Here is a 132136-nt window from a genome sequence, read left to right on the forward strand (position 1 = left end):
GATTGTATGATACCAACATCAGCTCATATAATCTGTTTTCATCCACTCCATTCTACAGCTGATGCTTGGAGGCTCAGAGAAATTAAATGATTGGGATTACACCAGGTTGGGTTTGAACCCAGGTCTGGACAGCCTCAGGATGCCGTAGTAGATCCTGATCTAATGTTGCTTCTCAGATAATAGTTAACTCCGGTGATGACTCACTGAATGACAGGCATCATACTAAACTCCCTTCAGTTTATTTGATTTTCATAAAATGCTTAAGGTGAGAAGGCCAATTGAAATACTACCTTTAGGGATTGAAACAAGAGCAAAGAGAGCATGGAATTTCTTCAAATGCAACCTCACCCACAAAACTCCTTCCTCTTAAAGGGCACTGCAAGCCACATCACTGCCCGCTGCTTCGCATCAGTGCTGGGTACCCTGTACCAGCATTTTATAACAGACAAGGAGGCCAATCTGTGGTAATTTACCATCCATTCAACCAAATCACCTGCCTGAACCTCTCCCAGCCAATTCCCTTACAGTTATTTGCTGCAAGCAATCACTTGCAATGGCTTAGTGAGCGTCGAGAGCCTACCACATGCCATCAGGGAAGTCACTTAGCAATGAGGAGTGACAGAGTGTCACTTGGCATTTGTTCAGACTACACTGCTGGGCCCTCCAGCCAGGGCAGAGCGATCTCTCAGCCACTGGACCTTCTGAATCATGTTCAATTCAAGCCTAAGGACTGCGTTTAAAGGATTAGATTTCTTACAATTAAGTCGCTAAACAGTAAGTGCATCCATGAGGTGGAGAGTTGTCAGTTTTAGAAAAATCACCACGCACACTTTATTCTTTCCTGCTATGCAACCTTGAGCCCATGAATGTCTTAAATAAGCTTTGAGTTTCTCATCTATAAAATGAAAGTGGTAAGAACTTCCTGCATTTGGGCTGTTTAGAACATTAAGTGAGATGATATTTGAAAAGCATCAGTAGAAAGGTGCCTGGGAGTAAACACAGTCGTAACTAGAGGCAAGCGTGGTGCATTCTGCCTCTACAGTTTAGAAAGATTGCTAATGGACAGGGGGTTCAAAAAGAGGTCAAATGGATTGTTACACACACACTGTCAATGTTGCTGGAGGAGCTTGACCTATGAAGCCTCAATGTATATGTCAGGTATGGAAGAGAAAGCAAGCTTCTTCTTGGTTCCAATGCTGAAATAGGACCGATGAGAAGAAAAGTGATAAAAATAATAATAATAACTTTTTTGCATGTATTTATGAATTTGTGTGTGTGAGTGTGTGTGTGTGTGTACACATGCCATATCATATATGCAGAGATCAGAGGTGAAGGAATCATTTCTCTCCTTCCACCATGTGGGTTCCAGGTGTCAAACTCAGGCTGTGCAGCTTGATGGCAAGAGCCTCTCCTAGCCAACCCAAGAAACAAAGTCTGATTCAATAGAAGAGAAACCTTTCCAACAACTGGGCTCTCCAACAGTAAACTAGAAGCCGGGAGTGTTTGCTCATTAGACTCAGTTACAGTCTGAATCACTTCAATGCTTGTTTCCCAGCTGGTGCCATTGTCTCTGGAGGCCAGAGATGTGGCCTATCTGGAAGGAGTGGGTCACTAAGGGTGAGCCTCTAGGACCAAACCTGCTCTGTTTTCTGGACTGTCACACTGTGGACAGCCTTCACCCTCACACTCCGCTGGGGGAGATATCCCTTGAGCCATCCCCATTTTAATGAACGGAAACTCTCTGAAATGGTGAATCAAAAAAAAAGCTTTCCTCTTATCTGAGTCAGATAATTTAATCAGAGTAAGGCAGACGTGATTAACAAGGGCTTGCTCAGGCAAAGCCTGTGAGCTGTGGCAGTGATAAAAGGGCTTTGTGAGGAACCATCCTCGAAGACAGGAAAGTCTCATTCAAGGCAACCCTGACTCTACACTCAAACACACATTGGGAAGTTGGATAGCAAAGGATTCAAGGATTCTTAACACCAGGTCATTGATTCTGGAGTCCAAACTAATCCATCAGCAGCAGTGACTCAGTCCTGCGCACATCCAGGTAGACACCACCCCTGGAACTCTACTTGGAGGATTCAGGGCTGTCATCTTGGCCTCTCTCCAGATAATGAGCTCACCATTTTCTAAAACTGAGTGAGTCTCAATTCCCATGGAATTGTCTTTAATTAGAGAGCAATTTCACACTCCTTAGTCAGTCCACAAAGGAAGATAATTCTGTAAGTGTAGTGTAGATAAGTATAGGACAGTGGCTCCCACAAGACCTTAAACTCAGTTTTAATCTGTTCATTCACAAAATATGCTAGGTAAGACAAAATGCCAGGTGACTAAATATGTAAGGTGAAATAGCTTCACGCCTGTCTTTTAGAACTTACAGAGATGATATGTAAATTAGTAAGACAAAAGTAAAAAGTGGGATTTCTATAAGGTCCAGATAGAGTGATCCAAATATGCAAATAGAAACTGTTTTCCTTCCTTGCACCAAGGGAGGGGTAGGACACCATGCAGGGGTAGGACACCATGCAGGGGGGTAGGACACCATGTAGAGGGGTAGGACACCATGCAGGGGGGTAGGACACCATGCAGCGGGGTAGGACACCATGCAGGGGGTAGGACACCATGTAGAGGGGTAGGACACCATGCAGGGGGTAGGACACCATGCAGGGGGTAGGACACCATGGAGAGGGGTAGGATAGCATGCAGGGGGGTAGGAAACCATGCAGGGGGGTAGGACACCATGCAGAGTAGGTAGGACATCATGCAAGAGGGGTAGGACACTATGCAGGGGGGTAGGACACCATGCAGGGGCATAGGACACCATGCAGGAGGGGTAGGACATCATGCAGGAGGGGTAGGGCACCATGCAGGGGGGTAGGACACCATGTAGAGGAGTAGGACATCATGCAGGAAGGGTAGGACACCATGCAGGGGCATAGGACATCACGCAGGTGGGTAGGACTGGACAGATGGAAAACTATGATCTTTAGTTAAGGGTCAGAATGAGTCAAAGCACAAAAGTGGAGCAATGCAGGGCACTCAAATTAAATCACTTAATTAAGATGAGGAGTGAGGAGTGGGGTGAAGCCAGATCACCAAGAATCTTTAAAATTCATATTGTGAGGGGCTGGAAAGATGGCTCGGTGGGTAAGAGCACTGGCTGCTCCTCCAGAGGACCTGAGTTCAATTTCCAGCACCCACATGGCATCTCACAACTGTTTGTGACTTCTGTTCCAGGGGATCTGACACCCTCATATGGATATATGCAGTCAAAACACCAATGTACATAAAATTAAAAAAACAAATTCTGAAAAAAAAAAAAAGAAACTCATATGAAGTTTGAGGTTTCTGCTTTGGGCAGTAGGAGCCGTTGAAGGCCACGAGCAGGGAGCTAAGCATGTGTACATTAGCTCCCGTTGTCCTCCCCTTAGCCTTGTGGGTACACAGCATTATAGCCCTGTTCTACAGAGCGTACTCCTAATCTCCATGCCAAGAAAACCATGTGAAGATGTGGTGACCCCCGTGACAAGATACAGCTAATTCAATAAGCCAAATCCCAAATTAAACATTAGAACTATTTTACAGAGAAGAATTCCTTGGCTGTCTCTTTGAGATCTAAGAAGGTGAAAAACACACAGTTGCACTCAGTAAGCAGTAAGGTTGGCGTTTGTGAGAAGGAGGGCATGGTCCCTGACATCTTTGGGATGTCATTTCACTTCAACCCTAAGCAGTGTCTCTAGTTCCTCATTCAAGGCTGGCCAGGCCCGAGCATCAGGGGCTCAGCATTACCCTCAAATGACCTCTGTCCTTTAACCCAAGGGAGTATGTGGGTCAAAAGGCAGTTTGGAATCAGAACTAGTTTTCATGACCACACTCCTTAAAGAAACTCAAGCTAGCGGATGGCATTTCACACTCTGATTTCCCATTTTGAGGGTTTCTCACTTCACATGAGCAATAAGAAACATGCTGGTTAATCTTTCACATTTCTTGTTTTGTGATTTATCTCCATAAATCCTAAACAGGGTCCGCTCTCCTGAGTTCCTAAAAACGTTATGTACAGACTATACCACGCCACAGCCCACGGTGTATGTTAAATCAGAAGGTTCTATAAAGCCAAGTGTAAACCGCGTGTGTGGGATGCTTCCTCGCCATCTCTTCTTCAATGGAAGTCAGTAGGGCAAACAGAAAAATGACATCCAAGAGTGGGAACAAGAAAAATGCCAGTAAACACCGCTGTAGACAGTGGGTATGCTGGTGAACATGATGAGGGTGAGAGGGCCACAATAACCAGTCACAGGTGAGTGAGGAATTATGGGTAAAACCCACCATAAGAAAAGAAGTCTAACTTTATAAGGTCTATTTGCAACAGGGAAGAAGGGGAGATGCCATTTCAATGGCAGCATGGAAATTGTTATTTGAAAGCTCCCCTATTCACCATTGTACCTTAGATGAAGTGTTTAACAATGAAAGAGCTGTGGCACCAAGCTGCCTTCCCAAGAGATCCTCCAAAAGAGCCTAAGTCCAGAGAACTTCTCTTCCAGTCCTGTGAGTGACACGGCAAGGAGTTGCTCTGAGCCAGATGGTAGGAGAGGTTAAGAGTGAGCAAGGTACCGAGAGACTGCCCACTAAAGCTTCCAGAACAGCGTAGCAAGAAACAGACAAGACAGAGCAGCCCCTAGGAGAGCATGGATCAGGCCGGGGGCAGGTAAAATCACAGACAAGCCACAGTTGAAGGTAAGGGTTTATGAACCTCATCATCCTGTGAGCCAACCAGATGGCCCTGTAGATATCATAATACCTGGGACTCCCGGCCTTCATTTTCTATGTTTCTACAACACAACACCTAACACTGGGTGGAAGTTTCCTTCTCCACAGTTCTAGAAGCAGAAAAGACCAAGACCAATGCTCCAGTAAGAGTATCTGCCTCCACAGTAGCACCTCTCTGTTGAGTCTTCCTGAAGGGAGGAGCAGTGTGTCTCTACATGACAGAAAAAGCCAACAAAATGTTGGGTGAAGCCTCTTTTTACCAAAGGCCTAGTCCCATCGGTGAACTTCCTTCATAGGCCTTTAAAGGTCTCCCAGCTCATCCACCATGTTGACTACTACCTGTGAGCTCATGGAAGCCAGAGCATCCTCCAAGCTTCTAGAAAGAGAGGGAAAGACAAAAGCAGTAGAAAGCCAAATGCAGGGGTCCCTGTTTGTGTGCATAAAAACAAACACTGGCAGGAAAAGTCACCCCGTGCACTACAGGGGACAGCATTTGCGGTGTTTTGTAAGGACCATGTCCTTATCAGAAGTCTGCTTTGTCTGACACTAATGTAACCACTGGGGAATTCTTTGTCTTATCTTACTTTATTTTTGCCTATTGTTTTGGGGTGCTGGAAATCGAAGCTGGGCCCCCATGAGAACAAAGCACACATTCCACTACTGAGCCACCTCCAGTCCACTCAAGCTCTTTTGAGCTCAGTTTTCCATAATATATTTTCCCTGCCTTTTTGTATGTAGAGAGCATGCACTTGGGGTAGTTTGTTCTTAGCTTTGTTTTGTTTTGTTTATCACATCTGACAGGCTCTTCCTCTAATTAGAGTGCCTAGATCATTTTCAGTGATGCAATTACTTGATTGGATTTAAGACTTGTTGTTTGGGGGCTGGAGAGATGGCTCAGTGGTTAAGAGTACCGGCTGCTCTCTCGAAGGTCCTGAGTTCAATTCCTAACAACCACATGGGGGCTCACAACCATCTATAATGTGATCTGATGCCCTCTCCTGGCCTGCAAGTATACATGCACATTCATACATTAAATAAATCTTTTTAAAAAAAAAAGACTTATTTGTTTTCTATTTGTCAGTTGTTTTTGTTGATGCTGTTTGGTTTTTGTTGTTGTTTGCCTTTCTTTTGATTAACTGAATTTGGTGCTGGACCAAGGACTTATTTTCCACATTTTAGAAGTTGCTCTAGAGTGTTTAGTGTGCATATTTCCCTGATTATAATACTTTTAAGTAACATTAGCCACCTCACACATAAGAGCGCTTCAGCAAAGGCATTTCTGCTTCTCTCTCCCATCCTTTATACTATGGTTGTCTGCTACATATATTATTTCTTCTCTTCTGCCTGAATTATAAAGTCCACAAAGCATTTCCATTTCTCCTTCTTCTGTGTTTAACCAGTAAACTTCATTTAATGACTTTTTTCATTTCAGTTATCAGTTTTTCATATCTAGAAGTGTCATTTAGTTTGAGGGTTGTTGAGTAATCTTTTCCTCTCCTACCATTTTATGTTTTTCTTGAAATACTCAGAAAAGGAGCAATAATAGAAGTTCTGCTTTGCTTGATGGGTGCTTCCCAAGTAGAAAATTGCCATTGACTTAAGCTTGTTGGTAACAAAGAACTTGTGAATGCTTTTCCTGATAGCAAAAGGATATTAGCTGAACCTCTCTTTCTTGCCTCAGATCTATTGGCCAAGAAGCATTAAACATCTGGCCGAGTTTGGAAAGCCTGTCCTGTCTCTTGTTTATGAAGTATGCTTTCATACCTTTTGGTTGCAAGCTAGCCATGGTTGCCTGGCAGCTAATAGTTGAAAGTGTCTCTCAGGTCGAGGAGTGTTGTCTGAACCATGCACTCCACCATCTTCAATGGTGGTGTCTAAAGCCACCCCACACACTCAGAGTCATGGAATTCTTGGCTTGCATGATATGAAGCTGTGGTCTCTCCTGATTCGTTTATTCAGCAAATATTTGAACACTATCTGTTATGTGTCGGCTACCTTCCTAGGTACTGGAGGTGGAATGGAGACTCAAGGAGGCCAGTGAGACAGAGGAAGAAAAGTGTGACCGCTCTGTTATAACCTTGTGGGAAGTGAAGGCTGCCCAAACACAAAGGAGGCTAAGGAGCTGGAAGGACTTTGGAAGGAAGCTTCTCTTTGCCAGTTTTATGAGGAGCTAGTGAAGATCTCTCTAAGGACATGATGTTTAGAAAGCACTGAAATAAGTCAAGAGTAAGCCATGGAGGTATGTGGGCTTACATAATCTAAATGCTATGGAGGTGGTTGTTTTATTGCCTTCTTTAGGGAGCAGTAACAAAGGGGAAGGTTTGGACACAGTTGGTATAGAAAAAAATTAAGTATTTTCGTGAGGTTGGTTGCATCTGTACACAACAGGCTATTGGTGTTAGTAAAACACACTGTGTCCTAATTAGTGCTTCCAAAAGTTAAAATTTTTAATGCACATGTTAATGTATAGGCATTTGTGTATGCATTGCCTGAGAATTTTATCAAATGCAGAATCTGCTCCAGGCTTCCTTGGGTCTGTTTTTCAACTGACTCCTTGATGGAAGTACCATTTAGGCTGTAAAACTCAGCACCACCTGCCAAAACTAAAACAAAGGTTTAACCCATTAAAGTCCATAGTTGTGCGAAAGTCTCCTATGTGCTAACCTTGCTTTTTGGCTTCTGTAGTTGTACTTCTAGCTAACTGTTCTTGTTAAATAAAGTATGTCAACCCATAACATGGTTTTGGGGCTAAAACTTGGAGCTACACTGGGATCCCAAACACCCAGTGTAGTTGTGGGTCAGCTTAGGCCTGTGTTTGAGGAGTCCTCCTGGGTGGACACCCCACAGCACTGAGAGGCTCCCGGTGATGCTGACACTGAAAGTCCTCAGTCTTCTGGCAGCCCCAGTTCTTGGCAGAGACTATCTGAGAAAGCCATTTGATAACTGATAGCTATTTTCAGAAGAGTTGTGACATGAAAATGTGGTATTTGCAGGAGGGAAGAAATGGCTAGCCCTGAGAGTATGAAATTTAAATCTAAGCTCTCCCTATCCAGAATTTTATTCTGTGAAATTTAATCAGTGTTGTCATACAGAAAGCCAAAACTCCCACAGAAAATTGTGTATAAAGAATAAAGGGCCAGAACCATAGCTGCATGGTAAAGTTATTGCCTAGAGAACTCAAGGACCTGGGCTCAAACCCTAGCAAAACACACACACACACACACACACACACACACACACACACACACACCATAAATAAATTAGCACTTTGAATAAAAATCCCAGTGGCCATGGCTCTTGCACTGACCGGCCTCCTTGCACTGTCTTTTTTTAAGCCTAAAAGAAAGGATTTTGAACCCCTTCACTCATCTTCCCCCTGGTGCAGTAGTTCCCAGCATCAGCCACTTGAAAGACTCTCCAGAATCCTTGCTCCCATCCCTAGAGCATGAGAGAGACCCAGGTGTCTTTGGTTCTCAGTAGAAATAGCTTGGAGAACCCACCCAACTTGATCCATTTTCTTACCGTGGAGAGGAACTATGCATAGGAAACAGGGGTTCCATTAAGGAATCCAGTAGCAATCAGCTATGATGCCTGTGTAGCCTTGATCAAGCTACTCACTTATCCAAACTGTGTTTTCTCATTTATAAAACAAGAATAAGAGTACCTGAAAAAGTAATGAATTGCAGTACTACTTGTAAAGGCAATACAAATGTGATTTCTATAAATGCATTAAGTCAAACCTTCCCTGAACAATACCACTGAGTTGTCCTCAGGGCTGTATTGGTAGGAGATTACATCCGCTTAGCAAAGGGGACTTGGTAAAGTAAAGGTGAAGTTAACATAAACCCAGATAAGCCCCACTTTGCCTTTCATTATTTCAGCAGCCTATGGGAAGATGGCCATCTTCCATATGTGTCATCAGTAAAATAGTAGTAATGAGAACTCCCTTCTCCCCTCTCAGACTGGCTGAGGTGCTTTGTAATGGTGACATCCAAAGTTGTTTTATAAACTATAAATAATGCTGTACACATCGATGCCAGCCCGTACAAATCGATGCCAGATCATGCAAGAGCTGCATGGGGCAGGTATCAGTTTTCGGATCCACTAACATATCAACCCAACCCCACCCATGGTACCTAATCCCTGCCCCAAAGATAAAAAGGCCTGGTGACAGGAAAGGAGGGTGGGAGCCATGGCTTCCCATCAGTGTGTAAGAAACTTGAGGGGAATAGTGCAACACTGGCTCATGGGATACAACAAATTCAGGAAGGGGCACTCTCGGCAAACTTAAGTAGGTGAGGTAACACATACTTGAACTATGTCAATTTCAAAGCATCGTGTTGGACAGCTGAATATAAAGCTATGCAATTTTATCTCTCAATGGAAAGCAAATAGTTAAAAGAAGTAATAATGAGGAAAAGATGCCTGGAATGACAGTTTTCCCCCACAAGTGTGCACAGAGAAAAGGCTGTGTGGGACTTGGCGGGAAGACAGCAATGTTATCTGGAAGACTGGAAGAAGGGCCTCTCCAGAAACCAACACCCAGTGGCAAGTGAACCTCTCAGACCCCAGAACTGCAAGAAAATATATTTCTACTGTTTAGTCAAGAAAATAAAAAGAACTTCAAAGATGTTCAAGGTTCTGCAGTCACGAACATGGAGTTGAGGAAGCTGGCCGCCTGTTGGCTGGTTCTGTGAAATCAAACATTTCTCCACTGCTGCTGATTGACCGTGTTGCCACTCATGAATTTCAGGAGTGGGATTGTGGAGTCTGTGGCCAGGGGGGAAAAATAATGGGTTGGATTTTTTGTACTGTGGAATGCACGTTTAAAGGATTAGGGGTGTGGAGAAGTCCTACAGCGTGAAAGTGCTCACACAGACTCAAACAGGGAAGTAAGAACAGCTGTGTGTGTCAGTGAAGCATGGCCCTCAGATGTAAGGGTGGAGGCTAGGGACGGAAGCTGCCTCTGGCCAGCAGGAAGGCCAGGCAGTGGCCAGAGTCAGCAAGTGCTGTGTGGGTAGATTGGCTCATCCCAGGAAAGTTGCTTCTGAGAAGATTGCAGGAAACAAACCAAAGGAGCTCAGCAGCCAGTGAGCCACAAAAACTGGGTCAGGTGGTGGAGTGCTCATGGAAGCATGCACGAAGCCCTGGGTTTGATCCCCAGAACTGATAAGCCAGACACATGGCTGTAATCCTGTCATTATGGAGATAGAAGCAGGAGGACCCAAAATTCAAGGTCATCCTTTACTCCAGGCCAGTCTCAGATATGTGAGATCCTGTCAGTGATCATTATCGTCATCATCGTCATCGTTGTCCCCCAATGAACATACTCCAACCCCTTACATTTTAATATTGTTTCAAAATTCTCCTTTTCTTACTGTTGCTCACTTAAAAGCTAGAAAGAGAATGAGGCGACCTCACAGATGCTAAGGATGCTTGCTGCTCTTGCAGAGGTCCTCAGATCACCACCACACTTGGTGACTCACAGCCTCCTTTAACTCCAGTTCAAGGGGATCTGATCCCTTCTTCTGACCTCCATGGGCACCTGCACTCACATGGTACACTTACACACACTCAGGTGCACACACATACACATAATTTTTTTAACTTGTAAGTAATGTGGCATCACACTCAGTCACAACCTAGAGGCACAACTTAGAGGTAACCGTTTCTGTATAGTTTCCCTTTCACGGTACACAGCATTAAACAGGATGATCCTTTTTTTATTAAAAAGAAAGAAAACTACCAAAAGCACCTCTTCGGAGTGAAGATCTATTAGGCAGGAAAATTATAGTTTAAACTTACAATTCTCAAACTTTTGCTTACAGCAAAGTGATCTAGAAGGCATCAGAATGCCCAGTGCACTCCTAAGTGCCTACATCTGAAGAGTCTGTACTTGAGCAAGCTCCAACTGATGCTGAGTCCACCGGCCAGCCTCTGGGGACCATTGCTCAGATGGGGATCCAGGACAGGATAAGAGACAAAAATGCACAGACTCCTAGGAACAAAGGAATTTCCCTCTTATGAACGTTGCAGTGTTTTGTTGTTATTTCTTTCTTTCTTTGTTTGTTTGTTTTGGTTTTTCGAGACAGGGTCTCTCTGTGTAGCCTTGGCTGTCCTGGGCTTACTTTGTAGACCAGGCTGGCCTCGAACTCACAGCGATCCGCCTGCCTCTGCCTCCCAAGTGCTGGGATTAAAGGCCTGCGCCACCACGCCCGGCAACATTGCAGTGTTTTAAGTGGATATTCAAGCATGCCGCACCTCTGAGGCAGATTGCTTGGCTTCCTAGTCTATTTCTCACTGTTTGGAAATACTCAGAGAAACACTTAGGGCCATCTTCAAATGGAATCATAGACTAGGTGGCTCACTGAACAAAAGCCATGGCAGGAAGTGTGGTTCACATGGATGCTCTTGGGAGGTGTTGTCATTACTTACAGATGTCTAGCATAAGATTTCCTATGGGGTAAAAAAGTTTCTTTGTTTAAAACTGTTATTTGGAAATCATATTTTCAGATTGTTTTGTTTTGTTTTACAGTTGTGTATGGAGTGGAAGTACTAGATAATTTAGGTAATTTAGGGGCTGAAGAGATGGCTCAGAGGTTAAAAGCACTGGCTGCTCTTTCAGAGGACTTAGGTTCGAGTCCCAGCACCCACATGGCAGCTCATAGCTGTCTATAACCCCTGTTCCAGAGGATCTGACACCCTGTCACAGACATGCACCTAGGCAAAACACCAATGTATATAAAATGCAAATAATTTTTTTAAATATAAGTTTTTTTAAAGATAGTTCAGGGGACTGGAGCTCAATGATTGTAAGCACAGATGCTCTTCTAGGGTTCGATTCACTGCACCCACATGGCAGCTCACAACCCCATAGAATTCCATGTCCAGGAGATCGATACCCTCTTCTGACCTCCATTGGCATACAAGCACACAGGTAGGACACAGATACACAGGCTGACAAAACACATACACACAAAAAAAATTTAAAAATTTAAAGATAGCAAAGGCTCATCTGGCAAAGGCACCTGCCATCAACCTAGGTAGCTCCTCAGGACCCACAAGGTAGAAGGAAGGAACCGACTCCTATAAGGTTGTCCTCTGGCCTCCAATAGTTCCATGGCATGTGTGCTCACTCATGCATGCAAACACAAACACACACACACACACTAGTGAGAGAGAGAGAGAGAGAGAGAGAGAGAGAGAGAGAGATGATAAATAGATAAATGTGATAGTTAACTCTCTCCCAAAATTCATAATAAAAATGTTAAAAAGTGAGAGCTTCAGAGCCAGTGGCCCGTGTTCACCAGACTGGAGGCCCAGAGGCCAATATATTCATCCCTCTGTGCATCTTTTCTTGTTCATCCAGCAGAAGGTTGCATTCATTGTCTGGTCCAGCTAAAACACAAGAAACCCAGGCATGATGAGACACCAGCAAGCCTAGCATCCTGAAGTCACCACAAGTTTGAGGCTAACCTGGTCTACATGGGAGTTCCAGGCCAGACAGGGCCCGTTGTGAAACCTTGCCTTAGCAAATCAAAACCTAAAACAAAACACTGATTCAAGAGGTAATTCATTCAGTAAAGTGCTTCCCTTCAGGCCGGGGAGCTTATTTTTAATCCCCAGAAACCAGGTGAGAACTTGGGCATGGTGGCATACCCTGGTGATCCCAGCAGTTGGGAGGCTTGAGACAGCTGAATGCCCAGGGTTCACTGCTGTTTCAAAAACAATAAATAAATAGTGAAACAAACAAACTAAACAACAAGGTGAATGGCTCCTGAGGGACAGCATCCCAAGTTGTCCTTTGGCTTTCACAAGAACACATATGTATGTGTGCAATCCCCATCTACACACATACACACACACATGAAAAATTAGATACATAGAGTGCTCAAACTAGCCACTGGCATGGGTAATCTCCTCCAGTAGGAAGAGAAACTAGGAAAACACTTGCCCTGAAAATAACTCAACCAATAGACACCCCCTGAGCAACCTCACTGGGGGTAAATGGTGTGTCTCTTAGCACTTAGGGGTGCACACTGGTGGCCCCAGAAGGCCTTGGTTAAGGGTTAGCCATAGTCATCGTAATGATTTGAAATGTTTTGGTGAAAGCAAACCTCTCCCTCCCTCTCGTTTTCACATCAGGCCCCTAAACCACACAAAGTGCTGCTTCCTCTACTTGCTAGGTGAAGAGGGGACAGAGACTGTGCAGTCGTGCTACAGGGTAGCGCAAGCTCAGAAGCACAGAGTGACGGCCCCCACACCTGTACGTGAGTCCCCGCCTCACTACTGCTATGCAGGAGACAACCGGTGGTCCTAGAATAAGACCAAGATTGGGCAGGACACAAAACGGCTCTCTACTACGGCATTGGTGCCATTCTCTGAATTTTGACCAAGGGTCACAGCCAAGGTCACCACAAAGCTCACTGTGACCTCAGAGTGGAACACCCTGCCTGCCTGCACCCTGGCTCCCATCTGCCAAGCTTCTATGGCACTTTTATGCCCCTGTCCCTAAATGCCAAGCTCTTACTAGGACAACAGCAGGAAGGTATTAGAACACGTGAAGCCGGTAAGGTATGCAGGTGGCAAGTGCACACACCACATTGGTCACAGTCGCGACTATATTTAGGGAGTGAGATTAGCACGATCGTCTGTGGGAACGGCAAGTACTGGCACACAGGCTCATTGCATCGTGCCAGGGAGAGGGAGACTATTGGCGATGTGGAACATGTGCCATGCCAACTGCAGAGGCAATCACACCAGGAACCACAATCTGAGATTTAAAGGGGAAGGAAGAGTTAACCCTTGCAGTCAGCCAAATGGCTCATGGGTTATAGCATCCTGTGTGCCTGAAGCTCCTGCACGCAGTCACTTAGTCAGCATGGAAGCTCAGGGACAGACCTGGTCCTGAAGCTGAGTGTGGGGCACTGGGTGCTAGGAAGGGCCTCTGGTGTGGACAGAAGGTTTCCAGTGGAGACACACTATCTCACAAAAACTGTCAAGGCACCGTCTGGCCTGGGTGTGAGTTGCCAAGTGTGTTCATTTAGAATCTTTTTAGTTATCTTCATAAGAAGCCTTGTATATAGCTAGCAAGATACCCTGCCGTGAGTAAGACAAACGGCATTCAGGATAAAAACATAAAGAACCTCCCTACGATTAGCAGAGGGCAGCACCTGGAGCCCATTAAAACGAGCAATGGGAGTGAGAGTGTTAGGACTCTTCCATACACACTGCACGATGCTCTAAGCATCAAAATGCTTTTATTTGATCCTCCCCTTCCATACACACTGCACGATGCTTTTATTTGATCCTCCCCAAAACCATATAAGGAATTGCGACACTGCCCATCTTATTGATTAGAAACGGAGGTACAGAACATGTAGCCCATCCAATATCACACAGCTGACTAAGCCTGGACCAGGGTTTGAACCCGAGTGTCTGGGCCTAGACTTAGCTACATGTTATGCAGTAATTCGTTTGTAAAATAAATTAATAATAACCCAATAACCTTGCAATTTTACAAGCTAAAGCCAGAACAAAACCTTTCTTTTTTTATTTTATTTTTTAGTGACTTGTTTATTTTTATTTTACGTGCACTGGTGTTTTGCCTGATTATATGTCTTTGAAAAAGTGTCAAATTTCCTGGAACTGGAGTTACAGACAGTTGTGAGCTGCCACGTGGGTGCTGGGAATTGAACCTGGGGCCTCTGGAAGAGCAGTTAGCGCTCTTAATGACTGAGCCATCTCTCCAGTCCAAAACCTTTAATATTCTCAGAGTCTCTAAAGGGCCTTGGGAAAAACCAGCAACTGCCTTTCTTTCTTACAAAAACTGCTCTCCTGTGGAAGAATGACACTGTGGGTGAGGCCTGTAGAACACTGTGGGTGACTCCACTCTGCACTGTGGAGACGCTCCTCACTGACCATGTCTGGCCTTCAGCTCAGGTCTCTCAAGTTAAGGAGCAAGTAAGCCTCCCAGCAACTGAGGATGCCCAGGCTTGCCAATGGAGAGGTGGCACAAGGCAGCGTTGGGCCGCTGCCAATGGAGATTGTTGCCCAATGTTGGCACTAAGTGACCTATAAAATGAGAAGGTGGCTCTTAAGAGCTGGAGATCGAATTGGAAAATCTATTAGAAATAAGATCCCAAGTATTCCAAAGGAGAACGTTGTGTACAACTGGTGTTAGATATATGCACAGAATTTTTACTCAAAGCATACCCACTATGAGAATATAAATTGGTCTAGCCACTACAGAAATCAGTGTGGAGGTTCCTCAAAAAACTAAAAATGTAATTACTATATTATCCAGCTATATATTGTATATAATATATGTTATATATTAAAGGCAGCATACCACATATACTGTAGCTATCTTCTCATTAGTCAGCCATGGAATCAGCTCAGACAAACAGATAAAGAACACATAGTAAATACACACTGTAGAGTATTATTTAGCTATAAAGAGAAATGACATTGTGTGATTTGCAGGAAAATGGATGGAACTGCTGGAAAATTCCATGGAACACGGAACACCATGTTAAGCAAAAAAAGCAGACTCAGACAGAATTGCACGTCTTCTTCCACATGCAGAATCTAGTTGGTTTGGTTTGTTTGTTTGTTTGTTTTAAATCATGAAAGTAAACCATCTGAAGGAGAGGAAGACACCAAAAGGAAAAGGTGGGAGGGGAGAGAATAGAAGGTTATGGAAAGGTAGACATGATCAAAGTAGATCATTCACATGCGTGCAAACGTCAAAGAGAGCAATCAATACTAGTAAAAAGAAACCATACTTTCTACCCTTCCTGGGGAAGGCATCGTGGTAGGAACTGTGGAAATAGTGAAGTACATCAGATTCCAGAATGAGAACAACCGACACCCACAAACTGCTGCAGCACAGTATGGTGGGTAAAGTAGACCGCACCATGGACGGGTGCTGGGGGAGCCTTAGCAGGAGCTGCCATGTGCAGTCAGCCAACAAGGACAAAGCTGTGTTGACGTAGTGAAGCCAAGAGAGCTGGACAAAGGACAAACAGGCTGCAGGAACACAGGAGTAAAGGTAGACCCCAGATGTCACCCAACCAATCACCTTTCCCCTTTTCAACAAATGTGCCTGTTAATTACTTCAACTCTTAAGCATTTTTCTCTGTGAATCCTATTGCTTACAGTTTCAGGGGAGAGTACTTGGAATTTTTTAACTCGTTTATTTACTTATTTTCTATTTGTGTGTGTGTGCCTTCGTGAGTTAATGTAAACTACATGTATGCACTAGCCTTGGGGGACCAGAGGAAGGTGTTGGGTCCCCCGAAACTAGAGTTACAGGCTGTTGAAAGCCACCATGTGGGGCATGGGAATAAAACCTGAGTCCTCTGCGAGAGCAATAACCACTCTTCTGTTTTATTTTGTCTTGTTTTATTTTTCTTTAAGACAGGGTTTCTCTGTGTAGCCTTGTCTACAGGAATGTTAATTCATAACATGGCTGCTCTGGCAAGTGATCACATCCAAAGATCTTCTAGGTCTGTGTGATCCAGCTGGAATACAAACATGCCTTTGATCCAGGAGACAGAGGCAAACAGATCTGAGTTCAAGGCCAGCCAGATATAGAGCAAGTATCCGGTAAAGAAAAGCTTAGGTCCAGGCGTGGTGGTACATGTCTTTATTCCCAAACAAAGGTAAAGTTAGTTTATAGAAGGAAGCACCCATGTTTGAAAGTGATGTTGAGTGGCAGAAAAGGTGATGAATCAGAGATTTAACAGACTAGGATATGCCCAATTCTCACAAGAAGAGAGAGGAAAAGGGAAGCTACTTAAGAAGCAGTTTTACAGAGAGAGGAGGTAGTTTTTACCAGGACAGTAATAGGTTGCACAGAGAGAGAACTCAGATGAAGACAGAATGAACCAGATAATGAGAAGAAACCAGAAGATTAGAGAAGATTGCTGGGTTAATTTGAGGCCAAGCAGAGCAATTCCAGGATGAGAGAGAAGCCAGGATGAATAAGTCAACTGGGAGCAACATTTGATCCAGAACAGCTGAGTTGAACCAGCCAGCCCAGAGCTCAGAAAGAACAAGTAAGGGTGAGCTTATTAAGCAGTAAGTCTCAGAGATTGAAAACACTCTAGGCCTATGTTAGATGGTACAGAGGCTAGAAGCTTCCAGGACTAGGACTAGGCTAGCAGAAGGAAACAGTAAGCTTCCCAGACAACAATTGAGCCAGGAGAATAAAAGTTACTTTTACAGCCTTGACTATCCTGGGCCTCAGATTCATAGATATATGCCTTCTGCCTCTAGAGTGCTGGGATTAAAGGCGTGTCACCAGGCATTCACCCTTTAAGCCACCCCACACCTTGAATTCGTAATCTTCTGTAATGACAAAGCGCTAGGTATTTCTCAACTGACTTTACTAATTCATGTTTATCTTCATAAACTAGCATCCAAAGCAGCCACGGGACAGATAGACAGACAGACAGAAAGACACACACACACACACACACACACACACACACACACACACACACACACTCCTTGAGGATGAAGACCATGTGGGACTTTTCAGAATATTTTGTTCTTGACTTTGACTCCCTCCCTGCCTCCCTGATATGACTCCTTGAATTACATCTGTTGAGGTGGCATCCTTTTATGGACTGTAGAAAAGAAAAAAGAAAAAAGATTCCACTTCCTTGAGGGGCTAGTGATCACACCCATTCCCATTAATGTGGCTATGCCCTGTTATCATGAATCCCTCCTCCTTCTATGACAGGGTGTTGAGTTGACAGGCTCACTCAACAGTGAATATCTTAAAACTGCTCAAATATTTGATTATTCATTTTTAAGGGGATAAGGACAGGGCTAGAGTGATGGCTCAACAGTTATGGACACTTGTTGCTCCTTCAGGAGACTTAGGTTCAATTCCCAGCACCCACATGGTAGCTCACAGCCATCTGTAGCTCCACTTTTTTTTTTTTTTTTTTTTTTTTTTTTTTGGTTTTTTGAGACAGGGTTTCTCTATGTAGCCTTGGCTGACCTGGACTCACTTTGTAGACCAGGCTGGCCTCAAACTCACAGTGATCCGCCTGCCTCTGCCTCCCGAGTGCTGGGATTAAAGGCGTGCACCACCACGCCCGGCTTGTAGCTCCACCTTTAAGAGATCCAATTCCTCCTTCTGGCCTCTGCAAACACTACACACACATGGTATTCAGACATACACATTGGCAAAACACTCATAAAATAAAATAAAATAAAATATATATACTTTTAAATCTAAGGAGAAGGAGTCTAGGAAAATTATGGAATCTTATTCTGATGAGAATAGGTTAGATGTTGAAGTTTCTCTCAACAAAACATCATTGTATTAATCAGTGTTCTCTATAGTTACAGAGCTTATGGAATGAATGTGTGTGTGTGTGTGTGTGTGTGTGTGTGTGTGTGTGTGTGTGTGTTTGGAATTACAGGCTTCAGTCTAGCTAACCCAACAATGGGCATCTGTGAATGAGAAGTCCAAGAATCTAGTGGTTGCTTAGTTACATGAGGCTGGGTATCTCAGCTGGTCTCCTGTATAAGCTGGAATCCCGAAGAAGTAGGCTCCGATGGATGCGCTGACAATGTGAGGGTAAACAGACAAAGAATGAGTGAACCCTTGCTTCTTCCATTGTCCTTCTATAGGCTTCCAGAAGAAGGTATGGCCCAGATTAATGGTGGGCTTCAAGATCTGGATTAAAGGTATGTGTCATCCGGTCTCGAGATCCAGATCGAAGGCAAGAGTCTTCCATGCTCAAGATCTGCATCACAGGCATGCCATCCATTTCTGGGTTGCAGTTCATTCCAGATACAGTCAAGTTGACAAAGGACAGCCACCACAATCACCTTTTCCATAGTCCTGTCTCTGAGACCCAGCTCAATGTCTGTCCATATCATTGCCAGTGAAAGATGGAACAAAGGAGTGAAAGAACAAATGAGTAAATATCTACTCTACCTACACTTGGGTCGCCATTGTGTGCTTGTTCTATAGACAGTAAACAATAAAAGTCCTCTTCTTTGATTGTCACCAAGGGAAAACCCATTTCTTTAGAAACTTTTCCCACTTTGAGTTCCCTCTGTTCACACTCTGACAGCCTAGAGGAACTGCCCTGAATCTTGACTCTCGGCGGGGGGTGGGGGGGGCGAGTGCAGGCAGCAGCATCGCCCGGAGGGCCTCTTAAAGTATAGGCCACTGGGCCCACCCGAGAGTTGCAGACTTAGTGGGCCAAGAATTTGCATTTCTAACCATTTCCAAATCCTGGAAGCACACTTAATAAACATTCCTTCCTTCCTTCCTTCCTTCTTTTTTTTCCCCCCAGACAGGGTAGCTCTGGCTGTCCTGGAACTCTCTCAATAGAGCAGGCTCATACTCACAGAGCTCAGCCTGTCTCCGCCTCCCAAGTGTTGGGATTAAAGGTGTGCCCCACCACCTCCTGGTTAAAACATTTCTAAAGCTCGGCTTTTAATGTATCACTCACTGCTTTGAAATCTGAGTTCCACTTAGAAAGTTCACAAACTCACGTTACATATGAAGTCCACGCTCCTTAGGCATAGCCCCTCCGAAGAAGCTGCAGCCAAACTTTCTGGTCTTGTTTCCTGATACTCCTGTAGGACCCCAATGGCCCAGGATTATGGAGAAAGGGTGGAGGCCTCAGATGAGAATAGCAGGGCTTGGCTCCTCCCCGTCCCAACCTGGCTCCATGAAGCCGGCTGCCCCACCATCAACTCTAGTAAACATTTATTACCTTGACAGTTATCAGGCTTCACTGCTTGTTTGATAAGGTACACACACACACACACACACACACACACACACACACACACACACACACACACACACACACACCACCACCACCACCACACCGCACCACACCACACACCCAACCTGAGTATGCAGATGAAGCATCTTCCAACACCCCTGCCCTGGCCAGTGGTACTTGGCCACACAAACCTTGCCCCAGAGACCCTGGCCACCTCCCCAGGGGCATAAATATCCCCCACCCCACCAATAAATGACCCGGTTCTCTGAAGCTGTTCCAAGGAGTTTGTTCTTGGTGGTCTTTGCCGCCCACTCTCCACACTGACCAAATCCTGCCTGCACCCACCTGCCCCAGCCAAGATTCCCTCCCTCGGTCCAGCTCGGTGGACTCCCTCCACTCTCTAGTCCCACTGATGAGCTGCTCTCATCAGTCATTAACTCTCCATAGCCTTGACTGAAACTGTTCCTTTGCCCAACGATGCCCTTCTCTCCTTTGCTGATGAAATCCTGTGCATCCTTGAAGGCTTGATGCAAATGCGTCCACCTGTATGACTTTCTATGAGTCCCTCGGTGCATGTTGTAAGACCTTTGTGCATTCTCCTTAGATCTGTTATGTTAGTAGAGGTCTTTGACCCTCCGGCTATGATGCTGGAGTCTTCCTATTTGATGCTCAAAGGTACATACGTATGGTGAGTACATGAATTCAACTGTTGTTCCCGGAATCTAGCTCTGGCCACCACTCTGTTCCTGCTACTGGTCATCTCCATCAGATGGATTCAGACTAGACACACAGTGTACCAGATAGGTAAGTTTCATTTCAGAGAAATATAAAATACTCTCAGGGAGTGAGGATGGACAACAGCCAGAAAGACTATTGTGCTGACCTCCACGTTTATGTAGGCTTTAAACTATTTTCTACTGTCTCCAGGAAAGCCCCAAGGGTCCCTTTCCCCTCCACATGATCCACAGGCCCACTTGTGAATAGACATGGGACATGATATGTCTTTTTTACTTACCAGAAATACTCAGAACATGTAACTTTCTCACAGTTCAAAACAGTCATGTCTCATCCAGGGCCGGAGATATAACCCAGGCACTTTTGACTAAAAGCCTTGAAACTGCACATTAAGAAGAATAAGAGTTAGGCATAGTAGTGCATGACTTCAATCCCAGTACACAGAGTCATGTAGATCTCTGTGAGTTCAGTGTAAGCCTGGTCTACATAGTGATTTCCGGGCCAGCTGGGGTTAAAAGAGGAAAACAATGAGAAGAAAATAATCTTTAAAACAGCCATGTTTACTTATCAGGAGGAAATGGCTATCTCTTAATAGGCTTCAACAAAGCCCTGCTCTCCCAGCTTCCTCCATGTCAAAAAGTATTTGAACCTTAAGGTGGTTCGATTGTGGTACTTTTTATTCCTTTCACATGGTATATCTAATCTATGAGGGGTAAGGGCGACATTGCCCGCCCCACCTTAAAGTAACGTGTTAGCAGGACCACAAGAGGTGGGGGCTGAAGCTGATTATGAGGGAGAGGTCCATCCTCAATGCTCTTCAAGTATGTTAACTTCTAATTAGCTGCCTAACCCTGTGACCTGAGGCCCTATTTTGTCTCACCTCTTGCTCAGAAGCAGAATGTCTTTATTCCACTGATTCCTGTTGCCTTCCTTAGAAAAACAGTTGCTACTGGTTATCATGAAAAATGCTTTAAAATTCGATTTACGTTCATCTGTATTATGTTTAAGATGCAACTAATGACTTTGGAATCTACTCGAATGTCAGCCATGCCTACAGTTGTTCAAACACTTTAAAAGGCACCTAGATAATAGACTGCCTAACATGAGCTATGTTTAGTTTAAAGCACAGACTTATGAACTTTGAACTTCCATCATTTGAGAGCTAGATTCAGCCACTGTGCTTTTAAAACTGTCTTTTGCAAAGTCACTGTGTGTGTTGGGTGATGCTCCAATTGTTAGAGAACACAATTTCATTCTTTGCAAAACTATACAGAGCTGAGAAATTTCTTGACAGTCTAATCCTTTCCATTCATAATACTTTTCTTGAATTTTGATTACCTTTACCTAATCCAAAGGCTGATAAGAAGCCCTGTCTAAACCAAAATGTCAGAGGGGCTCTCACGGGGTTTCCATGGCGGAAGCAGAAAAAAAATCACCAGCCTCATCTCACCCCCTCTTTACACTCACGCACATATTCTGTTGCTAAGGATTGCATCACACTATAGACCTTCTCCAGGATGGGACAATGACCTCTAAAAGGTTATTGTGTCTCTTTTCTGGTTTTCTGAGACCCTAGCACATAACACATTTCTAGCCAGTAATCTTCTCCTCCCACCTGCTCTTGGAAATCAACCAAGAAACCCCCCTATATCCTCACAGACTGCCAAAGAACAGAAGGCAGAGTCTGTGGAGCTCCCAGTCCACCTCCAAAGGCCTTCCTGGACCTCCACTCTGATCTCTCCTGCCCATGCTTCAGATGGAGCAATGAGTTCTTCACGGCATAGCACGCTTTGTGGTTTATATATTGATTTATCTTCTCACTTACCTTTCCGGAGGATCTGCGCTCTCCCACTCTTCTCAGCCACATGAACCTGTATTTCATACCTAGCACCTGGATTAATGTCAGTGCGCAGTAATCAAACATGGAATGAATAAATGAATATATGTATCAATAATCTACTGTTATATTCTGTGATTTTTCCCCTACTCACTGCAAAAAAAAAAAAGGCAAGTGACAAGAATATGAAAGATTAACTCCCTTTTATAGTTCCCAAGAAGAAATGGGACAATAAATGATAAAATGTAAATGCTCGATTCATCAGCCACACCTTGGAGCATTTTGTTTAACAATATAAGAATGATCATCTCACATTTCAGTGTTTTAACATGACCTGAGTAATTACAATAATCATAGAAACTCCAAAGTCTTTCATATCTTCTTGGCATTTTTTTTTCTTTTTTTGTCTTTCTAGACCGTCTCACCTGATGTGATCAATCACCTGACTCAACAGACACATGAGCAACCTAATCTACTAGCCAACTCTGGCTTAAATTCTCCACTTCCAGTATGTCCTTACTCCTTAGAATTATTTCATTATTTTTGCTCAGCCTTACTATCAGTTCCAGAGAGTTTAAGATTAAATTGAAAACAGAAAGCTTAAAAAAAAATATGTCACATAACTCTCCAGAGTGGAGTGACTACATAAACTGTGTGCACAAAGCCACCAGAGTGAGCTGCCATTAACCACTGCTTTCAATATAATATTTACATAAGAAGAGGGTAGTTTATGAATGGCTCTGGTCTCCATCCCCATGCCATTCAAGTTCACGCAATTGGGCTATTCCAATCTAAAGGACAAATCACAAATCACTACAGCCTGCCATCTTTCCCTTGGCAATTTTCTGGGTTTGGACAAAGATTTAAACTGCTCTTTGCTTTTTGTTTGCAAGAGACTAAGATGACATGTCTGGTATTTGCCTTTCATGATGGTTCCTAGACACAGAAGTGGAAAGCCGGTTCTCCCTGGCACAGCTCAAGAACAACACAGACATGGACCCTTGATCTGACCTTCTAAGGACTTTCAGACAAAGCAAATACACCTGCGCAAAGTCAAATGTTTAAGGCAAAAGCTAAAACAGAGTCTGAGTTTTTAATAGGCTTACATAGCTTCTATGAGCTCATCAACTTGTCATCTTCCCCGCCTTGTTTCTGACCCTCGCTCACTCTAGTCAGAGCACACCATGCAGCTTTCCTTAGTTTTCACCTTTCAAGTCTCAAGGCATCTGATGCCTCTTCCATGAGACTGCTTCATCATCTGTTTGTATGTAATCGGAACTCACTGGGTGCTCTCACTGCCTTACTGGGCTTTTCTTCTGCTGCTATGATGGTTCAGGTACGAGACATGATCCCCACACCACACACACACACAAAAAAAGTCTCCTGTTGAAGGCTTGGCCCACAGTTGCGGGTACTATTGAATCATGGGTGTGTTGGCTTCATCTGGCTTTTAAATGAGGTCTGTTTGGAGAAAGTAGGTCAGTGGGTGCATCACTTGGGAAGGTATCTTGTTTCAACACTTTTCCTTTTTCTCTGCTTCCTGGATGCCAGGAGATAAGCAACTTTGCTGTACTGGGCCCTTCCATCACCATGTTGCTCTGCCTCACTACAGCCCCACTACAATGGAGCAAGCCTTCAATAAACAAAAGTCTTCAACATCTGGAGCCCAAGTAAACCTCTTCTCCCTTAAGGCATCTATTTCAGATGCGTTGTTAGAGTGATGCAAAGTGACCAACATTGCTTTATCTTACAGGTACGTACAAAACTTCCTGTCTCCTGTATCAACAGTCAGTTACCTCCCTGCATCTTGAGTTCTCATAATCATTGTTTGATTAGTTAAATGAATACATTTTCGCACTTGTGACCACCTCTTAAGCATTTAGATTCCAGCACAAGCTGTGAGCAGCAGATAACTATTATATCTTTTGGATGTCGAGGGTTATCAGGGTAGATTAAAAAAAAAATAGTAAACTGAATCAGGACTCAAGTTTGGGTCTTGTTGTTGTTTGGTTTGGTTTTATATACATTAGAGGCCTAACGTGTATCTCAGGTTTATGGCAGGAATATTAATTCAACCCTGAGCCAAGTGATGAACTAGGGCCACAATAGAATGCATCAGCACCTCCTACTGGGAGAAACTAGAAATGCAGGCACTCATTGAGACATCTACTCCAAAAGGTTAAAGCCACAACTTCCATTTTGTATTTGTTTGGGTGACTCTGTTCATGTACTCTCGTGAGTTCAAAGCACAGTGACTGAGTGTCCACATAACAAAATGCACGTGGATGGCTTCACTGCCTGGTTAAGCCTGAAAAAACATTACCCAAGATAGTTCATGAATGTATAACCAAACTTGAGAGCTACAAACATAATCAGGAGAGTATTCTGCACTGGGATTGGGAGAGCCAGGGACATTCAGGGAACTGGGGTCTGAGACAAATATAAAATGATGAAATTAGTGGCAGAATGGTGATCTTGGAAGTCATAAGCAAATAGAGTAAGGTACAGGTCAGTCAGGGAATTCTGGAAAAATAAATGCTTAAAGTAGAAAGTGAGGTGCCGCACAGGACCTCATTCTTCACTCAGTTTACTATAATCAATAAAAAAAATTTTTTCAACTCCAGTTAGAAACTTAGGAAGCCAAGTCACTGCTTCATTAACTCATGCACAAATTTTGTAAATAAAAAACATTAATTGACATGTAAAACAGCTGGTTTTTTAAATGTACACTATTCCTATTTACTATAAAGATGCCAGTTCCTTTCCTATTTGCAGTCAAAACTTATTTTATTCTGAACAAATGTGTTTAAGGCAGACATAGAAGAATACCCAGGCAAGATGAGCTTCAAAACTTTTAAGGTGGGCTCCAGAGATGACTCAGCAGTTAAGAGTACTGGCTGCTCATCTAAAGGACCTGTGTTTTGTTTGCAGATCCCACAAGGTGGCTCCCAACTGTCTGTTAACTCCAGTCTCAGGGGGAGCCGATGTCCTTTCCTCAACTCTGTGGGCACCAGGCATGCACATAGTACATAGACATACAAATATCTACGTACATAAAAATAAATACATTGTTTTAATTCTTTTAATTTTAAGATAGAAGTATCTAAAGAAGGCCTTACTAGCCATGCAAACATATTATGAAGCTAAGATGATCATGTTAACATGGCCCATTTACAAGAATTATCACAGCTCAATTAAACAGACAAAATATGTCATTATATATGTTATATACACCAATATTTAATTTAACATATAAAAAAGAAATTATCACAAACAAGTAGGAAGAAAATTTTATTTAAATACATGACAGGGGTTGGAAAGATAGATCAGCAGTTAAAAACATTTGCTGCTTGTAGAGAAAAAAATTTTAATTATAATTTGTACAGAAATTGTATTTCAGCAACATGACTACTCTGGCAACAGATCATATCCAAAGACTTAGATCTGTGCGATCCAGCTGGAATACAGACATGCCTTTAGTACACACCTTTAATCTCAAACACTGGCATCTAGTTGAGGGCCAGACAAAGTGAGAAATCAGAGAAAGATTTGACAGGATGAGTCAGGATAGGATAGGACATGCCCAACTCTCTTGAGAACAAACAGAAAAGAGGCTACTTAAGAGCAGTGCAGGGAAAGAGAGTCATTTCAGTTTGGTGCAATTAAGCTGAATGCAGCTGAGTTCAGTTGAGTTCATGCAGTTCCATTCATTTTATGCAGTCAGTGATGTTCAGTTCTCAGAATTCAGAGGCGGTTTTTCCCAAGCAGAGCAATTCAGTGAGAAGGTGAGAGAAGCCGGTTTAAATCAGTAAGCTTGAAAGGAGTTTTGAGCCAGAATGGCTGAGTTGAACCAGCCAGGCAGAGCTCAGAAAGAACTGGAAAGGGTGAGTTTATTCTGCAGTAAGTCTCAGAAGCTGAAACATTCTAGGCCTAGGTTAGCAGAAAGAGACTGGAAGCTGAAGCCTTCTAATTAAAAAGAATGTCCAGAGATAAACAGAATTCTCAACAGAGGGATCTGTAATGGCCCAATAAACCATTAAATGCTCGATGTCCTTAGTAATCAGGGAAATACAAATCAAAACAACCTAGATGTCCCTCAACTGAAGACTGGATAAAGAAAATGTAGTACATTTACACAATGGAATACTACTCAGTTATTAAAAACAAGGACATCATGAAAATTGCAGGCAGATGGATGGAACTAGATAAGATCATCCTGAGTGAGGTAACCCAGACCCAGAAAGACACACATGGTATGCACTCACTTGTAAGTGGACATTAGCCATAAAGTATAGGACAACCACACTACGATCCACAGACCCAAGGAAGCTAAGTAACACGAAGGTCCCAAGAGAGGATGCTTGAATCTCAGAAGGGGAAATAAAACAGATGGGGAAAGTGAATGGAGGGAGGGAACTGGGTAGGAGAAGGAGTGGGGAGGGGGGGATGTGACTGAGGATCAGATGTGAGGACAGCAGGGAGCAGAGAGAGGACTAAGAGAAAGAATGGAAATGAATGTGCAGGGCATCTCAGGGATCGAGCTGAAGTCTATGGGGTGACCCTAGCTGAGACTCCTAGCAGACGGAGATATGGAGCCTGAAGTTTCTACCTCCTGTAGCCAGACAGGACTTCCAGTGGAGAGAGGGGGAGACCAACTCACCAATATAACCTTCAACCTAAAATTTGTCTTACCCACAATATGTGTAGGGATAAAGATGGAACAGAGACTGAGGGAATGGTCAACCAACGACTGGCCCAATTTGAGACTCACCCCATGGGAGAGAGCCAACACTGGACACTATTAATGATACTCGGCTGTGCTTGTAGACAGGATCCTAACATAACCGTCTCCTGAGAGGCTTCATTCAGCAATGGATGGAAACAGATACAGAGACCCACAGCCAAACAATAGGTGGAGTTCAGAGAGTCTTGTGGAAGAGTTGGAGGAAGGATTAAAGGATCCAGAGGAGTCAAGAATACCACAAGAAGACCTACAGTGTTTACCTGGGCCCATGGGGGCTCACAGAGACTAAACCATCAACCAAAGAGCACATGGACTGGACCTAAATCCCCTACACATATGTAGCAGATGTGAAGTTTGGTCATCATGTGGGTCCCTAACAATTGGAATAGAGGTTGTCTCTGACTCTGTTGCCTGCCTTTGGATCCCTTTCCCCTAACTGAGATGTCTTGTCTGGCCTCAGTAGGAGAGGATGTGCTTAGTCCTGATGTGACTTGATGTCAAGGTGAGTTGGTACTCATAGGAGGCCTCTCCTTCTCTCAGGAGAAGGGGATGAGTCAGGGGGGGAGATCCTCACACTTGAATCCATATGAGCAACCTGGCACCCAAACCATGTCTGCCAGCTGCCTAGGTCCAGAAAGGTCAGCATCTGTGCCAGTAAGAAAATGCACAGCTGCCAGCCTTGCTTCCCACCAGAAACTACAGGATCCATGCCAGCACATCTCAGAAGGGTCTGTCAAATGCTCCCAGAACTAAAAAGGGGGATGACTTTTCTCAAACCAAGTCATAAGCCATGAGCTAGACTCAACTACCTGCAACTTAGTTGGGCTGAGACCAACCCCAGCTGCATTCAATGTAAGACACATTAGCTGGGTGTCCATCATAGCTTTCACCTGGGTGGGGATCCCTGCAGGCAAGGAACAGTGTCCCACATCCTGGCCCTATAGATGAGGGTGTTAAAAAATCCTACCTGCAGGCCAATGGTGGCCTGAAGCCCACAGTGATTCCTAGGTCTCACGGGGACTCTTGTCCTTGCTGGGCTGGAAGAAGAGCTTGACCCAAGGAAAATGTCAGCTCTAGAAACCTCCACTGCCTCTGAGTAGACTGTCCACAAGGCAGCTCTTTCCCTCAGCCAAAGGAATCAGGCTTGTTTGGGTTCTGTTCAATCTCCCCTCCTTGCTACTTAGATATCCCTGGGGTCATGAACACTAAATGGCCCCATTTGCTCCCCAAGAAGACAAGACCCCCAAACCTGGGCCTGATGCTTGGTTCATAGCTTATGATATTTAACTCGGCATGAGATATATTGATGACTAAAAAAGAATTGCAAGGAAGCAGGCCACCAGCTTTATGGACTGTGTTGTTATGGCTTGAACTGCGAATTTATGGTGAAGCTTTAATCCCAATGTACTATTTGGAAATGCAGCCTTTTGAGAAGTCATTAGGGTTAGAGCAGTGGTTCTCGGCCTTCCACACAACGCTGTGACCCTTTAATACAGCTCCTCGTCTTGTGGAGATGCCCAAGCATACAGTCGTTTTTGTTGCTACTTCATAACTGTAATGTGCTGCTGTTATGAGTGTCAACGTAAATAGCTGGTGTGCAGGATGTCTGATATGTGACCCTTGTGAAAGGGTCATTCGACAGTGCCTGCCCAAAGAGCCATGCATGACCCACAGGTTAAGAACCACTAGATTAGATAGAGGGTTTCATGAAGATGAGTACCCCGTGATGAAATTAGTGCTCTCACAGGAAAGAACACCTCAGGACTCTTTTTTTTTTTCCTCCCTCTATGTGAGGACTACTGGTCAAGAAGACCGCAGCGCCCCACCCCCCACCCCCCATTAGCTACTCTTAGGCAAACAGGATTCAACTTTCAATTAACATAGTCCCAGGATCTCCCTGAAACTACGCCAGATGCTAGGGTCCAGCTCTAGCATCTAATAAAACCACAGCTTCCCACCCAGCAAAGATTGGAGACAGCTCAGTAAGGACTGCAGATATGCTGAGCGAACATTACAGAGGAGCCCTATCCATAAAGAAAGAGGGGTTCTCCTGCTCCCCCACTTACTTCTCCTAGGGAGAGAATCAGAACACGGTCCAGCCTTAGGCATCCTCCAGCCCTGTCCTCCTCAACAGCATCATGGCCTGATTTTGGAACAACTCAGGAACTCTTTGTGATGGTTACTCCAAATGTCCTCCAAGCTGCTCAGGAATTCACTCAGGGCCAGAGAGATGGCTAAGTTGGTAAATCACTTGTTTTGGAAGTAGAAGGGCCTAACTCAAATCCAGAACCCATTTAAGAAAGCTAGGTATGGATGCGTTCTGTGACCCTCATACCAGGGAGGTAAAGACAGGATCCCTCGGACCCTCTGGCCAGCTAGCCTACACTACATGGTGTGCCTTAAGACAGTAAGAAACACTGTCTCAAAAACAACAACCACCTAGTATCATCCTCTGGCCTCTACACACACACACACACACACATACATACACACACACACATACACACACACACACACACACACACACACACACACACACACACGGGCACAAGGACCTGCTCACACAAATATGTTCATAAAAATAAACAATCTTTCTGTTTTACAGCCTATGAGTATCTATATCCTTGAAGTCATTGTTTCATTCTGCTTTGCCACTGTTGGGTTAAGTAACGTCTTCTGAACTCACCCCTATGCCTCCATTGCGTGGGAGCATCCCTCTTCGGTTTCCTCTCCCAGAATCTGCTCGTTGCCCTCCACCACGTAGTTCCTCTGGACTGCTTCCAGCCTCATTAGATCATTTTTAGGGTTATCTTTGTCTGAATCTTCCCACTTCCTCCCTCTGACCGAGAGCAACCCTCCCCCTGCCTGCCGCTACAAGCCCCAGAAGACTATATTCACAGTGCTTACCCTTGTAGGGTGGGCCCTCCTCATCAGCAGCTGTCTTGTGCTCAGACTTGGTGGTTTTCAAAGCTCTTTCCACAGATGTTTTCCTTGTTTGATGGACACTTGAGAGGGAAGCAAGGCAGATTCTAGCATCCCTGTGATACAGGAAACATAGACCGAGACTTAACCAGTGCAGGAAATCCATTGCACTGTGTCATAAGCTGTTCACAAGTGAGGGAATTGAACTGTGGTTCCTGAATTGTATTAGTCTCTTGGACCACGACATCCATCCAAAGCTACACACCCCATCTCCTATTAGCTGCCTCAGAGCAAAAGCCACCTTCTCCTCTTGGATTCAGAGTTAAAAACTACATCCTCCACAGTCTACGTGACACGCCTGCACTGTGGACCTTCTTCTTCCCCACGTTCCTTGGTTCCCAATGGTGAGTCAATTCTGCCCTGATGCCATTGCTCAAACTAGTAGCATCTCAGCCTCGGTCCACGTTTCCGCCAAGCACTAAGCCATGCCCGTGATAGGTGATGACCGTGCACTTTGACAAACTGTTAAAGAGAAAAAAACAACTTGTTTTCAGTCTGGCCGTTTTCTGACTCACCGTCTTATACCGCCCTGTGATTCACCCACCCTGTTCTCTTTATTACTGCTCCTGCTGCTCCTGCTAATACACTACAGCCCCCAGGCTGGCTTCAAACTCCCAGGATCAGTTAATCCCCCACTTATGCTTCCTTGAGGAGCTGGGACTACATCTGTTCGCCACTAACCCACACTAAGACACCCTTTAAGACCCGATGGTAGAGCCAATGAGATGGGGCAGCATATGAAGCTGCCTGCCATCAAACCTGACAACATGATGTCAGAGGTCAGTCCTATGGACCAACTCTCTAAAGTTGTCCTCTGATCTACACAAACATAGCGTGACACGCGTACACCCACCCATACACACTAAATGTATTAATGTAATTTTAAGCATTTAAACCAACTAAACAGGGTGGGCACACCTTTAATCAGAGTACCCTGTGAGTTTGAGGACAGCATGGTCTACGTAGCAACTCCTAAACCAGCCAGGGCAACATAGTGAGAACTTGTCTCAAAAGGAAAAATTTTTATTAAAAAAAAAATTTTAAAAAATAAAGCTTAAGGCCTGATTTTTAGGTCAAATTTCTTATAAACCCAGCCAATTTCAGTGCCTGCTTCTTACTGTTGTTTTCAAAGGCTGCTTTGTGTATACACAAACTACAGAGTTTCCCATTGTCCGAGAGTGTGATCTCATCTGTTATGACATAGCTAGATGAATCCAGAAGTACTTAGCCCAAAAGAGACCGAGTCTGTGAGAGGGATGGGGTAGGTACACCTCTCGGGGAGGAAAGTGGCTGGGTCAGTCTTTAAAGCTGAGTGGGAGGGCTGGAGAAGATGGCTCCACAGAAAAGAGCCCTGGCTCGGAGGACCTCCATTCAATTTTCAGAACCCTCATGGTAGTTCACAACTGTCTATAATTCCAGTTATGGGGCTTCCCATGGCCTCTCAGCCTCCAAGGATGTCAGGCATATACATGGTGCAAAGATATACATGCAGCCAGAACACCCAAATACAGCAAATAAAATAAGCTGAGTAGGATCAACCTACCCCAGAGGGGGAGGAGGGGAAGACACATTATGCACAAGATGAGGTACATGTGTGCTTACACGTAGTGTGAGAAATTGAGGGACTGTGAGAAGTTCAGAGTGGCGAGAGGGCAGGTTGGATGGGGCAGCACTAGGAGATAAGCTTGCGAAAGAGCCTGTATCAAACAGGGAAAGACCTGAGTGGCATGCAGAGGTGATGACCGTGTGCTCAAGGAGACGGCCATCTTTAAAGAATTCTCATATGATATGATCAGATTTGTGGGAACATTCTAGATGCATAAAGAGACCTTATGGCACTGGAAGGAAGCTAAACCAAGTTTTAGAATTTAAAAATACATACAATAGCATGGAATGTCTGGAGTCCACTACTATTTTCACTCGCTAGTTAGGAACCAATTGGTTTATTTCCTCAATAGGAAAATGTCTTCAGTATCAAGACAAGCATCAGTCAGGATCCGTTAGAAGAAATTGTAGCCTCAGTCCAGTGGTCAAATGCATCTGAGTTCGTTCGTGTAGGGAGCCAGTCTTAAAGAGTGTTGCAAAAGTTGGGAGACCAAACACTAGATACTGACATCATCTGGAGAGTGAACACAGTGACAGACTGCTAGCTACAACCAGCTTAACAAAAGCCAGAAAGAAACCAGGACATCAGAGTGGGGCTGGAAACTCAAGACTCACCTATAGCAGAGAAACGAGAGACAAAACATCGACCTTCCCCCCACCCGACCCCCGGACACCCCAGGGGTGAAGTGTGACTGGAAGAGGAGTGATGCCAAAGAAGATTGGGAAACCTGTCTGAGGCAGTCCCCCTGATATCTGAGGAGGAAAAAAATAGGTATGGGGTCTCACAGCACACAGGAAAATGTATATACACAGCATCTCATCAACGAGCCGGCATTGTGCCTGAGAAAGCGAAGTCATTCTCTCTCTCTCTGACCTGGTACCTCGGTCCCTCTAAACTGTCCAAATTTATTGTCCTTAAACTCTAGTCTTCCCAAGAGCAGGCTGGACCCACATGCGCTGGCATCTTAACTTCTGTTTACACTTCGGGCACTGGAACAGGCATTTCATCATCTCTGCCCACAAGGGCTGAGCTAGACAAATCAGCTTTAAACTCTGTGCACCTTTCACAGCCTCTGGACTTCGGACTACATCCAGACTTCTAACCTTTGCCCAGCCCCCGCAATTTGCCTGCACTTCCTCATTTCAGAAACTCTCCACAAAACCAGCAATAAAAGTCTCACCACGGTAAATACACACTGCTAGCTGGGGCTGTGACTAAAACCCGTGTGTAACGAACACTGGGAGGAATAAGGCGAGGAGGCACAATGGTGTGAGCCAAATCCTCACCTGACGCAGGAGATTGACAGGTCCCATGTAAAGTAGACCGTCAAGATGGAGGTGCATGAACCTGTTAATTAGAGACCTGAAGGAACCGCTAGAACTAAAGACAAGGATGACCGAGAGGAGATGGGACGGTCACCTTGGGCAGTGGGCTGCAGGAGCGGAGGGTAGAATTCGCCTGCCTTCTCTGGCGTAGTTTCAGTCACCAGAGATACTGTATTGCGATCCTGTCCTTGGCGGTGCCCTGCCTGGAACAGGCTTTGCTCAGACACTCACTAACTCACTCCTTCCCTTTCCTTCAGATCTCTCCCAAATGTCACCTCGATGGGGCCTTCCCTGAGCATCCACCCTGCTGAAAACAGCAACCCCCTCACCTTTTTTTTTCTTCTCCTCCGCCCTTACTGCTTCACACTGTTAATCCTTGGATGCTTTCCTTAAATCCACATGTCTTCCCTTCTGGCTTGCCCACTTACAGTGTAGCTGCCATGAAAGCTGGAGCCCCGTTGTGTTCCCCAGTCTGCTTATCAAATCTGGACCTCGATGGACACACTTGATGGACTCCATGAACAAAACACATGTGTTGTCCAGGGGGGAACTTTTTAATGACTGACAAATGTTTTTGAAAGACTCCCTTGTTTCCTAGTTTGCTATTTTGTTATGTTTCGTACCGAGATAGTTCTCATAGTGTCAACTGTGCTTGGAGTTTTCCAAGTGGATTATTTTGCGAACCCCTTGAGTTCCCCCTGGAAAAGTATGAGGCTCACCAAGTGCAAGAAACTGGTACTGGTGGACAAAAGAAATAGTCTCCCCAGGAGGGTACTCCCAACCCCTGAAGATAAGGGTAAAAAAAAAAAAAAAAAAAAAACTTCTGAAGCCCAGCTCCCTTAGGGACCTGACATGCCTGGCGTTGGGATTTGCCTAAACATTTCAAGTGTTCGAGTCTAAAACACTGAAGAATTGTAAGTTAGACAGTATTGCTAATTGCTAATTATCTGTTAGATAAAGACGGCCTTTTCTGAGAGCTTAGGTTGCAGTCATGTGCCCTCCTTCAATCTCTTTTGAAAAGACTCCTTGTGATGGAGTCCGTCAGTACTAACAAGGGCTGCGCCTTCCACTCTGCTTCAGTGAATCGGCATTGAATAAGTGACTCAAGTCAAGTGGATAAGGCAGAGGAAGAGGAAGGCGCCCCACCTGGCACAAGGCTGCAGTGGTTGCTTTGATGTTGTGCTTGAGTGGCCAACGGCTCCCCTTTTATCTACTTCATCATGGTCAACATACTTTAGAATCTTTCAGCTTGCTGGTCTCGAGTTTGTGGATTAATGATTCCTCATCTTGTCTGCTCGCTCTCCCCTCAAGAAGTACTGCCATCCCCTCCCCTGCTGATTTGTCCTTTTTACTGAGAGGATGGATGCCAGGGTAACTATGGAAACGGCACCTGCATGGAAGAGCCAGTGCAGAGTTTGATATTAGCTGAATGGTTACTTGTTTCAATGTAATCTCTTGGTATGCCCTTGGGGAGATTTGCGGGTAAAACTGAACCTGAAGGGCCACTCACAAGCGTATAACGGATTGATGGTTGGATGTGTAATGAAGATTTACATAGTGTGACCATTAGGCTTTCCATTTTTCTGTTTAAGCTACTCAGATTTGCTATTGTATCACAAAGATAGCTAGACAGATGAACTTATTGGGGGGCGGGGAATTACTTAGAGGAGCACTAAACAGACAGCTGTACCGCTGGGAAGTCCTTTGGACAACTACAGGTTCAAATTCCAGCTAGCTTTCTTCCTCCCCCGCCCCCACGTTCTAGCACCCTACAAACTATGCAAACAGCCTTGCTGCTCGTATCACCACAGTCCTACCAATCATTCTGCTGCTTATTTCATGCACATGACTGTGGCTGAGGGTCTTCTGCAGGTCAGCACAGCTTCTCTGCCACACCCAAAGCAACAGAAACGCTATGACATGGATGTGCTCCCATAAAGCACTATCTACAGAAGAGACCCAGCAGTGAGCTCTGGCCCCTGTACTGTGGTTTAACAACATCTGATAAAAATGGTCAGTATATAAATGCTCATAATCTACTTCTTTGGGCACTTTTGAAGCAGAGTTGAAATTTATTAAGAGACTTTAAAGCAGTCCTTTTATCTCTTGTGTACACTTTTTTAAAGCCATCCTAATAAAATATAAGAATGTTTATCATATAGATGTTTAAATGTTAAACATTTATTAAAAAAAAAAAAATGTCTCGCTGCCTCCATTTCCTGACAGGAGAGCTGGCTTGCGAATGTCGACTCTGAGGACAAACTTTGGGTCAAGTCATCAGTCACTGGCTCTTACAAGTGACACAGCTGCACATTTTGATCAAGCTGTTTAATATTGCTGAGGTTCGCTACCAATGGTTCCACAGATATGTCCGAGTCTGAGGCCAAGTGCTGGGGCACATGCCTGTAATCCCAGCACTCAGGAGGATGGAGAATCTGAGGCCAACCTGAGCCACATAAAGAGTTCAAGGCCCATCTGGGTCAGATTGTGAGACCACATCTTTCTTTTTTTTTTTTTTTAAGATTTATTTCTTTATTGAATATGAGTGCTTTATCTGCAGAACAGGGCATCAGATCACATCATAGGTGGTTGTGAGCCACCATGTGGTTGTTGGGAATTGAACTCAGGACCTCTGGAAGAGCAGGCAGAGCTCTTAACCACTGAGCCATCTCTCCAGCCCCCGAGACCACGTCTTAAAAAGAAAAACAGGTTACATTATCCAAGTTCATTTTTTGCTTTGTGTGTGCTCTTTGACATCAGCTTCCAGAGGAAGAAAAAGTTAATACCAAATTTTCTAATGAGCTCTTCAGATTGGGCAAATTATCCAGAAGACAGATGGTTAATCCAAATGCAGCTAGTCCTAAGTAATGGGAGGGTGAGATCTTTGCTTCCTGCTCTTCCCAGCCAAAAATAATCAGTGACTTTCCACTTGATTGTGACATTTCTATTCCTGTCAAGAAAGAGGATGTAGATACTAAGTACTGAGATTTTATATATATATATATACCCCTTTTTCAGGATTTTTTAATGTGCCATTATTTAAGTTAACATTATTTAAAGCTGACAGATGTGACTTTTCCAATTATTTTTCTTTGAATAATTCTATCACCTGAAGCGTATTATAATTTGACATATTTTTACTTCCTTCACAGTGTGGATTTTTAAATTACATCTTACGGAAGTTGTGACAACGTGAAATGTTAAAAAGGGTTCTAAATCTGTTTGATCTTAGACTGCCACTGCCGATGAACAAACCAAGACTATAACCAGACCACAAGACACCCTTGACCTTCTTGAAAGCAGAGGTGTGGGAGGGGGTCGTTCAAATCATAATCTAAGGTAGTGTGAGGAACAGCTAGTCGTGTCTTTGTCCCTTGCAGAACGTTTCTTCAGTCCTGTTAGGCCAGACTGTTTCTTCAGTTCTAGTAAGCCTTCTAGCCTTGGGGCCAACTGTTCTCTATAGAAAACAAAATGTGAGGGGGCTGGGTAGGTTTTAGGTTGCTCTCTTGGGCTATAGAGGGTTATTTTCAATGGGAGTTGGTTATAAATTATTATTGGTCTTATTTAGAGAGAAAACAAGGTTGAACTCAGGGATGTCTCTCTTTTCCTTTATCTTCTATTCTTAGGTTTGGAGATAGGTGCTGAAAAGAAAGAAGGAGGAATATAGAAATATATAGGGAAGATAGAACAAAAAGTAGATTAGTGAATCTACTCCTCAACTTAATGCCGTAATTGTCACTCACAAGGTTATTTTTAATTCACTGGTATAGAATTTTTATATAGATGCAAAATAAGTTTAATTTTGGATACAGTGGTATAGAATTCAAATTTAAGATTATTCTTCACACACACATTATATGTATTTCTACTCTAATATGAGGTATTGTATCCATATAACTCAATTATAATACAAGGTTTACTTCCAGTACTTTGAAAGTGCTATTGCAGGCTGTTTAGGATAAATAAGTTATACAAGTTAATTGTTAGCTGATCAAATCAGGGTCGTATCAATTACTAGTCTGTTTTTGCCACAATAATATACATCTTAGGTGCAACAGATAGATATGATTCTATAGAAAGATAAGGTAAACTAGATAAGGACTTCAAAAACCTCAGAGACATACAGAATATGGCATTTTAAAATGTTTTTATTATTTCAAAGATTCATTGACAGAGACAGGTTAACTCCTGGCAACACCCAACCTACCTCAAAGAGGAAGATTAGCGTAAAAGAACCTCCTCGTGGAGATTGCTTCAAGTGGGGCAAACAAGCCACTGGGCAAAATGTCCTCATTTCTACCACAGACAGAATTCTGCCTTAAAAAGGGCAAGCTTGGATGCAGGCAGAGTAGATGGGCAAACTCTGCCAAGACAGGGTAAGCAAGTCCTCAATAGTTCCTGCCTCACAAATATGTCTGTCAGATATTTTGGGCCAGAAGGCTGAAGATGATGCTCCGACATTATAGAGAGTTTTGGGTGACTGTTCAGGTAGCAAACTGTCTCTGTTATCTTCTCATTTGGGAAGCTGCTAACCTGCACCCCCTGTGTACTCAGGTAATTAATTTTATTCCTTCTCAAGTCTCTGATGAGGCTGAGGACCAAATAGTTTAGTTTTACAATTAAGCTTAGTTGTTTAGGGGTTAGGATGTTTTTAGGTCTAGACAGATGTTGTCAGTCAATAATGATAAGATATGATAGGATAGAGATTGATTTACACTCAGAATTTTACATGCACCAAGAGAGGAAAGATGTTTTCTGTAAGGCTGCCAAACACAAACAGCCAAAACACTAAGAATGTAACATTTATGTAATTCCTGATTGTTTCATGGTTCTTCTTGCTGTAGGTAGTTTATTGTGTATATGCATAATAATATAAATGTATATATAAAAATAAAAATATTTAATAAATAAAATGATAAAAGAAAACAAAATATGAGAATAGAAAGAAAAACCATTTAGGCTATGAGACCATTTTAGCCACCACGGTGACAAAGTGCTTTGGTGGTGACACTCAACGCCCCTCACTGCTAAATGCTGCCCACATAAAGTATCCCCACCTAGTTACTGTCACTTGGCTCTTTAAAAACTCCTCTTAGTGACAGGCAGATCTGGATCCTGGGGTCCTCCTCAAACTAAGGCACCAGCCAAAGAGAATATAGGCAGTAAGCTTCGAACCCCTACCAAGACCTAGCCGACGAACAGGATATTCTTCACCGTTGAGTGGAGAGTGAGATCTGACTCTCACACGAACTCTGGTGCCCCTTTTCTGACCATGTCCCCCAGATGGGGAGACCTGGTGGCACTCAGAGGAAGGATAGCTAGTTACCAAGAAGAGACTTGATATTCTAAGAGCATATATAGGGGAAGGAGGTCTCCCTCAGTCACAGACATAGGGGAGGGGAGAAGGAGAGAAATGGGAGGGAGGGAAGAATGGGAGGAAACAGGGGAAGGGCTAACAATCAAGATGTAATATGAATAAATTAATAAAATTAAAGAATGGGAAAAAAAAACCGCCTCTTAGTGTTAGAGCTGGGAAACGTCCCAAGAGGGCTTTGTCCTTTCCTTAGACTATAGTCACCTGTACTCCACAGCCAAGTCTTCGTGCTGGAGTTTGGTTTAAGTCTGTAGTCCTCCCTCCTGGACTGTCCCATTGCCACCACCTCCTGACAGGACAGCTAGCTCACAACTGTTGACTTCGAGGATGAACAGTGAGTCAAGCAATTGCAGATTGGCTCTTACAAGCCAATTACAGCTCTTTTTTTTTTGCACATACAGCTGTAATAAGTATAGACTTACAGCTACATATTTTGGTCCAGTTGCATAATATTGCTGAGGTACGCTAGCAATGGTTCCACAAGTGTGACCGAGCCTGAGGCGATAGAGCCTGGGATGCCCCCCCTCCATGCCCCCGAGTACAGTACTTTTTTGAAAGGGATTAAGGAAGGATCTTGAAGTGAGAGAGGGGGAAATGATCCTTATTTTCCAGGTAGGGTCTAAATGCCGCCACCAATGTCCTTAAAACAGGGTGAGTCGACTCCGCGAACATCGGGGAGAAATGAGGGTAAGTATAGTAGACACCTAGAAGCTGCTTTGTCAAGGAGCAATGACCCTCACAAGGGAACTGAAAGCCTGGCATCTGCCTTCATTCCCTGGCTTTTCTCCTGGACTTTGGGTAACACCTCTGCAGTCATGGCAAGAGTGTCTGCCCAACTTGTCTCATCTTCCTGAGGTACAGAGAGAGGCAAGTCACCAACAGCTAAGCTTCACAGGCCAGACCACACTCCATCCTCCGACGAGGGTCATTCTCCATGTCATCAAGGCTGTACCCGGCACAGAAGTGACGATCTTATAAGAAGCAGACTGGCCCCTCCAAACTACGGCAGCAGCCAGGACCCCTGACCGCTTTGCAGGACCTGAGCTGACCAAACAAGCTACACATTGACCAGGACTGCTTAACTATGCATGCCTCTAGCCTTGGGTCTCAATTCTTTCTCTGATTAAACCTAAAGCTAATGCCAGTAACCCCAAACAGACTTGGGGTCACTGGACTCCCTTATCTGTTCTTCCTTTCATAACACCTCCGCCCCTGTAATGAAGACTGAACTTATGACCTCACTCATGCTAGGTGAGGCCTCATCGGTCCTCTCTTTAATTGACATGTTGGGATGGTTAGCCAAGCCTAGCCTGTGGGCACTGCTGCACTGTATCTACTTTCTAGATACAGATGAAGATAGAGATCTGGGTGACTGAGCCCTAAGCTGAAGAATGCAGTAGCCCCCACGCTGGAAGCGGTGCCTCCAAAAAGATCAGCACTCCTGGCACTCTGATTTTGGACTTCTGGTCTCTATAACTGTGGGGAAATACATTTTTGTCATTGTAAGCCACCAAGTCTGTAGTGGCTTGTTAGCAGCAGCCAAAGTGATGCAGACATGTCTTCAGAGCTTGGTTTCTCCATCTGTTAAGAAGATGATCTATGCTTTGCTGGGTTATTAGGATAACAAATCCACAAACACAAAATAGAAGCTCAGTGTCCAGCATGGTAGACACACAGTACACACCAACAGCTATCCTGTTGCTATTGCCTTCCCCACGTTTGAAAATAGAAAGTACAGGCAGCTTGTCCCACACTCTATTTTAAGTGTTGAACTAATACTCAATGGCATCATCTTCATCTGGGGGAGGAAATGCAATGCATAATTTACTCCAAAATGATGCCTTTCATAAAGAAGCCATCTTTGTGGACACAAAGAGGCCTACTGTGTCAGTGTCCACCTCCATCCCTGCGATAATTAAATAAGCCACGCTATGGCTTTTCACAAATTTAATTATACATTGACTATAAATTATATGTTCAAACTGGAAAATAAGCATCTCCAGCTGTGTTGAAGGCCCCAAATCTAATTGTGAACTGCTGAATTCTAGGAAAACTACACAGCTTTTAAGCATTCTGCAAAGTGGTTTGAGGCAGTACCACCTCTTGCTTACTCAGAAGCTAACTATTCACCAGGGCAGCTAGAGAAGCAGGGGTTTCGCGTGGTAAGATTGCCTCCTCAGATCCAGAAGTGTAGTGGATTTGAGAAAAAATCAATTATGCCTGGTTTTGGAAAATACAAAAATGGAGAAGACAGCCGGGCATGGTGGTGCATGCCTTTCATCCCAGCACTTGTGAGAGAGAGGCTAGTGGATCTCTGTGAGTTCGAGGCCAGCCTGGTATACAAAGTGAGTCCAGGACAGCCAAGGCTACACAGAGAAACCCTGTCTCAAAAAAAAAAAACAAAAAATGGAGAAGACAGAGTCCCTAAGTTGGAGGGACACACAGGGCTGTGAAGGAGATCTCAGTTCAGATAATAATGGTGAGTCTGAAACTTAGTAAAGATCTATATTATGTTCCAGAAACTGCATGACACTCTCTGTGTGTTATCTTGTTTAATCTTCACAGTGGGATTGTAGCAAAGTTAGCTTGGCCAAGATAAAACAGTATAAGAACAAGAGCAGAAAAGTCAAAAAGCACCCGGGGGTTGGTGGGGCACGTCTTTAATCCCAGTACTCGGGAGGCAGAGGCAGTGTGAGTTCAAGGCCAGTCTGGTCTACTGATTAAGTTCCGGGACAGGCAAGGCTACACAGAGCCTTGTTGGGAATAAAAATAAAAATTTTTTAAAAATGAAAAGCCTTATGTGCAACCCTGGCACTATGAGTAGCTCAGGTAGACAGATCACTAAATTTGAAGGCAACGTAGTTACATGGTGACTTCAAGGCCAGGGCAATACCGTATAGAACTTCAATAACTTTTTTAATTAATTTATTCATATTACATCTCAATTGTTAGCCCATCCCTTGTATCCTCCTATTCCTCCCTCCCTCCTGCTTCCCCCCTATTCCCCTCCCCTATGTCTGTGACTGAGGGGGAACTCCTCCCCCTATATATGCTCTTACGGTATGGAGTCTCTTCTTGGTAACTTGCTATTCTTCCTCTGAGTGCCACCAGGCCTCCCCATCCAGGGGACGTGGTCAGAAACGGGGCACCAGAGTTCCTGTGAAAGTCAGATCTCATTCTCCACTCAACAGTGGAGAATGTCCTGTCCATCAACTAGTCTGGGTAGGGGTTTGAAGTTTACTGCCTATATTTTCCTTGGCTGGTGCCATAGTTTGAGGAGGACCCCAGGACCCAGATCCGCCTGTCATAAAGTTCTTCTTGTAGGTTTCCAGGACCCTCTGGATCCTTCTATTTCTCCATTCTCTTGCCTAAAGTCTCAATAGGATGTCCTCCCCTCTGATCCACTTTCCTGGTAAGTAAAGTTTTTCATGGGACATAGCCCTTGGACTAGTGTCTCGATATAAGTGAGTATATACCATTTGTCTCTTTTTGCTTCTGGGTGAACTCACTGATTATGATAATTTCCAGTTCAATCCATTTGTCCACAAATTCCTGGAGTTCCTTGTTTTTAATAGCTGAGTAGTATTCCATAGTGTAAATGTACCACAGTTTCTTAGTCCACTCTTCTACTGAGGGACACTTAGGCTGTTTCCATGTTCTGGCTATTATGAATAAGGCTGCTATGAACATGGTTGAGCATATGTCCCTGTTGTGTGGTAGGGCATTTTCTGGGTATATTCCAAGGAGTGGGATAGCTGGGTCTTGAGGAAGCCCCATTCTCATTTTTCTGAGAAAGCGCCAGATAGATTTCCAAAGTGGCTGTACTAGTTTGCACTCCCACCAGCAATGAAGGAGTAGAACTTCAATAACTTTTAAGATCGACTTAATATATAAGTATGGGCATTTTGCCTAGATATATGTCTGTCTGAGCACCGTATGTGCATGCAGTACCCATAGGCGCCAGAAGAGGGCATCAGATCCCATGGATCTGTAGTTACAGAGGCTAGAGAGAGACAGGTGGGTGCTGAGAATTGAAGCCAGGTTCTCTGAGAGAGCAGCCAGTATTCTTAACTGCAGAGCTATCTCTCCAGTCCTTTATACGTTTTTTAAAATATTCTTTAAGTATATTAACAAAAGACAAAAGCACAACCCATAAAACTCTTTTTTTAATATACTCCCATCCAAGCCTGTTGCCATCTTCTAAAGCTCAGTAATGGGCTCCTCCTCCATAAGACAAGTTACTCCAACTAGAAACTTGGAAGCAAACACACTTCCTGCCTCCCAGACCTAACTCAGTACCAGTGCTTGTCAGTTCTGCCTCCGAAATACCTCAGACCAATAATATTCTTTCCTCTGGTGTTTTGGTCCCATCCAAATCAGCTTTTATTTCTCCTTCTCAACAACTGGTAACAGCCCTTTCACTGATCTCACTTCGACCCTTCCCAATCTACAGTTGCCAGGGAAACATATTCCTGATAAACACTGTTCGGTGATATCATGTTGAAATTAAGATAGAGCCAGGCTTGGAGGGACAGGGCTGTAATCCCAGAGCTCAGAAAGCTAGAAGATAGATGCAAACTTAAGACCAGCCTGGGCTGTACAACCAAAAAATAAAGCAAGAGTAAAGTTAGAATAAAAATCCAGGCTCTTTACCAGTATTGGACGGGATCTAGCTCTTCATCGCCACTCAACCTCGCTCTCTTTCGTTGAGATCCTATTTGCCCCCAGCAACTAGCTAGTCTTTGAAATCTTCAAAAACACCAAATTCCTCCCACTTCAAGGAATCCATATATGTTTGTCTCTCCAGCAAACCACTGTAGTCTACGAGTCTACACTTTTCCCTGTGGCAAACACAGTTGAAAATTCTTTTTTTTTTTTTTTTTCTTCACAGCTGGAAATTCTAAAATGACCGTCTACTGGTTTTATGACCATACTTGGCATCTGAAGACATTGATAATTTAATTCCTTCTCCCACCAAGGAAGAGAGAAGTTTCATGTCTTCCCACACAGCCGACCGGCTTTCTCGGAAGGGCAGCGTCAAGAGCGTCCAGAAGGCAATCGATTAGGCCACTGCAAAGCTGGCGATGGGTTTAAATCACCACGGGGAAGAAACCCAGGGAGGTTTTCATGGGCCCTGTTCAAACAAACATCAGAGTCCATCTGGCGGGAAAGATGGAGAAAACTCGGAAAGTGTTTCCTGACAAAGCAAGTGATTTACCTAGCAGCACCCTGCTGTCTTTCAGTCTACGCTGTGGGTATAATGTCTGGATCAGCAGCAGCCACCTTGCAGCTATGAGCCAAAGAGCTAATGAGGAGGAGGAAGGGATATAAGGTGTCCCAGAAACCCGATGGGTAACATCCTAACCTGTGCTGCTTACTCCCTGATCTTTCTGTTTCATAAGTACAGCAAGCCACTATCGTTACATAAGCATAAGCCAGTATTACAGCAGAAATACATCTTCGTTGACACCGTATCTGCAGCAGGGCTACTAAAATCCTATTCAAAGCCAGAAGCAGCTTCCTGGCATCGCTGGGAGCTGCTGGAGATGAGATATGGGAATTCTTTTCATTCCCCCACCTGCAGCCCACTACTGCCCAGGATCTAGTCCCGACTTCCTGTTTCTTCCAGGTTTTTTGTTTTTTGTTGTTTTGTGATTTTTGTTGTTGTTGTTGTTTTTGGTTTTGGTTTTAAGAGACAGGGTTTCTCTGTTTAGCCTTGGCTGTCCTAGACTCACTGTGTAGACCAGGCTGGCCTTGAACTCACAGTGATCTGCCTGCCTCTGCCTCCCAAGTGCTGGGATTAAAGGCCTGTGCCACACCACAACTGGCTATTGGACACTTCTTGAACATTCTTGCTTCCCCATATTTCGCTTGTTCAAACTATAAGTATTTCACTGGTGGTGAAACAGGGAAATAGAAAGAAAACTGTGGGGCTAGAGACATGTCTCAGCCTGGGAAGGCACCTGCCACCAAGCCTGATGACTTGCTATGGATCCCTGAAGCCCCCATAGTGGGAGAGACAGGTTACCCTCTGACCCCGGCAGGCGTACCCTGGAACATTGTCTTATATCTAGAGTGCATTTCAACACTTTAAAATACAAAATCAAGCGCTTGATTTTTCTCCCCCCAACTGTTCCTAATGTTAGCTTTAATTAATGAAATTTCCATTCTCCTAATTAGTTATGACTTTCAAACACTTGAAGTTATTCTTGACTCCTTTTTTTTCTCCCACGTGCTGCATTTAATCCATTAGCAAATGCTGCTGGCTCCAACCTCCTACTATATTCCAAACCCAATTATTTCTCACCTCTTCTAGCTTGATCTCAGCCATTATTATGTATGCCTGAGGCACTGCAACAGTTTCCTGTTTGCTTTTTACCTTTGCCTCCCTATAGTCTAGTTTTCAAAGAACAGCTAAAATAATCTTTTTTATTTTTAATGGTAAACTGTCACATCACTCTGTTCCTCAAATATTTTAATATTGTTTGGTTTGGTTTGGTTTTGAGACTGAGTCTTGCTATAAAACCCAAGTTGGCCTGGAGCTCTCTAGATAGCCCAGGCTAGCTTCAAACCCACAATCCTGCTGACTCGGTGTTCTGGGTGCTGGATTTGCAGGTTTAAGTCACCACATCTGGCTCCCAATGTCTTGAGGGGGGTAGCTTTTTAAGATTTTATTTATTTTTGTGTAGGAGTGTTTTGCCTGTGTGTATGTATGTATGTACATTGCATGCATGGCTAGTGCCCAAGGAGGTCCAAAGAGGGCACTGGATCCCTGGAATTGGAGTTACAGGCAACGGTGAGCTGTTGTGGGTGCTGGGAACATAACCCTGGTCCTCTGTAAAAGCACAGAGTGTTCTTAACCACGGGGCCCTCTCCCTGACCCCAGCCATGTAATCAAATGCAAACTTTTAAACCACTCACAGAGCTGTGTGCGTTCTGGCCTCATCCACGTTGGTGCTCACCTCTTGTCTTTCCTCCACCCTCCTCCATTGCTGGCCTCTTTGCTGCCACTCAAGCAGATCAAACACACTTACACCAGGGCCTGTGCTCTGTGTTGCCCACTTTTCCTGGATCACTCACTCTTCTCCAGACACATTTCCCTTACCTCGTTGGATCACTATGCGGTTATCGCCCGGCTGGAGATTACTGCTCCAAATATGTTCTATAAAACAGACTACTGCTATCACGTCTGCTTCTTACCATTTCTCTACTGCACACTTTATAATTAGGCTTTACATTTTCTAGGCACTTGCTAAGTTATTTATCGTCCCCCACTAATGCGGACACCAAAAACACACATAATGTTATTTATCTCTAGCACGTCTTTTTAAAAATGTGGGCTTAATAATTGTATTTATTGAATTAATAAGCTTCCTGTAGATCTATCCTAAACTGAAGCTATACTGTCTTACCATGCTTCACCACTTCCTCGTCCTTTTCTAAGTTAATAGCTGAGGTAAACGTCATGCCCTACGCACACCTGAGTCTCTTATCTTATTTTTATAATAATAAAATCTATTCACTCATGTGGGAGTAGAACCATTGATCTACTCAGTCCTGGGGATGAGTCTAAACCAGCCATGAGAATACTGTTCTGTTTTTACCATGCTCATGCGTTTCATTCAGATGAGAAACAGGGAGAAGCCTAACAAAAATGGTCCATCCTCAAATAAAAAGACAAAGCCCTAGAAATAACATGAGCTTTGCAGTTATCTTGTCCTTCCTTTTGGACTACAGATGTAAAAAACTGGATACCCTTTTCTCTCTCTGCAGCTCCTAACAGTTGGCTCCTTGTCTCAGTGACAAAACCTGGGAGCGGGAAAAAAAATAAAATAAAATAAAAAACCCTAGGAGCCAGGGTAGGCCACCTCCTTTCAGTGTTGGTGACTATATACACTGTTCCTCCTACCAAGGAGTCAGGCCAGAGTCTCCAAGTCTGCAGCATGCCTAAGGAAAATGCTAGGGACTCTGCCCCCTAGTTCGTGGCATAAAGAAGACATGGTTTTCTTCTAACATGGACAGTGGCTGTTTCCTTTTTATGCAACCATTACCTGGCTTTCTTGGCAGAGAATATAACCTTTCTCAAGATGGATTTGCAGCCTTGGAGAAGCATTAACCAAAACAAACAGCCAATTCTCTCAGTCTTTCTCAGTTTACACCCATACACACACACAAGACACCTCAGTGAAACAAATCAAAGGGCCAACTTCATGCTCCCTTCTGTCCTTGCTCAATAGCAAGTCATCCTGTTTTTACTTTTCTCTCTTGTCTATTTTCTTTCCCTTCTACATAATTAAAAGAATTTGAGGGTTAGAGCTGGAAAAATAGCTCAGCAGTTAGGAGCACTGCATGTTCCTCTGGAGGAAGAACTTGGGTTCGATTCCCACCACCCACATGGCAGCTTACAACTGTAACTCCAGTTCCAGGGAACCAAAGGCACCAGACATGCGTGTGGTGCACATGTACATACGTGCAGGCACATGTACATACATGCAGGCAAAATACCCATACAAATATAAATTATTTTGTTTGGTTCTTTTTTTTCCAAGACAGAGTTTCTCTGTGTAGATCTGGACTCACTTTGTAGACCAGGCTGGCCTTGAGCTCACAGAGATCTGCCTGCCTCTGCCTCCCAGAGTGTTCAGATTACAGGCGTGGACCACAGCACCCCACAATGAATTAATTTTTAAAAGAATTTTTTGTCACCCACAACCACTGTTTTTCTTATTTTCATTTCCTGCCCTCCGTCTAAATAAGAAAAAAATTTTAAATGAATCTAAATTGTGAGTAACCTAAAATTGAATCTTAAGTTAAATATATAAAAATAACATAAATAAAATGTGATTCATTCGATAATTTAGCTCTTACAAATCTGAATACAGATGTGTTTCATGTCCATTGTAAAGTGATTTTTAAGGATAAATTTAATTTCTTCCTTGGGAAACCTACTTTAGAAGTTATTGTATTCTGTCAAAATCACACTTTAATAAGATGATTAAAATGAACTAAAGTAAACTCTTCTACCAGAATCAATGGCAAGAGTTTACTAGGCAATCCGGGATTCCAGCTTCCTTTTCAATCAATCCCAGTGTCAACTATCACTGTCTGTTCCACTTAATGAGTAACTAGCTGAAGAGAAAGGTCTGAGTTTGATTGCAGTATTATATGTGCTGACTAGACCACTAGTTTTTCTACTTTTAACATAGTTAAAGAGTAACAGATATGATTTTTTTTTCAAGGCCATGGAAAAGTACCACTAGAAGAATTATTAAAAAGAAATGTTTTAGCTACAGGTTACCTTACTTTCGTGTTCTGGGTTTGATTTTATTTTTTTTTCCTTAAGATCTGCAGAGGACCCAGTGAAATGGAGAGTTACTAACACTTACACGAAGATTGGAGTATTTAATGCTTGGCTATCTAATGTGACAACTGGGTCAAACAGAGTCAAACACACGCAAAACTTCTTCTTTTTTTTTTTTTTTTTTTTTTTTTTAGCCTTTCCCTAATATGCATGAAATATTTCATGCATTGCCTAACACCTACCGTATTTCTTTCACATTCCATTATGACATGTTGGATCTATGCTTGTGTCCTTGCTGTTATACACAGCAGCAGGAATGTGTGTGAATGTCCCTCCCATACCTCAACTGCATTGAGTTGAATAGTTTTTTCTGGTTCATGGTCTTATGAAATATATTGTCTCATGGACTGTGTAAGTATCCCATCGAACGTCTTACTCTGCCGTGTGCTGTTCTTAGAGGCAGGATATCACGTGGCCTCAGCTAGCTTCAAACTCAGTTTATAATGAAGACAATCTTGAGTTCCTCATCTTCCTGCCTTCATCTCCCAAGTGCTATTTTTTTGTTGTTGTTGCAGTTGTTTGTTTGCTTGATTGTTTGTTTTTTAATCTGGGGCTTGGAGGGTTTTGTTTTGTTTTTTTTTGTTTTTTTTTTTTTCCTTTTTTGTGCCTTGGAAGGACTATAAAATCAGCTACAAATTACTTCTTAACAAGGTAAAATCAAATGTGAGATTTGGTAAGTCAGATATTCCCAAACCTTATCTCAAGAGATAGATGCCAAGCAAATAATGATGAAAGAGGGCAGAAACACGCTTCTGTGAGAGCTTCAGGGGCGGAGGAGTGCTCCAGGTCCACAGGGCTGGGTTAATCATCATTGCAAGTCCCATCATCATCAGTTGTCTGTGCAAGGCCTCACCCACATTTTATTTGTTAACCTTTTAATTCCTATTCCCTACTTCCTCCTCCTTCCTCCCCCTTTCACCCTCCCACCGGCAACCGTGCCAATGAGTAACAGGAGTACTTGCTTGTGTGTGATCTTGTAAAACATATTATATCTGCATAAAGATAACTCATCCCACACTGTGCTCGTACACTCATTTATAGCCCAAGCTTAAATCTACTTAGCTGCTTCCAATTCTTGTCTTGTTCCCATGGTAACCAGCATCCACATTTTACCTAGCCATTTTCCAAGAGGACACTGGAGACACCACCCAAACACCGACCACCATAAATAATGCTAAAACCAGTGCTACTTGTGTGAATCTCCACATGAACAACCAACTTTAAGGTGAAAGGTGTCAGCACACAGCCCCTTGCTCTGGGACTGCTGATTCTGCACGCTGTGAGCAGACCCAGAGGTTCTCGATATGGAAGCAGACAGTTAGAGAAACGGGGCTGGAGAGCACAATCTGTACGTTTTGTTTTGTCTTCAGAACCTAAGGTAATGCAACAAGAATTAGATATAACTAGACAACAGGAGCATGTGCTTTTTTGGTCCACTAACAAAAAGTAATTGCTTTGTTTTGTTTTTCGAAGCAAGGTTTCCTGATGTGGTCCTCTACTGTCCCGATATTTACTACGTAGACCAGGCTGGCCTTAATCCCACAGAGACCACCTGTCTACGCCTCCCATAAGAAGAAAAAAAGAATAATTATGAAAATTATTCAAGAGACAAGTGCTTCATTCTGTTAAGAAAGAAAAACATCCACCGTACGTGCGGCATATTTTCAAATGCCAGGGCCAGTGAGACGGCTCAGAAGGTGACGCGTTTGTCTCGTCATGGCCTCTGTCCTGAGCACCATCTCTGGAACCTGTGCAAAGGTGGAAGGTCTCTACAGAGTTATCCTCAGACTCCACACTAGGGCTGAGCCATACACGTCAAAATGAAGACATTAATAACAATACTCATAAATGAAAACCGCAATCAAACTCTGCCATGTAACAGCACAACTCTTAGAGCTACACATGGCCAGATGTTTGAAGTATCAGCAACTGACCTGACAGAGCCAGATGTGCTGCAAAAATCCAAAGTTATCAAAGTTTGCCAAAATGTGTGCTCCTTTCTTTTCAATGTCAGGAATGAATCCCAGGATTTTTTGCATCCTTAACCTGAGTGTTCTACCAGAGAGAGCCACAGCCTCCCTCCATTATTGGTGACTCATAATTGTAAGTTAGATCTAATTTAGAAGAAAACAAAACCCTGCATACAAAATCTGACCTAGGCTCACACACTCATCACCAAACCTATCACGTTATTAATAATTTTAATAATAGCCCTTGTTATGAAAATGTTAATAAGGTTTTAAGCCTAAAGTTGAAGAATTGCATACATTCTAGAAACTCAGTGAGTGAATAACGGACTGTAACAGTTAAACATTCATTGTGGCTGGGAATGTACCTCGCTGGCAGAGCATCTGCCTAGAACAGTGGTTCTCAACCTGTGGGTCATAGCCCCTTTTTTGGGGGGGGGATCACCTAAGACCATCAGAAAACAGACATTTACATTACAATTCATAACAGTAGCAAAATTACAGTTATGGAGTAGCAACAAAAATAATTTTATGGTGGTGTTGGGGTGGGGTCACCAACATGAGTAACTGTATTAAAGGCTCACCGCAGGAAGGTTGAGGACCACTGGCCTCGAATGGGCAACATCCTGGGTTCAGCCTCTAACCACCATAAATGATGCGAGCAGGTCACTCATAAAGACACACTACCACAGACTCCACCGTCTCAAGGCCACCCCTTTCCCTCTTCCTTCCTCCAAACAGCCTCTGTCAAATATTCTGCCACAGAATCCTACAAAGTCAGCCTCTTCCTGACGCTGTAGAGAACAGTCAGTGCAGACCCAAAGCAACGCATGTGAGTTTGCTGTCCGCTAATCTAATGGCGCCTGAACCAGGGAGCAAAGAGCAGTATTCGCCTACCCCACGCCCAGCCTGCCCTCTGCTCTCTCCGCTTTCAGATCCAGGCATAAGATAAGCAGTATCTGAGTATGGCTTTTGTTTTGTTGCTTTGGTTGGGGGGGGGGGTTGTTTATTTAATGCTCTGGGGGCTTTGGGGTCATTATTTAGTACTAGAGCCTTACACATGCTAGGCAACCACCTTTCTACTAAGCCACACCCCCAAGCCCTTCTTTTCTTTTCTTTTTTTTTTTTTCCCCTTTCTTTTTTTTTTTTAATATTTATTTATTTATTTATTATGTATACAATGATCTGCCTGCATGTGACACCTGCACGCCAGGAGAGGGCACCAGATCATGTTATAGACGGTTGTGAGCCACCATGTGGTTGCTGGGAATTGAACTCAGGACCTTTGGAAGAGCAGCCAGTGCTCTTAACCCTCTGAGCGATCTCTCCACCCCCTCCAAGCCCTTCTTTTCATTCCTTTGTTTTGTTGAGACAATGTACATAGCCCTGTCTGGTCTAGCACTCACTATACAGGCCAGGCTGGCCCTCCCTCGGTTCACAGAGACCCTCTTTCCTCTGCCTCCTGAGTGCTAGGCAAAGCTTTGTACATGCCCCCATACCCAGCCCAGCCTTTCTCTTTCACAGCCTCAAATCAAGGGCTGCAGTTTGCCTTTAGGCTGAGCGCTCACCTTCATCTCATTTGCTGATCCGTGTGTAGAACTATTTCCACTAGGTGGCTGTCTTCACCAAGAAGTGTCAGAGGCGTGCTGGCTTCTGGCAGTTTGAAAACTTCAACCTTACATTTTACAGAGGCAGGCAAATACATGCTGTCATGTAATAGACATTCTCGTACAAGTATCAGCCTGTGTTTCTCTTTTTATGCCTTCACGCTGGGGAAAAGGGCAACATGTGCTCTCAAAACAGGGAGGAGAACTTTTGTTTCAGAATGATATATATGCCTGCATGAATTTACATGCTCCATGTACATTCAGGTGTCCTTGGAGGCCATTAGAGGGTGTCTGACCCCTGGAGCTGGTGTTACAGGTAGTTAGTTATAAGCTGCCTGGCATGGATGTTGACAACTAAATCTGGGTCCTCAGCAAGAACATTAAGTGCTTTTAACTGTTGGGCCCTCTCTCCAGGCCATGAAATCAATCTATCTCTCCCTTTCTCTCTTTCTCTTTTGGCTTAATTTATTTTCTGTGTATGAGCATCTTTCACACATGTATGTATATGCCCATGTACATGTCTGGTGCTCATGGAGGTCAGGAGAAGATCTTTATCACCTTGCAAACCACTGTGGATGCTGGGTCAACAAGTGCTCTTCACTACCAAACCATCTCTCCAGTGCCCTGAAAATGTTCTTACAGAAATGTAAAGTAGGGGGCTGTTAAAGACTGCTTGCTCAACGTTCACCCAGGTCAGGGGCCTCCCCCACAATCCATAACTCCATCTCCAGGGGATCTGACACCCTCTTCCAGCCTCTGCAGGTACCTGCATGCTCATGTTGTACACACGCCAAATTGATTGATTGATTGATTGATTAAAGTAAATCTTAAAAGAAATGTGAGGTATCTGGCTATCCCTCTCTTGGCTAGATTCCCCAAGGACTCTATGCCACGAGATACTTGCTCATCCATGTTTATAGTTGCACTGTTCACAACATCCAGAAAGCAGGCAAGGCAATGTGGCAACACACATGCAATAGAGTCTTAAGCAGCTGAGAGAAAATTGAAATTATGTCATTCGCAAAAACAAACAAAAAAGATGCAACTGAGAATCACTGTGTTAAGTGAAATGAGACAGACTCAGAAAAATTATCATATGTTTTGTCATATATGGAACCTAAATTTATGTGTGTTTGTATATATGGTATGTATATGCCTTTGTCATAAAACTAGGCAGGGGATGAGAAGAAGAGAAGAAATCTTTTTTTAAGATTTATTGATTGATTGATTGATTGGTTGATTATGTATACAGTGCTCTAGCTTGCATGTACACCTGCAAGCCAGAAGAGGGCATCAGATCCCATTATAGATGGTTGTGAGCCACCATGTGATTACTGGGAATTGAACTCAGGACCTCTGGAAGAGCAGACAGTGCTCTTAACCTCTGAGCCATCTCTCCAGCCCGAGAAGAAATCTTAAAGGAGATGAGAAATAGTGAAGGTACTGGAATACATGTGATAGGAAAGCCAGCAGGGTGCCTGACTGGTAGGAGGCAGGCAGTCAGCTACACAGGGAGAGAGAGCACCAGGGAAGGCAGTGGAGGAGAACATGTATAATGACACATGTGTGTGAAGATGCCACTACCTTGTGTTCTTTGTATGTACTCTATGAGGCTAGTGTCAATTTAACAAAATCTCTGACCACCTTGGAAGGTGGGCTATTGAGGACGCCTGTGGGGCTGTATCCTGATTACTGTTAGTTGATGTGCAGAGACCCATCTTAATTGTGGGAAGGACTTCCAGGTTATACAAAGGAAGAACAGAAACTGAGCACCAGCGAGCATTCCTGACGCCCCGCCTGCTGACTGTGGGCGGGATATGACGGCTGCTTCAAGCTCCTGCTACCTTGACTCCCTGCCGTGATGAAGAGACAGATGGCACCTTGAACTGTGAACTAAAATAAACGCCCCATCCCTTACATTGTTTTTGTAAGGATATTTTATCATAGCTAAGACCCTAACTTAAAAAAAAAAAATTAAATATAGAAACGAAAGTATGAAGTTGTACCCAGAAGACCAATGAAAGGCAGATAAAAAACTCTAAAATTATCTTTGAGTAACTGTTGGTTATGTTGTCAAATCAAACAGCACTATTCTTGAGGCTTGAAGAGATGGCCCAGAAGTTAGGAAGGCTTACTGATCTTGCAGAGGATCAGGGCTCAGTTTCCAGCAGCTGCATGGCGCACAGACCATCTGCACTTCCAATTCCAGGTCCCAATACCCTCTTCTGACCTCTGCTAGCACCTGTACATACATGGTGCACACGCATACCCTCAGGTACACTACATCCCCATAAAATAAAAAAATAAATATATATATATACATATCTTTTCTACACATATGTATTTGTTGTAATTTTTGAAGGATGTATATCACACATATGTATTAAGGTAGCCACTCAAACAAGCACTTCTGTACAGTTAGAATGAAACCATGGAGCTTCACTTATAATTTCACTATGAATTATATTTTTATACACTTATCTACCCTGAAAGAAAAAGAAAGAAAGAAAGAAAGAAAGAAAGAAAGAAAAACATATAGGAGCCATGGCAGTGGCTCAGCAGTCAAAAGCATTAGCTGCTCTTCCAGAGGACATGGGTTGGATTCCTAGCACCCAGATGGTGGCTCACAGTGATCTGTAACTCTAGCTCCTGGGGATCCAACACCCTCTTCTAGCATCCATGGGCACTGTACACATATGATGCACAAACATACATGCAAGCAAAACAACTACACACATAAGATGAAAATAAATAACTTTAAAATTAAAAAATTGCTGGGCGTGGTGGCGCACGCCTTTAATCCCAGCACTCGGGAGGCAGAGGCAGGCGGATCGCTGTGAGTTCGAGGCCGGCCTGGTCTACAAAGTGAGTCCAGGACGGCCAAGGCTACACAGAGAAACCCTGTCCCGAAAAACAAAACAAAACAACAAAAAAAAATGTTTAGTAAAATTTTAAAATGACAATTGATTTGCTTCATATCCTCTTCCATTACTACTTTTGTCTGCATTCCATCCTTCCTCATCACCCAACATTATCCTTTCTTGGTCTCCTTTCTAAACGTTTTACCCACATTTACAGCTACTCGTCTATGTGTGTATTATAAGCTAGGGTCTGCATAGCAGAAATAACATGCTGTTGAGTTTTTTCTTTTCTAAGTTTGGGTGACCTCATTTAATATACTTTCTAAGACCATCCATCTTCCTGCAAGCTTGGGGACTTAATTTCTCTTTAGAGCTCAATACTTTATATAATGTATCAGATTTTCATTATCCATTTATCTGCTGATGAACATATATGTCCCATTTCCTCACTGTAGCAAATCGAACAGCAAAAAAAACCAAGGCTGTTGGGGGAGGGGAGCACTTACCATGTTTTCCAAAACATAAGACGCACTTTTTTCTCCCCACTTTTGGGGTAATTCACCTCTTTGTTGACAGTGATTGAACCATAAGGTGCACCCTAAGTTCTCCCCCCACTTTTGCTGTCCATCCATCGGACATCAACAAAGAGGTCACTTACCCTAAAAGTGTGGGGGGGGCCATATTATGGTCTGAAAAATACAGTACTCATTAATAAAAATTGAATGTTTTAATACTTAGAAGAGATTGGCTACTGCCTCTCATAGTTGATGTACTGGTTATATCTTAGCTCCATCAACAAAGGTATGTACAGATAAAATCTATTAAATGGAATTAACTAGACTTGCTTCTTCCAAGTGATAAATTTTGTTATTTAGTACCTAATGCCTTAAGCATCTTTTTAAAAAAGAATTGAATGACTGCTTATTTTTTAGTAAACTTTTAACGTTTTAAAATTTTAACATTGTTACATATGTTACTAAGAATTAGTGATCAGTGACAGCTATTAAATATTAAGTTGATATGGTATTGGAAGAAGATGTACAGATCAATTATTGCTGCTATCTGGAATAGAGTTCTGCATTTATGGAAACCTTACCATATCTTTTGGACCATAAGACGCACTTTTTTACCCACAAAAGGGGGGATTAGGGTATACCTTATGGTCCAATTGCTGTTTTTACTGTTTTTCTTGATTTACTGTTCTAAAAACTGGGTGTGTCTTATGGTCAGGTGTGTCTTTTAGTCTGAAAAATACAGTATGCGGTACTGTAGCACTCTTCTTAAGATGAGAGTACTTAGTAAATTGTGCTAGAAGATTTCCTTATTGTGGAAAAAAAGATAAAGAAAACGAATACTTATTTCATATTATACTCCAAAATCAAGTTCATAAGGATAATAATTTAAGTATAAAGGGGAAGTTTTTTAACTTATAGGAAAAATGAGAGCTTGGGACAATATTTGTAAATCTTTTAGAAAGCATTTATTTACTTACTCGTGAGGCAAGGGCATATACATGTGCCACAGTGTAGGTATAGAGGTCAGAGGATAACTTGTTGGGAGTTGGATCTCTCCTTCCACTTGGGGACTAAACTCAAGTTCTCAGGCTTGGCTGCAAGAACCTTTACCACTGAGCCATTTTGTCAGTCCAGAAGGAAATGATATCTTCATGACCCTGAAGTACCAGTCCAGAAAAAAAAAATATCTTTATGACCTTGGAGTGATGGAGAATCCTTAACAGAGGTACAAATCCTACAAGAAAATAATATAAATTCAACATTAAAACTGAGACATCTTATTGAGAAAGTGAAAAAATAATTAATTACAATTAGGGAAAATACATTTTTCCACAAATATAATTAATCGATGAAGGATTTAGTATCCAAAATATATGAATAATTTCTACAGACAACAAATGGCAAACACAATAAAAATGAACTGGAGACAAATAGGCATTTTACTAAAGAATAACTATAAAGAAATTGTGAATATATGAAGAGATACTGCTGCAATCTGAATGAAAGCATCACCTTCAAAATTCATGTTGAAACTTAATCTTCAATGCAACAGTAATAAAATGAGTGGTTTGGGGGGGAGGTAATTAAGACCTGAAGGTTCTTTAGTTACTTTTCCCATTGCTGTGACAAAATATTTGACAAGAAGCAATTTAAGGGGATGCCCCCAGAAATACCCCCTCAAATAACAGAACTAAGCCATTGCTCTTGGTTGCCCACCAGAGCTTGATTGTAGACCTTATATAAAGACACTGAAGACACTACACACAATTTGGTCACAGGACATGAAGAAATCAAGTTGGTACTGACCAAGAAGCTTCCTCCTTGCTTTCATAATGCTAGATGGTGTTATGCTAGATATTAGGGAAAAAATTAATAGTCTTAGCCAACTATGAACCCTGTGAGCTACAATCATGAGAAACATGGCAAGATATGCCCATGGGTACAACAGTGGCATAGATGTTACAGGAGAAATCCAACTACTTTCTGTTTAGATTTAAGGCCTTCTTTAAAGGAGGAAACACATTCTTGGACCTGTAAATCTAGCCAAGAACCAATAGTTGGGGAGCTCATGGGCCCCAGGGGTGAACTTTCTATTACTTTGCTAAGTGGACACAGTATCACACTGCCGTCTAAATTTGTATCTCTCTCACCATAGTTTAATACAACTATCAGACCTCATCAGAGAAAGTTCTTTTTGTGGTGGATAGTAGTTAACTTAAAGACTTACAATTGGTCAAAGAGCAGAGAATAAGAGTCTGTGGCATGCTTAGCCACAAATGAGACATCTACATCACTCTCCCTTCCCCCCAGGCTCAGAAGGCATCAATGAAGAAGGGAGCAGAAAGATGTTAAGAGTGTGAGGTCAGGCAGGACTGCAGCCAGTGCCTTCTATATACGGCAGGACTTCTCTATCCTTGGTAAACCCCGGGGTGTGCATGTAGAGGAAAGATCATGTTAGGAGGTAGCCATCTATCAGCCAAAAGTCAAAGCAAACCAACATCTTCAACAACAACAACAACAACAAAATATTTCAACCATCTTTTTAGTGGTATTTTGCTAAGGCAGCTCTCTGAACGTATACAAGTAAATCTATTTTTTTTTTTTTGTCTTGTCTTTATTAACTGATTTATCTTACTTAACATTATATCCTCTGTAATCACCTATGTTGGGGTACATAATAAGATTCCCACTTTTCTGAAGGCGGAGCGTTATTCCATGATATACATTTATCACACTTCACAGTCACCCATCCGTGGGACATTTGGATTGTTTGTATCTCTTTGCTTTTGTGAGCAATCATGTTATGAGCAAGATGGTGGAAATATTTGAGATCCTGCTTTCAGACTGTTTGTATGCTCAGAATTAGCTAAGATGGTAGCTTCATGCTTAATTTTTTTTTTTTTTTTAACCAATTAATGAATTTTGTGTTTTGGTGTTTTGTCTGCACACCATGTTGCCTGCTGCCTGGGGAGGCCAGATGAGGGTGACAGACACCAAGACTGAAGCTATGATTGTGCTCCACTATGTGGGTGCTGGGAATTGAACCCAGGTTCTAGGAAGAGCAGGTGGTGCTCTTAACCACTGAGCCATCTCTCCAGTCCCAATGTTTGGTTTTGTGACCAAATTGTTTTCTATAACAAATACACAATTTATGATCAAGAGTGCCAAATGATTTTAATTTGTCCTAGCTCATCAACATTTATTATGTTGTTTGTTTATTTTTAGAATAGTCATCCTCGTGTGGTTTTTAACTGCCTTCCTCTAGCAATCATGTGATGTTTAAAAAAAAAAAAAGTTAAGTTAGGGTTGGGAGATGGATCAGTTGGCAAAGTGCTGTACCAGGATGATGCTGTTTAAGCTACGTATTGGAAGGAAATACATAAGCAGAAATTAATAAGTAAAAAATTGGGAATATATTTGGCAAGTAGATGAAACGAAGAAAAATGAGACACAATCATTTAAGTAGTGTTCCAATTATTAGGTATGTTCATGAATGTTCATTTTATTAATATGCATCAGTTTAAATTTACGCTAAATAGCTTAAGAACATGATTAGAAAATAAATATATAACAATGTTCACATTTGCTAAAACGCCCAAAAAAAGTGTGCCTGCTTTTCTCCCACAGCAATGAGTCAACGCTCCCAAACAAAAACTGGATTTCCTGAAAAACAGGTTAAGTCAATTCACAGGGGGAAATGCTTGTCAACATGCCAAAGGCCAGCGTTTTCATGAAAGCAAAATCTCTATGTACCTTTCTTTCAGGCTCTTGAAACAAGCTTATACAAAAAGATGTCACTACTACCTTAAATATGAAAATGAATTGTGCGCTTGTATTCTTTGATCACAAGGAGAAAAAAAAAAAAAAAACTTCAGAAAACTTGTCTTGATGTGCATGCTCAGTGTGGCGGCACATTGGCCACATCCGGTACAATACTGATTTATATATAGATCCTGTAGTCAGCACTGAGCTAATAATTTACTATGGGAAATGCAGCTAATCAGAGTCACCCCCATGCCCCAATTGTTGCTTTAGAATTAAAATTAACTTCCATCGCTTTCTTGATTTATCTTGGGGATGTTCTTTTAAATTTCTCAGGAATAGCAACGGATCCATCCTTAAGAAGAGGCTAATAAGAAAACCAAAAGCAGATGCGGAGGGTTAAGTGAAGAGACAGTGTATAGAAAACGGGCGGGGGACGGGGAGCAGGACTCTCCCGGGGGAAGGTATGGAAGCAAATATATAGAAGATTTCCACACAAAACCTTGCAAAACAAAATGCATCACCAGAACAAAACTTGCAAAGATTCGTTTGCGGTGATGAGACTCATCTTGGGAAGTCTATGCTTTACGGGGAAAAAAAAAAAAAAAGGACAGCAAGCCCTCTCGTTTTCGGCCGAGACTCCGTAAAGATGGCGGTGGGCCGAAGCCCCTTCTCTTCCCGCAACCAAAGGCTCTCCGCAGCACATTTCCCACAAACCCCTCCGCGCGGCCCCGCTTGCCCAGACCGGCCCGGCCGGAGCGCAGCCACTGCGCACGCGCGCGAGCCGACGTCACGCGCGCTCCCAGGACCCGAGCGAGCTGGCAGGAGTGGTCTCGGCAGCTTCCGCCGCCGCCGCCGCCGCCGCCGCATCGCTTCGGGGCTCGGCGGGCGGGTTCGCGCTGCCTCCGCCGCGGTGGGGCAGCCGGGGGTCACGGAGCCGAGCAGGGGGCGCGCGGCGGCGCGGCCATGGGACTGCGCCGGCTCTGGTGACAGCGGGGAGCCGAGCGGCCCGGGCCCTGAGCGCGTCTCCTGCGGGGGGCCTCGCCCTCCTGCTCGCGGGGCCGGGGCTCCTGCTGCCTTTGCTGGCGCTGCTGCTGGCGGCGGCGGCCAGGATCATGTCTGGTCGCCGCTGCGCCGGCGGGGGCGCGGCCAGCGCGAGCGCGGTGGCCGAGGCCGTCGAGCCGTGCGCCCGCGAGCTGTTCGAGGCTTGCCGCAACGGGGACGTGGAGCGAGTGAAGAGGCTGGTGACGCCCGAGAAGGTGAACAGCCGCGACACGGCGGGCAGGAAGTCCACCCCGCTGCACTTCGCCGCAGGTATAAACGCCGGCGCCCCCCGCGCACCCCACTTGCAGGCTCGGACTTGCAGGCCGCGAGCCACGCAGCGCTGCCCTGTCTCCGACCTTTCCCTGGGACTCTCACCCTGGCCACCTCTCCCTCTTCTCTCGAGGCTCGTAATCAGGGTGGGGTGAGCGTGCTCTGGGGAAGTTTTTTTTTTTCCCCTTTTGTAATCGTGGGGTTTTTTGTTTGTGTGGCTGAGTGGGGAGGGGGCTTTGTTTTGTTTTACTGTATCGACAATACCTGCACCGACTTCCGGTCTTGCTACCCTGAACGGCCTCTGCACACAAGAAAGGCTTAGTAGACCTTGTGGATTTGAAAGATTGATTATCTCAAAAATTGCCCCCCTTCTTTGCAAGTTCCGTTGTAACTCTTACCGATCCCTTAAATTCTAGCGGCCGCCGTAAACTGTGAAAATGTAATTTAGGAGTTGTTTTATTGGCTATTGGCTCGTTAGAGTTAATTGGCTTACGTTTCTGGCGAGACTAAAACCGGAAATAGGCAAGTTTGGGAGACCTGAGATCTACTTAGGCTGAGTGTGGGTGGCCTCTGCCACACACATGCACAAGTTGGGGTGGAAAGTTAACAAGAGAGACAAGACAGGACAAGCACTTGAGCTTGGATCTGGGATTTTGAGTCATCTTGAGATTTATTTAGATAGTCTGAAATTAGTTTTAACTACTAGGTTCTCTTGATGATACCAGAGTGCTAAAGTTTGTTTGTTGAGGTATTCAAAGTAGCCAGGGGCGAGAACCAGCCCACTGACATAAGCCTTTTGTGCTTCTCCTGTTAGGGATAGTTTGTAACTTTTTAACCTCACCAGCCACAGGTTATCAAAAAAGGTCCTTGTAGCTTGGTAGCATTTGATAAAGCACGCATTAGGATTGTTTAGCAGTTCTTTATAAAAAGATACATTTTATCTTTTTCCTCTGGGACAGGAATGGTGGACAGATGAGCGTGAAAAAGATTTTCTTGTTCACAGACGTTGCTTTTACAGTTATACCAGTTGTAGGTCTGTGTGCTTTGACTGTCTGTATTTTAAAATGTACAGGCGGTCACAAATCGTGCATCCTTAATTGATTGCCCCCTTTGGGAGCCTTTTTAAGAGGAAAAAGTTTGGGGAAACCACAGTTGGGCCAACTAGAAATGGCCTGTGGGCACTGGGAAGAAAAGTGAGAGCCGGAAGCCAAATCTCCGTTAGTAGTATTGCCTTTCTTCGGCTAATTTGAATTGTCCTGCTTGACCATTTAGCCAACCTATTTGGCAAACGGTCACAACCAACTGCTGCATAATCCAAAGGGGTAATGTTACTTAGATTATGTTCACTTGATAAAAATAGCCAAGGACGATCTTAGTTGCCACCTTTCAAGAATTTGATGTATTAATGAGTTCATGTCTGAAAATAGTAGTATTTAGAGGTGTGGGTTTGTGGTGTGGCCTTGGTGCTCCTACACCATCCCACCCTCAACTCTTCCCCAGCATGCCCCTCCCGCTCCCCCCAGGGATGGAATCTAAGACCTTGCACATGCTAGACAGGTGTTCTACCACTGAATGGGGTAGATTATACCCTGCGCTGTCCCAAAATATCAAAGCATATTCTACATGTATTTTATATTGTTTGTCGAGATTGAAATGGAAATTTAAATGTCATAGGGACCAACTCACCACACATAGTTGATTTGTATGGCCAGTTACAGGTTGTAAAATTAAGATATGGACAGGTAGTGGCGGCCTTTAATCCCAGCACTTGGGAGGCAGAGGCAGACAGATCTCTGTGAGTTCAGGCCAGCCTGGTCTACAAAGAGAGTCATGGACGGTCAGATCTCAGTTACACAGAGAAACCCTGTGTTGAAAAACAAACAAAATGGAGAGCCATAGATGAAGATGCCTGGTGTGGCACCTGCACACACACATGTATTCCTTACCACACAGAATATGGAAATAATCACTAAAGAATTGGTGTTCAATCACAGTTTTAAAGGTCCTACATTTAAACCCTGTGTAAAAAAAAAATAAGGAGCTTCTTCGGTAATGGCTTTGCAATTTTTTAAATCCAAATTATTAGCTTAATGAGGCTCTGATTGTTTCCCTGCCTGGGTATGGAACCCAAAACCTTGGCTCTACTAGACACATGCGCTACTGCTGAGCGACATTCTCAGCCCTATTTATCTTTAATTACGTATACCAACTAGCATTTTCTTTGTGGGTAGTACATTACCATTTGTGACTATATAAGCATGTTGTTGGATGCTCAGTTTGTAGGTGGTGGTACTTGGTAATTGCCTGGCCAAGCAGTTACTTGTGTTTGTATTTTATAGGGTTAGAGAAGCCTCCTCATTCTTTTAGGGGAAAAAAAATTAAAATAGCCAATTAAAGTTTGGAGGTTTAATTGAGGAGGGCAGGCATGCTTTGTCAGTAGGAATAAGATGTGTTCATGCTACAGAAAATAAAAAAGGTTGTTGCCTTTCTGCCCCTGCTGAAAAAGAAAAGAAAAAACACAAACAAACTCCTTAATTCAGTTAATCAGTTGTCAGACCTTATGAGAATTAATTCATTAGTGATTAAGATAATTACCTAAACAGGTACTTTTCTTCTGTTAGCTACTTTTTATTAGTGAACTAGATTATACACTTCTAGATAAATATGATTTTTAGGAAGTCATTTCTGAGGAAACGATTACACAGAACTGGTCTCCTTATTCTTTCCCTGACCCCAACTACACAGATACAGGATATGAACTGATTGTTTCCTTTTTCACCAAGCTCTTCTTTTGTGAGAATTGGCTTTCGTGTCACCATTTCTTAATGCTTGTTACCAGAGAAGAAATTGGAATCCTTCTTCTAAAAGTAGATGTATTAAATGTCTTTACAACGAAGAGGGATATACTTAACTAATTTTTCCTTGTTCTGATTCTTTTTCTTTTGCTCTCCAATTTAGGAAGCCTTTTCTTTTTGTTTTTTTGAGACAGGGCTTCCCTGTGTAGCCTTGGCTGTGCTGGACTACAGGCTGATGTTGAGTACAGAGTGATCTGCCTGCTTCTGCCTCCCTGAGTGCTGGGGTCAAAGGCACGCACCACGACCCAGTCTTAGGAAACAGGAAATGGAGAGGGGAAATAGTAGAAGACTGTATCCATAATGCCGAGAGGTAGTGGTAAGAGGGGTCAGACCTGAAAGCAGTAAATTTATTGTCTCCTTCAGATTTTCCTTCTTGGCTCTCAGTACCATTCCTAGTTTTCATTCTTAGCTTTCTTTCTCATGTCATGGTATATTAGTTAAGCAAACATCAACAAACTATTAAGCACCTTATCCTCTGAAGGACTCCAGGGAAAAAAATGATGAAGTTAGACGTTCAGAGCTCTCGCCCTATGTGGAATTCAAATCCGGGATCTGGGTTTGGTAGTACATGTTAGTAATTTCAGCCCTTGGAGGCTGAGGAGAGTTTGAAGCTACCCAGAACTGGGACACTGCAGAGAGGACGATGACTGACACGGGACTAGGAGGTTAGTAAACCATACGTTAGTTTACAGATTTTAGTAAGTGCCAGAACACTGCTGTGTACAGCAAAGACACAATCCCTGCTCTCACAGAGCCTTTTCATCTTAGCAAAGGAAAGGAGACAACCACCTAGTGTTAGTGATAGCATGTGGGCGGGCGGAATAGAGGCTGGTTAGAGGTGGCCTTGTTTAAATAGACAACAATAAATGAGGGATGTACATTCCAAAACAAGGGCATTATCAGTGGAAAGGCAGCACTTAGCAAATCCCTGACATATTTGACAAACTCAAGGGAGCTGCACCATAATGAGGAGAGGGAAGAGGGTGTGAAACCGCACCAACCGTCCAGGGCTCTTTGTAAGTCACTGGGAATATTTGAGTTTTAGTTGGTGAATTGTTGTAAGTGGTAAGGTAATGTGACGGTGTTAACTTTTGTTTTTTGTGGGTGGTGGTGTTTGTAGTGTGAGGTTTTAGTTTGCAGAGTCTCACTAAGCGCAGGCTACCGTTATATTTGTCATCCTTCTGCCTTGGCCTCTGAAGAACAGACTGCTGACGTGTGACGCAGCACTGAGATCCTGGACTCGGAATTCTATTAAGTGTTCATCATTATTTTTCCAGTATTCTAGTTTGCTTCCCATTGTTGTGCTAAACACCATGACAGAAAGCAGCTGGGTAAGCAGCTGGCTAACACGTCTACATCAGTCACTCGAGAAGGAAGTGAGGGTGGGAACTAAAGCAGAAGCTGTGGGGCAGTGCTGCATACTAGCACACCCTACACAGCTCCTTCAGCTGCTTCCTTACACAACCCAGAACCACCTACCCAAAAGGGCTGGGCCCTCTCACATCAATCCATCAATCAAGAAAATGCCCTACAGCTCCCGGGAGGCAGAGGCAGGTGGATCTCTGAGTTGGAGGCCAGCCTGGTCTAGAGTTTATTCCAGGGCTGCCAGAGTTACACAGAGAAGCCCTGTCTCTGGGAAAAGAGAAAAAGAAGAAGCAAGGAGGGAGGAGATCATGATGATCTGCGCACTCTCCGGGCCAGTCTGCGCAGGCTGTTTCTCAGTTGATTCCTGAATGACTCTATCTTATGTCGAGTGGACAAAAACAAAACAAACAAAAACCAACTATCCAGCAGACTAAGTGTCCCTCACACTATGTAGTGTCTAACAGTTTGTTGATATTTGCTGAATTACTATAGTATTAGAAAAGAGACAAAGAAGAAAAATTACAAAAGAATAGCTGTTCGGGTATCTGCTGCCACATGTGGCCTATGATGTTTGTTTTTAAAGGCTGTTGGAAGTAGAAATGAGAGAGTAGTTTCTGAGAAAGAAACTATTGAAGAGTGAAGTGGGGGAGATTGGAATAGGAGGAGGCAGTGGAAGTGTAGAAGAGCTGAGAACATGGATAGATGCATTTGAAGGATCAAGTTGAAACGTTTTAGAATGTAGGTGACAAGTCTGGACAGGAGGTTGTTATCTAGATGACGCTTGTGGCCATAGGATGGACAGAATCATCTAAAAAGGGGACAGAAACGTGGGTCTTACAGAATCTCAACATTTAGATATTGGAGAGAGAAAAGCCCTTGGGAGATACAGATGTGTCCAAAAGGACAACTCTTTATTACCATTATTATTTTGTCTTTATTTGTATGGGCATTTTGCGTGCGCGCGTGGGTGTGTGTGTATGTGCACGTGCGTGCACAGGTATATTGCAGAGGGTATCCATTTCCTTGGAACTGGAGTTACATGTGGTTGTGAGCATCTATGTGGGTGCTAAGATTGAGCCTGTTCTCTGGAAGAGCAGCCAGGACTCTTAACTGCTGAGCCATCTCTCTAATCCTGCAGAACTACTTCAGCTCTTTTTTGTTGTTGTTTTGATTTTGGGGTTTTTGCTTTGTTTGTTTGTTTTCGAGACAATGTATCTCTGTAAGGCTCAGGCTGTCCTGGAACCAGCTCTGAAGACCAGGCTGGCCTAAAACTCAGAAATCTGAGTTGAACTTTATCAGTGTCATACCTCTAGCTCTCCCACATTTCCATTGATGATCCCCTATTATTCAGGCCAAACCTCAAGGTTATCTATGACTCCTCATTCAGTCCTCATCACTTTTGCTCTTTCTCACCACTTTGCCCTATTCTCACCCCACATCTAACCCATTAGGAAACTATGCTGGCTCTCTACCTTGGGGTATCCAGAATGTTCCACACATTGATGTGAGCAGTCCTCTCAGGGCATATGGTTTGAACCCACATAATCTCTCATCTAGTTTACTCACACAGCTCCCAACACAGCAGCCATGGTAGTATGTCTCAATCCTGTAGTGACTCCTATTTTCCACATTATTAAAAAGCCAAGTTTGTGTGGTCTTCAGTTCAGCTCTCTCTGTAGACCAGGCTGGCCTCAAACTCAAAGAGATCTGCCTGCCTCTGTCTCCTGAGGGCTTGGCTGTGCCACCACTATCCCTCTGTCCTTCTTGTTGCCTTACCTCCTATTAAATTACTCCTTTCTCACTGCTGTACCCACTGTTAACTAGTGAGTCTGAGTGTTTGTCAGCATCTTAGTGATAGCTACAGAGACCACCATGCTTAACTTTGTAGTCTTCCACACGCATATTTTAAGCACTATCATCCTGTTCTTTTTCATTACCTCATAACATACTTATTTTATATATTTATTGTGAGAGGTGATTTTGCAGCTAAGAGATGGTCTTGCGCCAGTTGTGGTGGCACACACCTTTTAATCCCATCACTTGAGAGGCAGAGGCAGGCAGATAGATGTGAGTTCAAAAGCAACCTGGTCTACAAAGTGAGTCCAGGACAGCCAAGGCTATACAGAGACCTATCTCGGGGAAAAAACAGACAGACAGACAGACAGACAGACAGAGGCTGGAGAGATGCCTCAGAGGTTAAGGGCACTGACTACTCTTCCAGAGGTCCTGAGTTCAATTCCCAGCAACCACATTGTAACCCACAACCATCTATAATGTGATCTGATACCTCTTCTGCAGGTGTACATGCAGGCAGAGCACTGTGAACATAATAAAAAAAGAAGTTTAGAAAGAAGAGAGAGAGAGAGAGCGCACGCGCAGAGGACCCATGAGGTAGCTCACAACCATCTATAACTCCAGTCTTAAGACATCCAATACCCTCTTTCCATTTCTAAGGGCTCCTGTGTGTACCTGGTACACATTCATACATGCTCAGGCACACAGCACACATGCACTTAAAATGTTTTTTAAGCAGAGATTTAGTTTATTTATTGGTTTATCATATACACCAGAGAAGTGTCACATAGTTGATATTTTCTTATAATTTGTTAAATGAATAAATGGGACTGGAAGACCAGGATTATGACTGCATGTGCTCTTTGGAGACAGTATCTCAAGCAAGAAGGCATGTTTAGTCACATACAGCTGAATATGGCCATTGTAAGTGGTCTTGTCCAAAACAGCTATTAAAAAGAAGCAGATTCTGGCTGAATTTGAGAGAAGAAAGGGAAATAACCCTTACATAGAGGTTAGTGTAGGAGCAGAGCTGGGAATGTGAGTGAAGAACTGTGCTGGTGGGCTCTAGGGAATGACCCAGAGCAGACGGTAGAGATTGGTGGAGAACGTGAGGAAGGACGTAGGTACACTTCCCACATATAACAAAATATCAGTTAGCCTGCATGCCTGCCTTTATAGCCAGTACTCCAAAATTAACTGTCTCCAGCTTGGACCAGTTTTGTGAGTTTAGGATCCACAAAACCTACTACTTAGTGGGCATTTGTCCCTTGAGCATTTCTAATTAAGTATTTCCTGAACCAAATCTTACTTACTGTTTCAATAGGGCTTTTATTGTTGTGATAAAACACCATGACCAAAAGAGCTTGGGAAGGAAAGGGTTTGTTTTGTTTATACTTCCATGTTACAGTTCATTACTGAAGGAAGTCAGGGCAGAAGTCCAAACAGGGCAGGAACTTGGAGGCAGGAACTGAGGATACATGCGCCATGGAGGGGTGTGCTTACTGGCTTGCTCAGCTTGCTTTGTTATAGCACTCAGGACCATAGAGCTCATGGATTTGGCACTACCTACAATTGGGCTGGACCCTCCACATCAATCACTAAGAAAATGCCCTACAGCTGCCTACAGCCAGGTCCTACAGGGGCAGTTTCTCAGTTGAAATTCCATCCTTTCAGATGAGCTTGTGTCAAGTTGACAAATAGGTAAACCAATAAAGCCTAGTTAGCACACCCACAAACCTTGTTTATTCTGTATCTCAAGATGTACCATAATAGCCACTGGATTCTATTGATTTTTTTTTTTTTTTCTCTTCTTTCTTCCTTTAGTTATTTATAGTTTCGTGTGCAGTAGTAAAAAGATTGAGATGTCACCCAACTGTCCAGATCAGGATGGAACTAGTTAAACTTTGATATTCCAATAAAGAAAGTGTTTACTAGCAGGAGGTAATTTCTAAGGTATTAATAGATTTTAAATAATAGAAAAAAGAAGAATATGCAACTAGTACCTTTTAAAACTATTGGCTGGGGGCATAAGTGGAAATATGTGGGAAAAGGCATCTGTGGGAGGCTGGGAATAGGAATGGAAGGAAGGCCTCACAAAATGTGAATGCACCCCAGAGAGAGTATTTCACTCGCACTAAATCTGTAAACCAGTATAATTGTTACCACCAGACTTTTTTGCTTCATTTGATTTGGAGGTGCTTGAGCAGACTGGTATCTATCTAAAGAAGGGCCCACTATCTAGAAAGAAGGTGTTTGTGTTGTGCAGATACCAAAATAAAGCCGTGCCTTTCACTTCTCACCATGTAGACAAGTACAAGCTGTAAGCTGGTCTTGCTTTGTTGTTGCCTCATAATCCCTTGCTGGAGCAGAGATTCTACAAGACTTAAGTTTGTCACTACTTTATTAGGTGTTCACTTGCATGCTTCATTACATACGTGAAGTGTCTGAAAATGTGTGCACATCAAGTATGCAGAACTTGGTATTTACAATTAGAAATGTCATTATATGGTTGGAATTATTTAGGGTTTGAGCCTTTGCCTTCCCTTTGGAATCAGCAACAGCTAAGGCCCCTGCCAGTAAGGTGCTGTGGGCTACTTAGCAGAGGGAGAGACTTTTAGCTTAGAGTTAGTTGTGTATGTATTTCAGGTCACTTTTTCAACAGTTCTTGAATTGTTAAACTTGTTACTTCCCATCCTGAAACATTTTAGCATGGTTTGCCATTTTCCTTGGTAAACTTAAATGTGGGCAATTTGTTTTGTTTTCTTCTAGGCTTTGGACGGAAGGATGTAGTTGAGTATCTGCTTCAGAATGGTGCAAATGTGCAAGCACGTGATGATGGAGGGCTTATTCCTCTTCATAACGCATGCTCTTTTGGTCATGCTGAAGTAGTCAATCTTCTGTTGCAACATGGTGCAGACCCAAATGCTCGAGATAATTGGAATTATACTCCTCTCCATGAAGCTGCAATTAAAGGAAAAATTGATGTTTGCATTGGTAAGCCTGTGTTTCTTTTTCAGAATTTTCTAGAAACGCTAACTATTCTGAATCGAGACCTAAGTTGTTAGAGTCATCTCATGATTTAGCCTAACCTTTTTTTCCCCCTCTAGCCCTCACTCTAACTACTCTTTATTGAAATGTGTTCCTAAAATCTTAAAGTTCTTTGTTCTGAGGTGCATAGAGAATAAAATAAGGCAGTTTAGCATGGGGCACACACCTTTAGTCCTAGCACTCTGGGAAGTAGAGGCAGGTGGATCTCTGAGTTCGGAGTCAGCCAGAGCTATACAGAGAAACCCTGTCTCAAAATCACATCAAATCACAACAAAACAAAAGAACCAAATAAAGACATTGCGGAAATGAACATTTAGTATTGGAGGTTAATGGTTAATGCATTAGTTGGTGTGTTAAGGTTAATATTCTTTTCACCTTGACACCAAGTAAAATCATGTGGCAAGACTGAACTCCAGTTGAGGATTGCCTCCATGAGGTTGGCCTGTGGACATTTTCTTAATTGTTGGTTGATGTAGACAGGTGAGCCTGGGCTTTGTAAGAAAAAGTAGCTAAGCAAGACAGGAAGCAAGAGTTCCTCCATTGTCTCTGCCTCGGTTCCTGCCCCCAGGTTCTGCCTCAGCTTCTCTTAATGATAGAGTGTGACCTGTAAGCCACATAAACCCTTTCTCCCAGTAACACAAACCTGACTAGAACAGTTAGCCAGATTCAGGTTTCAAGGCTCAACTTCTGGCAGAAAAGTTAGGAAAACAGAAAGGGACTTTATAAAGAACTCCAGTTGTGGTTTGAAAGCCTCGTTATCTAGGCACTGTACAGTAGGTTGCCCAGGCCAACCTTGACTTTGCCATTCTTCTGCCTCCACCTCCCAACGAGCTGAAGTTAGAGGCCTGAATCACCAAGTCCAGCTGAGAGTAATACTAATATCGATTAGGTAGGTCAGGAAGACCAGTAAGAAGATAGAAAATAACCTGGGTATGACAATCCAGTAAAGAAACATTTAGTGGAAAACTTACCAGTCACTTAGAAAACTTGGACCTAACAAGTGAGATGGAATTTGCTCAACAGGTTGGTCACCAGCTTAGAATTATGTCATAATGTGATTGGAGAGTTTTTACTTACTTGGTGGTTACTTTTCCTGAACCCAACAGAATTGGGTTTTGAGGTCATAACTTAGCATCATTTTATTTTCATGATGCAGAACAGGAGCACTTAAAAGTCCTTAATAGCTAGAGAGCCATATTTGAGCACTCTGAACCTGGTATCTCTGTGTAGAACTCCTATACCCCAAGTCCCCATTCACTGTAATATCAGAGCCACTAGCTTTGGTCTTAACTAGGTAATTTACAAAGATAGCAAACTGGATTACTTCATTACCTCTCTGCCAGCTCAGCTTTGTTTGGTGTTGGTCAGGCTGTTACTGCCTGTGCTCAGTCTGTTCTTTGAGCCCCATCCCTCATACCTCAGTCTCAGACAGATTTACTTTTATTTTTGTAATACATAGTTTCCAAATACAATTTATAGAGTCAGTCCAGTAGCTGAGAGCTTCCAGTGTAGCTAGTTCAAATTGAGGCATGCTATAAGAAGAAAATACATGTCTTTTTCAAAGTCTTAATACAAAAAGATGTCAAATGTTTACATTTTATACTGATTATAATGAAGATTTTGGCTATACTGAGTTAAATATGTTAAAGCTAAAATTTTCAGTATAGCTGCTAGAAAATTTAAAGTTATGTGTTCACATTTCTGTTGAACAGCAGAGTTACAGAGTACCATGAAGTAGAAATTAACTTTATCACTAGGCGCAGTGGTGCACAGTCCTCTTGAGTTCGAGGCCAGCCTGGTCTACAAAGTGAGTTCAGGACAGCCAGGGCTACACAGAGAAACCCTGTCTCAAAAAACCAAAAAAGGGGGGCGGGGAAGCAGGGAGGTGGGGGGGATTAACCTTAACAAAGGGCCGGGGTGAAGATGAGAGGGTGGGGTGGATAACAGCTCAGTGGTAGAGTGTTTGCCAAGCACTTGGGACCCAGGATTCAGTTAGCACTGCACACAATAAGTACATACTCCTATGTACAAACAGAATTGGAGGATTCCTTATAGATTTGCCTGTTTTCCACCGGTTCCTTATTCATAGATGGAAGTCCTGGCATATCTTTATATACAGGTAAGAGTGCAGTGTACTAACATGAGGCTCTTTTATGTGTCTTCATTGTACTGAAACAATTTAGCTTAAGATTTGTTAACCTTAGAGTGTTTGTAGCCAGCTCTCAGGAGGCAAAGGCAGGCAGATCTCTAAGATTGAGGCCAGCCTGGTCTATACAGTGAGTTCTAGGTCAGCCAACGTTATACAGTAAGACTGTGCCCTTTAAAAAAGAAAAAAAAAGAACTAGTATTCGCACTAAAAATTCAATGTAACCTAAAAAACAAAAAAACCTCAGCTGACGTGTGTGTTTGAGTCCCTCCCTCTGCTCACATATTTTTGAGTAAAAATTGTGCTGGTAAATAATATTTTATGGGGTTAGGGATTTAGCTCAGTGATAGAGCACTTGAGGCCCTGGGTTCAGTCCTCAGCTCTGAAAATAATAATAATTATTTATACTAAATTTGGTTTTGATGTATACTTAGCTACTCCATGTCTCTGGCTAGCTAGTATACCTTGAAGTGTGTGGTACCTGCTTCTGTTAGTTAACTAACTAATTTAATTAATTTATTCAGTTTTTCTTAACAAATAGGAAGATGATAACTAATGGTCTTGAGGAATCAAATGGAAGAATAACATTTTCTTTCTTTAAAAACAAAAAGCTTAGATTTCTCTATGTAGCCTGGGCTGTCCTGGCACTCATTATATAGACCAGGCTGGCTTAGAACTCAGAGATCTACCTGCTCCCCCTCCTGGGAGTGCTGGGATTAAAGATGTGAACCACCACACCCAGCAAGCTTTCTTCTTCTGCGTGTACATGTAACGCATGCTTATATTCACATAACTTTAAATCCTGCAGCACTCTGCCTGGACTATCAGTGTTAGACATTTCTAGCATAGACAGGCCTCCTTTGCGACTAGGAAAGCTCCCGAATCAGTACTCCCTGTCCCCTGCATCACCTGTCACCAGCAATATAAATAATCAAGAGAAGCCTTACATTGAATTGAGGAAATTTACCATGCTTTTAATGCATTAAATAATTTAAATGCATTGAATATTTTACATTTTCTTAAATTTAAACATCATATTAAGATACAAAAAGTCTTTAAATAATTTTGAGAATTATGTACTGGGACTATTATTATATTATGTTAAGGACATGTATGCTGGGACACATGTATGGAGATAAAAGTGCAACCCTGTGAGCTTGGTTCTTTTCTTTCACCTTTAGATGGATTCTAGGGGTTGAACTTGGATTGTGAGATTTGCACAGCAAATGTCTTTACCCACTGAAGCATCTTACTGTTTTCTGTACTAGAACTATTAAAAACTGATTTATAGCCAGGCTTGGTGACACACAGCTTTAATCCCAGCACTCAGGCAGCAGAGGCAAGTAGATCTCTGAATTTGAGGCTAACCTGGTCTACAAAGTGTGAGTCCAGGACAGCCAGGGCTACACAGAGAAACCCTGTCTCAAAAGAAAAAAAAAAGAAAGAAAGAAAAGAAACCACTTTATTAACTCAGATTGCCATGACTGCCATTTTGAAAGGTAGTACCGCTGTTTTTTGCAGTGCTTTTACAGCATGGAGCTGAGGCAACCATCCGAAATACAGACGGAAGGACAGCGTTGGATTTAGCAGACCCATCCGCCAAAGCTGTTCTGACTGGTGAGTCTGTGTGCTCCTAGTTATTCCAGGAAGAATGAGGATACCTAGACGGGCTAGGTAGGAGACTGCCCTTTGCAATTAATGACCTCAAGTAGAATTTGTAAACAGTATCAGTTAGTTCACTTACTGTTTTGCTGCCTCTCGACAGTTGAATTTGATTCTTGTCTAAAAAAGATAAAACTTTTTCCTTTCTTTTTTTTTTTTTTTTTTTTTTTGGTTTTTCGAGACAGAGTTTCTCTGTGTAGCCTTGGCCATCCTGGACTCACTTTGTAGACCAGGCTGGCCTCGAACTCACAGCGATACGCCTGCCTCTGCCTCCCGAGTGCTGGGCTTACAGGCGTGCGCTACCACGCCCGGCAAAGATTTATTTGTTTTATTTATTATATGTAAGAACTTTATCTGCAGAAGAGGGCATCAGATAACATCTTAGATGATTGCGAGCCACCATGTGGTTGCTGAGAATTGAACTCAGGACCTCTGGAAAATCAAGCGGCACCCTTAGCCTCTGAGCCATCTCTCCAGCCCCTTCAAATTTTTGTTTAAATTTATCATTGGCTGCAGGGTGTGATGATGTGTATTCAGGATATTTTAAAACTATCTCCAGGTTTTCAAACAATTAATATATATCTGTATCCCTTTATATACTGTTATATTTTTAGTATAATGGTTTTTTTATTGGAATACTTTCAAAAAGCACTAATTTTCTTCTAGTCATTTCAAATTGAGATTTGGGATATATTTTAGTGCCGTGAGTATGACTATTGTAGCTATAGAATTCATTTCCTTGGAATCCGTTGACATGGGGACAGCTCTAGTTTAAGCTAGCAGGCTTAGTTTGAACTGTATCTACTTCATGTGGTTTGCCTTTACTCAGTATGCTGTCCATTAAAGCAACTGCCACATTATTTGTTGGATTCTTTTTATAAACATTTATTTAGCTGGGCATGGTGACACACGCTTTTAATCCCAGCACTTGGGAGGCAGAGGCAAGTGGATCACTGAGTTTGAGGCCAGCCTGGTCTACAAAGTGAGTCCAGGACAGTCAAGGCTACACAGAGAAACCCTATCTCAAAAAAGAAAAGAAAAGAAAAACACATTTATTTATTGTGTTTGTATGTGCGTGAGAAAGAGAAGGAAGAAACCTATATGTGCACATGTGAGTGCAGTGCCTAAGATCAGAATGGTATCAGAGCCCCTGCGACTCAGTTGTAGACAGTTGTGAGCTGTGTATACCAGGTGCTCGAAACCAACCTGAGTCCTCTACTTGAGCATTCTTAACCCCTGAGCCATCCTTCCAGCCATATTTATTGGATTCTTATCTGGTGTGCAACTGCTAGAGATTATGTTTGATCTAAAAGGAAAAAGCCTGAGGGGTTCTGCTGTAAGCCTTTCCGTTCAGACTTCGTGATACTTCTTCTGGCATTACTAAGAAAATTTAGACTAGTCCCTGAAGACTTCTGGAGATGTGAATTGTCATTGTAACTATCAATTCTGTGTTTGTTTCCTCCTTTACTGTTCTGTTATTCTGTGCCTTGAGCAATCAATCTAATTCAGTATGGTCTTCAGTTTGGATAGTCTTTCAGCAAACCTTTCTACACCTAGATTTGTAAAGATGTTAGTCGTTATGTTTAATTAGTGGTACTGTAGATGCTTTCATCAATTTTATAATGTTGCTATGTGAGGTTTTTGGTGCGTGTGTTTGGTTGGTTTGGTTTGAAGTGGGTTTTTCATTGGTGCTGGGAATTGAACCCAGAGCTTTATGTGTAAGTTCTCTACTGTTCCACTGCTGAGTCGCATTCCCCCATTTGGGTTTTGAATGAAGTGGTGGACCACCACCCACCCTCACCCCTACCCCCCTTACAAGTGTAATGTACAAGCCTAACTCAGTGTCAGCTTTGTCAAAACTTTCTTTTGGACCTTTATCTGTACATACTGTTTTTATAGTTGTGGTCATAAAACTTCACTGAATTTTTTTTTTTTTTTTTTTTTGATTGTCCTCTCCTCTCCCAATTCACAGGTGACTATAAGAAAGATGAACTCTTGGAAAGTGCCAGGTATGTGCTGCTTTTACATGTATGTGCCATGAAAACTTCACAGTGAGGGAATGGAGAGATGGCTCAGTGATTAGGAACATTTGATGCTCTTGCGGAGGACCCAGGTTGTGTTCCCAGTACCCACGTGGCAGCTTACAACCATCTGTAACTCTAGTTCCAGAGGTTCCTAACCCCACTTCTGACCTCCTGGAGCCATTGTACATGGTGTACATGTGTGCACATAGACAGAACACTCATACACATAAGATAAAAAATAAATCTCTAGAAAGCAAATTCCAGGCCGGGCAGTGGTGGCGCATGCCTTTAATCCCAGCACTCGGGAGGCAGAGGCAGGCGGATTGCTGTGAGTTCGGGGCCAGCCAAGGCTACCGAGAGAAACCCTGTCTTGAAAAACGAAAGAAAGAAAGACAGAAAGAGAGCAAATTCCTTAGAAAGCTAGATGTGGTAATGTACACCTTAATCCCAACATTCTGGAGACAGGAGCAGGTAGATCTCTGTGAGGGGATGGAGATGGCTCAGTGGTTAGAAGTGCTTTCTCTTGCAAAGGACCCAAGTTCAGTTCCTAGCACCCACATCAGAGGGCTTAAAACTACCCTTAACTTCAGCTCCGTGAACATATGATGACTCTAACATCCGCCCCCCTCAAAAAGAATAGAAATAAAATATTTAAAAAGAAAGCAGATTTCACTGATAGTGTCTAACAGTTATAATCTCTGCACATAGGAGATAGAAGCAGTAAGCCTATTATGAGTTTAGGGTAGCTTGGGCTACGTAGAGTTCCAGGGCAATCTGTGCTATCGAATGTAACAGACTTCATTTAAAAAAAATTTTTTTTAATGCCATAGCATACTTTAAGAGAAGACTTTTTAATGACCACATTACATAGTATAGACTGCTGATATATTTTTTAAATGTGTTTCTAGGAGTGGGAATGAGGAAAAAATGATGGCTCTGCTTACACCATTGAATGTCAACTGCCATGCAAGTGATGGCAGAAAGGTATTGCTTTATGATTGAGTCTATGTCATCTGGTAGTGGGACTGTTTTCTTTTTAAATAGTAATGAGATTCTTAAACTTAATAAAACTTGATTGATATTATCTCTGTATGCAGCCAGGAACTTTAACCTTTTATGCTATGTCTCCTATATATGTTAATTTTATAAAACAGAATTGATTGTTTATTAGCAGTGAAGTCATAGTCAAGATTTTCTTGTTTTGTTTGGGTTTTCCCTTTTCATACATTTTATATACAGCCATTATGTGAGTTTCATTGCTTTATTTGGTTACTGTTTCAGTCAACTCCATTGCACTTGGCAGCAGGATACAACAGAGTAAAGATTGTACAACTGTTACTGCAACATGGAGCTGATGTCCACGCTAAAGATAAAGGGTAAGCGTTGAACAAAAGGAAGATGCCTTGCTAGGGTCCTTGTAGCACGCTGTTTTTTATAAAGTACTTTTTCTGTTGCTGTTTAAACAAGTTGTTCGTGTTTGTTCAGCTTTTATAAGATACAGGTTTTTCTGAGGGCCATAGGGAGTTATAGAGCAGTCAGCCTGCCACTCACAGTATAGTACATAGCTTATGAAAGATGCCTGATAAATTTGAGTGACAAGTAGAGACTGATAGATGGAATTATTGGAAAATCCTTCTATATCTTCAAGGCGGTATTGAGTTCAAGAAAGCAGAGTTGAGGGCAGGGTGTGCTTCTACGTGTCTGTAATCCTGTAACTGGGAAGGGTAGAGTCAGAAGGACTCAGGAGCTCAAGGCCATATTTAACTATGGAGCATTCTGGGCTATATAGAACCTAGACTTAAAAATAAACATAAAGCAGAGTTTAGGGAGCACCATTCTGTAGCAAAATGTACATGTAAGAAGCAGTAACCAAGGCAACTCTGATGACACAGGGTTAAAGTCCCAGCTTCTTGGGAGGACAAGGGAGGACGATCACAAGTTGAGGCCAGCCTGGGCAACTTAGTAATATATTCATATCCTTCTCTTCCTTCCTCCCTCTTGTGAAAGGAGGCTAATGTAGCTCAGTGGTAGCACACAGAGGCCTGGGTTCAGTCTCCAGTAGCGTGGTTCGGTCTCCAGTAGTGCGCGCGCGCGTGCACACACACACACACGCCAAAGTAAGCTAGATAAAGCAGATGATTCACATGGAACAGATATCAGAATTGGAGAAACAACAGCAAAACGGCAAGTTTTAGAAATTTTGATGTATTAACATAAGAAACTCAACCCTGTTCTTAAGCATTTTATGATTTGAAATGAAGAATGGTGGTTTTATCCTCAAAGGCACTTAAGGAGAGGAGCATTCTGGGATAATATATGTTGGATGATTTGGGGAAGGAGGAGACTGTCCGCAGAAAAAACCTAATATGGGAGTGAGCACTGTGAGCTGTACAGCTATGATCTGTCACAGGGCTACAGGAGAGATGAAAAGGAAGGCATAGACAGACACTGCAGTGGAAGAGGAACAAAAAGAAAACTTAACGTCCTGAAACTAAGTCAGTTAGACCTACAGTATACAAATTGAAGTATTGGGGAGAGGGGGTTGGAGAAAACGTGTTCTAACTTTTAGAGCTCTTTCTTTTATGGGAATATGTGGAAATTCAAGCAGAAGTATTAGTGACTGGCAGTGCAGTTTGTCTTCAGGCAAGGAATGAGCTCTGCACTACCAGAGGCTGCCCTGGCAGTTGTTGTACCAGTTATAACAATGATCCTCAAGAAGAGGGAGAAGCTTAAAGGTGGAGGCCAGAGAGGTTCCGCTGTGTAGGAATACTTCCATTACATTACAAAACCAATTGACTTCAGGTTACAGAGGACTATAGCATTTAACTTAACACAATTTAAAAGATGTTTCAAAGAAGAAGTAGCTAGCATTCAGAATAAATCTGGAAACCGTGTAAATATGAGCCAGGCCAACAGAGGGAAGGAAATCTATACCTGGGAACAGTACTGTTGGCTCAATTTTCTTAACAACTATATTTTATTATGAACATTTAAACGAGCCTACCTCCCTTACAACCTGACTAACACAAACAATAGGAAAAGGAGATTAAAGAACATAATAATGAAACATTAAGGATATTAATTCTGAGGAACAATTCTGGCATAGTCAACAGGACCTCAGCAAACCAGCAATCCCACCAAAGTTGCTGCTGGAACCTGGAGCAACCGGAACCTGAAGCCTCAGCTGGAGTCCAAAGCCTTGAAGCTTTCCCTGGAACAGTTTTCTCTAGGAGTGTCTCTCGAAGTGCAGGGATCAACAGCCCAAACAATCCAAAGTCCTCTTTCCTCTCCTCTTGTTTTGGGCTCATATATATATATATATATATATATATATATATATATATATGTGTGTGTGTGTGTGTGTGTGTGTGTGTGTGTGTGTGTGTGTGTGTATGTATGTATGTATGTATGTATGTATGTATGTATGTATGTATTATCCTCTCAGAGCCTCTACTAGCATGTTTTCAGCTGGCAACATCCAAGCTACCCCACAAAGTGGTTCCACCTAAGTGGGAAAACATCCTTCTCTCTCACAAGTCTGTTCCCCATCCCACACTTGGGATCAACACAAAAACATGTTTCTCTCCTACACAGTACATGTACAGGCACACAAGGAATTGTAAGGCCAGAGAGAAGCTGAGATCTTGTGTGTGTCGTAGGACCAGGCACATGCCTTCAGTCCCAGCACTGGGGAAACAGAAGCAGGTCAGTAGCTATGAGTTCAATACCAGCCTGGGCTACATAGTTCCAGGCCAACCAGGACTGCACGGTGAGGCCGCATCTAAGGAAAAAATAAAAAGTTAGAACTGTCTCTTCAGAGCAAGAAAGAACAATGGTATTAAAACAAGAGTCCCTGTAAGGGTATTTGCCTTCATAAAAGTGTAGCTAGGCCTTAGAGCATAAGTTGGGTTAGAGGTTGTTTCAGAAATACAGAGTTTAGTAACATTATAGAGACCCAAACAAGGGACCAGGAGTAGTAGTAGTGGAGAGAAAAGGAATATAAATTTGAAAGAGATTCAGGAATTATAATTTGTAGATTGCCTTAGTCTTAGGGACTCTGTTATAATGGGCTTTTTTTTCTGCTCACTCTCATTGTAGTGACCTGGTACCATTACACAATGCCTGTTCTTATGGTCATTATGAAGTAACTGAACTTCTGGTCAAGGTTAGTTCTTTTGCACCTTAACTATGTCTATAATTATTTGGAATGCATATTGTGTCTGGCTTACTCTTTTGTGGGTGCTTGGTAGAAAGTTGGAGTAATTATAATCATAACATGCAAGTTATTAATAAGCTAGCATTTGACTTCAGATTTTTGAGATACCATGCAATGTTAAATATAAGGTAGTAGCACTAAAGAGGTCATCCTAAAGGCGTTATCTAAGTTGGGTGTAGTGGCTCACACCTTTAACCCCAGCAGAGGCCAAGGCCAGTGGATCTCTGTGAGCTTTAGAGCCACGCCTGGTCTATAGAGTATGTTCCAGGACAGCCAGGGCTACACAGAGAATCCTTGTCTCAAAAAAACCAAAAAAGAAAAAATAAAAAGGTATTATCTGAGGTGAGGGAGTAAGGACTTACCAGAATAAGATGGAAACATGTACAAGGGTCCTGTGCAAATACCAGGTTGACAATACTTGCTAAAGATTCTGGCTAGGAGACATTTATTCAGTGACTATATTCCATGACTCCATGACCAAAACACTCACTAGACCTAGGAACAGAGGGCACCAGATCACATCCCTGTGTTAATAATTAAGCATGACACCAAAACAGAAAGAGTACAGAGAGCTAGCATGGTGTCTCTGGTTAAAGCCCATTGCTGCCACGCCTGATGACCTCAGTTCAGTCTCTAGGGTCCACATGGTAAAAGAAAACCAACTCCTTCAAGTTGTCTTCTGACTTCTACATGTGTCCTGTGGCACATGCATGTAGTCTGCACACAAAAATAATTTAATTGTATAATGAATGCACTTTAATTTTTTTTTTTTTAAGAATAACAAGGTTGGCATGTGCCTTTGATCCCAACACTCTAGAGGCAGAGAGGTAGACGAATCTAGAATCTCTGTAACTTTGAAGCAAACCTGGTCTGCATTGTGAGTTCCCAAGCCAGCCAGGTATACATAAGTGAGATACTGTATGAAAGTATCACAAAAAAATGAGTAAGTTTTTTTTTTTTTTTTTAAGATTAGTAGGTCATTTTCTCACCTTTCATCTTCATAGCCTCTAAGTGCAAGAAAACAAGTAGTCTGATCTGAGGAAGGAGAGGTTCTGTCAGATTACTAATTAAACAGCTCTCCTGTGTTGATTTTTCTGTGTGTTGACTGCTTTTTCTTTGCTTGGGAGGAAATGTCAGAAAGTCTAACAGATTGCCAGTATGTTCGGCTTGTAACTTTATTGTGATCCAGATTTTACTGTTGGCTTGATACAGAGTTAGAGGCTATAAGCTAAATGTTTTTCTGGTTTTAACTCTGTTCGTTTTCTTTATGTGTATGGAGGGAATGGTTGAGGTCATAAAAATACAACCAATAGTGAACATGTACAATCCAGTATGAAGCGCCATAGCTTCAGAATAGGCACTCTAACTGTGCAGTTCATCAGGACTACATGGCTTTGGGTTTTCATCTGTGAGTTATTTACAGTAAAGTTTGACCATAGACAATTAGAAAAAATATACAAAAATTGCAGATTGACATGAAGCTTGTAAGTGTGAACAAGCTTCAGTCGAGCCAGTGTGATCAAAGATAATCAGCAAAAAGACTGAGTTCACAAAAATACTGCAAAAGATGTGATGCTCTACCTCGTGTTTTAAAAGTTCTAGCTTTCGGGTGCTGAAAGATGGAGTTAAGAACATACACAGTCTTACAGAAGACCACATTGGATGCCACCAACAGCCTTTTTTAACTCCTGCTTTAGGAGAGATCTGATTACTTCTTCTCACTTCCAGGGGCCTTGCACTCATGCACATACTCACACACAGACATATGCAGATGCACGAAATTAAAATGTTTTTTAGGGCTGGGGAGATGGTTCAGTGATGCAGGCAGAAAATTATATAATAAATAAATAAATCTTTTTAAAAATGTTTTTTTTTAAATTTACCCCCTCAAACAAACAAACAAACAAAAGCCAGTGCTTTTAAGTTGCCCGAGCATAACATTTGATGTTAACTATCTAAAAGCTTTCTTAGTTCTGTGCTAATGGAAGTATATGTCAAACCACATTTAGAAATCTTGTTATTTAAGGTCCTCCTCCTCCCTGCTACCTTATTTTTACCATTCTCCCTCCTAGAAACAGTCCAGTTGACCTGTAACAGGCTAAGTAAATTACAGTGAAATGAAACCTCCTCAGCAATAAGTCTCAGGGACGTTAATATGTGAAAGAAGCTAAACGTAAGCGGTCTCCTGATTTCATTTTATAAAATTCAGGGACACATAAATGTGATACTAAAAGAATGGGGCAAAAATTGCCAATGAAAGAAGCATTGTTTCTTGTGTGATGGAATGGACATGTGTCTGTCAAGGGTTGTTAAACTGCACTCACTAAGAGTTGTGCTTCCCTGCATGTAAATTATACCTCCAAAGGGAAGTGAGGTGTTTGCAGACCTTACTTTCAGCTCTCACATTGTTGAACTACAGTGTTGATAAGTGTAAATTCTCTGAAGAAGTGAACATGCGTGTGCACCTTCTCCTCCCCAGCATGGTGCCTGTGTAAATGCAATGGACTTGTGGCAATTCACGCCCCTTCATGAGGCAGCTTCTAAGAACAGGGTTGAAGTGTGTTCTCTTCTCCTGAGTTACGGAGCAGATCCAACATTGCTGAACTGTCACAATAAAAGTGCTATAGACTTGGCTCCCACACCACAATTGAAGGAAAGATTATCGTGTGAGTATACAAGTGATGTTCACGGTGATTGTGTTGGTCCACACCTTTAATCCCAGCAGATGCACATGAATCCCTTGAGTTGAAGGGCAGCCTGGGTTACATAGTGGGATCCCATCTCAGAAAAAAGTTTTCTATTCATCTAAGATATATGACCTCAAAGAATTGAGCTTTTTTTTTTCCTTTTCCAATTTACTTTGGGAATGTATAAGTAGTAAAATCTTTTCTTTATGGATGAGTAACTTTCTTTTTAGCATAGTTTAGATTCTGTGTAAAGATATATTTTGGGCTAGTTTTCCAGTTTATGAGCTATAGATGATAGCCCTTGGATTTTACTCATTTTTTTTTAAACTTTCTAGTTAATATTACTTCAAGAATTATTTGTTGTCTTGTAAATACAGTCCCCAGGTTGTGGCTTATAATATTGTTTACTATCTTGGCCAAATTCTGTGGTTTTCTGTATAGCTAAAATAAATATAGTTTTCTTTTTAAAAAAGCACTTGATTCAGATATAGTATTCTTACCTATAACTGAAATAAACTTATATTATTCTAGAACAGTAAGTGGTAATGAGTGATTTTACAAGTCTGATAAGTAAAAGAGAAACATGGAGGAAATGCTTTCTTTAATTTTGTTCATCCTGGGAAGCACTTGACAAACTGGTGTGTTCCATCTGCAGTTACCCCATAGGTATGAGCAAGACTGTCTCATAGCTGTGCACTAGCATGGGCTTGTGGTCACCCTTTGCCCAGCCTCAGGACACTCTGGGAATAGAGTGTAATATGTAGAAAATCGTAATCCAGGTAGAAAATATCAACAGACAGTGGATCTGCTATGGCCTAAATGGATGGTTATATTTGAGAATGAATTGAACCAAAACTAAGGGGAACTAGATTCATTGTGTCTGTTATTAATTACTGTTATCCATAACTATTTTAGACTATAGAGCCTTAATCTGACTATTTGGAAATTATTTTGAAAATAATTACAAGAAAAGTATTAGTGTTGTGCGAGGCAAGTCTTGTTACTGTGATAATTTTCATGCAGATATAAATGCTTCTTTGTTTAGATGAATTTAAAGGCCATTCATTGCTGCAAGCTGCACGGGAAGCTGATGTTACAAGAATCAAAAAACATCTTTCTCTGGAAATGGTGAATTTCAAACATCCTCAAACACATGAAACAGCTTTGGTAATGTTTCAGACTTAAACTTTAAAAATACAGTAACCAAAAACTAATCGTGATGTCTTATTTAGTGATGGCGTTGTTTGTACATTGTTTGTTGGTGGGTTTGCTGTTAGGGGTTTTGTTGTTGTTTTGGTTCTGTGATTCCAGTATCTTGCTGTATGAACCCAGGTTGGCTTCGTGTGTGTGTGCGTCCTGCCACAGCCTCTCAAATGTTGAAATAGGCATTTGCTTCCTTGCTGAACTAAACTCAGTTACCTGTCTGTATATACAGAAGAAAAAAATAAATAGTGTAGAAAAATAGATAACCTAATCTCCCAAAACATTGTACTAGTAGTTTAAGAGCCTAGCTAGAGAGAAAAATTTCCTTTGTTCTCGCATGCTTTATGTAACTTTATTGTAGACATAATATACGGTTGGTAATTTGTGGTTTTCCACAAGTTTGAATAAAGTACCTTAGAGTTATTTCCAAACTGAACATGATAGTGTATACCTGTAGTCTCAGGACCCAGGAGGCTAAGGTAGGAGGGCCACAAGTTTGAGGCCAGCCTGAACCATACTAGCAAAACTATCTCAAAAAGTCAAAGGGAGGCAAGGGCATGGGGTGAGGGAGAAGAGCTCTGTGAAACTGCAATAAAGTACTTGTGAGCAGTGAAGTCCAGGAGCTAGCTGAGATCAGGGTGAAATAAAGAAGCATGGTGAGACGCTACCTTAAAAGTAGAAATTCCTGGGAAAATAGTGAACTCTTATATAAATCTCAGAATGCTCCTTTCATAGAAGCAAATAAGTAAAGTAGGTTGTCTGGTAGATAACTTGTTTTCTTTCTTAAGCCTTAATATAAAACTGTGAAAATTGCCACTTACCTTATTTTTAATCCAAGTTAAAAGAAATTAAAACTCTAGACTAATAAAAAAATGTTGATGGCCCAGCACTCAGGAGGCAGAGGCAGGTGGATCTCTGACAAGGCCAGCCTGGTCTGCAAAGCAAATCTAGAACAGCCAGTCAAGGCTACATAAAGAAACCCTGTCTCAAAAAACCCAAAAAAAGTTAAGCAGAAAATTAAGACCATATCGGCATTAAACTGACATGGGGAAGCTTGGAAAGACCAATTTTTATAGTGTGAAAATCTAATACATTTGTACCTCATTATCTGAGGAGGGTCTCTTGCAACTCCCCAATCACTGTCTAAATCACAGACAGTACATCATTTTTCTTCCATAGTTTAATTTATGCTTTGTACGTAATAAGATTAGCAACCTTTCCAGTAGCTCTTTTTTTTATTTTTATTTTTATTTTTTTAATTGTATATGAGTGCTTTATCTGCAGAAGAGGGCATCAGATCACATTATAGATGGCTGTGAGCCACCATGTGGTTGCTGGGAATTGAACTCAGGACCTCTGAAAGAGCAGGCAGTGCTCTTAACCACTGAACCATCTCCCCAGCCCTCCAGTAGCTCTTCTTAGTAAACCTCAGTATACGGTATCATTTCTAGTTTTGTGTGAGACAAAACTTTTGGTTAACAAGAAAGCACTTTACAGCTTTTTGGTAGATCATAAGAACAAGCAAAGCTACCCCACACTCTAGAGCCATTGAGTAGGATGAGCATTTCTTGAACACAAGCACTGTTTACACTTCAGTTGATCCGTTGATAGCACAGCTGGGAAGTTAGTAATATGTAAGCAAGATATGCAGTCTGCACACTCTGACAAAGGTGTGGTTCACATCCCAGGGCTGCAGCACAGGATTTCATCAATTTTCAGAATCATGTTTATTTCTGGAGCTTCTCTGTGTAATAGCAGAAAATAAAAGCAGAAGAGCACAGAAGAAGGAATATTGTTCTATATGTTGTCTTCGTCTCAGTAGTCTGCTGTAAGCATCATGTCTTTAACTGTAAAACACTTACGTGTTGATGGTTTTTGTGTAGTTTCGTCTTGGTTTCCAGAGATTTCCTAGGATGTACAGTAGAGTAGGGGTCTAATTTATGATGTGTATGATTAAAAACTTCTTGGAAATAAATTTTCACTATTTTTTTGTACTCAGAATAAATGTCCTAGTGTTATTACCCTTAATGTGTCAATAGAATTATGTGTACCAGTTAGACTTGATTTTATTGAGGGTAAAGGAATGATTTTGGTGACTGCAGCAATACCAAAAATGAATTAGGAACACAATAGTGAGGAACTGACAATTTATGACTAGTAACAGGAGAACAGATTTCATAATCACTGTATATTTAGATCTATAGAGCAACTTTGCTTTAAAATTTTAACCAGAATTTTTAGCCTACAATTTTCAGATTTTGGTTTTAGCAAATATACACATTGATTTGGTCAATTATCAATCAGATATTGAATATCTGTTGTCCTCTAGTATTATCCTGGATATTGAGATTGCAAAGTTTTGTGCCATAATCATAGATAAGAAATTTATAAAGGCAAAGCCCTACCTCCTATCTCTTTCCTTCTTTGATACTCAGAAATGGCTGCAGCCACAAACAGTGCAGTTGTGCCAAACAGAAAAGTGAAGCTCCTCGTTCTGTAGCAGCTAGTAAAGGAAGAACCTCAACTAGCAGCTGTCTCCTCGGTGCTGTTAAAGCAGCAGGGTTAAGGACAGGTGGTAGGCTTTCTTCATGTAACAGCACACAGCCGGGCTGAGGGTAAATAGCCTAGTGGTGGAGCGCTTGCCTCCATCTGTGAGGCTGTCGATTCAGTCTTTAGCACTGGAAAAAGAAATGCCAGCATGTGAGTCTTTGCTTAACCTTTTAAATGTAACATTTTTCATCCTACCAATAGTGGCTTTTTCAAAAATGCAGGACAAAGTTTAACCAGAATATTTAATGAGATCTTTTTAATGACTTCTTTAATGTGGGACTTTTCCCGCCATGTCAGAATTTGTAATTAACTACATATTCTCTCCAATAGAAGAGCTTTCAAGAGCCAATTCGGGTAAAATAAAACAAAAGTTAGATTGGGCTTATTACCCTTGATTGGAAACACTAGTGTTCTTAAGTGAGACTGGTTCTGAATGGTCCTTGATTAATGCTACAATTTGAATTATTTAGCATTGTGCTGCTGCCTCTCCATATCCTAAAAGAAAGCAAATATGTGAGCTGCTGCTAAGAAAGGGAGCGAACACCAACGAAAAGACTAAAGAGTAAGTATAATTTTAACCAGTAGGTGTTATTGCCATTTTTTTGTATGGAAAACATACTTACTTTGTGGCTGGCCTTTTCTCTTTAAGGTTCTTGACTCCGCTGCACGTGGCTTCTGAGAAAGCTCACAATGATGTCGTTGAAGTAGTGGTGAAACATGAAGCAAAGGTACAGACCATTTCTGGTGATCTCTGGTGATCCTGTGAGTCGCTGTCTGTGTAGTGGTGTCTGCCTCCTTAAACTATTCACTTCATCAAACATGGTTGTTTTCCTCTTCATTTACAATTCAAAACAGCTGCAGACTGGGGAGTAAAGTACTTGCCATGGAGTTTTGAGGACTTGAGTTCAGATCCCCAGAACCCATGAAATGAGTTAGTAGTACTCCTACGGCAAGAAGGGAGGCAGAGATGAGAGAAAGCCTACACACTGCAGGCCAGCTAGCCTGGCATGCCCAGTACTGAACCTGTCTCAAACAAGGTAGAGGGCGAGGAGCCACAACCACGGCTGCTGACCTATACACAGGCACACACACCTCAAAATACAGAGGCAGACTGAGAAAGAAATCTGTGGACAGCTTCCCAAATCTAGTTTTTTGTTACTGTTGGGAAATGTGTGCATTTATTCATACATACATTATTTCTGTTATATCCTTCCGTCTCTAACCCACTTCTAACCCACTGGTCAAAGTTATCCTTGACTTTATTTTAAAACAGTGCACACTACAGCATCTTGTCTCACCAGGAAACCAGTCTTACCTAATTTTCTTTTCTGATCCACACCTGAAATTCCTTGGTTAGTATAATGCCTCATTTTTACCAGTACTGGTTTATACTTTGACCATTTCTGTAACTAAGACAAAGAACTTGAATAGAAGCAAAATAATTGGACTAAAACCAACATATGTAGCCGTGTTGATAAATTAAGATTGTTTAGATGGCATTTGTATGCAGAGCATTTTACCCCTTGAATAACTAGCTGTTCTGTCAAAGCTGGAAATCATTTTCTTACTAGGTAGCTTTAAAATATAATTACTAAGGAGTCCTGAGAAATGGCCTAGTGTGTGAAGTGCTTGCCATTCGAGCCTAACTGCCTGAATTGGATTTCCTGAAATCCATGTGAAAAGCCAGATGTGGTGGCACACAGCTGTTATCTCAGTATTCCTCCTGATAGATGAGAAACAGATTCGTAAAATAGCCAGTTTACCAGCCAGCTAGCAGAGTGCCAGTAACAACAAGAAGACCCTGCTCAGAGCAGTGGAAAGTCCCAAAGGATGTCCTCTAACTTACACCTGCTCACACACACCTAACAATTAAAAGTTCAATTTTAAAAATGCTTAATAGAAGGTATACATAGCAGAAATGACAGTTTCCAGTCTTTAATCCAAAGAATTTTTGCCCTCCTCAAAGACAATTTTTAGTGAAAATTCAATATATGTACAGAAATGGAATTGCTGAGAGTGAAGGGAAAAGACAGGACAGAGGCCCTGAGGTCTTATCCTCACTGGGTTCTGCAGGTCAGTTTTCTTGCTTGTTATTCCTTGGATTTCTGCCCATGCAAGGAATCACTTAAATTTTTTAGGTCTTTTTGTTTTTGTTTTTGTTTTTTCCTGTTACCTTTAATGTCCTTATCTCTGATTTTGGGAAGTTCTTGATAATGTATTACTGTTATTTTTCCTACTGTAAATTACTGAATAAAATAAAGTTCATTTCTGCTTGACTGCTTGGCATCCTCATTTGTCTCTGCTCTGTGCCTTCCTGTTGATGCTTTTTTTCTTACATATGGCATGTTACTTTTGAAGAGTATACAGGCACACATTGAATTTGAGCTGTGAAACTCAGCGAGGCAGTTGTGACTAGAGACCACTCACTCACTTTTATACAGGAGTTGGTGGTTTCTAAAAACCCATTTAACAGTATGAAGACTGAGAAAGTCCCAGGTAGAGCAGCAAACGTGTTCACTCTAATATATGTTACTCAAAGCTTTCAAGGTTTAAAAAAAAAAAAATCATTGGGTATATGTGAGTAAAAATTGCCTTGTTTTGTTTTTAAATGCCTTGGTGTGAGGGTATTGGATTCTCTAGAACTGGAGTTAAAGACAGTTATAAGGTGCCATGTGGGTGCTTGGAGCTGAACCCTGGTCCTCTGGAAGAGCAGCCACTGCTACTAACTAACCACTGAGCCATCTCTTCAGTTGCCCCCCCCCCCTTTTTTTTTTTAAGCCCTGAGCATTTTGATTGGGTTTTCAGTTCTATAATCATGGACACTCATATTCTGGCTTTGTGCTCATTGAGGTCTTGCTACATCCACCTTCAAATATTCCCTGATAACATGAGTATTAATTGGCCAATGTATCAGAAGACACTGGTGAGCATAGGATTGCTTAATTACTGAAGAATTGTTTTTCATAGAAAGGCGGAATGGGAAATGAGATGGTCTTAGAGGCTATCTTATTTTCTTGTGAAGAATTTCATGGATTCAGCCAAATTGAAACAATTAAAAAAAAAGAAAAGAAAGAATTTTACAAAAAAGCAGTTATGCACCTGCTACATGCACTCTCACCAGCTCTGTTATATTAGATAGCCATCAACATGTCTTTGACACCTTTTCAGATCACTGTGAGCATGCTACGTACTCTCTGTATATACAGCAGCTAGAGCTGGATATTTATATACAGTTTTTCTTTAGGTACACAGTTTATATAGAGTGAAATGTGCAACCTTCATTGTATATTTGCCTGATTTTAACCAATATGTACGTCTGTACAGCCAAACCTATTTAAAGAACCACAGGTAAAGGCAGAAGTGGGTGGTGGATAGCTGACTGGTAGATGGTGTCATTGTATAAATCCCTGAATTCAGTACATAACAGTGTTTCATTTCAGGCACTCTACCCCCAACAGTAACAGCCATTTAGTGTAATGTTTTGGAGATTGGTCACAAGTCAACAGTGCCTTTGATATATATTGCTGGCGAGTGTTCCACTGTGGATATACAGTCTGCTATTCACATAATGCTCTACATGGTGCATGGTATAGATCAGTTAAATAGGAATGAGTATCTCAACACTAACTTAACTCACCTCTGGACTTGTTTGTTTCTGCCTGTTGTATGTCTTGGAATCAATCATAAAAGTTCTGTACCGCAAAGACCCGTACAATTTCATGGACACAGCCTTTTTAGTCAATGTCTAACTCTAAACAGGGTGACTTAAACATGCTTTAATGCTAAACATGACTTCAATGTTTAACTTATACTTGGCAACCCACATCCAGAGTTGGAATTCAATCTGATACCAGTCTTCATGGATTGGTGAATTTTTTGAGGGGAAAAATGCCTACTTTGGCACTGGACAGTTGATTTCTTAAAAAATAACCATAATAGAGACTTTCATTAGTAAATATTAAGTATACAACTGGATGATTGTAGGTGGTTCGTCATGATGCTAATTTCAGTGTTTTCTGTGCTGTTAAGGTTAATGCTTTGGACAGTCTTGGGCAGACGTCATTACACAGAGCTGCACACTGTGGTCATCTGCAGACCTGCCGCCTGCTCCTGAGCTATGGGTGTGATCCGAACATTATATCCCTCCAGGGTTTCACCGCCTTGCAGATGGGAAATGAAAATGTGCAGCAGCTGCTTCAAGGTATTAAGTGCTGCGAGACATTCTGTTTTAGAGGTTAACCTTTAAGATTTTTCACATATCAGGTGTGCTGCTTAGGAATTGGTGATAAACAAAATTTTTGAGAAATGTTGGCCGTAACTTATTCTTAGCTCATTATATTTGATACTTTAAATGTCATTAAATTATAATTATGACTTTTGTTCAGTAGCATATTCTCCCAAGTTTCTCTGAGTAAATATGGGGCACTCAAGTTTTAAAAGTTAATAAAGCTGATTTGCCAGGCATTGTGGTCACATCTTCAATTCATTACTTGGGTCACAGAGGCAGGGACATCTCTCTGAGTTCCAGAACAGACAGTGACATAGACCCTGTCATCTTTTTTCTTTTCGTCAATTTTTTTTTTTTTTTTAATTTTTAGAAGCTAGGCATTAAGACACTGTTAATACCAGCATTGGAGAAGCTGAGGCAGAAGGGTCGTAAGTTAATTGCTCCCTTGGGTATATAATGATGCAACCCCCCAAAAGGGGGCCCTTAAAACACTCTGGTTAATCAAGTAGGATGTGGTAAGTACTGTTTCTTAGAGCAAGAAAAACATTAAAAGATAGGGTCTTTTTAACCACAGCAGTCCTGCTGGTGATGCTTCCCTAAACACTGGGCCTGCTTCATTCGTTCTTCTTGGGTATAAATGCTTCCTCTGGTACCGTGTTACAATGGGAGTCTTTCCATCTGTCCCTGGCTTTATTGTTTTTTTCCTCTGCTACTTTCCCACATTAGTTTTTGTTTGGCTCTTCCTTTGATATATGTCTCTGTTTTCTTTTAGTTCTTTCAAGGTTTAATTTTTATAATTAAATCTTTACTTGGAATTTTCTTTGTATGCACCCTTTTCAGAAATTTTAATTGAGTTGTGAGACACAATTTTAAACTAAAAATGACTAGCTACTTTCTAATCTAACTTCACTCTTTAAAATTGAAACAAAACAAAACCCCTGAAGGCTCAGGAAATTAAAGTGATTTGTGCCAGTTCAGATAACAAGTTATTGGCAGAACCATGTTTAGATTTAGATGTCTTTCCGGGCTTGTACATGGCTTGTTTATCAAGTAGGTAAGCTTTCACTTTGGTTATGCTTCTCTCTCTTTCTTTCTTTCTTTTTTCTTTTTTCTTTTTTCGGGGGCGGGTGGGGTTTTTTGTTTTCTTTTCTTTTTGGTGGTGGTGTGGGTTCTTTGTGTAACAACTCTGGCTGTCCTGGAACTTAAAAGATCCAGCTGCCTCTCCTCAAGTGTTGGGATTTAAAGGCATGTACCACCACTGCCTGTCTTAGTTAGGTTTCTTTACACTGCTTAAATGGCATTTTATACTGAACACATACATATTTTGCTCAGTGATATCCTCAAAAATTTAATAGCTTTGCTAGGCGGTGGTGGCACATACCTTTAATACCAGCACTTGGGAGGCAGAGGCAGGTGGATCGCTGTGAGTTGGAGGCCAGCCTGGTCTACAAAACAAGTCCAGGACAATCAAGGCTACACAGAGAAACCCTGTCTTGAAAACAAAACAAACAAAAACAAGACGTTTAGTAGCCTTACTGTTTTCCCCTGTGTTGATAAGCTAGTAAACTTGAAAACTGCTTTTGTAAAAAGATGACCGTTGAAGCTTGGCCTCATTTCCTACATGGGCGTTAAGCACTTTTTTTCCCTTTCAGAGGGCATCTCAGTAGGTCACTCAGAGGCAGACAGACAGCTGCTGGAGGCTGCAAAAGCTGGCGATGTAGAAACTGTAAAGGTAAGATAGAATCAGATTTTTCTTAATCTTTGGTTTCTATTTTGGCATTGTTTAATAAGTCTGTAGCAAACAGTCTTATTAAGAGGGTAAAAATACCAATTCCTCTGCAGTAAGAAACACTGAGAGATTGGGGGTGGGGGTTAGTTTCACACTATATTTTAGACATCACCACTCACAAATTTTAGTTCTTTTCATGTAGTATCAAATGCAATTGTCTTAAAGAACTCACTTGTCCCTGTAAGAGAAGACTGGGGGCTGGAGAAACAGTTCAGACGTTAGAAGCACTCGCAGCTCTTACAGAGGCCCTGCATTCAGTTCCCAGACACACATGGTAGCTTAGAGCCATGCATGACTCTGGTTCCAGGGATACAATGCCCTCTTCAGACCTCCATGGGCACCTGGCACACATGTGGAACACAGACATGCATGCAGGCAAAACATTCGTGCACTTAAAATAAGGTCTTAAATATATTTTAAGGAACGGTATGTACCAGGCATACCTAGTAGGCACACCTATTATCCAAACACTAGGGAAGCTGAGACAGAAAGTTTATGGGTTAAAAGACAGCTACTTAGGAAGACACTGTCTAAAAGCAATAGCAGGAAAAAGAAGAAAGTGTGTTGTGTTGCTGTCCGTTACTGTTTATATATGAGACACAAAACAAAAGGAACCAAGTGCCCCTCTGTGTACAGGTTCCTTCTGGTTCTTTCTTTTACCGCCTACTATCTCTGGAGCCATTGTTTATACTGTGTGAACACAGTGTTGTCACAGCTCAGAACCATTCAGTCGTACTCAGCTGGACTGAAAATGTCTTTTCTCCCACAGAGCACCAGATTTCTTGTCACTTCCATCCCAGCAGCAGTCTTCCCAGTCACCTTCCCTCCAGTTCTGTTTTGACTAGTGCTGTGCACACATTGATGTCTAACTGATGTTGTAATCATGTTGTTTCAGTTTTCAAAACAAAATTTAGAAAACAAAACTGTTGGATTGAAGAAGCCACCATTTCCGTGACAAGCACTGGGCTAGCTTCTTTGCCCTCTGACTCTCAGATCACTGGGAAGCTTATCTCCATTGGCCTTCCTATCTTTGCCATGTGATTGTGGATTCCTAGGACAGAAACATTCTTCGTATTTGTTTACTATTGCTCCATGAGGTTCCATCATTTTCTAGATAACAGGAACACTCCAGAAAAACAATGTGCAAAAGAAAGGGTTTGCTTGGGCTTACAGTACAGGGTACAGTCCAGTATGACAGCAGGTGCTTGAGATAGCTTCTCACACTGCATCTGCAATCAGGAAGAAGAGATCAATGAATGTGAATTTTTAGCTCATTTCTTTTTTTATTCAGTCCAGGATGCCGGCCCATGGAATGGTGTCAGCCACAGTTAATGTGGATCTTCTTATCCTGATTAACATAATCTAAATGGTCCCTGGCCGGCATGCTCAGAAGCTAACCTAATTCAAATAATCCCTTGGAGGCATGCTAGAGGCTTGTCTCCTAGGTGACCTAACCCGTGCAGTCTGACTGTATTAACCGTCAAAGTATGTAATATCAGAATGAACAAAACTAAAGTGAAAAGATGTTAAACTGATGTTTGGTAACTGCCACATGTGCCAGCAGCTGGTTTGCAGTGGATACACTCATTCCTAGATCGTGTTTCAGACCCTCTGAAACATTGCTTTAAGACTAGAACCTCGGGGCTGGAGAGATGGCGCAGAGGTTAAGACACTGACTGCTCCTCCAGAGTTCAATTCCCAGAAACCACATAGTGGTTCACAACCATCTATAATGAGATCTGGTGCCCTCTTCTGGCATGTAGGAACACACACAAAGAGAATACTGTATAAATAATAAATGAACAAATCTTTAAAAAAAAAAAAAAAAAAGACTAGAACTTCATTCATCAAATCTGGCAAGTGTTTCATGAGCTCAGAAGAACTTTACCAGTTCAATGGCTCCCTTTAGGATAAGCCCACTGATGGGGCTTACTGAACTTGTTCTCTCTGATTAGGAAGAGAAGGAGGAAGATGCAGGAGGAGGAGGAGGCTGATATGTATACAGTGCTCTGCCTACATGTACACCTGCAGGCCAGAAGAGGGCATCAGATCTCATTATAGATGGTTGTGAGCCACCGTGTGGTTTCTGGGAATTGAGCTCAGGACCTCTGGAAGAGCAGCCAGTGCTCTTAACCCTGAATTATCTCTCCAGCCCCTTCTTTTGACTCTATAAACATTGTGATCTGTTATATGTTTTATTCCCCCAAATTCTCTGCATAATACTCAAGAATATTTGGGGTGTTGCTTTTGATTGAGCTAGACTTACTCATCAGAACCAAAGAGCACAGGAATATAATTTTGGTGATCATTTTCTTAGTTCTTCAAGGATCGTATATAACCAGCAACATTTTCTTAGTCCATTATATGAGTCAGTCCTTGTCCTTTTTTTCTTTTCTTTTTTTTTTTAAAGACAGAGTTTCTCTGTGTAGCCTTAGCCTTAGCTGTCCTGCTATCCTGCCTCACTTTGAAGACCAGGCTGGCCTCGAACTCACAGAGATCTGCCTGCCACTGCACCTGGCATGATTCATTGCCTTAAATGTGGTTCCTTGGCCACTAGATAGCCTAGAAACTTGGTAGGAATACAAATTACAACCCCAGATACTGACTTATAGAATTTGGAGATAAGACCAATGTACATTAAAATTGAGAACCACTAGTCTGCAGCATTACTCCTCAAACTTTTACTGTGCTTGTAGATTAAAATATAGACTTACTGTATGATTTTGTTTATTGTTTGTTAGAAAGTCTTACCATGGAGTCCAGGCTGGCTTTGAACTCGTAATCCTCCTGCCTCCTACTTCCAATGGTGGCATAACAGGCATATACTATCATGCCTGGCTTATAATGCAGATTTTGGGGGCTGGGAGTGGTAGCACGTGCCTGTAATTCCAGCACTCAGCGAGGCAGACAGGTGGACCTATGTGAGTTCAAGGCCAGCCTGATCTACAAAGTGAGTCTAGGACAGCCAAGGATATACAGAGAAACCCTGTCTAGAAAAACAAAACAAAACAAAACAAATGGATTTAGGACTCTGAATTTCTCCTTTCAGTGCTGCTATGACCTAGTGGCACCACATGTGCTCACCACCAAGTGGACGTTATATTTAGTCTGAGAAGTTAGGTCATCAATATGTAAATGAAATAAAACAAAGCAAATGTTTGAAATTTCTGTTGTATTAAAACAAGACATGAAAATATGTTATTGTTATATATTTAAAAAAAATCCCAAATCATTCAATTTGACCAAGACTCCAGAGCCAGATGCTGGGGTGAAACCCTGCCAGCTCAGAGAGCAGAGAAAGCACCTAGCTGACCTTCCTACTTGAAGGAAACAGAAACTAAAAGCCCAAAAAGTCAAAAGGCCAGAAGCCCAAGGCCAAAAACTTGCTAGGTCAGCCAACAGCCCTGGAGCAGAAAGCCAGAAGCCCCAGAGCTAAAAGCCCAAGAGCTCCTTCTTTTTCTCCAAACTGTCTTAAATACCCTTGAACTCAAAGTCTCTTTACTTAATCCCTGTTGGGTGGTTTCTTGCTCCGCCTCTTGCCCTAGGGTTAACTTTATTAAATCCTGTGTACAGAAAGCCTTGAATTTAAAGGTGTGTGCTAAGGCTGAGCCACACTAAACAAGAAACAGATTTGTACAGTTCATACAATCTCAGGGTTCACAATGGGATCAAGCGCCTGCAACAATATGTGTGTGCTGTGTTCAACCTGCAGAAACTCTGTACTGTTCAGAGTGTCAACTGTAGAGACATTGAAGGACGCCAGTCAACACCTCTCCATTTTGCAGCTGGGTACAACAGGGTCTCTGTGGTGGAATACCTGCTGCAGCATGGAGCTGATGTGCATGCCAAAGATAAAGGGTAAGAAGTAACTGCTGTCTCTCTACCATACCTTTCTATGACCTTTTGGTGAAAATACAAGACGACCTTATGATAAATTGTAAACATGTTTTTTTAAACATATTTGTTTCATAACATTGGTTCAATGAAAGCTTATTAACTTCAGTTAATAGCATATGCTGAGTATGGTGGGCTACACCTGACTCCAAGCCCTCAGCAGATTTCAGACTGATATGAGCTACAGTACGAGACCCTTTCTTAAAACAAACAGACAAAAAGCTATAAATGGCTCCAGTTTACATAAGATTGACTTATATAGTGCTTTGTCATGTTATAATTGCGAAGGAAATTTTATTTATATGATTTTGATTCTGATTAATAGTTTTCAGTGTTCATTGAGGTAATCTAAATTTTTTTATCTTGAAATTACTGTGGTTAAAAATACACAATGCTTGATGTTAACTGTGTGTGAATGTTATCATAGTCTCTGTATTTAAGATGTTTAAAATTCAGCCAGGCATGATGGCGCATGCCTTTAATCCCAGTCCTCGGGAGGCAGAGGCAAGCGGATCTCTGTGAGGTTGAGGCCAGCCTGGTCTACAAAGTGAGTCCAGGATAGCCAAGGCTACACAGAGAAACCCTGTCTCAAAAACCAAAAAAAAAAAAAGATGTTTAAAATTCTTCCCCCAAAAGTCTTTTCCTGCTTCCCCTGGGTTTGAGTGCTACAGGGTATGACCAGTATACTCCCTTAGGCAGTGCAAGAAATGTTTTTGATTGGTTATGTATAATTGCTGAGATTAAACCATTTGTTTACCTTTTCAGAGGCCTTGTCCCTTTGCACAATGCATGTTCTTATGGGCACTATGAAGTTGCAGAGCTTCTTGTCAAGCATGGAGCAGTAGTTAATGTAGCTGACTTGTGGAAGTTCACACCTTTACATGAAGCTGCAGCAAAAGGAAAATACGAAATATGCAAACTTCTGCTCCAGGTGTGCCTAAGTACTTGCTACAGACTGTGTGGATTGCCTAAAGCACTCAGATTGTCTTTCACATAATGCTAATATAAAGTTTAAGCCAATGAAAGTAGAAGAAAAGTTATATAATACTAAAACTAGATTTCAGAAGAGTTATGAATATTTTTATATTTTGGTCTGCATGTATATTTACCCGTATAGGAGATTTATTTGTGTAGCTACCTGTCTGTGACTGTTCTGGTTGCCATCCCGCTTTCCTGTTTGCTTATCTAACCTCAAGTTACTTGACTCATGTGGTTTATAAACCCAACTTGTTTAACATTTTGTAAAATTGATGATGCTGGTCTAATACAAATACAGATACTCTGCTGTAAAATATTACATTCTAGATTCATACATACAGTGTTTATAAAAAAGGAAAAATGCAGCTAGGTGTGGTGGTGCATGCTTAAAACCCAGCACCTGGGAGGCAGAGGCAGGCGGATCTCTGTAAGTTCAAGTTCAGCCTGGTCGACACAGTGAGTTTCCAGGAGGCTAACCAAAGCTGCACAGTTGACATTCTGGTTTTTTTAAAAAGGAAAACAATGTAATCATACACTGTATGGTAATTCAATCAACAATAGGCTCCATATTTGGCAGTGATGTCATAAAATTATAAGGGAGTGCGGATGCAGGTGAGTTCGTAGAGTGCCTGTCTGGCATGCACAGGCCCTTGGGTTTATTGCCAGCACCACATAAACCAGGCATGGCGGGACATACCTGTATTCGCATTGTGTAGGAGGTAGACATGGGAAGGTCAATGGGTCAAGGTCCTCTTCTACAAACTATAGAGCACATTTCAGACCAACTGGGCTGCATGAGACTGCCTAAAATAATAATAATTAAATTTGAAATTATATAGCTGAAAACTTATTTAGTTTTTTGTTCTTAGATACATACTTAAGCATTAATAACAATAACAATCTGGTTAGATTTAGTTTTAAATACCCACCTACCCACCCCACCCTGGTCATTTTCTTAATGATAAAGCACATACTAACCCACTCCTACCACCACCTCCCCCTTTTTTTTCTCATGCCTAGCATGGTGCAGATCCTACAAAGAAAAACAGAGATGGGAATACTCCTCTGGATCTTGTCAAAGATGGAGACACAGATATCCAAGATCTGCTTAGAGGTGACGCTGCTTTGCTGGATGCTGCCAAGAAGGGTTGTTTAGCCAGAGTAAAGAAACTGTCCTCACCTGATAATGTAAACTGCCGTGACACCCAAGGTCGGCATTCTACACCTTTGCACTTAGCAGGTAAATGAGTGAAACTAGATTTAGGCTGGTGACATCTAAGGTTATTTTTGTTTTTATGATTCTTTTGATAGGGGCCTGGTCTGGTGCCTGAGGTCAGAGAGCAGCTTTCTAGAGTCTATTCTTTCCATCCTGCGGGTTTCTGCAGTCAAACTCAGCTTGTCAGGCTTGGCAGCAGGTGCACGGACCCAGGCCTAAGAGTCATCTTTACTATAAGTAAACTTGAAAAATGCAACTCAAATTATCTGTCAAAGCTGTCATTCTGTCCTCCTATGTGTTTATATATTAAGCTATTAGCTGAATTTCACTTCCTTTTGTGCTGATTAGATTCAATAAGAGCAATTGTAGGGGAGGGGGAAGCTGGAGAGATGACTCAGAGCTCTTCCAGAGGTCCTGAGTTCAATTCCCAAAAACCATATGGTGGCTCACAACCATATGTAATGAGTTCTGGTGTGCAGAAAGAGCATTGTATACATAATAAATAAATCTTTAAAAATAAAAAACAAAAGCCAAGCGTGGTGGCACATGCCTTTAATCCCAGTACTTGGGAGGCAGAGGCAGTCGAATCTTTGAGTTCAAGGCCAGCATAGTCTACAAAGCAAGTCCAATATAGTCAAGTCTACACAGAGAAACCCTATCTCAAAAAACAAAGAAAAATAAAAATAAATAAATAAAAAGAACAGTTGTAGGGCATGGTGGCACCTACCTTTAATCCCTTGGGAAGCTGAGGCAGGCAGATTTCTCAGTTTGGAGCCTGCCTGATCTACATAGTGAGTTCTAGACAACCAAAGATATACATAGTGAGACACACTATCTCAAAAAAAAAAAAAATTTTTTTTTTTTTTTTTTTTTTTTAAAGTAAGAACAGTTGAAATTGATTGGCTCTGCCAGTGCTCTGAGCTTTGGAGTCCTTTCTTTGAGATCACTACATTGATTCATATTTGAAGAGAGTTTTGAAAAACTTGCCTGCATAAGCCAGCCTTTTTCATAGAAAACAAAAGTTTTCAATTTTCTAGTGATAGCTAAGTGTAAGCAGCAACAATTAATGTCTTAAAAGACTTATAACGGGAGGATACAAGTGATGGGATAACAATTGAGTTGTAATCTGAATAAATAAATTAAAAAAAAAAAAGACTTGTAGCCTAGGCTGGGCATGGTGGCACACCTGTAATCCCAGCACTCTGGGAGGCAGAGACAGACAGATCTCTGTGTTCAAGGCCAGCCTGGTCTGCAAAGCAAGTATGGGATAGCAAGGGCTACACAGAGAAACCCTGTCTTGAAAAACAAACAACAAACAAAAAGCTTGTAGAGTTTCATAGACTTCTTGCCAGTGATGTCTTTCTAACTGTATTTATGTAGTGTGTATTCATGTACATATTTGGGTGCTCACCAGAGTCCACCTTGTGTGTTCTGTGCATCAAACTTAGATCATCAGGCTTGGCGGCGAGTGCCCTTGCACAAACAATCTCAGTAGCCCCAACTTTTAAGTGTTTTTGTGATATATACATATGGGGGGGCTTGCCTTCATGCATGTCTGTGTACCTCAGGTGTGCCAGATAATAGATCAGAATAGGGCATTGGATCCCCTAGAATTGGAATTACAAATGGTTATGAACTGCCCTGTGGGTGCTGGGAACCAAACCCAGATTCTCTGCTAGAACAACTGCTCTTAACTGCTGAAATAGCTCCCCAGCCCCTAATCTAGAACATTTGACATTACTATTTTCAGTCCACTTTGTCTTTGTATGTGTCTGTTCACGTCTGTGAAGAACTCATTTATAAAGTGTTTGCCATGCAAGCACGAGAACTTGAGTTCACATTCCTAGCCCTGTGGGGGAGGTGAGGGCAAGATACTGCATCTCTGGAGCTTCCTGGTGACTTGACTAGTTGGATGAGTGGGCTCCGAGCTCAATGATCTCAAATGATCAGGTGGGACAGTCTTTGAGATGCCTTGGGGTAAAGGGCACTTAACATAGAAGCCTGACAACTGAATTCAGTATTCAGGACCCACATATGAGAGGAAAGCCAATCCCACAAGCTGTTTTCTGACCTTTGGTGCACACCATAAGCATGTACTGACACTAAATCAGTAATGATACAAAATTTAAAAATGGAAAGCACCTGCGCCTTGTGGCGCACACTTTTAATCCCAGCATTTAGGAGGCAGAGGCAGGTGGATCTCTGAGTTGCAGACCAACCTGATCTACAGAATTCCAGGACAAGTACAGCTACACAGAAAAGCCCTATCTCAAAACAAAGTAAAACAAGTAGAGAGCAACTGGAGAAAACACTATACTTACCTAAAATCCTTTCCACAGTCAACCACATATACACACAAATACTGCACTTTGTAAACAATTTCGATGCTTTAAATCCTTCCATGGGATGACATGTGCACTAAGATTAACATTTTTAAAATTACAAACTTACTTTCTATCTGTAATTTAGGTGTCTAGAGATATTTTGCCATAAGAAAGCTTGCTGAGCTGGCTGGCAAGGTAATAGATTGTGCCATGCTTCCAAACAGTAGCTCATTCTTTGGTTTTAGCCAAGCTACACTTACTCTACTGACCTACAGAGATAGCGTCTAAAGCTCTGTGTCCAGACTGAATCATGCCTCTACAACCTCCTGAAAAAGAGTACACCCAACTACTTACAACTGGATGATTGGGTGCCTGTGGTTTGTTTTGTTGTTGTTGTTGTTTTGTTTGGTTTTTTTGTTTTTTGGTCCTTTGGGATCATACATCTGAGCTTAGGATGTTTTAAGTAACAACCATGAAGACAAGGCCTTTGGTAGAGAAATTTTAAATGGAAAGATAGACAAAAAAAAATCTTTGGTGGGTTTCCAAAACCAATGGCTAACAACAACAGAAGCTTCTAACATTTTAGGCTGGTGGAAGACCTTTTTCCCAGAAGGTAAAATACCAGTAATTTCAGATTTATATAAAATTTACTAAAATTCATTTATAAATATAGAACTATATGAGCAATATGTGATTTTTCTACATTTATAAGTGAAATGAATGTCGCTTCTTTCCTGAATTAGCTGGTTACAATAATTTGGAAGTTGCAGAGTATTTGTTGCAAAATGGAGCCGATGTGAATGCCCAGGACAAAGGAGGACTAATCCCGTTACACAATGCAGCATCGTATGGGGTAAGCGCTGTGCTGTCCTGATGGCCCTCTATGACTTTCAAGATGTCAGGATCACAGATCACATGGAATTTGAAATGTTTCCTTGTTTCACAAATAATTAAATAAGACATTAAGTAACAGGAGTTTTAGTTTTTTAATCTGTTATAAGCATGCTGTATGACATGGCATTATATTTCTGTCATTTGTTATAGTATCCTTGGCACCTGTCTCTTATTTTGATGAAATACTGATGTGTGTGTATCTGTGTGTCCAGAAAATTCATAGGCTTCATAGGAATCTTTATAAAGATTCAAATATATTGTTACTAATTTCTAACAACCCTGAAGATTCTAGTCAGCATTGGCCATTGTCAGTGGTATAGTTTGAATAACTGAGGAAGGCTACTAGTTTGTAAATTTATAATTACCAGTTATAATACAAGAATTAGTTAGAAATCATTGAGTTAAATTAGTTTAGTGTATGGAATTCTGAATTGTAGTTTTTAAGCAACTACACAGAAATTACAATGCTGAGAAGGAATAGCTTTCCTTTTCATTTCCAGAATAAGTTTGCAAGTAAGAGAGTAGGTATAGAGCCAGGCTTTGTTTTGTTTGAGGCAGGGCCTCTCTACATAGCCCCGGCTGTCCTGGAATCCACTGTGTAGACCAGGCTGGCTTTGAACTCAGAGATATCTGCCTATCTCTGCCTCCTGAGTGTACTCCCAGCTCAGAACCAGTTTCTTAAGAAGTAAAGTTCCATAAAATATTTCCAATTGTAACAGGAATATTTTCTTTTACAGCATGTAGACGTAGCAGCTTTACTGATAAAGTACAATGCGTGTGTCAATGCCACGGACAAATGGGCTTTCACACCGTTACATGAAGCAGCCCAAAAGGGACGGACACAGCTTTGTGCTTTATTGTTGGCCCATGGAGCTGATCCTACTCTTAAAAATCAAGAAGGACAAACACCTTTAGATTTAGTTTCAGTAAGTGATGGGCTCTTTGAAAAATCAGAAACTTCACATGACATGTATAAAATGTCTGCCTAGTGAATATGGTTTTAGCCCAAATTTAAATTTAAAAATCCTTTGATATTTTCATAAGTAGATAATAGGGCTTTTGATCAGTTATTGTATACTAAGTACTTTGGATATGGGGCAAAGAACAGTAGTTGGGAAACAAGACAGGCCCAGGCCGTCTGTAAATGATGTAACAATACATACTAGACTAAAGGTTCTGCCAAGTTCCACAGTTAAGTGTATTGCCGTCAGGCTGTAGTCACAAAGCCTACTATTAGCAGAGACTATCTTTCCTCACTGTTTCTCCCCACTGTTGTTCTTACCTTACAAGAACTGTCTGTGAGTGCCTGCTACCTGGCTCAGCTGGTAAAAACATGTGCTGCCAAGCCCAGGAGCCACGGTATAATCCCAGGACCACCTGGTGGAAGAGAGAACTGACTCCCACAGGTTGTCTTCTCACCTCCACATGTGCATCTTGGCACATACACATGGACACAAAATAAAATTTTTTTTCCATGACTGCTCATGTAGGATACGCCTTTGTAGCTCCCAAATCTGGGTCAGTCATTCGAACAGAAGTACTTCCTTTTCCTTGCTGAGATATTGGCCAGAACAGTTAAGTGGAAGGAAGGAAAATTTAATCCTCCCTGGATCTGTGGGACAGGATCTTATTATGCAGTAGTTCTGGCTGGCCTGGAACTTGCTGTTTATGGGCCTGGCCTGGAGTTTCACACCCATCTTTTTTTCCCCTAAGATTTATTTATTTATTTTTATGCATGTGTGTGTGTGTCTGTGTGCATTCATGTACGCCACTTGCATGCCAGCAGAGATCAGAGAGTATCAGTGCCTCTGGAACTGGAAATACAAGAGGTTGTAACCACTTCGTGTGGTCCCTGGAAACCAAATCTGAGTTCTCTGTAAGAAAAGCAAGTATCTTTAATTCCTGAGCCATCTCCAGCCCTTTGCATCCGTCTCTTCCTGCCTCCTGAGTGTGCTGGGATTACAGGCATGGGCCACCACACCCTGCAGGAAACCTTGCAGAGATGGGAAAGATAGTGTCTATCCCAGCAGATTGACCAAGGAACTCTGAAAAGTTTGGCTGAATTCAGGTTTAAAGAGGTGTTCTCTAGCAAGCAGACTACCAAACCATGGCTGCATGAGGATTTCCTGGAAATGTCTCTTTGGTTCCAAGCTAACTTAGAAGTGAGCATTTAGAGTTCATTCCTCTCAAGCGTTGAGTCACCAGATCAGCGAATCAGTGGCAAGGAAAATAGAAAGCTCTAGATGACATGCACAGGGCCTGAGGAGGTGGACCACTGAATAAAGCATTCGTTGTTCAAGTGCAAGAGCCTGAGTTTGAATTCAGAGAACCCACATAAATTCTGAACACATGGTATGAGCGTATGTGGGAGAAAGGAGGCAGAGATAGGAATCCCCTGGAGTGCCAGGGCCCAGCTAGCCTGGCATCACAGTGATGATGAGACCATCTTAGACAAGGTCAAAAGCGAGGGCCAACACCAAAGCTTCCTCTAACCTACACACACACTGATTTGTGCACTCATACAATCATAGCAATTAAACACACATTCACAAAATAAGATTTTAAAGATGGTTTGAGAGTGAAAGCTTGCATGAGCTTTAGAGTCAGACAGGCCTGCTCAGCTCCACTTAGTGAAGCCTAGACGTGTCTTCTGTAAGGAATAAAACACAGCTGGCTAATACGTAAGCACTGTGATAATATCTGAAGCCTTTGGGTAGTTCTAGGTACCAAAATGTAACCCAATAAATGGTCCTTTATAAATAAGCAAATACTAGATACAAACTGTAAGGGTCAAAAAGTGGACAAGTTGAGGAGGAAGAGAAAGGTAAGGGTATGGACACTATAAATGACTAACCCCGAAAGCAACCCTGTTGATGATTCCTTAGCTTCTTTATATATTATTTTGTAATTGTTTATTGGGGAGAGAAGGCTGCAGTGTGCTTCAGTATACCTATAGAAGTCAAGGGATAACTGTGGGATCAAACTTCATCAGACTTAGCGGCAGCCACCTTTCCACTGAGCCATCTCTCCAGCCCATTATATAGTTTATTATTTGAGCATTGTCAATGATTGTTAGTCATTAATGAAATAGATATAACACTGAATTTAGAGACTTTCTCATAGCAATTAGATTAAAATTATCTTTTACCAAAAAAAACAGGGTTTTCTCAGTTTTGAGTAATAAATCACTGTTTTCTAAAAACTGCAAATGGTTCCATTTGCTAAAGGTCTGTATAGATTGAATTGCCAATGTCAGAGTTCATTATAATAAGGCTAGAAGCTCTTACCTTTTCAGATTAGTAGTTCTGTAATTTTAGTGCCTTTTAGTTGTCTCAAAATTAGCATTTTGTTCATTATACTTTGCAACACTTCAGCAGGGTTTTTTGCTTAATTACATGTGATCTGGAAAGGGTGTTCTGAGTTATATTTTCTATTTAGTGACAATTTAGCTAGCTGGGTATCAGCCTGTTTGTTTCACTCTTAAATTTTTCTAGTATGGTAACAGAAGTGGTGTGAATTTGCTAGGTTTTGTCCTATTTTTATTACATCTTATTGGGCATAGAAGAATTGTAAGCCTTGTTTATGACAGATTCTATCTCCTTGACATGTATCCTAGGCAGATGATGTCAGCGCTCTCTTGACAGCAGCCATGCCGCCCTCTGCACTACCCTCATGCTATAAACCTCAAGTGCTCAACGGTGTGAGGAGCCCCGGAGCCGCTGCAGATGCTCTGGCTTCAGGGCCATCCAGTCCGTCAAGCCTTTCTGCAGCCAGCAGTCTCGACAACTTGTCTGGGAGTTTTTCTGAACTGTCTTCAGTAGTTAGTTCAAGTACAACAGAAGGTGCTGCCAGTTTGGAAAGAAAAGAGGGTGAGAAATTTTGTAAAACTAACCATAACTCATATTGTAGCTCCATGTTTGTCATTTAGACTGGTAGGAAATTGTCCTTTAAACCTTTTTTTTGTTGTTGTTTTTTGTTTTTTGTTTTCGAGACAGGGTTTCTCTCTGTGTAGCCTTGGCTGTCCTGGACTCGCTTTGTAGACCAGGCTGGCCTCGAACTCACAGCGATCCGCCTGCCTCTGCCTCCCGAGTGCTGGGATTAAAGGCGTGTGCCACCACACCCAGCCCTTTAAATCTTATATACAACTCTTTATATGAAATAAATTAATATAACCTGAGAGTATTCACCTTTTATTTTCTTCTATTATTAATGTAAATAGGATTCCTATGGAAACACCTTTCAAGTCAAAAATTGATGAGTAGGGGTTGGAGAGATGGCTTAGTAGTTAAGAATACTATCTTCTCTTCCAGAGGTCCTGAGTTCAATTCCCAGAAACCACATGGTGGCTCACAACTATCTGTAATGTGATCTGATGTCCTCTTCTGGCATGCAGGTGTACATAGAGATGGAGCACTCATATACATAAAATTTTTTAAAATAATAATTGATGAGTGTATCGCTACGGACATTTATTTATTTATTATTTACAATTGTGTGTGTGTATGCACAACTTAGGGGTTCTTGCGGGGGGTTGTCGAGACAGGGTTTCTCTGTGTAATAATTCTGGCTGTCCTGGAACTCTTCTTTATAAACCAGGCTGGCCTCTAACTCACAGAGATCCACTTGCCTCTGCCTGTGCTGGAATTAAGGGGGTGCACCACCACGCCCAGCCTCAGAGGACAACTTCGTATAGTAGGCTTTGGGCGGGGGTTGTTTGGTTTTCTGATTTTTAAAGATGAGGCTGAAAGTAAAATTTAAAGTGAAAACACAATGAGAAATGTTTAAACTCAAGAAGGCCACTGGTTAGCTGTTTATGCTGAGCATGATGGCACATACCCAGACAGGTAGATCTCTGAGTTTGAGGTCAGCCTGGTCTATGCTTCTAGTTCTAGGCTAGCCAGGACTACACAGTGAGACCCTGCCTCCAAAAAGAAAAAGTATAGGAACTTGTTGGTTTTTAGTACTACCTAAGTGGTTCTTAGTATTTTTGCCTCATCAATACTTCTTTGACGTGCATAGTGCCATCGTGGAGCTTTTATATTTACAGTGTTGTTGTACTGTACATTATTCTCATGTGAGATTTTGTTCTGCACTTCCTTCTCCCAGACTCAGGAGGAGATTTCAGTATAACTCAGTTCATAAGGAATCTTGGACTTGAGCACTTAATGGATATATTTGAGCGAGAACAGGTGAGTAGATGAATTCTGCTGTTTGGTTTAGTGTGTGATAGAAATTCAAGAAAGCCTGGAAAATGTTTCTAAATTACTTAAACATTGTAAGGTACTGGGAAATGTTTTGTAGGGTGTCTGTTGTTTTTAGTGCTGGGCGCTGAACTCTGGGCCTCCTGCATGCTGTACTGTGTTCTGTGTACTGCAGCTCTGAGAGTGTTAAAAGACTGGAAATCAGTCACTTCCTGATTTGGCTTGTCTTTGGAGTCTCACTTAGTTCATTATATATAAAAATTGACTATATAACATCCTCCTTGATAACATGGTTACCTGATTGAGACCTTGAATTAAGTTACCTTTGAGCTGTTTCTTCAGTTGTATTACTCAGTCATGACACACTCTAAGCCTGACATTCTGCTACATACTATGGACACAAATGTGAATGTGCCAGTCATACATTAAAGCTTTTCTGGGTAGCCCCGGTTTAAAGTGGTCCATCAGAATACATGTACTTATCTTATTAAAATTTACTTAATGTGTATGAAGGTTTTGCCTGCATGCCTGGTGCCCATGGAGGTCAGAAGGAGATACCCTGGAACTGGAGTTATAGATGGTGTGGGTGGGTACTGGGAACCGAGCCCCAGTCCTCTGAAAGAGCAACACGTACTCTCATAACCAGTGAACTGTCTGTCTAGCCCCTCCATGTACTTACTTTGTTGCCATTATTGTCATGATTATTCATAGACTTTATATGGTAGACTGAACCTGCAGTAACCTGCAGTATAGTTATGGAGGTGGAGGAGAAACATAGGAGGTTACCATCTGACAAAAGGTTTAGTAGTTTAAAGAAGAAAAAAATTACTATTAACTGGACTGTTGGGGGTGGCTTTATAGAAGTTGTATAAATGAAACAGGATTAATGATTTCAAGTTCATGAAGCTGAAATAATTTAGATAAGAATTTGAACAGTGAAGCCAGGTGTAGTGGCGCACACCTGTAATCCCAGCACTCAGAAGGCAGAGGCAGATGGATCTCTGAGTTCGAGGCCAGCCTGGTCTGCAAAGTAAGTCCACGACAGCCAAGGCTACACAAAGAAACCCTGTCTCGAAAAACAAAGCAAAACAGAAAAGAATTTGAACAGTGATGCAGAGGCACACTTAGTCCCCACCCTGGAGGGGCCATGAGAAGCACTGAGTCAAGGGTCAGGTGTCGAGTGGTGAGAAAGCACAGTGGGGAGAGGACATGGGGAAGGACGTCTATGACCCCAGCTTTTTGAGTTTGATAAATGATTTGTTTCCTATCAAGGCCATTTAAGATAATATTAAATGGAGCTGGCGAGATGGCCCAGGATTTGATTCCCAGCAACTGTCTGTAACTCCATGGGGGCGATGGGAAAGTGGTTGTGATGTCCTCTTGTGGTCGCCAAGGGCAATGCATGCACAGACAAAACATTCATATACATAAAACATATTATGAAAATATTATATGAATATCACATAAGCATTCTGAGTAGTTTAATTGTCTTTTATAAGATCACCTTGGATGTGCTAGTTGAGATGGGGCACAAAGAACTGAAAGAGATTGGAATCAATGCTTATGGACATCGACACAAGCTAATTAAAGGGGTTGAAAGACTGATCTCTGGACAACAAGGTATTTTACTTTAGTAACTGGTTGACAATTTAACTCGTATATGAAGGGAGCCCTCGGTGTGATACTTTAGAAGTCTGTTTTTTTTTTTTTTTTTTTTTTTTTAATAGGAAGGGCACTAATAGAGGTTTGAACCCAAAAAGGCCTCTGCTAATACTCAAAGGATTATTTTAGCTCTTGGATAATGGGAAAGTATAATTAAATGAGGTTACTCTAACTCTAAAGTATTGTGGTTTCTAAAGATCAGAAGCATAAGTGTCTCTTGTATTAACATGCTAGATAATAATTAGGTATTAGACAGTCCGTAAGATAGTATTGTAATGTTTTCCATAGCTAAATTTATAACAGCATGGGTGAAAATCTTAGAAAATAATAATTTTTCATTATGTTTTAGCTGAAGGAAAATACAAATTACATTCACTCAACAGATGCTAACACTTGTGTATACCAGAGATAGGTAAAAATTGTGAATTATTTTAAGAGTCAAAACTACATTTTACCTTTAAGTTTTACCATTTAATTTAATTTTACCATTAAAAATGGAATGGTGATTTACCCTGATGCTCACACACCACTAATAAGAACGTAAACTAGTGCAACACTATGGATATCAGTAAAACAAAATAAAATTATGATTCAGCATGACCACCCATGGGCATATATTTAAAAGAACCAAACCAACATACAACAGAGATAGTTGCGTATCCATGTCTATAGTTACATGGTTCACAAGAACTAGGAAATGGAGCCAGCTTACATGTCCATCAACAGGGGAATGGATAAAGAAAATGTACACATATACAGCGGAATTCTAGTCAGCTGTGGTCAGTGAAATTCTACATCTGCAGAAATCTAGCTCTCACTGAAGGCCATTATATTAAGTAAAAATAAGCCAGATTTAGATAAATACCATTTGTTTTCTTTCATGTGGAAAGAACTTTAAATGTTTAAATTTGTGCATGTGGGGCATGGCAGTAGAAAGGGGATGGTGAGAACAGGGAGGAGCAGGAGAGGATAGTGGGACAGGTGCTATACAAAACAGAAAGGGAGCTGGGCGTGGTAGCACACCCCTTTAATGCAGCACTTGGGAAGCAGAGCGAGGCGCATCTCTGAGTTCCAGGACAGCCGGGACTGCACAGAGAAGCCCTGTCTTTCAAAAATCAAAAAAAGGGCTGGAGAGATGGCTCAGAAGTTAAGAGCACTGACTGCTCTTTCAGGGGTCCTGAGTTTAATTTCCAGCACCCACAAGGTAGCTCTCAGCCATCTATAATGAGATCTGGTGTCCTCTTCTGGAGTACAAGCACATATGCAGGCAGAACATTGTATACATAATAAATAAATAAATCTTTTTTAAAAGCCAAAAACAAGGGACTAAGAAAAAAAGGATGGGAAAACAAAGCAGAAAAGAAGACTGGGAGCAAGAAAGACCAGTAACAGAGGGGAAGGACAGGGAAGGATTAGGGCAAAGAAAGCAAGGACAGACAGAGTTAATAATGCATGTTTATGAAGGGCTGGAATGGAACCTATCACTTGGTTTGACATCAAAACAGGAATAAATTTTTTAAACTTCGGTTTTTTGAGACACGGTTTCTCTGTGTAGCCCTGGCTGTCCTGGACTCTCTTTGTAGACCAGGCTGGCCTTGAATGCACAGGGATTGGCCTGCCTCTGCCTCCTGAGTGCTAGGATTAAAGGTGTGCACCACCATGCCCAGCTTTTTTAAACATCTTAAAGTAGGAGGTATGCAACTGGGATTTTTAAAATTCTACTTATAAATATGAGAATTTTCAGGATGGGGAAGAGTGTATACCAGTCAAGATGAGATTCAATGGTTTTGTTTTGTGTGTATGCTTTAGCACCACCTGCATTCAGTACCTGAGGAAGCCAGAAGAGGGTATCAGATAGCTACTCGGGAACAACAGGTATATGCAGTTGTTAGCCATTGCTATGTGGGTTCTGGGAACCAAGTCCTGGGAGAGTGGCAGGTGCAGGTCCTAACCACCAAACCATCTCTCTGGCACCTGAATCTACATCTTGAAGAAGGAGAAGGCGAGAAGAAGAAAAGAAGAGACCATTTAAGGTTGAGTTGATTGATGCTAAGAAATCCTTTAAACTGGTAGAAACTAGTGCTTCGTGTTGAAAATATAAGGTCAGTCTAGGCTGTGCTTAGTATGACAAAATTTTGAAATGTAAGAACAACCCACAACTCCCTGGACTATTAGAATACAGTATAGGTATTCTAATACCTATATTGGCTGGGCATGATGGCTTATCCCTTTAGTTCCAGCACTTAGAGGAGTCAGAGGCAGGAGGATCTATGCATTTGAGGCCTAGTCACATTGCAAGTTCCAGAACTGCAAGGACTACATAGAGAGACCCTTAGTATTAGTGTACTTTTAAAACTATTTTATTGGGTTCTCATACCTCTACCTCCCTTCCAACCCTTATTCCATCCTAATCCCTTCCAACCCCCCAATACTAGGTAGAAAAGAGAGAAGGTTAGAGAGGAAAGGGAGCATAGACCTCTATAGGCTGCTTCCTGCTGTTTAGGGACATTGGTTTCTTGGGGCTAGTCCAGTCTTCATTGTCAGGATATTTCCAACTTCTCACCAAACTGCAACAGCAGCAACCAGGAGCAGCAGCTGCCTCTTTGGAGCCCCCCTCCCCCAGGCTCTCGCATTTACACTCTCTCCTAAATCCCAGAATTAAACTGTCTGCAACTGGCAAAGATCATGCTAGTGCACTAGACAATCATAATCACCAGCTGTGAGGCAGCCCCATATCCCACACCTGGGATTAAAGCAAAACCACATTTACATAACATAGCATAACATAACATAACATAACTGGGTTTTTAAAGAAACCAAAATTCTGACTACACCTGTCTCAAACAAAAAAGAATAAATAAGGCCTGCCACCACAACTGCTAGAGTCATCGTATCTTTCCTGTGTGATAGTGTCATGACATGGTACACAGCTGCAGGAAAAAGCTGCACAGGTAGCTGCGTCCTAATTGTTAGCACTACGTTCAAAGGCTCTGGAATCAGTGATAGACTATCTGCTGTCCAGGTAACAGAAGAGAGGGGCCCATGCCGCTTAGACCCTGAGCCACTGACACGTCCCACTCCTGTGTATGGTGGAGAGACGTGGTTTTAAGGCTCATTGGCTGAGTCTGGTCTGATATCAGACTCTGTTCTTCATAAAGTTGCCATCCTTTGGTATCATTTGAAGGCAAGATTCTCTGTTTACATCTCATTTTGCAAGTGAGTTAGTGAGGTCGTCCGACAGGCAGGGACATTGGCCCACCAGCTTTCCCTGACCCCCATTGCAGGTCACAGATTGCTACATAAAGGGTTTGTCTGTCTTTTTGAGAAGGCTTGTTTTGTTATTTTCATGGGGATTTTGGGGGTGGGGGGGTTGTGTGTGTTATTTTGTTTTCTGAGATAGTTTCACTAGGCTGGCCCCAAACTCAAATAATCCTCTTTCCCTGCGTCCTGGGACTACTGTGCCTTCCTACAGACAGTAATAAGTCTCTGCAGTCTGCCTTTGTGTTGGTCCTGTTTTTCAGGCCATATCTCAAGTTTCTTAATTTCCTGAAGTTCTTCCATGCACTAGGCCTAGCAGTGATGGATTCACTTCTACCAGAGAAAAACTCAGAGAGATGGCAACAATATTGCAGATATGACAAATGAATTAGAAATTTTTGTTTGAAACTCCATTAATACTTTTTATATAATTAATATATTAAAACATGTTTCTTGACTGCTAAAAAAGCATGGCTGAGGATCTGGAGCTATGACTCAGCATCTGGTTAAACACAGTGGCTGCCCATCCAGAGGACCTGTGTTCAGTTCCCAGCACTGGCATCCTGGCTCACAACTGTCTAACTCCAATTCCAAGAGACCCAACATCCTCCTCTGCATACTCCAGGTGTGAGATGGTTCACAGACATACATGAAAGCAAAACATTTGTACACATAAAACTTTTAAATAAAAGTAGAAAGCATGACAAATTAATTACAGAAATAAAGAATCTTTTTATCAGTAGTCAGGTAGCAAACTTTATAGACTTATTCTAAGATGGCTTTTAATTGTCTGAGGCTTTTCAAGTCCCCATAGTTCCTCATAGTTACAGAAAGTGAAAGGGTTACATTATTAAAATAAAAGTCTGAATAGTTAGTAAAGGTAATTTGAAGAAAGTATGTTTATAAACTCATTCAACAACAGAAGAAAAGGAAGAGGATTTTTGTAAATAGTCTCTAAAACCACTATAACCTGCCAGAGTAAAAATTAATTCTTGAAAGCCAGGCGTGGTGGCGCACACCTGTAATCCCAGCACACTGAGAAGCAGGGGTGAGCAGACCTCTTAAGTTCAAGGCCCACCTAGTCTACAAAGTGAGTCCAGGTCAGCAAACCCTGTTTTGAAAACCCAAGGGGGAAAAAAAATTAGTACTTAAGGGGCTGGAGAAATGGCTCAGCAGGTAAATGAGCACTGTATTTGCAGAAGATCTGGGTTTGGGTCCCACACGGCTGCTTACAACTCACTGTACTTCCAGTTCTAGGGCACATCCTCTTATGGTCTTTGAAGGCATTCACAAGGTGCACATGTACACATGCAAACAAACATAAAATGAATATTTTTTAAATTGGTGTGTTTTCTTGAAAAACCAGAAAAAAAAAAATGTGTGTGCGTGGGGCACGTGTGCAGAGAGAGCTGCAGAAATGGCTCAGAGGTTAAGAGTACTTGTTGCCCAATTAAGAGAACCAGAGTTCAGATCTCAGAACCAACATAACAATAATCAGTTGGGCAGTTGGCTCTTCCTCAGCTCTAAGGGATCTGACTCTGCCTTCTGGCCTGTGCACAGGCATGTACACACACACACACACACGTGCAGTCATACAGATACAGACACTGGCAGTCTGAATATGATATGTATCATGGTTTTTATCTTGAAAGAGAACATTGGTACATTGAAAGAGAACATTGGTAGGAAAAAAAAAGGTACAGTCCAAATGACGCTTGTGTTTATAAGTTCTGACAATTGTAGTATATTTACATAAAGTACTATATAACTCTGGGGAAAGTTGGGTGAGTTGTGTGCCTGCACTTGTGCATTCCTATAAATCTAAATTATTATGAAACTAAGATTTGATAGAATTGGTAGTATTAGATAAATCATGTAATTGTTTTGGGTTGATGCTGTCTTACTGGCAAGTTTTTTACTTCTAAATTTCATTTCATAGGTCTTAATCCATACTTAACTCTAAACAACTCTGGTAGTGGAACAATTCTCATAGATCTGTCTCCTGATGATAAAGAATTTCAGTCCGTGGAAGAGGAGGTATGTTCATCTCCCTTAAGTAAATGGGTAAGATGGATCTAACTACTCACGTTGTTGACTCAGGATTTCTTGCTGTTTCCTAGAAATTTCCAGATCTATTTGGACATGCATTTTGTTTTGTAGAATGCCCCTCTTTTCACTACCTGGAAAATTTGGAAGTATTTACAATGCTTTTCTTTTTTTTTCTTAATATCTTTTTCTTTCTTTGTTTGTTTTGTTTTGTTTTTCGAGACAGGGTTTCTCTGTGTAGCCTTTGCTGTCCTGGACTATCTTTGTAGACCAGGCTAGCCTTGAACTAACAGCAATCTGCCTGCCTCTGTCTCCTAAATGCTGGGATTAAAGGTGTACGCCACCAACGCCCAGAGCTACAGTACATTTCTTAATTAACCTTAGTTTCAAGGTACTTGGATTACTACTTCAGTTAATGCTGAACTAGAATTCTGTCAGAGAAAAAGGTCTCTGGCATTTGAAAACAATGCTACTGTTCACTCTCTTATGAGGGCAACTATGAAGTAAGGAACCTCAGACAGGACTAAACATGTAGATAGTATATTGAGTATACATGGAATATATGGAAATTTTCTGTTCTGGCTTTCTTTCCAAAGAATTCGTCAGTCCAGTGGGGCATGGTGGTGCACGCCTTTAATCCCAGTACTTGGAGGCAGAGGCAGGCGGATCTCAGTGAGTTTGAAGCCAGCCTGAGTTACGCAGTGAGTCCAGGACAGTCAGGGATACACAGAGAAACCTGTCTCAAAAAATTAAACAAACAAAGAATTCTTCAGTCCACCGAAAAATCTTTGAAGAGTGCTCCCCACTCTATCTACCACACCCTGTTTTGTGGCTTTATTGAAACAAGGTCTCACTGTGTAGCTGTGGCTGTCCTGGAACTTACTCTGTATTCTGGGCTGGCGTTGAACTCAGATCTACCTACCTTTGAGTCCCAGTGCTGGGATTAAAGGTGTGTGCCATTATACCCCACTGAAGAGTCTCTGATGTACACTGCCTCATTGGTATGAATTCAGCACAGATAGAAAATTGAGTGAGATTTAGTCCTTAAGCTCATGCTCCCAAGGGAATACATGTTGTGCTTTATTAAGCTAACATCAGCACAAATAAATCATGCTTTGCTTTTATGTTTAGCATATCTTGCATTCTCTTTTTACCTTAGTTTACATTATGTAACTTTTCACCTATAAATATGTTTTTGGGATGCTTAATAGTCATCTCTAGATAGTACTCATGCTAATCCCAGCACTCCAGAGGTGTAAGCAGGTGGATCTCCTGAGTCCAAGGCCAGCTTGGTCTGTAGAATAAGTTCTAGGACAACCAGGACTACACAGAGAAACCCTATCTTGAAAGAAGAAAAAAAAAAGTACACATGAGTTTATAGAATTGATGTCCTTTCAGGAAAAATATTAAAACCTATCTTGATTCTCAAAAATGGAATTAAATGAATCAAAACCATGTTCCCCAAGTTAGAAAAGATAAAACTAATGTGTATGTTTTAAACTGTCTTCCATCAGATGCAAAGTACTGTCCGAGAACACAGAGATGGAGGTCACGCAGGTGGCATCTTCAACAGATACAATATTCTCAAGGTAATGAAGATAAAGTTTCCCAACACAGTTACTTTCCATGGCTCAAAGCCTTATCACTGTGATAAGAACTTAGTGATGTGTCCACCACAGGACCAGCTCTGACATGGCTTCAGGGACTCTTAATGGATGGGGAGGGCTGTCCTCCAAAACTTTAATTCCCAAAAAAAGGTTCTGTTCATTCTTTTCTTTTTGGACAAGGTCTTGCTGAGATCAGAGGTGTTGGCCACCATGTCCAGCTGTTTTTATGTTTCATTTATTTTCAGGTTAGACATGTTAGCACACACTTTTTAATCCCAGTACTCAGGAGGCAGGCAGATCTCTGAGTTTACAGCCAGCCTGGTCTATAGAGCAAGTTTTCAGGACAGCCAGAGACACAGAGAAACTCGGTCTTGGAAAAAAAAGAATAAAAAAAAAACAAAAACAAAAAAACCCAACTTATTGTACAATATCTAACACTGAAGATGACGTAGTGTGCTGTTGTTACATCTACAATCAGGTCATTCAGGCAGGGGGGGGGGGTCTAAAGTGAAACCAGCAGAGAGGCTGATTTTACAAGTATCCTATTTCTTCCTCCTTATGGTATTTCAGTACAATATTTACTTTTTCTGTGTTAAATTGGCTTTTTCTTTCTATTTTATACATAAATAAAGGTAGGTTTTTGCTAGCTATAGCCTTGATTACTTGTTACCATCTTTTGAATTAACTTTGTTTTGTTTTGTTTGAGTCGGTACTAAAACTGCGACTCAGGTATGCTCGTAGGGACCACCAAGGCTGTAGTACTTAGTACTGGGAATGCCCGTTTTGACCATAGAGATGCTCCAGATAAGACCAGCTTTCATCCTTAAGGCTTCTTCAAACAAAAGCAGGAACTGGAAGGGAAAGGAACAGTAGGAGGGGTGAGGGGGAGGGTGTGGGGGGCAGTGGTTTCAGATCTCATTCACGTTGGATGAAGTCAGGAGAGCAGGGTGTGTCAGTGATGATTTCATGTAACTGATCCTTCCTAGCTAAAGTAATTTTGAAATTAAAGTATTTCATGCAACTTTCCAATATTCTTTGCCCCTTCCTGGCCATGCGTAGTCTTTTTTTTTCCCCCTTTGAAAAAAGAATTTGTTACATGTGTGTAAACTCATACAGACACAAACTGTGTGCAACCACATACATGTGCAGGTCTGAGGACAGCATCTGGGAATTGGTTTTCTTTTCAGTCATGTGACATTTTTTGTTAAGATAAAAGGTATTATTTAATTTTTCTGGTTTTTATAGATTCAGAAGGTTTGCAACAAGAAATTGTGGGAAAGATACACACACCGAAGAAAAGAAGTTTCTGAAGAAAACCACAACCATGCAAATGAAAGGATGTTATTTCATGGTAAGTTTCTCACCCTGTCTTCTCTGTAAGATTGTAGCTTCTTAATGAAGCTCATGTCTTCTTAATGAAGGTAATGTTTGTGTAACTTCTACATTTGTATTCATATTTTCAGGGGTTTCTGTTGTTTTTGTTAACATACCTTATAGCAGACATTTTTATAAATTAAGATTACCCCGTTAGGGGCCAACAAGATGGCTTAGTAGTTTTGTAAAAGCCTTGCTGCATAAGCCTAAGGCCCAAGTTCAGTCCCCAAAATCTGTGAGAAAAGGAGAAAAGTAAGTTCTGAAATGTGTCTGGTGGCACACGTGTGTAAACCCATACAACACTCCCAACCCTGGTTTTTATGTTCAGTACAGTTTGGCTAAGCCTCTCCTAGCAAGGATGAGAGGAAGGAGCAGTATTTGCCCACGGAATTTTCTATAGTAGATGATGGAAGAGAAGTGAAAGAACAGAAGAAGCACAAGGAAGGGAATAAGAGCATGACAGGCCACTTGGGTACATTTTACTGTCTAGAAAAAATGCACAGCAAACAAGCATGACTGCAAGACCTGATAGTGTTTACCCTTGCTGTATTAAGTGGACTGTGATACCCTCAGTCCTGGATTTGTGTATGTGACTCTGGAACGTGGTAACATTTACATTGGTGTTTCAAATAGCCTGTTGTTTTTCTGATTTAATCTGCCCTTTGGCATCTAAGCCACCACCTTATTGGAATCATTAGTCAACATTAGGAATTCTTTTTTTTTTTTTTTTTTTTTAAGATTTATTTATTTATTATGTATACAATGCACATCAGATCACATTATAGATGGTTGTGAGCCACCATGTGGTTGCTGGGAATTGAACTCGTGACCTCTGGAAGAGCAGTCAGTGCTCTTAACCGCTGAGCCATCTGTCCAGCCCAACATTAGGAATTCTTAACTCCAAAAATTGCAAGCCAGGGTCTGCAGACATGACTTAGCAATAAAGAGAACATACTGCGGGGCGGAGAGATGGCTCAGAGGTTAAGAGCACCAACTGCTCTTCCAGATGTCCTGAGTTCAATTCCCAGAAACCACATGGTGGCTCACAACCATCTATAATGTGATCTGATGCCCTCTTCTGACATGCATGTGTACATGTAGACAAAGCACTGTATACATAATAAATAAAATAAAATCTTTAAAAAGAGAGAGAAAGAGAGTACATACTGCAGTTGCAGAGGTTACTTGCGGTTAGGTTTCTAGCACCCACATTGAGTGGCTTGCACCACATGTAATTCCAGCTTCAGAGAATATAGTACCTCTGGCTTCTGCAGACACCTGCACTGGTGTGCACAAACCCACACAGACATAGACATAATTAAAAAGAAGTTTGGGGGGTTTTTGTTTTGTTTTTGTTTTTTAACTAAGAAATGGAAGCCAGGTGGTTGTAGCACATGTAATCCCAGCACTCAGAAGTCAAAGGCAGGCAGATCTCTGAGTTTGAGGCCAGCCTCGTCTGCAGAGCAAGTTCCAGGACAGCCAGGGCTACACAGAGAAACCCTGCTTTGAAAACTTAAAAAAAAAAAAAAAAAAAAAGCAAGGCAGCTGGCAGTGGTTCATGTTCAAGTATTTAACATCCAGGGGGCCAAATGTGGCAATGAACTCCTTTGACCCCAGTACTTGGAGCCAGAATCGGGTGAATCTTTGTGAGTTTGAGGCCCATCTGGACTGTATAGTGAGTTACAGTACAGTCAGGGCTGTGTAGAGATATCCTGTCTCCAACATCAGGGCTGGGTGTGCAGCTGAAAGCCCTGGGTTTAATCCTAGTTCCTTAGAAAAGTTAACTTCGCGGAAGCTTTAGTTTTGCCTTTTAAATTGTTGCCCATCTGTTTATATTTTAGGGTCTCCTTTTGTGAATGCAATTATCCATAAGGGATTTGATGAAAGGCATGCATACATAGGTGGCATGTTTGGAGCTGGAATTTATTTTGCTGAAAACTCTTCCAAAAGCAATCAATATGTGTATGGAATTGGAGGTGGCACTGGATGTCCAATTCACAAAGACAGATCTTGTTACGTTTGCCACAGGTGAGAGTTTGTTTCTTATTACTTGCTTTGTAATAATTAGATCATAGCTAATTACGTATTTGAGAAATATGGAGGACAGGACACACCTGATAACTTGAGGGATCTAGATTAAATTTTGTCCCCTCACAAGTTACAATAATAGCTAATGTTTACCAAAGCATCTGAATGGGCCAACATGACTCTAAGCAGTTAACCTGTTTAATTCAATTTCTCATTTGAATACTTGGTACTCCATAAAGAATGCCAAAGAGAGCCCACCATGGTGGCACATGCCTTCAATCCCAGCACTCAGGGAGGCAGAAGCTTGCAAATCCCTTGACTTCCAGGACAGTCTGGGCTACACAGAGAAACCATGTCTAGGGCTGGAGAGATAGCCCAGAGGTTAAGAGTACTGTCTGTTCTTCCAAACGTCCTAAATTCAAGTCCCAGCAACCACATGGTGGCTCACAGGTACAAATAAATAAATCTTTGGGGGCGGATATGAGAATATCAGAATCAGATATGGTGAGACATGACTTTAATCCCAGCACTTTTCTCTTGCACGCAAATGTGGGAGGTGTGTATGCGGAGTGGTGGGTTAAGACAAGTCTCACTCTATCCCAGGCTGGCCTGGAACTCATATAGCACAGGCTAGCCTCAAACCCACAGTGATCCTCCTGCTTCAGCTTCCTGAGTGTTAGGATTCGCTATGTCCAACCTGTTTTATTCTCACTGCCATTACTGTATTTTTTGGACTATAAGACGCACCCAGTTTTTAGAGCAGTACAACAAGAAAAACAGTAAAAACAGCAATCTGACCATAAGGCGCACCCTAACTCACACACAGACACTATTTTTGGGAAAAGGGCATCTTATGGTCTCAAAAATACGATATTTTTCTCCCTAAGTTTTTAGGCTTATTATTGTTATTATATTAGGAAGTCCCTTTTGGGTATGAATTAACCACCATTTCCATTTTGGGTCACAAATTCATACTATACATTCTAATTCTGTAAATTGAATACTTAAATTTTACTTGTCTGTGCTTGAGGTTATTGTAATAAGCAATGTTCTCGTTTGTCCCCTAAGCTGTTGTTGGAATACAATACTTAGTCTGGAAATATGTTGTTAACATAAAACTTTGCTGTTCTGGGTTTATGTGTCCACTCTGTTTTCAGGGCCATGTTTTCCTTTTCCTGTTTTAGGCAGCTGCTCTTTTGCCGAGTGACCTTAGGAAAGTCTTTCCTACAGTTCAGTGCAATGAAAATGGCACATTCTCCTCCCGGCCATCACTCAGTCACTGGCCGGCCCAGTGTAAATGGCCTAGCGTTAGCCGAATATGTTATTTACAGAGGAGAACAGGTAATTCAGTTGTATTTGTCTTCAACAGTGCATGGATCTTACATGGACGGGACATGCTGCTTTAACTGGATTTGGGTGGGGACAGAGGAGATAACAGGAAGGCTTTACAAATAAAATCTTTATCATAAAATTTTTAAAATCAGAAAAGAGTCATTGATAAATCTAACCTATTCAGAGTTTGTCAAATGATACTGGATCTTTTCCCCTTTCTCCCTCCTTCCTTTCTATAAAATATACCAATGGTGTGTGACTCTTTCCTGCTGACACTGACAAAGATGTAATGGAAGCCAGTGTAGAGCAGTGTTTTAAGTCAAGGAGGGTGGCAGGAGTCCTCAGTGACTGACAACAGACACCCGAGACCTGCCTGCTGTTGAGAATCTAAAGACTGGAGTCAAGATGAGAGTGTTTAGAGAAGTAGCCCCGGTAGCTCTGGTCTGCAGGACTCCTCCAGGCTAGCAACGCTTGTACAAGGACATCTTAACACGCAGCGAAACACTCACCAACCTGTGAACTAACCTTTCTTTTCCAGGCTTATCCTGAATATTTAATTACTTATCAGATTGTAAGACCTGAAGGTCTGGTTGACGGCTGAAACCAGTTCCACCAGACCTAACGTTCTGAAGCAGCTGATGGCCTCCTAAGTTTCACTCCTTGGCTGGGAAAAATTCATCCTGACTACAGGCCTGTGGCAAAAACGACACAAAATGTGAAAGAAGCTTAACATTCTGACTTGATAAAGCTTTAATGATGTACAGTGTTTCTAAGTATTTTCTGTTTTCAGCACTTTAACAGATGCCATTCCAGGTTCAACTGGGTTTGTCTGTGCTAAATTATAAACAGTTAACTTGAATCTTTTATACATTGTGTATTGATTCTAACAAAAATGGTAATGCCCTTGAGAGAACTCATTTTACTAATCAGTACTGTGTTCTTTAAAACACAGCATTTACACTGAATACAGTTTCATTTGTAAAATGTAAATAAGAGCTTTTGTACTAGCCCAATATTTATTTACATTGCTTTGTACTATAAAGTGTCCTAGGGCTGCAGCGGTTTACAGAGTATTTTCCTAGTGTTGTTCATCTGTGTTTCATCTGTCGTTGCCTGAGTGATCGCTGCATTTGATTCGGGGGGCTAGCTACTCAGCTGCTAATGGAGACTTAGTGGGGAGACATTGACTTACCAAATTTAATTTGCTGATGGAAGCATTTCTCTCTCAAAAGAAATCTTGCTCGTGTAAGAATTATATATATACTCTGGGAATTTAATTGAGGATGTCTTTGTATCTACAAGGCACACGTTCTAGAGAGCTCTGGTGTGAAATGATGGGGACTGGTGGCCAAAGAAGTTTCTTCAGTGGTCTTAAACTCTGGGACTTGCTTCAGAGAGGCCCCTGATGTTCTGAACGTCAGAGCAGAGCTTCCTCCAGGTTGTCAAGAGGCTGAGCCCTAGCTCCTAAACACGTAGTGCTTGGGTTGTGGAGTGGAAGTTAAGCTTTAGACATGGGAAAAGCAATCCTTCCATCTAAAATGGAGGAACAGCAAGTGGGTAGCTTTTTTATTTTAAGTTTTTCTTGATCTTATGACTGTATGTATAGCCAATCTGTTCATCACCAGTAGACACAACCTAGATCCATAAATATGAGTGTATTCATCTGTAGGCAGCCTCTGGAATGGGCAAGCCCAGTACTTCCTCTTACTGTCAAGGCATTATTCTGCTGAGTTGGGAATACACTGTCACGGGTTTGTGCTCAGTGTGGCAGCTGTGAAAGAAGCTACTTTCAGGAAAGGCCACTTCTGACTGTTCGCTAACATGAGCCTTGCACTCAGCATCTTGCACAGAGGCCTGCCTGACTGCACGCCAGGATATTCAGAAATCAAGGAGAGATTTTTACCCATCTAATTCTTTGTAAATGGGATGTCCTCTTACTCTCTTTACCAACTTATCTTTGCTTTACATTTTAATTGGTCTCTTTAATTACCTGGTTCTTTATAGAAACTTGTACAAATAGTTGCTCGAAAGTCAAGTTTATTGTCCTATGAGTTAAGAGAAACGTATTTCTGGAGTAGTTCTATGATGTAAATTGTGGTCAACATTTAAGAGGTCAAGTCTGACCTGGAAATGCTTTTATACAGCTTTCTGTTAATTACAGATATGATTCTAAAATCATCTCTTGGAACATCAACGTGGTATGCCAAATTTTATATAAAATTTTCAGGTTCTGTAAGCTTCTGGTTTTATAGTTAAAAGATAATGAAATGAATTAATGGGGTTTATATTTGCATACCTCTCTAAGTTTGGCCTATATTAGTCTACGTATGACCTGGGATTGTTTTTCATGTAAAATCATGATCTACTTATAAGCTGTGTTACCTCCTCTAACCCATTGCTTACTTGTGTTTTCCACTGTGGTTAATGTGCTAGCATGGCAATGTTTATTGGGAGCTGGGTGTTTGGGGGTGTGGTTTAGTGCTTTGCATGAAATATATTACTTTATAATGATGGAATTGCTTTTTCTTTTGCCTTGTGATTTTTTTTTTTTTTTTTGAAGTGAAATTTAATTTGTGTGTGTGTGTGTGTGTAGTGCTCTTCTGCCCATCTGAGTGTCTTACTTGTATCACATTCCATGCCCTCATTTAATTCTTAATAAACTGTTTACTTGTTTTCTGGGTAGCATGGTAATTACTTGTAGTATAAATGTGTTGAATGGCCTTGAGAAATTCATTGAGATTACAGTGAATTATAATTGCAAGAAGACAGTGTAGTTTTGAGTCTGTAGTGACAGGGTGCGGCATAAATGTAAAATGTTGAATGTTGTGGCCATACTTACTCAGATGCTTTATGGTGAAGGTAAGATGTGTTTGAACATTTATACCATCCAGTATGACTTTGGTAGTCCTTAAAATTCATTCATGAAAATCAGTCTGCTTAACTTATAAAAGAGAAATATATTTTTTGTTTTCTATGTCATAAAAACATTCTTGATAAGATAAATCCCAGTTAGTCATATTTTTTTCTCTAAAAGGAAAAAAAGTAGTGTATTTTATATTTCCATATGCTAATGATCTGTATGTAATCAGTCCTCAGAGTTCCATAAGAAAAGAGTGATGGTACAAGTATCCCTAAAAGTCTCACTTTGAAGTCTATATAGAGCTGTTTTTACCTTCTTGCTTCATGTAGGATGATGTTGAAGTGTTTGCTTGCTGTTTTCTGAGCATGCATGTGTACACATCCTCAGTATGGTGTGATCTAATTGTTTGCTGAGCATGCATGTGTACACATCCTCAGTATGATGTGATCTAATTGTTTGCAGGTTGAGGCAAGAAAACATGCAAATAAATTTCCCAAAGCTTTTAACAATTAGTTCTCTTGACTGCCTTTACCTCCTGTCTTAGGGTTTCATTGCTGTGAAGATACACCATACCATAGCAGCTCTTCTACAGGAAAACATGTAACTGGGGCTGGCTTGCAGCTTCAGAAGTTTAGTCCATTGTCATCATGGCAGGAAGCATGGCAGCATGCAGGCAGACATGGTGCTGGAATAGTTGAGAGTTCTACATCTTAAACCAAAGGCATCAAGGAAAGACTCTTTCACTGAGCATGGCGTGAGCATATTCAGACCTCAAAGCCCACCTCCACATTAATACACTTCCTCCAACAAGGTCACTCCTAATAGAGTCACTCCCAAAGCCAAGCCTTCAGACCACCACACTTGCTGTCAGAGGACTACAGTGAAGAAAGCATACAGTGGTCCCCATCACCGGAACTGTTAGGATACTGCCTTTCACTGTCTGAGTCCCTGTGTTTCCAGGCTTAGATGAGTTGTGGCCTGGAGTAGTTAAACTTCTGTCATATTACATGTCTTCTCCACTTAGGCATTCACTCATAGTTTCCACTCCTGTAACAGATATGCAGGGAGCCCTCTGATTGATGTGCCAGCATACCACAGAACCGTCTACACAAAATGCCATCTGCTAATGGGCTTTACATTGCTTTTATGAAATGATTCCTCTGCAGCAGGCATGGTGGCACACTCCTTTAATCCCAGCACTCTAGCAGAGCCAAGTGGATCCTTGTTGAGTTCAAGGCCAGACTGGTCTATAAAGCAAGTTCTAGGACAGCCAGGGCTCTTGCATCAAGAAACCCTGTGTTTGGGGCAAGGAGTGGGGAGGCAGTTGGTTATGTGAAAAGTTTCAGAACCAGAATCTAGATGAGAAAGTAAAAGCTGATCCCTGGGACCCACATGGTGGAAGGAACTGACTCTTGAGTTGCCATCTTTTATGTGTACATGCACACCTCCCTATCACTTGTTCACACAAAATGTGCCGAATAACTGGAGCACGGACATGCATGCATGCAGGTGACACACCCATACAAATAAAACAACAAAGCTCTGAGAAACTGAAAGGCAATTCAGAAAACAAAAAAGGTAGAAATCTACCACTTCAACCTTTCATTTCCCCAGAACAGAAAGGGAACACAGCCACAAACAAGATAAGATGAGAGTGTGGCACCCCAGTTGTAACGGTGGTGATTGGCATTCCTATCTTCAAGAACCCATGGTTGTTAAGGGCGTAAGCCCAGTGTGGAGGGATTTGGAATGAATAGCTTTTCAAAAGAAATCCATTGCTACTACATACACTGTTACATGGATGGGACATGACTACTGCTGGGAACTGATCTACTTGGCGAATCAGAAAAGTAAGGAAACAATCCTGTCTCAATCATCCATGCTCTTGCAATAGTGTATTACTACCCATGACTTCACCCTACAGGCTTTGTGAATGGTTGCTGGGGATTTGAACTCAAGTTCTCATGTCTGCAGCAGATACACACTGAGCCATCTCCCCAGCCTGTTCATTCCTTCCAAAGTCTGTTCATTTTATGGAGGGAGCAACTGCTAGAGACACTGTAGCAGTAACAGCATAGCAAGACTGCAACTAGTAGTAGAAATAAACCATTGTTTTCTAAGAAGTAATATCAAGAGGCCAAGAATGCCGGGCGTGGTGGCGCACGCCTTTAATCCCAGCACTCAGGAGGCAGAGGCAGGGGGATCGCTGTAAGTTCAAGGCCAGCCTGGTCTACAAAGTGAGTCCAGGATGGCCAAGGCTACACAGAAACCCTGTCTCAAAAAAAACAAGAAAAAAAAGGGGGGGGCAAGAATAAGAGGCTATGGAGTGATAGGGACCATCACACAAAGGGGGCCCTAAAGGTTCTAAGCCAGAGTGGTGGTATGTCTGCAACAAAGCTGTTTGCTGGGTGTGATGGAGCTGTTGCACACACACCTGACATAAGATCAAGCCAACAGAAATCCAAGCACGGATGGGTGTGGGGGTTATGAAGTCTGCCCCTGTCTGGAGCTCTGGCAAATGATAGCTTCTGGAAAGAGGGAATCACTCTTATTTTTTTATTTTCAAGAATATCTACGCTCTAGTAGGTAGTCCCACACCTATACACCAAATGGACTAACCCTGAATTTCTGGGTATTAGTACATGAAATAGGGAAATCACTGGGGGAGGAAGGAATAATGGTGGGGTGAATTAGATCCAAACCATATGCATATATGAACTTTTTATTTTAGGAAGGTTTTTTGTTTTGTTTTGTTTTGTTTTGTTTTTTGTTTTTTTGGAGAAGGTTTCTGTGTGCAGCCCTGGCTATCCTAAACTCAATTTTGTAGACCAGGCTGGCCTGGAACTCACAGATAACCGCCTGCCTCTGCCTCCCAGGTGCTGGGATTAAAGGTGTGTGCCACCACATCTTGCTTTGAATATTAATTTTATTTATTTTTAGGTTTTTTGAGACAAGGCTTCTCTGTGTAACAGCCCTGACTGTCTTAACCTCATTTTTGTAAACCAGGCTGGTCTTGAATTCACAGATCCACCTGCCTCTGCCTCCCAAATGCTAGGATTAAAGCATGTGCCATCACTCCCGGCTTTGAATATTTTGTTTTGTTTTTGTTTTTCGAGACAGGGTTTCTCTGCAGCCTTGGCTGTCCTAGGCTGACTTTGTAGACCAGGCTGGCCTCAAACTCAGCAATCTACCTGCCTCTGCCTCCCCAGTGCTGGGATTAAAGGTGTGTGCCACCACACCCAGCTTGAATATTAATTTTTAAAGCAATAGCGATCATAGTTACTCTCAAGTTCACTACCGGTGGTATCAGTACTGTATTATACCCAACTCCCTGTCCACTGAGCCAGATAACCCCATGTGTTAGAGTTTAAATCCATCTTCAGATGAGGACAGAAGAGCTCAAGAATTAAACTCAAGGCCTACAACTGCTAAGGAGGAGTCCCTTCTCACCCCCCTCCCCTCTGCTGGTGTCTGGGAGAAAGCCACTGGTATGTACCCCCACTGAGATACAGAGTGAGAGCTGTCCTGGTTCTTGCCGTCTCAGCTGCAGCTCTAAAGGAAGGAATACTCATTTCCTCCAACCAGTTCATAGATTTACCACAGGAGCTCTCTTCCCTTGAGGCAGAAAACCACTTCAGCTTTCCTTCTGAGAGAATCTGTGCCTAGGCCAGAAGAGGGCATCACATTCGCCTAGACCTCAAGTTAGGGATGTTTGTGAGCCACCATGTAGGTGCTGAGAATTGAACCCAGGTCTTCTGGAAGAGCTGCCAGTGATCTTAACTGCTGAGCCAACTCTCCTTGCGCATATGCGCACGCGCGCACACACACATCTATAAGTATATTTTAATCTGATTCAGGGCAGATGTGCAATCAGGATGAAGCCACCATGGGAAAGACTTATTGTGACTCCTAGTGACAGTTTCAACCCCCATATCTGTTCACAGTGCTAGCTTGCATGCTTCCCTCCTCCCCCTGCCCCCCCCCCACCCATGAAGGAGAGTGTTTCTATTCTGACCACTGGACAAAAGACTGAGTCTGGACACAAGTGACCTGGCTGCAGGTTAATGGATTTTCATATAAAAAGGGCTAGTATGTTCCAGTGGAAATTACTCTGGCCTATTATTTATAAACAGGGATTAAAGAAACTAATCCAATAGTTTGTGCTGTCCGTTGGGAGTAAGATGGATCCATCTGCGTGCAAAGAATTGTGAATGAGCAAGGATCCATGGCTCAGTGGGCAGGAAGGGCATGGGGGTGGGGGGAGACCACCCTGCCGCATAATCAGACATTCACATTTCCCACTGTTTTTCACTCCATTGTATTCACTGTGAGAAGCTGCTCTCCAGCCCTATACAGAGGTCTTCATTGGACTCTACAGAAGCATGACCCCACTACTTTACTCCAACTGCCAGCCTCTGAAGGGGCTTGGCTGCCTGGTATCTGGCAGCTTTGCCCCTAGGGAGATTTATGATCTGTGAAAGATAGTCAAATTAACACCCTGAGCATTCCTGGTAGGAATTGAGGCCCACATTTGCATGCTGTTCTGACAGACCACAACATCTTTTCCCAGCCTTGCTGGCCAAGCAAAGGGTCACTATGCATTTCCAGAGACATTATTTGGGATTTAATACCTTTTAATTGCTGCACCTCCCAAACAGATTGAAAATGAAGTGGCAGGCATCCCTTTCTGGAGCTGAATGAGGATGCCTGACTCCAAGGGAAAAAAGAAACAGCCCTGCTCTGTGGAATGGATGAATCCCTCCAGCTACCAGGGGGAGTATGTAGGGACTCTAAAGGCAGAGGCTTAAGTCACACAAAATACTGATATAACAGCAAAGCGTACACACTGTAGAAGAAGGGAAATAGTGCAAGAGTGCAACGGTTTAAAAAAAAAAAAAAGTCCCTGTCAATTCCATCCTGTAAAAATAACCCATCTTTAACGAGCTGTGTATTTGTGAGCTGTTTTCTGTGCACTGGGCGGGTAGTTTAGCTTCTCTTCCACTGTTGTTTTGGGTTTGTGTGCTGAGGATCAAGCCCCACGCATGCACTCTACGACAGTGTCCCCAGTCTGCTGGTCTTGTTTTCACAAAGCCAAACCAGTTCCTCACGTTGTGGTAACCCCCATCCATAAAATTATTTTTGTTGCCATTTCGTAGCTGTAATTTTTCTACTGTTCCGTCCCTTGTGCCCTGTGTGGTCATTTACAAACAAGATACGGAATGATTCTACCTCAGGGTTTGTCCTTACAATGCAGCCGACTGTAAAATGGAATGACCCAGGAAAGCTGAAAGCCACTACTTTATGCAACATGGAGTAGCTAGGCCACTGAGATCTGCACATCTTCATTTCTGTAACTCTAAGCATGGAGGTGTTCTAGAAGTTACAGCAGTGTTCAGAGGGGAGTCCCAGGGAAGACAGAAGAGAATGCAGCTCAGAAGACTAGGAAGTCAGAAGGAGGATGCTACTAAACTGGATTTTATTTTTGTTTGAAAGGATGAAGGTAGAGGTTGACAGCCTGCTGGGTTAGAATACTGTTGTATTTTTCTGATGCTGAGGCAAAATCATAACAGTGGTGTTTGTTTGCTGTAAGGGAAAAGAAAGCCAATGTGATTTTTATGTTTGTTTTTTGTTTGTTTGCTTGCTTGTTTTGAGACAGGGTTTCTCTGTGTAGCCTTGGCTGTCCTGGAGTTGCTTTTTAGACCAGGCTGGCCTCGAACTCACAGTGACCCACCTGCTTCTGCCTCCTGAGTGCTGGGATTAAAGGCATGCGCCACCACCGCCCGGCTATGTTTGTTTTTAATACCAGTTAATTTTTTAATTGATTCTGCGTTTATACAGCTCAAAACATTAAAGTACAAAAGGTATTCAGTGACATCTCTCTCCTGTTGCCATTGTTCCAGTGTGTGTGTGTGTGTGTGTGTGTGTGTGTGTGTGTGTGTGTGTGTGTGCGTGTGTGTTTGCATGTGCATGTGTACACATGCTTGTGTGTATTGCTAGGGATAAAATCCAGAGAATATTCATGATCAAAGATACATGAGCTTGTTTTTTTTTCTCTCTCTCTTCTTTTAAAACACAAAGAGTAATCTGTAAGACATCTTGTATTTTTCCCTCTCAACAATCCAACACATATATATTCTACAGCAGCATAATGTTAACTCAATCAAAAGGAGAATTAAGTTCTGGGGATGTTGGAACTAGCACCCAGAGGCTTGTGTGTGCCACACCAAGTAATCTACCATCTACACATATTCCTGTGTGGCTCAGTTATCGTCGCCTTTTTTTTTTTTTTTTTTTTTTTTTTTTTTCCCTCTCATCTGTCTAAAAAGCAACATGGCTAAGCACAGAGATTCCCATACAATAACAGGCCAAGGGTTAAAAGGACTTCCTGAGGTCACATTTATTTCTAAGATGGGGTTGGGACCAGCTGGCTATATGCATTGCTATCTCTGGGCTGTGATACACACACCGTAGGAAGATGTTTCGGAGAGGTCAGAAAGTGGAGTGTCACACATGTTCTGTGATCCCTGGCGAAGTCCTCATGGAATACTGACACCTGTCCTATTAGGCACTTGCAAGTCTCCTATATAAATTTATTGTGTGTGTGTGTGTGTGTGTGTGTGTGTACACGCATGCACATACATGTTCGTCTGTACATGTATGTATACATGTGTGTGGAAGGCAGAGGTCCTCTATCTCTTTCCATTTTATTTTGGAGACAGTCTCTTCACTGAACCTGGAGCCCACACATTAGCTAGATTAGCTGGCCAGGAAACGCCAGACCCTACCTGTCTCCACCACCCAGCACTGAGCTTGCAGACCCAGGCTGCCTTGTCCAGTTTTCAGAGCTTTTATGCCCTTTTTATGGGTTCTGGTGGTCCAAGCTTAGGTCCTCGTGCTTGAATAGAAAGTAAGTTAGTGCTGAGGTATCTTCCCAGAATCAGCTTCCTCTTCTTTGTCTTACTAACTGATTCTACCACTCCACATCCATCCCTACCCCACCCCCACCGTTTTTGAGACAAGGTTATACTACCTAGCTTTGGCTGGCTGGCTTGGAACTTACCATGTAGACCTAGATCTGTGTTCACTAATACTCAAACTCACAGAGGTGCTTCTGCCTCCAGAATACTGAGTGTCACCATGCCCAAATTCCCCAACTTTATTGGAATCACTTTTTTTTGTTGTTGTTGTTTTGTTTTTTTAAACACAGATACCAGACTCTCCGCATTCTGCTTTCACTGTGATGTAACCAGAACTGCGAGTGGTTTTACGAATGGTTTTAAGATATCACTATGTGTTTTCATGACCACAAAGTTGGGAGACCACTGGCCCTACTTCTAGACTTTCTTTTACTTTTCTAGATTTATTGTATTTGTATGTACGAGTGCCTGTCTGGTGCTCTTGAAGACCAGAAAAGGCTGTTAGATCCTCTGAAACTGGAGTTACAGGTTTGTGAGCCGTACCTTATATGGTGGCCTGGCTTCCAGCCAGGGTCCTCTGCAAGAACAGCAAGTGCTCTTAATTGATGAGGCATCTCTCTGGCCCCCTCCCCTCCACATGTACCATTTTTAGACAGGGTCTCACCATATATTGATAGCTGGCTTTGAACTCGCAGGAATCTGCCTGCCTCTACCTCTGCCTCCCAAACTGCTGGGATTAAAGACAAATGTCACCATACCTAGCTACTTCTGTGCTCAATCAATTTCTCTCTCTATGTGTGTGTGTGTGTGTATTATATATACAGTATTCTGACTGCAGCTGAGCCAGCAGGCCAGAAGAGGGCTCCAGATCTCATTACAGATGGTTGTGAGCCACCATATGGTTGCTGGGACTTGAACTCAGGACCTCTGGAAGAGCAACTGGTGCCATCTCTCTAGCCCCCTCCTTTAAAATATTTTATTAAGATTTGTTCATTTTTTTTTTATATAAAATGATATTTTATTCACCAATGAAATTATGGATACATCTAATTTACAGCACTATAGATAATTCTTGAGGGAATTATACAATTTTAAAAATCAAACATAGAAAGAAAAATAGTGTTATATAAGGATGTTCACCATTTTTAGGGAATATTCAGGGCATTTTCCTAAAACACAGGATCTTATTACTCAGTCTCTTCATTGCCACCTTCATGTCTTTGTTCCTCAGTGTGTAAATGGCTGCATCTTTGTGTACATGTGGCCATTTCCTACTGTGCCAGTGGACAAGTTTCTTGCCATCCTGGACTTCATGATTACGCCCATCCTGATTTGTTCATTTTTATTTTACGTGTATGAGTGTTTGCCTACATGTGTATATGTACAGCATACACACCTGGTGCCTTGCAAGGCCAAAAGAGGGCATGGGATCCCCTGAACAGGAGTAACAGATGTTTTTGAGCCAACATGTTTGTGCTGCAAAACAAACCTCTGCTCTGTGCAGGAGCGACAAATTCTCTTAACCACTGAGTTATCTCTCCAGCCAGTAGGCCTAAGCTTTCTTAAGGGACTTTGCAAGAATGGAATTTCCCCCATTTCCGCCAGTTCCACACATCCAAGGCCTTGACTCCTTCAGGCTTCTCTGCCCAGGACAGCACCTGAAATTCATCCTTTGCTAACATTGGTAATAAAGGCGTTATGCACACTTTTCCTCAGGGGTACTAGGAGGGCAGGGTCAGGTCTCTAGTTACCCTTAAAGCATTACAGGCTCCCTAAGTATTACTGATTGAAGTAATCGATTTACCTTGTGTTTGGACGTTTCATTCTGCTCATGCGTGTATGCTAAGTTACTTTCTCTGGTTAAGTATTTGGACTTAAAAGCCTCACTTTCTCTGTTGTGGTTGGATGATATTTCTCTGTTATGATCATATGCTAAAGGGTGATCAGTCTACGTACTCCTGATGTGTCAACCGAACAACAACATTAAAAAAGGAAGCATTTACACTATTGTGTTTTATCAAATATCTCGGGTATGTTGCCAGCTCGGGCGTATTAATAAAAGGTCCTAAAGTGGGTTTGTCATAGAGCATGTGCACTGACTCGATCTTAGTTCTGGAATATGCTATTTTCATTTAGGTTGCCATAGCTTACAGCTGATTTTCTCATATACGTTTCTATTTTTGCAAAACACGTCTTATAAAATTAAACACTAACGAATCCTTTATGTCCAGTTAACATGGACTTGATGGAAGGACACACAAGCCTTTGCAGCTGTGCCACGCTTTATTTCCAAAATGCAGACCAAAAAAAAAAAAAAAAAAAAAAATCGCAAACACCAGCGAGTTACAGGACAACCCAGCCTGCTGCACCACGGTAACTGGACCCATCCTGGCCCCACATTTCTAATTGCAGCGACGCCCACAGACTTCTTGATGTCCCCACTTTGTAAGGCTACAGGGTCGCCTGAATGGCGACGAAGGTAACGTGACTGCTCGGTGCGACTAGGGAGGGGCGCGGGCTCGGCCAGTGGGAGGGTGGGACGTGTAGAGGCGAAATCACCCCACCGGCATCAGACCACCCGCCCCTTTGAGCGACGGAATGTGGGCGGGCAGAGGCCTCTCGCCCTCTGTTAACTCTGAGTTCTCGCAGGCTGGCATGCGGGGGGGGGGGGGGGGGGGGGGGGCGTTGAAAGTGGGTGTGTGTGAAGCAGGGAGCAGGTTGAAAGTGGGTGTGTGTGAAGCAGGGAGCAGGGCTCCCCAGACCACCTGGCGCGCTTTGCAGAGACTGGGCACGTTGACCTTCCCTGGTTCGTGCCCTGGCTTCAGTTGGTATATCTGTTTCTAGAACTTCTCTGTTTGATCACTCTAATTCCATTTGCTAGAACCGCGAGTTCATTCAAATAATTTAGGATACATTTACAGGAAATTAGGTATCTGGGCTTCTCTCACTGGAAAGTACGGTCCAGCCAGGCGCCTTAACTGCTGTCTGGTGGCCCATGTTTGTGATTCCCAACACCGGAGAGGCGGGAGCAGAGGATTGTGGTGCTAAAAATAAAAAGGTCACTGGAAACTGTTCCCATCCAGAGCCTTTGAGAGACAGTCAGAGTAAAGTTTCTTAGCAAAGTAGAACAGTAGATTGCCCCAAGAATAACCTACTGACGTGTGCTAAAAGATAGGTCAGCTCTGTAACATTTAGAGGCCCTTAGTTCAAGTGCCTGCGCACCTCGGTCTGGAGAAATCATTGAATGATTTCTAACCTGATGCTTCGTCCATGAAATCCATCTCGGACTGTAATCTCAGCACCTGGGAGGTGGAGGTAGGAGGAATAGGAGTTAAAGGGCAGCCTCAGCTACATAGTGAGTTTGAGGCCATCCTGGGCTACAAGACTCCCTCTGTGTGTCTGTCTGTGTGTCTGTGTGTCTGTCTGTCTGTCTGTCTCTCTCTCTCTCTC

The 132136-nt window shown here is 42.1% G+C and overlaps 1 protein-coding gene across 2 annotated transcripts; it reads left to right on the forward strand.

Annotated features, from left to right (window-relative positions):
• The first annotated feature begins 59314 nt into the window (after window positions 1-59314).
• Tnks2 (tankyrase 2) lies at window positions 59315-120623 on the forward strand. 2 transcript variants are annotated; one of them, XM_051146379.1, is made up of 27 exons: window positions 59315-59528; window positions 68312-68536; window positions 72258-72353; window positions 74371-74407; window positions 75331-75406; window positions 75704-75798; window positions 78521-78587; window positions 81118-81304; window positions 82371-82492; window positions 85549-85640; window positions 85728-85806; window positions 89108-89279; window positions 90959-91038; window positions 94808-94953; window positions 95755-95920; window positions 96988-97207; window positions 100251-100360; window positions 101139-101327; window positions 104018-104270; window positions 105508-105590; window positions 107102-107222; window positions 112462-112559; window positions 114083-114157; window positions 115421-115526; window positions 117391-117577; window positions 118762-118918; window positions 119448-120623. In XM_051146379.1, the coding sequence occupies exons 1-27, from the start codon at window positions 59330-59332 to the stop codon at window positions 119508-119510; spliced, it is 3501 nt and encodes a 1166-aa protein (XP_051002336.1). In that variant the 5' UTR covers window positions 59315-59329; the 3' UTR covers window positions 119511-120623. The 2 variants fall into 2 exon arrangements, with proteins under 2 accessions (XP_051002336.1, XP_051002337.1); XM_051146380.1 differs by lacking the exons at window positions 85549-85640; window positions 85728-85806.
• Window positions 120624-132136: the final 11513 nt, after the last annotated feature.

Source organism: Acomys russatus, chromosome 5 (genome assembly GCF_903995435.1).
Source record: "Acomys russatus chromosome 5, mAcoRus1.1, whole genome shotgun sequence".
NCBI classification, from domain to species: Eukaryota; Metazoa; Chordata; class Mammalia; order Rodentia; family Muridae; genus Acomys; species Acomys russatus.

Coding starts and splice junctions, on each gene's coding strand:
- Tnks2 (XM_051146379.1), top strand. CDS start 59,330: ATGTCTGGTCGCCGCTGCGCCGGCGGGGGCGCGGCCAGCGCGAGCGCG. Junction 91,039..94,807: donor GCGATGTAGAAACTGTAAAG/GTAAGATAGAAT, acceptor TTCAACCTGCAG/AAACTCTGTACTGTTCAGAG. Junction 97,208..100,250: donor TACACCTTTGCACTTAGCAG/GTAAATGAGTGA, acceptor TTCCTGAATTAG/CTGGTTACAATAATTTGGAA.